Here is a 142,764-nt window from a genome sequence, read left to right as displayed (position 1 = left end):
GGTCTCATACCTATATAAATTAATTTTTATATTCATATGTGTTAAAGTTAGTTGAATAGGACTTTTAGAAAAATTTGTCAAAGCTTGAACTGATTTGTTAGACTTAAAATTAGGTTGTCCCTAGGCGTTGCTCTTGTATATGACCTGTGTACTTGGGCTTTTCCTATTCGTACAATCAATAAAATCTTATTTACCAATAAAAAAAAATTAGGTTGTCCTCCAAATAAAAAGGTTCATCCGTTTCCTGATTTGTTGTATATAAACATAATACTTATTATTCATTTTTTTTTACTTTCTAAAGTATCATTTGTCCTGATATGTGGTCTCTCCTGACTTTTTCTGAAAGTCTTCATTGGCTTTTTGTTCTTATAATTGCATACACTCAAATATTCTACTGCAAGTTAGGTTGTCGTATACATTTCCACTTGCTCTTAATATGGGTCTTCATGCCTTTGTATTGTTGTAACTTCAACGTTTGTTTACTTCTTGTGCAGTGGTATTCATTTTGGTTAATGAGTGGTTGAAAAATGGATCGTATGGGATGTTTGATCACTCACAGTTGTTTGGGGGAACTTGGCCGTGGGCATATCCCACTTTGTGCTTCTCATGTGGTTACTTTGCATATGATCAGTGGGATATGCTGCATTATCGGTTATACAATGGTTGGATCCCTGCCATCTTATTCCATCATCTGATACTCCTGATCTGTTTTTCTCTTGCTTTATATCGAAATGTCACCATCAACTACCTCATTCTCACTCTCATTTGTGAGGTATGATCTTCTATGTCTGCTTATGCCTAGGATGAGAATCAAATTTATTTAAGATGAAGTGTTTGCTTAAACAGATGAATGAGCCTCAATATTTTAGAAATTTCTATTGCGGTGCAAATGCAGTGATTGGGTTCTGTATAGTCTGCTATCTGTATAAGTTATAACAGGGATAAAATTTGTCTTTTCACTTATAAAAAAAAAGTTATAACAGGTAAAATTCTCAGAAAACCAAGCCTATAGGCTCTGCTTCATTCCCCCACACCCCCCCCCCCCCCTTCTTCTCCCTCCCCGGCCCCCTGTTAACGTTGTTATAACGTCAGAACCTAGATAATTTAAACATTGGTTTTCATGAAGCATTATTGAAGGGTGTGAAATGTGCCTTAGGGTCTGAAGCCTTGGATGAATTTTTATGGGATTAGGACATCTTCAAGTGGTTACGGCTTTGAAGTTAAGATCCATTTAATTTATCCTTGTATGCTATTGAAGGTTGCGCTTATTTGAAATTCAAATGAATTCTTGGCATACTAATATAAATGAGACGCTTGACCTCTACACTGGAAATTTAATAAATACTGTCTCCAATTGTTTCAATTGCGATACTTGAAAAAAAACTATTACTTCAATTGGAATAAATCTTGTATTTGTATGGTTGGATGAGGCATTCTTCATGAGGATATACGTTTTTGCTTCCTTGCTATATGAGATGAAAGAAAGTGAGCAACCAGTTAACAAAAGTATTAAGGCAACTTCAAATTGAAATTAAGTCTCAGATCGATGATATTGTCCAAATTTATAATCTTAAGCCAAATATTGTGCAGAATCTGTTTGATGTAACTAAAGGTCCAATTTCTTCTGATCATACAGCTGCATTCTATATTTCTGCATGTGAGGAAAGTGCGAAGAATGGCTGGTATTCGTGATGCCAAGAGCAGAATTGTGAGGTTAGAATGGGTTCTTAATTGGGTCACTTTCGTTGTAGCACGGCTGGTATCTCATGTGCTCATCACCGTCAAGCTCCTCAGAGACGCACATAAGTTTGGTCAGGGTGTCGAGCTGCCGCTTGCCTTATTTGGGATGGCTGGAATGAATTTGCTTAATGTTTTTCTTGGCATTGATCTTTATAATGCTTTCAGGAGAGAGAAAAATCCCCAAGGGAATGGTCATCGTCGCCATCTTGAAGGAGAGAAGGAAGGCTAGAAAGAGTTGTAACTGTATTTTTATGTTCTATCATTCGTTATATTCTCTCTGTTCGAAAAGTCGTTGGAAAAAAATGAACTTCGCAGTAACAAAAAACACCAATGTATGATATTTATATTAGAGATGTGAAAACAATGATTTGAATTACAAAATGATGGTTGGCAAATGATCTGTTACAGTGGCCGAGTGGCTGAAAGAAATGAAGAGTCTGGTAAGGTCCGAAAGAAGCCAGTCAAAGAATGAAGATGGAGATATTGATTGAAGTCTATCGGTCAAAGAGTCAGTGGATGGAAGTGTGTTGGTAGCCGTGGGATTACATTGTGAGGAGTCTTCAGTTGCGCACACGTGGAGGCATTAATATGAATGTTATAAATGTAGCAGAAATTACTACGGAGGACATTGGTTGCAATGACAACTTTATTAGCTTTTATAATTGTATTGTTGTTTATATTCATGTTCGATGTGTCATCATCTTATTGGTGAGGACCACTTTCTGTTAGAACCCTACTGTATGTATGGGTAGATGTTTTGATAGATCTTTTTTGCATTAATCGACAGTTATTCTTCTCAATTCTCTCTCAATATTCACTTCTTCCTTTCGTCCGAATTTGGAGGTCATCACCCTTTAAGTGAGAACCTTTATCAATTTACAATGCAGTATAAGGGAAATGTTACAAGTAGTATCAGTTGTCACCAGTCCTTAATTCTCTACAATGGCTGAAGGAACCTATTACAATCAATTTCAGGAAGGGCTTAATGCTTTCAAAAATTTCACAGATGCACAGTATCGTTCCATTGAAGCTGAAATAGTCAATTTGAAGAAATCCTCATATTCTCAGTTCACAACTCTTGACACTCAGATGACTACCTTTGGTAGGGAAGTCTTCACCCAACTGGCTGCTTTGACCTAGAAGCTGCAAAAGAAAAACATTAATCACAGGCAAGAAGACACAGAGGGCTCTTCAGTAACTCACCCACACAATGACCAGCACCGAGAAACAGGTAGAGATCCAATCACTTATCCAGTCCGAGAAGATTTCCCCTCCTTCCATAGGGAGGACCCCAATGGGTGGATCTATAAGGTAAACCACTCTTTAACCTTTCACAACACCTTACCCCAACATAAATTGCGTTTAGCATCCTTCCATATGGAAGGGCAAGCATTAGTTTGATTTCAGAATATGGAGGAAATGGGAGTTTTCCCAGATCGAGATACTTTCACTTAGGCCTGAAGACAGAAATGTCGGTGTCGGTGTCGGTTTCGGTGGCAAACCGATACACCACCAACACATTAAATCTCCAAAAATCTCGACCGAAACCGATCGATAGGGAAGAAGAGAACCGGCCGGAGTTTGATCGGTCAGCACTGATCAATTCGACGATTTGGGGATCAGTTTCCACTTTCCATTGGTGCAGTGGGACTTCAACGGCGAGGGAGGAGGAGGCGGTGGCTCATGCCCACGTGCGAGGTTGTGGTCTTACCAGAGTAGAGAAGAGAGAGAGAGAGAGAGTAGAGGTGAGTGATGGCGACAGGCGAAGGAAGAAAAGAGAAGAAGGGTTCTGGCTAGGGCTGTACAGAAAACTGAAAAACCGGTTGGAACCGATCAGACCGACCGCAGAAGCAGGGAACCGGCCGAAACCGTCAGAGAACCAGTCGGCCGGCGGTAGGATTTAAGCCAAATTGACGTCGGCCGGTTTGGTTCGCGGTTCAACCCAGTGGAAAACTGCTGAACCGGCCGACTTTAGCTATTCCTCTTCTTTTTTTTTTCAAATATGTATAAATGAAACGACGCCGTTTCACTTAAGTTAAGTGAAACAGCGTCGTTCTGATGACGCAGGATACAAAAAAATTAAATGCAATGGCACCATTTGATAAGACCAAACGGCGCCGTTTAGTCTAGGGTTAGCCAGAACCCTTCTTCTCTTTTCTTCCTTCACCCGTCGCCATCACTCACCTCTGCTCTCTCTCAGACTCTCACCTTTGCTCTCTCTCTCTCTCTCTCTCTCTCTCTCTCTCTCTCTCTCTCTCTCTCTCTCTCTCTCTCTCTCTCTCTCTCTCTCTCTCTCTCTCTCTCTCTCTCTCTCTCAGACTCTCTTCTCTACTCTGGTGAGATCACAGCCTCGCACTTGGGCATGAGCCACCGCCTCCTCCCTCGCCGTTGAAGTCCCACTGCACCAATGGAAAGTGGAAACCGATCCCCAAACAGTTGAATCGATCAGTGCCGATCGATCAAACTCTAGCTGGTTCTCTTCTTCCTTATCGATCAATTTTGGTCGAGATCTTTGTAGATTTAATGTGTCAATGGTGTATCGGTTTGCCACTGAAACCAACGCCGACATTTCGGTTTTCAGGCCTAGTTATGGCTAACCCTAGACTAAACGATGCAGTTTGGTCTGCATATAATTTTTTTTGTATCCTGCATCATCAAAACGACGTCATTTCACTTAACTTAAGTGAAACAGCGTCATTTTATTTATACATATTTGAAAAAAAAAAGGGATATCTGAGTTTTCCACTGGGTTGAACCGCGAACCGAACCTGCCAATGTCTGTTTGGCTTAAATCCTACTGCCGGCCGACTGACTCTCTAATAGTTTCGGCCAGTTCCCTGCCCTGGCGGCTTGTCTCAACTGTTCCGACCAGTTTCTCAGTTTTCTGTATAGCCCTACTTTCACTCATGCTTTATCAGTACATTTTGGCCCTAGTATCTATGATGATCCTATGGCCTCACTTGCTAAATTGCACCAGACCGGGTCAGTGGATGAGTATAAGGCCAGTTTTGAGAATCTAACCAATCAACTTAAAAGACCTTATTGAGTCTATTAAACTAAGTTGTTTCCTCAGTGGTCTTAAGGAGGAGATCCGGGTTACAGTGATGATGTTTAATCCCACTAATCTCATCACAACCTATAGCCTTGCTAGGTTGCAAGAATAGAATGTAGCCCTTGCTATGAGATATCACCGCACCCCTATACTTCCTTCTAGTGCACCTGGAATCCTTAAAACACCACCTCCCTTAACCCTTAGCCCCAAAAAGGGGCTGTTAAACCCTAGCCACCAGTCTATAAAGTTAACCAAGCCCAAATGAAGGATAGGAGAGAGAAGGGATTGTGTTACCATTGTGACTCCAAGTGGAGTTTGGGCCATAAGTGTCAAAAACTAAAGTTGTACATCTTGGAGGAAGTGTGGGACGATAAAGATGACGTTGTAGATGGAGAAAAACCAGCAATAACTACTTTGGATCTAGCTATAATTGAATCTATTCTAGAGATTTCTTTACACGCCATTACGAGCTCCCTTACCCTACGCACTATAAGGGTCAAAGGGAAGGTTGTCTCCCAAAGGGTTACTATTTTAATTGATACGGGGTCCACCCACAATTTCTTGGATCCCGTAGTAGTTTTTAAGGGCCAGCTACCTATTAACAGTGACAAAAAGGTGAGGGTTAGGGTGGCTAAATGAAGAAGAGAGTGTGAACACCAGATTTAATATCCATAGAATTAGTTTCATTGATATAATGCATGTGCTGGTTTTGGCGGGTTGTGACATGGTGCTAGGCATACAATGGTTGAGGGGCTTGGATTCTATCCTATGGAACTTTGCAAACCTCACCATGAAGTTCACATACCTCAACCAGCAGGTCGAGATTAAGAGCCTGGCACCCTCATAGCTTATTGAAAAAGGGGAGGGGCATAAAAAACACAAGCTGGAAATTCAGGGAGTGCTGTTATAGTTGCTACCAAAACCAGAAACAGACAACATAGATCAGTAGGTGGGATTGGTCCAAGGATTGCTACAGGCTTATTCGGATGTTTTTGAGAAACCTAAGGGTTTACAACCACCTCAGTCTCGTGACCACTCCATCACACTGCTACCCCAAATAGGTCCAGTTTTAGTTCGACCCTACCACTATCTTTATTTTCAGAAGGATGAGATTGAGAAGATTGTCAAGGAGCTGCTCAACTTAGGAGTGATCTGACCAAGTCAGAGCCCTTTCTCCTCACCCATGCTGCTGGTCAGAAAAGCAGATGGTACTTGGCGCATGTTTGTCGACTACAGGGCACTTAATCAAGTCACTATTAAGGATAAGTTTCCTATTCCAATAGTTAAGGAACTTATGGATGAATTACATGGGTCAATAATTTTTTCTAAGCCAGACTTGCGGTCTGGATACCACCAGATCCCCGTGAGGCTTGAAGATGTTCCCAAAACAACATTATGGACTCATGAGGGGCACTACGAATTCTAAGTTATGCCCTTCAGGTTGACTAATGTCCTCTCAACTTTTCAAAGCCTCATGCATGAGGTGTTTAAACCATTTCTTCGGAAGTTTATACTTGTTTTTTTATGACATTTTAATCTACAACAGGAGTGCAAAGGAACATGTAGAACACTTAAAACTCACCTTGGAGACCCTACGGTAGCAACAATTATTTGCCAAACTATCTAAATGCAAGTTTGGGTGCAGTGAGATAGCCTATTTGGGACATTTCATCTCGGCTCAAGGGGTTAGGGCTGACCCTAAGAAACTGAAGGCCATTCTGCAATGGCCACTTCCTACTTCAGTTAAGGGCCTGCGAGGTTTCCTAGGCTTCGCAGGCTATTACCGGAGATTTATACGAGGCTATGGAGGAATAGCGGCCCCCCTAACTCAGATGCTTAGAAAAAACAGCTTTGAATGGTCAGATGAGGCAAATGAGAAAGGCTTAAGGCAGCAGTGACACATTCACCTGTTTTGGCCCTGCCAGATTTTTCCCAGCCTTTTAGTATCGAGTGCGATGCCTTCAGGGAAGTAGTGGGGGCAGTACTTATGCAAGGGGGCAGACCTATCACCTTTCTCAGCCAAAAACTGAAAAGAAAGGCCCTACAACTTGAAAAGAACTCTTTTCATTGGTTTCAACAATTCACAAGTGGCGACCTTACTTATTGGGTCAGTCCTTTACCATCAAGATTGATCAAGTAAGTACTTTAGAAAGCCAAAAGTACTTACTTGATCAGAAGGTGGGCACTCCAATGCAGCAAAAATGGTTGACTAAGCTATTAGGTTACGACTTTATAGTTTAGTATAATAAGGGCAAGGAAAATTGGGGGGTGGATGCACTCACTAGAAAAATAGAACCCGAGGAGGCCACACTATGCTTAATCTCTTTCCCTACAGTTGATTGGTTGAACAAGTTGAAAAGGGCTTGTGAAAGGGATACACGATTTCAGGAATTGATCTCCATACCATTGCCACGCCACTACAATTATAGAGATGGCCTGCTGCTATACAAGGGCCAGATATACATACCAAATGATGAGTCATTTAAAATTAAATTGTTGGAATTGGTGCATAGTAGTGCTTTGGGGGGGCCACGCAGGTTTTGACAAAACCATGCACAGGGCCCGAAAAGAGTTTTTCTGGGTGAGACTCAAGGCTAATGTGAAAAAGTTTGTGAGGGAATGCGACGTGTGCCAAAGGGGAAACATGAAAACCAATATCCTGCAAGACTCCTACAACCTCTGCCCATACCATCCTAACCATGGTCAAGCATCACCATGGACTTCATTGAGGGTCTTCCCACGTCATAGGGATACAACAGCTTGTGGGTTGTCATGGACCGACTCACTAAATACAGCCATTTCACACTCATCTCCCACCCATACACAGCCACACACATAGCCCAACTCTTCCTAAAACACATATTCAAATTACATGGCCTACCCCTAACCTTCATATCAGACCGGGACTCTACATTCACCAACCAGTTCTAACATGAATTCTTTAAGCTACAGGGAGTCCAAATGGCTTTTTCAATAGCCTAACACCCACAATCAGATGGCCAATCGGAAGCAATAAACAAGAGCTGAGAAAACTACTTGCGCTGCTTTGCAGGAGAGCAACCAAGGAACTGGGCCAAGTGGGTTTCATTGGTTGAGTGGTGGTACAACACCAACGTGCACACGTCCACAAAACTGACCCCGTTTGAGGTTCTTTATGGGTATGCTCCACCCCATCTCAAGAGCTATATGCCTGGCACAACACAGAGTGAGTTAGTAGATGAGGAGTAACAGAGACCAAATGATGAGGACCCTCAAATAAATCTACAACGAGCCCAAGAAAGAATGAAGAGGTACGCAGATTTAAAAAGGATGGAGTGGGAGTTTACCTTCGGGGAATGGGTTTATCTTCGTTTACAACCATACAGACAAATGTCTATCTCACAGATGAGGGACCTCAAGCTGGCACTGAGGTACTACGACCCCTTCCAAGTGTTAGAGAGGGTCAAAATAGTGGCTTACTGCCTAAATCTACCTCTATATGCCAAGATCCATGGCACTTTTCATGTGTAACAACTGAAGGCAAAAATCGGAGCAAAGGTCACACCTTTGGCTAGCTTACCCCCATAGACGCTACTGAAATCTTAAAACTAGAGCCTGAGGAGGCTATAGCCCGCCGCATGGTAAAGAGGAACAACAAACCATGCACAGAGATACTCGTACGTTGGCAAGGACAAAGGTCCGGAGGACGCGATGTGGGAGAAGTATGCAGATTTGAAGAGTCAATATCCACACCTTGTAGTCAAGGTGTTCTAACGGTGGGGATTTGTTACAATGGTCAAGTGGCTGGAAGAAAGGAAGAGTTTGGGAAGGTCCGAAAGAAGCCAGTCGAAGAATGAAGATGGAGATATTGATTGAAGTTTGTTAGTCAAAGAGTCAGTGGATAGAAGTGTGTTGGTAGCTGTTGGATTACAGTGTGAGGAGTCTTCAGTTGTGCACACGTGGAGACATAAATATGAATGTTATAAGTGTAGCAGAAATTACTACGGAGGATATTGGTTGCAATTACAACTTTATTAGCTTTTATAATTGTATTGTCATTTATATCCCTGTTTGATGTGTCATCATCATATTGGTGAGGACCACTTTCTGTTAGAACCCTGCTGTATGTATGGGTAGACGTTTTGATAGTTCATTTTTATGCAAAAAGTAATCGACAGTTATTCTTCTCAATTCTCTATCAATATTCTCTTCTTCCTCTCGTCTGAATCTGGAGGTTCTCACCATCTAAGTGAGAACCCTTATCAATTTACAATGCAGTATAAGGGAAGTTTTACATGATCCAATAGTTGATCTTGTTCAAGGGGAAAAAAAAAAAAAAAAAAAAGACAAAACAAAACAAATGATACACTACTTTACTGCTCTAGCCTCTAGATTTGTTCAAGCAATATTACCAGGAGTCAAACCCAGGTCACTGGATTCAAAGTCCAGAGAGCTAAGCCACTACACTGTGGAACCTCCACAACTGTTCCCAAGCCAGAACATAAAATTTAATTCATTTCATACATATAATTCACAGGATACAGGCACTCTTTCGATTTAAAGCATCACCAAAATATCTTTCAAAGAATAAAAAATTGATTTTCCTGGAGAATAATTGCAAGTAGTGGCATCACAAAAGAGTGCATAATGTGGGTAAAAATTAACCACCCCTACTCTTTTTCTTTTTGACCAGTTCTCTTTTTTATTGTTTTGGGCGTCAGAGGTGGATTCTGGCTGGCCTTATGGAGATAAGAACATTGCTTTGAGATATGGAACTTTTAAGATTTGGTGCCATGGCTTCCTTGCATTAGCTGAAGACATAGAAACAGTATGTAAAACTCCTGTTCTCATTGGAGAAAGCGTAGTGATAGACAACTTTTTTTTTTTTTAACAACCATGTTTTGAATGGGAAATATTTTTATAAAATAAGTTAATAATCTAATAAATATTTGGCAGGGAAACAATGCTAGGATCTATCTAACATTGTGTAAAACATCGAGATCTCAACATTAATTATCATAAACAGAGTCATGGAATAGCAGATGATCCTTTGCCGTCGGCCCCAATCGTTTATTATACGTGTTTGTTTTAAGCTTAAAAATCATATTTATTATATTATCATATTAAAATTTAAAAAACCTCAATTTGAGTTGTCGTCTTCGACTCTTTAGACCTCAATTCATGGTGAGGCAAGATAACTGTGAAATACCTTTTTATATGCTACGTAGATACCTAGTGTTGAAGTCGTGTCTCACTTCCAATCTTCCACTACTCAGTCGATCTCCGTTGATGAAACTCAAAGGAGGACTCCTCCTGCAAATACTCTGATGCTAAAGCCAGTTTTAAGAAGTGATCATCCCTGAAACTTCAAAGATTACATGTATATATAGGCTCTTTTGCTGTACATATCTCATCCAGGATTTATCGGAACAAATCAAGGCTTAGGATTTTGAATAATTCTATCACTTCTTGCTATTTTTATCCTTCTGTTAAAGGTGGCGTCATGCATATCTCTTTTTGAATTTCTCTTGATTATCCCTTTATGACTTCTGGGCGCATACTCTGGGCTTCTTGGTGTGTAACGTATTATGGGCATTTTTTATATATTCCAAGGCCCTTTGGTTGGAATAGCCCCTCCAGCTACCCCGCCAATTCTGTTCTCCTTCTGGCGGATGGAATTTATTTTTGATAGATCTTGTCGCTGTGAAAGTGCTGGGTGTGATCGCATGGGCCTGGGTGCTGGGAAAATATGGGCCAAAACGACCCACGGCCTTTCAGTGTCTTCTTGCCCGTTATGCCCTCTTGCCACTTGATATTATTTCCTTCTCCCCATAAAGATTTTGTTATAAAAAATCATAGATTTGATATCATTTACCGCCATTGTGTCAGAGAAGATAGATAGTTTTCTTGTGCCGATTAGCCTTCTTGCAGAGTCACTTTCTCTGTCCGTTTGTTGCTTCATATTTCACTAACCTTCAAAACTTTATTTTTCCGTTGCCTTTCATCCCTTCCTGTGTTATGCTCTTGCCCTTCCATTCTTATCCTTGCTCTTCGCTTACCTTATTGTTTCTTGCTACCCTCTTCCCACTGATTTCAATGGCTCCCTATAGCGAAGGCGAGGTTTCTGAAAACCCTTTTGAGATTCCAGAGGGCACAGTCTTTGCTAGACACCGATGGCGTTCAGGCATCTGAGAGAAACATTTTCCCAAGATTCGGGAAGACTTTCATATTCCTGAAACCGTCATCTTAACCATTCCTGAATATGGAGTTTGTGATAGCGAAGGATTTGCCACTAAAGTGGCTATTACTATTTCTCTTTTGCAGAATGGGTTGAGGCTCCCCTTTTGCCACTCTCTCTGCGACCTTTGGGTCTTCTTAATCTTTCTCCCGCCCAATTACATCCTTTCGCACTGAGGGTGTACCTCTACGCCTGCATTGTATTCCGTATGGCTTTGGAACCTCTTGGGGATCCTTATCCTGATATGACTGCCCAAAAATTTTTGGCATTCTATAATCTGAGGGAAGTTTCCAAAGGCAACATTCTCAGATTCCGTAGGAAAGAGGATGGGCAAACATTGGCCCGATTTGAGACTCGCCACTCCAATGCCAAGGCATGGACCACCAGGTTCTTTTATATCTCCGGTCAAGATTGGGAATACCCTGCCACAGAAGAAGTTTTCCATGATTTCCCAATTAAATTGATTTGGCACCCTCTTCCTGATGAGAAGAATCTATGGCTTAAAATACCGCCTCTGTTGCGTCGTGAACTGGCTCAAATCGTGACAGTTGATTCTTGGGCCAAAGCTAATCCAGATGCGCTTTGGACTGATTATTTGCTGACCTCCACCCATATTGATCGGTTCTTGAGGTCTCCCAACCGATCTTGTGTTCAAGGGCACGATTTCATGATTTCAGACATCATTCCTCCTCCCCTGCTGAAGCCCACTGAGAAAACTGCAAGGTCTGAACCCTCTAAGCTAAAGAAATGTTCCAAAGAGGGGGAAGAGGAAGAGGCCACCAAAAAGAGGGAAAAAAGAAGTAAGAAAAAGAACGATGGAGAAAAAGAGGTGGCCACCGAGAAGAGAGAGAAGAGGAGCAAGAAAAAGAATGAAGCGGGCGATCGCCAAAAGAAAGCTCGTTCTGGAGATCCTCATCTGCCTTCTTCTCTTCAATAGGAGGCCCTGGCACCCTCACGGGGCGTCCAGGCCCCGTTTTCACAGGAGGACACCCCTTCCTAGGTGACTACGTAGCTGGCCACCATTGAGACTCGTCGCCCCAACTAGAGGTCCTTGTGGTAACCGCAGGGGAAAGCCACAGCCAGGGTTCTCGCAGCTTGAGAGATGTGGAAAGTCTAGCTGACCTGGCCCTTATTGGCCTGGCCGCCTTCCCCCAGGTTGTGCCTGGGACATAAAGAACTTGCCCCTACGTTTGATTTTCCTATGCTGGCGGGGCGGGCAAGTCAATTCGAGTTTAGTGCAAGAGTGGTTGCGGCCCTTAATCTTGACGCAATCACTTCGGCATGAGTTTTGCCCACAAGTAGCCATAAGGACACGTCGGGCACCTTACCTGTGGATGGGGAGGAAGATGCCACAAGGATGTCCCTCCACTCCCAGTTGGAACAGGCGGTGAGGTTGATTCACGTCAAACTTTTCCTGAGAGCTTACCAGATACCATCTCTGGGGTAAAGACCCCTTCAACAGTTGGTAGCGGGCCTAGGCTCTCTTTTCCTCCTACCCACGCCTCCTCTTTTGGTGGGGACATTGACTCCTTCCTTGAGGAGGAGTGGGCGAATTTCCTAAAGGAAGACGCCCATCTTTGTGAGGCTGAATTGGCTTAACCAACACCTCCTCTGCCCCCTTTACTCCTGGTTGAGGTCGGGGAGGACGACGGCTTCACCTATGAGGCCAGGCAGAGACTCACCCAGCCCCTGGCGAAATTGTGAGGGGGGAAGCTAGTGGTGGTGATTCTTCAACGGGAGTCAACTCCCAGGTTGAGGCCACTACCCAGATGGCCAACCGTTTGAAGAATTGGCTTTCTGAGGTATTATGCATTTTGTCCCATTTTGCATATACTTCTTTAGTATCTTCGCCTTTCTTCATGTTGGTTGCTTCTTTTTTTCTTACAGGGGATTAATGACTTGGCTGCCTGGATAGTTGCTGACTATTTCCATCTCGAGAAGGAGGTTAAGGAGTGCCGTCAGTTGTGCTACATAGCCAAATGTGCCTCGGAGAGATGGTGGGCTGACAGAGTTGAATTGGCAGCTTTGACTGAGGATAGGAAGGAGCTGAAGATCCTACTGGAGCAATCTGAGGGTTACTTCCACTTTTTGCAAGGCGATCTTGAGATACGCGAGGCTGAACTCCTTGCACTGCGTGAAGCAGTCCGCCTAGCAAACGAGACCAAGGCCAAAGTCGACTTCACCTCTTCAATTCTCCTTTTGGAGAGGGACTCTGCCAGGCAACAACTTTTAGAGGCTCAGGAGAGTCTTAAGGCTAAGAGCTCTCATCTGAATTCTGAGCTTGCTGCCCACGATGAAGCATTGTCCTCTCTTCGTGGAGACCTGGCCCTTTCTCAAGACAGCTGCAGGTTCTTCGAGAAGAGTCTTTGGGAGGAAAACTTGACCCTTGGAGCCAGCCAGCAGAGTCTATCTGAGAAGGAGGGGGAGCTGACTGCTACCCAGGAAGAGGTCGCACGGCTTCGCGCCCAGTTGGCCCATGTTCCTGTTACAAGGGACGATGCCTTTGCTTACGAGTATGGCCGCAGCATTATAAGGCTAAGGGACCGTTTTCTAGTTGATCCTGCCACCAACCTCAGGATTCTCAACTAGGAGTTGTTCTATCCTGAGGAAGCTTCCCGCCTCATGGTTGACGAGTTTGGGCAGAAATAGATGCTCGATGCTTTTGCCAACGTGCCCCAAGCCTTCCTGCCTGATGATGCCATTTGAATAATTTTGCTTTTTGTGTATTTGATTGTGATTTTTTTTTTTTTTTATACTTCTATATCTTGTACATTTGTAACAATGGACTTTGATTTTCTCTGTTGAATGTTTTGGCCACTGTGTTCTTTTAATTCTTGTCTTTTTCATGACACTGCAAGCTACTGAGGCATGCCTTTGGTGTTTTGGGTTGGAGTGGTCTGAGGACCTATGCGCCCTTTTTTCATGGCTAGAAACAATCCCAACTGCACCAACTTTGACCATGCTGCTGCTATTACTTACGCTCTAGTCGCCCGGTTGTGTCTCATCAACCAGATTTGGGGTCCTATCTCCTTAGAACCTAAGGATACAGAAGTACAACCTTACAAGCTGCTAAGGCTTGTATTTGGTGTTTAGGGTCGAGTGGTCCCTGACCTTTCTCGCCCTTTTTTTTTTGTTAGTGGCACCACAAGCTGCTAAAGCTTGTCTTTAGTGCTTAGGGTCGGCGTGGTCTGGGTCCTATGCGCCCTTTTCTCATGGCACCATAAGCTACTATGGCTTGTCTTTGGTGTATAGGGTCGAGCAGTCCCTGACCTTTCTCGCCTTTTTTTCATGGCACCACAAACTAGTAAGACTTGTCTTTAGTGTTTAGGGTCGGAGTGGTCTGAGGGCCTACGCGCCCTTTTTTCATGGCACCACAAGCTGCTATGGCTTGTCTTTGGTGTTTGGGGTCAACGTGGTCTGAGGACCTACACACCTTTTTTTCATGGCACCACAATCTACTATGGCTTGTCTTTGGTGTTTAGGGTCGATGTGGTCTGAGGACCTATGCGCTCTTTTTTCATGGCACCACAAGCTGTTGTGGCTTGTCTTTGGTATATAGGGTCGAGCAGTCATTGACCTTTCTCGCCTCTTTTTTCATAGTACCACAAGCTGCTAAGGCTTGTCTTTAGTGTTTAGGGTCGAGCGGTCCCTGACCTTTATCGTCCTTTTTTCATGGCACCACAAGCTACTAAGGCTCGTCTTTGGTGTTTAGGGTCGAGTGGTTTTTGACCCTTCTCGCCCTTTTTTCATGGCACCACAAGCTGCTAAGGCTTGTCTTTGATGTTTAGGGTTAAGTGGTCCTTGACCTTTCTCGCCCTTTTTTCATGGCGTTTATATTCACCCCTGGGAATTTTTTCCTCTGTAAAGAATTCTCAATGACCAAAATGGAATATTTTCATAAATAGTGATGTCGCAAACATTGAACAAAAATAAGGATAAAGAATGTTTAAATCATCAAATACTACAAAAATTATTGATAAAATTTCTTCAAGTGCTCTGCATTCCATGAGTGCCATAGTTCCTTGCCTTCTCTGTCTTTCAATCTGTATGATCCAGGCCAATTGTTGGCTTCTACTAGATAAGGACCTTCTCATCGAGATCCCATTTTTCCCTCGCCTTGGGTAGTCACCCCGCTTTTCTTCAAAACTAGGTTGCACACTTTAAAGGTCTTGGGCCTTACTCTCTTGTTGAAGTACTGCGCAGCTTTCCTCTTTTCTTGCAGCATCTGAGCCTCAGCTATCTCTCTTTCTTATTCGAGTAAGTCGAGGTATTCTTCTATCTTTTTGTCATTCCAGGTATCCAAGAAATGGCTTGTTCTGTAGGTTGGTAGCCCTACTTCCACTGCTGTAACTACCTCGCTTCCGTACGCCAGTGTAAACGGGGATTCCCTTGTCAAAGTTTTTGCTGTAGTTCTGTACACCCAGAGTACCCTTGGGAGCTCATCCGTCCAATCTCCTTTCTTCTCTGCGACCTTTTTCTTGAGGATTGAGAGTAATGCCTTTTTTATCGCCTCAGCTTGACCATTTGCTTGGGGTGGCCTGGGGAGGAGTGCTTTGCCTTGATCCTTAACTCCACGCACTATTCTCTGTAGTGATCTGAGTCGAACTGGCGCCCATTATCGGTTATAATATTTTGGGGAATCCCGAACCTGCAAATGACATTCTTCCATAAGAATTTTTTCACAGCCTTGCCTGTGATCGTTGCTAACAGCTCTGCTTCTGCCCATTTTGTAAAATAGTTCATGGCGACTATCATGAATTTAACACCACATGTTCCTGACAAGAAGGGTTCCACCAGATCTACCCCCCACTGGGCGAATGGCCATGACGCTTGTTGCCCAGATGACTAACACAAGAGGGGGGTGAATTGAGTTGTATAAAAAAAATAACAATTATAAATCAAATATATAATATAAAATATAAACAAAATATAAAATAACAATAAATATAAAGAGTAAGGGTAAGAGAGAAGCAAACTCAGTATGTTAACGAGGTTCGGCCCCACTGCCTACGTCCACGCCTCAAGCTACCCCTTGAGGATTCCCAAATTCACTATTCAACCTCCTTCAGGTGGAGATAGAAACCTATTACACCTTTGAACAATATCGCTACAAAGGATCCGTGTAGAACACCCTCTACACTTGCAATCACCTTACATGTGGTGATTCAACTATTCCCCGTGTAGAATACTTTCTACACACACAAGGGTTATACACACCCTTTTTCTGATACAAGAGCTGATAGTGGGTAGGTTATCAGAAAACACTCCTCAATGAGTGAAATAAGAACAATACAGCGCAAACTATATCTCTCAAAATGAACAAGGATTAAGGCTCAATGCTTAGAGAAGAGAGAATGAAAGCTTTGAATGAATGTTGTATGCTCTTGGTGTTGTGAATGTGAAGCTCTCAATTGATCTATTTATAGGCATATGAGACTTCATATTCAAATTTAAAAAGATTCACATGTCAAAGACAACATCATTCACTTTTTCAACAAATTCAAATAAAAGGTTCTTCTTTTTCAATTGTCAAAGACAACATCATTCACTTTTTCAAAGAATTCAAATAAAAGGTTCTTCTTTTTCAATTGTCAAAGACAACATCATTCACTTTTTCAAAAAAATCAAACCTAATCTTTTACTTTTGGCATATGACAAAATGAGCACACTTTCATTTTCAAAAAATTCAAACCTAATCTTTTACTTTTTGTATAAGTCTAAAAAAGCATCAATCACTTTTGAAAATATTCAAATAAAATATGCACATGTGAAAGATGACAATCAATCATCTTTAATATTTTCAAAGTTCAACCCTTTAATCAAGGCATGCACATGCAAAAGATGACAATCAATCATCTTTCAAAATTTTCAAATTTAATTTTCAAAAATATTCATGCACATGTGGAAAATGTATTTTAATGTTTTATGATAAAATATTAATTTTGAGCATTAATCCTAATTTCGAATTTTGAAGAGATTTACAACATTACTCTATAATTTTAATGTGAATTTGTTCCCTTCTTGCTCATGCTTGTTTCCTTGATGTGCTTGACTCCATTGTGTAGACAACTTGAGCTTGAGACTTCTTTATTCTTTGAATTCATTTGTTATCATCAAAATCCATGTGTAGATTTATAATCACATGAAACTTGAAACCTTGAGTTCAACAGCGCTGTTACTGATGCGAATTCCTCCAGAGGGGCATGCGGTATAGGTGCGTAAGTCTAGCATTTTGCACATCTCTTGGCGAACTCTCGTGCATCCCTTAGAGCATTAGGCCAGTAATATCCTGCCCGGACCGCTTTCCTAGCCAAAGTTCTTCCCCCACTATAGTTTTCACATATCCCTTCGTGTACCTCAACCAGGACATATTGGGCTTCTTGTGTGGAGATATATCGCAGCAAAGAAATAGAGAAACCTCTTTTATAAAGGATCCCATCGATGAGTAGGAATCTTGCCGCCCTTTTCTTTATCTTTCTTGCCTCTTTTCTGGATTCCGGCAATTTTCCTTCATCCAAGTACTCCACTACACTATTCGCCCAATCTGGGGTACTTAACCCCAGAACTCCTACCTCGACACTCACAGCTGGGACCTCGATGACCCTTCTCTCAACTGGCCATGGTAGAGGTACCTCATCCCCTTCTGATGCTGCTCGTGCCAATCTGTCTGCTACCTCATTGTCCACTCTTGGTATTTGAGTTATAACGAAGTATAAGAAATGATCGCGTATTTCCCAAATTCGTGCCAGATATTTTTTCAACTTTTTGCCCTTAGCAGCGTGCAAGCCCACAACTTGATTTACTACCACTTGTGAATCCGAACTGGCGTCTACTTCGGTTGCCCTAATCTGGGAGGCCACAGACAAACCCGCTATCAGCACTTCATACTCAGTTTCGTTGTTCGTTACTTTGAAAACCAGTGTGCCATGTAATACTGCTCCTGGCCGTCGGGGCTTAGCAAATGTATCCCCAGGCCCCCGCCTATCCGACAAGATGATCCATCTATAAACAATACCCAGGGCTTTCATGTCGGTGCTATCACCTCCTCTTAGGGAAAGTCTGAGAATTCTACTACAAAATCCACCATTGCTTGCCCTTTAATGGCTTTCCTTGGCTCATACTCTATATCGAACTCACTCAGCTCGATTGACCAACCTATCATCCTCCCTGTACAATCTGGCTTCCTTAGTATTTTCGCCAATGGAGCCTCCATTAGTACCTTCACTGCGTGGGCATGGAAATAAGGACGGAGTTTGCTAGCCGCTACTACCAAGGCAAATGCCAACAACTCAATTCAAGGGTATCTTGTCTTTACTCCTCTGAGTGCTCGACTCACATAATATACCAAATGTTGCACGGCTTCTTCTTCCTTTATGAGGACGGCGGATACAGCATCTGGGGAGACTGCTAGATACGCATAAAGTAAGTCTCCCTTCTCTAGTCGCTTTAAAAGGGGCGGACTAGCTAGATACTATTTTAATCTTTCGAACGCTTCGTCGCACTACTCATTCCAAGGATGTACTTTCCGCAATACTTGGAAAAAGGGGATGCACTTGTCTATTGACCTGGCTATGAACCTTCCCAAGGTGGCCACTCTTCCTGCCAGTCGTTGAGTCTCGTTCAGATTTTTTGGCGGCTTCATATTGATTATGGCCTCTATCTTATCTGGAAAAGTTTCAATTCCTCTCTACGATATGATGAAGCCCAAGAATTTCCCCAACTGGACCACGAAAGCACATTTCGATGGGTTCAGCCTCATTTTGTAACGGCATAAGACTCCAAATGCCGTTTGCAAATCCACAAGGTGCTGAGCTAGCCCTTTGGTCTTTACCAGCAGATCATCCACGTATACCTCTATAGATTTCCTAATCTGTTCCTTGAACATCCGGTTTACCAGCCTTTGGTAGGTCGCCCCTACATTCTTCAATCCAAAGGGCATGACCTAGTAGCAATACAGTCCTCGGTCAGTGATGAAAGATGTCTTTTCTTCGTCTGCCGCATTTATTCGTATCTGGTTGTAGCCCGAATATGCGCCCATGAATCTCAACATATGATGCCCCACTGTGGCATCTACAATGACGTCGATGCGTGGTAAAGGGAAGCTATCTGTCGAACAAGCTTTGTTTAAATTTGCGAAGTCTACGCACATTTTCCACTTCCCATTCGCCTTTTTCACCTTGACAATGTTGGATAATCACTTTAGGTAGTGGGCCTCTCTAATGAAGCCAACCGTGAGCAAACTTTCAACTTCTTCATTAATGGCGGCATACTTTTCTATGCTGAAGGATCTCTTCTTCTATCTCACTGCTTTGTGCGTTGGGTTTACGCCCAAGCAATGCTCAATGATTTTGTTGTCTATATCGAGCATTTCTTCATGGCTCCATGTGAAGACATCCATGTGTTCTATCAACAACTATATTAGGGCTTCTCTGTCTGCTAGTGGGACTTGTGTCCCAATATGGGTAGTGGACCCAAGGCGGTCAGTGTGTAATGTCACGAGTTCTAGAGGTTCGTTGACTTCTACATGCTGCTGAACCCGATCATCCCTGACTTCTATATCTCTCTCGCAAGTTACCGCTACAGGTGGTGGCAAGGGTAGCAAGGCCCCATCCTGTTCTGCCACCGTGCAGACTTCCTCTTTAACTTTCCTTAATTCCTTCACATAACATTCTCAAGCCAGGGCCTGCTCGCCTCTCGTCTCTCCTACGCCGCCATCTCTTGGGAACTTCATCTTGAGATGGTAGGTGGATGTTACTGCCCTCAAATGGTTGAGTGTCAGTCTTCCCAATATGGCATTGTAAGAATAAGGAGCTTTCACCACTAAAAAGTCGGTCATCATGGTTGCTGTCTGCGCCCCCATGCCTGCAATTACTGGTAGTGTGTCAATGGCGTAGGGGAAAGCCTCAGTTTGCCAACATCAATCCCCATTTGGACAAACGCTTCCCAGAACAATATATCAGCTGAGCTCCCATTATTTACTAGTACCCGCCTAGTTGTATAATTGGTTATCACAAGGGTTATCACTAGAGCATCGTCATGCGGATATATAATTCCTTCCCTGTCTGCCTCTTCGAATGATATCACCATTCGATCATTGCTAAGCTTTGGTTATTTGTGTGCTCTGTCCGCTACGAATACTTCTTCATATCTTGCCTTCCGTGCATATGCCTTTCGGCTGGATGTGGAAATACCACCCCTAGCAAAACCTCCCGCTAGTCTTTATTTTCCCTATGGGCACCCTGTTTCGATCACCTTTTGGGGGCGACCTCACCCTCCTGTCCTGGTGGTCATTGACATGGCGCCTTCTTTCTGGACTGAAACTCCTCCTTGCTTCTCGCCTAGTCTCCTGACGCCTTTTAGCTTTGACCGCTCAGCAACCATTCGCTCTAATTCGCCAGTTCCTGCTAACTCAATGACTCTCTTTCTCATGGTTGTGCAGTCCTCAGTCCAGTGCGAGCTCGTCTGATGGTACTTGCAATACCAATCACCTGTTTTGACAAGGCGGCGACTTTCCTTTTCTCTCTCCCCTTCCTATACGCCCAGATTATTGTGCACCAATCTGAGGTTGCGATCTGATCGCCCTTCTCTGGCTCTTTCTCACCTACTTGGATTACCCTTCTTATCAACCCACCTGCTTCTCCGTAAACCTGAGTATCTTCTTTACAAGGGTCCACCAAAGCTTGCAGAGTATCTTCTGCATTGACAAAATCGTTCGCCCTGTTCATGAACTCCCTGAGAGTCGAAGGAGTCCTCCAGGCCAACTTTGCCATGAAAGGACTGCGCGGCCATACCCCTCCTAAGAGGGCAGCCAGAGTGATCTTCTCATCTTGGTCATTCATTGTTAAGCGCTCTTTGTTGAAACTGGCCAAGTAGGCCTTTAAATTCTCACCTTCCTTTTGCTTAACCGTTAACAGGTAGGCAGCTGGGCGCCGGCGTCTCCAACTAGGCATAAACTGGGTTAAGAACTACTTTGCCAATTCCTTAAAGCTATCCTCTGGCTGTCCCTTTTAGGGTCAGAGGGAAAGCTCGACATACAATCTCCCCTTGGAAACCATGGAGCGTGATATGAGCTTTAAAGTTTTCCAGATGATCTACTGAGTCCTTGGACCCATCATACATATCTATCTGAGGAATTTTAAACTTTGGCAGGAGCGGCTCAACCATAATATGTGCGTTGTACGGCAGATCCGTTTGGTGTAGTAGGCCTTCCACCGAGGAAGAACCGCCCATCTTCTTCACCATCTCCTCATATTTTTCCCGCTAACTTCTTTAAATCATCATGCATCATTTCTCTTTCTTCTCATTCAGCATCCTTTTAGACCCTACAATGTGCTTCTTGCTCACCTTGCTCGTTGTGGGCAGGCACATCGTCATTATGAGAATTGGCATTCTTCCATCTTAAGTCGTTGTTCTCCTTTTGTAAAATTCTCATGGCCTCCAGAGCTTATTTCAACTTTTCCTCTGCTACTGCTAGTCATGTTTCCACAGATAATGGTTCAAAGTCCATCGTTCGGCTTGCTACAGAGCATGTTATAATTAGCATGTGAGAACCACGCTGAATCGCACGTTCTCACAGACGGCACCAAATGTTGAAGTCGTGTCTCACTTCCAATCTTCAACTGCTCAGCCGATCTCCGTTGATGAAACTCGAATAGGGGCTCCTCATACAAACATTATGATGCTAAAGTCAGTTTTAAGAAGTGATCGTCCCTAAAACTTCAAAGATTACCTGTATATATAGGCTCATTTGTTGTACATATCTCATCCAGGATTTATCAGAACAGATCAAGTCTTAGGATTTTGAATAATCCTATCACTTCTTACTGTTTTTATCCTTCCGTTAAAGGTGGTGACATGCATATCTCTTTTTAAATTCCTCTTGATTATCCCTTTGTGACTTCTGGATCTATGCTCTGGACTTCTTGGTGTATAATGTATTATGGGCCTTTTTTATATGTTCCAAGGCCCGCTGGTTGGAAGAGCCCTTCCACCTAGAGCAATGGCCGATCATGCCTATATTCTGTGTTGTGTGTGTGTGTATGTCTATATATACACATATTTGATGTTAACAAAGTTGCAGATGCACTTCAGTTTAATCAGTATCGATGCGATATTGCGACCAAGTTTGGATGGAGGCTGATGGAGAGATATTTGTCCCTCACTTTCTCCGAGGAGCTTGTTTGTCCATTTCGCCACTTAACAAAACACGTGATATTTCAGGTTAGACACTCAGCCTTACCTGGCTTAAGCTTGATGCCTCTCTATATCTATAAAAACTAAAAAACATCCTCAATCTCCATGGCTCATTCCTACGTACCCAGCTTGATCTCAAATCTTTTGTCGAGCGTGCAGCTCGAGAACATATTCTGAAGAGAGATCGTCATCATCATGCATTATTACGACCAGCAACAGCCTGATTTTGTTGGTGTTCCGCAACAGCCTTCTGTTGGTCTTCCTCAACAGCCTCCAGTTGGTGTCCTCAACAGCCTCCTGTTGGTCTTCCTCCTCAGTGTACGTGTGCTATGTCTTCTTGAATTTATCTGTGCAGTGATGGGTTAATCTATATTTTTTACGATTTTCTGGTTTCGATATTTTTACAATTCGAACAGATATAGCACGTAAATCCATTATATTAATAAATATTACAGAATTTACGTACTATCTCTATCTCTCTTTAAATTATAGAAAATATTTGAATCGGAGAATTGATGGCAATCATGATTGATGGGTTTATTTTGTTTAATGGTAATTAATAGTACGATGGTTTTTATACTCGCAGGGAATCCAAATTATGTTGCCTATCCTCCACCGCCAGTATATCCTCCTCCACCAATATATCCTCCACCACCGGTCGCTATCCAAATGAATAACAATTCAACGCGACAAGTAGAGTACGTCTACGTGACTCCAAAACAAGAAACGGGTTTACTCGAGAGTTGGTATCTCTCTCTCTCTCTCTCTCTCTCTCTCACAGAGTCCTATTTCCAAGCACTGAAAACTAGATAGTTGGACTGCTTGTTTGAATATTTTCTATAAATGGGGTTCCATTAATTGATCGATGTTAATGTCTGTTGTTCACTTTAATTTGGCAAAAACGTGTAGACACAACCTTTGTCATAGTTATGTTATAAAATGAATGGCATTTTTATAAAATAATACAGATTTGGTAGAGGGAGAAAATTGACAGTTTTCTGCTTTTTTTGCAGTTTGGCGCTGCTCTGCTGTTGTAGCTTTTCCATATTTCCTTGCTTGCAGAACAAAGAAGCTTCAGCGATTCAACCGAGCATGGTCACTTCACTTTGACCGCAATAAATATGTAGAAGGCATCATTTTCTCATACTTTCACATATGTATATGTGTTTGTGCTTTCCAATATTTGCATTGATGTTTGAATGGAATATACGCACAGCGCTGCAAGACTTTCTTTGTTTTTTGTTCATATATGTTATTGAAAACCTCAACTCTTAGGTAAACATTAATATGTATTGTCTTTTCTTCGCCGTTGATTACAATTTTCTGCAATGTAAAAACAGAACACGATTTGTGTAGCATGTAGTCAGTTTGCCGTTTCCAAGGTACTGTTTGGAGAGACCCAATACAGTTTTTTTATTCCAAAAAGAGCAGAAGTCAGAGGTTGGAGGAGTTTCGAAAGATTTGCAGAAAGCTCAAAACAAGGAAATGAAATTCAAGAGTAATTGGAAGAAACTTGAGAGAGAGTAATCTTACATGAAGATGTATTCCCACCATCATCCATTCGTGAAGAATTAGAATCTCGTTCTGGTGAATATTTCATTAAAACAGAGGGCTTGCTTGGCATTTGAGATTGCAAAGATCACATTCATGTGAAAAGGAAATGGAGCAAACTCTTTTGCTGCCAATTAAACGGGCATGCAATCCGCAGCTTTCAAATGGAAAAGAATCCAAAATTCTCTGTTTACAACTGAGAAACCACTTACTCCTTGTATTGTACATCCTCCCTAAATTAACCCACTCTTCGTACGTGAGAAGAACTTCGCAAACCCGTTTCGATTCTTCTCCGAAATGACATGAATTGACGATGCAGCAGCTGAAGTTGCTGAAGATGAAAATGGTGGGGAGTTCTCTTCAGTTTTATTTCCTATAGGGCCAGAACTTTCATCAGCCATTAGTGAAGAATAAGAATCTCTTTTAGGTAAAAATGTTTCATTACAATGCAATTTCCACAATCCTCCGTCAGCTTTAGGCATCACCGATGCACCTGCAGAAAGCTCTGATATGTTGGCAGTATCAATCAGGAAGTCCTCCAGTGTTGCTAGAGATTTCAGCTGATTCCCAAGAGATGCTATTGTTTTACGGCACTCTGCAAGTTTTCCAGTAGCTACAGCTATGTCCTCCTGATTTACACAAAATCCTCAGATCGTTATATATAAAGAAACATAATATATATGTCCATACATTGCTCATAACCAGAAAACAAGAAAATGATAGAAGTTCAAATATGCAACACGGTATATAACAAAAGTTCATGATGACTGACCTGTTTTATCTTCAATTCACCATTCGAGCTTGTAGTTTTCTGTAGTTCAATTTCCTGCCTCTCCCTTGATAGCTCTTCCTCTGATTTTCGACACTTAGCTGCAATTTCTGCTGACAAAGTCCTCTCTTTCTGAACCTCTACTTCTAAAGCGTCAACTTTTGCTGACATGGTCCTTGCTTCTGCTTCCATGCAAATGAGTCTAGACTCAACAACTTGCTTGGTTTCTTTCACGATGTTCAGCTCTGTTTGCAACTCCTCCAACTTTAGTTCTGCCTCCCTCAGCTGAAGCCGGGATACCTCAATACGGTCTTGACTTGTGGATAGAGCACCCTCCAGGTCAGCTTTCTGTGCTTCCACCTTCCCTAGCTTCTCTTCTAATTCAGCTTTCTGACGAGTCAGGGCTTCTAGTTCAGTTCTCAGGGAGTTTTCTCCATTACTAGATTGATTGGAAACTATTGGTGCAAAACCAAGGCCTTCACTCTTGGTTTCTGGTAGTGCAGCAAGTCGCTCCATCTCAAGAAAATCGTCCATGAGATCAATTTGAACAGAACAGGCTTGGATATTTCTTTTAACAGTCTTATCATTTTTGAACTGATCAAGTTCAGAAATCGGGGCAGATGCCCATGAGTCCGAGCAACTATGTTCACTCTTATTTGACTCTGAACTACTCATTTTGCGAGTATCAATCTCTCCCAAGCTGAGCCTCTCTCCACTCTCTGACTGACTATCTGCAAGGGATTCAACACAAATAGAGGAGGCAAGAGTGGATTTATGATCATTAACCCTGAATGATTTACAAGGCATTGATTTAAGCTTCTGGCACTCAGCCTCAAGCTTGGCCACCTTCTTTATGCTCTCTAAATGTTGCTTGCTGGCCATCTCAGCTGCTTGGGTACTCAAGTCCCTCTCGATCGTCCTGATTTCCAACTCTTCAGATTGTGATTGGAGCTCAAGTTTGAGAGCTGAGTTCTCCTTCTCCAAATATTCAAGTTTATGGCAAATATCAGGATCAACATTTGCATGAGATCCAGATTTAGCCACTTCAGTGTTGCTTTGGAGCTCAAGAAGCTGGCTCTCAAGTTTGAGTCTAGTGGTTTCCCACTCACGGGTTTTCATCATCACAGCTTCGAGAATCATTTGCTCCTGCTTCTCCCTTGTTTGTCTTAGCTGCCGAACAAGTTCTTTGAGGGCCCCATCAAGATGGCTCGCCCGATCTTCAAGAACTGAGTTTTGCCGAACTGAAAATTCAAGTTGTTGCTTTAGGACCACCACTTCATTTTCAGCCTTCTCCCATCCTAGAATGATATATTGAACTATGAGAAATATTTTTAAAGATGAAAAGAATACATCAATTACCATGTTTGGTTGAGATTTAAAAACTTATCAGGCAATTCATGCAAGCTTCTAGTTTGAAACATTATGAGAGAAAATCCATTTCAACTAATGTGCTGCAACGAAACATCGCATTTTGATTGGTTGTTCTTAGAATAAGAAATAGCAGACGCTCCCTAGCATTGTATGTGGGAGTATTACCAGCAACAGCTTCTTCTGCAACTTTTGCATTCTGCTTCACCAAGTCTTCTTTGGCGATAACATTTACTAAAGCAGCTGATAACTTCTCTGCCAGGCTTTGAATACTATCATTAATGTCTTTCTTTGATGAAGCGTCACTAACATCTTCAGCACTTTCCATAGCTTTTGATGTGGCTTCGGGTGATTGAGTGTCGTGACTAGGAGATGACTCGAATGCCTCCTGATTCAATGAGTTGATTATGGATAAAACAATGATCAACATGCATGAAAACAATATGACAACCTCATGCAATAGCTCCAAAATGCCCACAATTCAATTCTATGTTGGCAAAAGGGAAGAACACAGGTTTCTATTAGAGCTACAAATCAGGAAGCAATATGCAAATGTAAGCTGGGATTAGGGTGGCTGTTTCATTATTGTAAGCACGTGTAGTTGTGAGTTTCAAATCCAGTTACCATTTATACTGTCTGTGCTGTGATGACGTCATGGATCCTGCCTATATCATGGAGGTGATGTACAAGGGCAGACATTGCCAAGAATGCATCTGGGATTAACTTCAACTTCACTACTTCTATTGAACAATTGCCAAGAATGCTAGTCATCCTAGAAAATACGAGCATTCATTCTCCTCGTTCCCTAATGCAAATTTTGACATTCGAGCATACAGGCTTTAGTTGGCTACCTATCTTGTTAATTTGGTTCTACTCACTTTATAATTTAGTCACTGTGTTTAGTATAATGTTTTTAGGCTAAAGACTAAATTAGGTTTCTTTTTATGAATTGTAACAAGATGGTATGTTGCTAAAGTTTATCAATTAAGGTTTGCTCAGGCTTTTGGTTTACAGAAATTTTGTGTTCTTCAAGCTATGATATAAATGATATTAGCATCCCATCCCTAAGAGTAAGGGCGTTACAACCAAGTTTCCAACAAAAAACGCGGGGGGGGGGGGGGGGGGGGGGGGGGGGGGTGGTGGAAGAATGCAAAAAAGATGGGATTTTGTGATCATTATTAATTATTTAGTCAGTTAAAAGGCAACAAAAGAAACCGTCAGGGAAGTCATAATTTAACACATTCTAATTTTTGCGAGGATTCTGTGTCATACCGGATCATCAGAGTATCTCTCTGAATGCGAAGATATCGACCGCGAACTCTCACTTTCAAATGGACTTTTGTCAGAAGGCTTCCTCTTCCACAACCATTTCCTCTTTTCCATTGCGAAATAGTCCAACACCAACTAGCACTTCACTGAGTGTTCATCTACACACACATTTACACCATTTGCCGAGAGGTCACCAAAAAAATGTCTTAAAATCCTCCCAAAAATTGCGGTGATATGCAGAGAACAATCTAGTGGGTATCCAATTGCAACACTATTCCTCGTTGATAAGTGACAAAGCTACCACCAGACTGGTCAAGCCTTTAAAAAGCAGAAATGTACATACGCTTCAACAAACTCAAAAAAAGTATACAAAAAGATGACTTGGCTTATGATTCTTTCAGCTTTGCTTCAAATCCAATCCAGTTACCATCCAACTCTAACAACAAAAAATATATGACATCCATAGAACCAAAATTGGTTTCTCTTAGTTAAAAAGCCAAATGATAGCTTAAGAGTAAAGGACAGAAGACACAAATACATTCAGAAGATGGATTAAGTTTGCACCTTTTATTCACATTCAACACTTTGGTGGTTTCTGAAACACCCTCAAGCTTCAAAATCAACACAAACCGAGTATTTGAATTACGAAATGAGAACTTCCCCGCTGATAAAATTACTAAAATTTTCCAACACACATGGGTGAAAGAATTCAAAGCTAAAACAGGGGATGGTACGAATTTCCCGTCTAAAAGATCCTAGAGATGAGTGATCCATCAAAGCACAAAACCCAACTAACTTTTCCCAAGACGCGATAAATAATAGCAAATCAATAATTTTATATATTTAAAAATACAAAAAGAACCAATTAGAAGAGCAAGATCTGGATCAAATACCTTTGACTGGGAGACCAAAGCAACCTGGAGATTAGACTGGAGCCAGTCATCAACGAATGAAAACAAAAGAAGTTTAATGGGTTCAGTTCAGACTTGGTATGCAAGATTGCAGAAATATGATTGATATATAATACCAACAAAATAACTCTGTAAAAATCTGTGGAACGTCAGCGATTAATCAGATATATAAAACAAAGAACCAACAAACAAACAAACAGAGTACCAGATTTCCTTGTTTTTCACTTTACCTTTTTATTTCTTTCTTTTCCAAGATCGAGAAGAGGGAGCTGGTTTGTGCCTTGTGGAGGTGAAATTCCAAGGTGAGAGGAAAAGAGTGACCTCAAATGCTCTGACTTTTCAGCTCTCTTTAGATTTGAAAACGGGAGCTGCCCTTGTTCCCGCCCTCAGAGATCAGGACTTCTGTATCACAAATTTTCAATTAATTAGTACGTATTTCTTTATAGAAAAATTCTATTTATCCTCTGCACACACTGCATATTATTTTTTTTTTTGTCAAATGTGACTAAAAGGAAAATACTTACGCACCGGTGGTTAGGGTTGAGTAAAAATCTGAAAATCCGACTCCAACTCCACTCCGGCTCCAACAAGTCGGAGCCGGAGTCGGAGGATTTTTCCGGTGAGAAGTCGGAGTCGGAGTCGGAGTCCAGGCGAATCCGACACCGACTCCGCTCCGATCCGACTCTGATACTCCGACTCCGACTCCGCCTCCGATTCCGACTCCGACTTCCCACCGACTCCGACTCTGCTAATGTATATATTTTATAAATAATATATGTGTTTTTCTATATATTAATCATATAAATATAAATATAATAACAAGTAATATTAATGTATAAATACTAAAATGCTTAATAACATGTAACATTATAATACTAATGTATAATATAACATATAACACTAATATATAAGTAATAAATTTATAATAGCATTTAATACTAATGTATAAAAATTAAAATTGATTATATAGATTTTATATAACTATATCTTATATATTAACATCATTAGTTAAATTCAATAATATACTAGTAATTCACACTAGTTATTAGTTATAAACTTATAGTAAATAAGTTAATAAATATTAATAATTTACTATATACTAATAGACTAATAGTATTAGACTATTAGTATATAGTAAATTACTAATATATATAATAGTATACTATTAGTTATATATATATATATTAAATTAATATCTTTAAGTTATTATCTATTAGTACTATACTACTAGTGTAACTAGTGTTATCACATATTATTAGTTACTAGTTACTAGACTATAGTAAATAAGTTAATAATTATTACTAATTTACTATATATTAATAGACTAATAGTATTAGTATTAGTATTAGTATTAGTATTAGTATATTACTAATATATATTATATATATAATAGTATAGTATTAGTTAATATATATAAATTATAATAGTATACTATTAGTTAATATATATTAAATTAATATCATTAAGTTATTATCTATTAGTACTAGTGTAACTAGTGTTATTACATATTATTAGTTACTAGTTAGTAGTTATTACATCTAAGCTATCTAGTTATTAGACTATAGTAAATAAGTTAATAAATATTACTAATTTACTAATTTAATAGTATTAGCATTAGTGTATTACTAATATATAATATATATAAAAATTATAATAGTATAGTATTAGTTAATATATATTAAATTAATATCTTTAAGTTATTATCTATTAGAACTAGTGTAACTAGTGTTATTACATATTATTAGTTAATAGTTATTACATCTAGTTATTATTAGTTATAGACTATAGTAAATAAGTTAATAAATATATTAGTAACTAGTTATTACATCTAGTTATTTGTTATAGACTATAGTAAATAAGTTAATAAATATTACTATATATTAATAGACTAATAGTATTAGTATTAGTATATTACTAATATAATATATATATATATATATAATAGTATACTATTAGTTAATATATATTAAATTAATATCACAATATAATTACATAATTATTAAATATATTCCCTTGGATATAAAAACAATAAAAAAAAAATTTGTCAAATTTCTAATATATAACTAACTCTCTAAGTTAGTAATAATTAATAAAGTAATAATTAACTAGTGATTTTTTTAGTGAGTTAATTAAATAATACACATTAAATTGTTACTTAATTTTATTTTCTAATGTATTAATTTTGGTTAGATAAATTAGAAATCTCAAATTATATTTTAAAAAAAAATTGATATGGAAGCCCAAATCCGATTAGAGTTGCAAATTGTAAAATTGAAATGTTAATTGGGTCAAAGAAAAAAGTCTAAAAAAAAGTCCAATAAAAAAGCCCAACAAAAAGCCCAACTTCGACTCCGCTCCGACAAGTCGGAGTCGGAGTCGGAGCGGAGTGGGGTCTAAGCGGAGTCGGAGTCGGAGGTCGGATTCGGCCTCCGACAAAGTCGGAGTCGGAGTCGGAGGAGGCCAAATCCGACTCCGACTTTGTCGATGCTCAGCCCTACCGGTGGTAGCTCTCGCTGGTGCCTACCCCTGTCTTTTTTTTAAAAAAAAAAAAACTGCTTTTGCTTAATGATTAAATAATTATTTTTTAATAATATCTTAATTTTTTTAAAATATTTAAAAATGTTAAAAAAATACATATAAAAAAAATGCTAAAAATAAAAACACAAATTATAACTAGCGTAGCCGTAGTGCTACCTTGACTAGAATAATTTAATTAGTTTTAAAAAAATAAAATCAAAAATAATTTTAAAAAAATAATTAAAGAAATTAAAAAAATATATAATATATGGTATATAAGGATAATGAGTAGCAAAATTCTTCTGCATAAAGGGAGTTTTGAAAATCTTCTAAATCTCATTTTACTTATGAGTAGCAAAATTTGTCATTTTTATCCTTCTATTTAAATATACATATTTACATATCAATATATATGTATTTAAATAGAATGACAAAAATAATGAATCACATATTAATATATGGTGTAGAAAATGATAAGTAGAATTTTTCATATTTCTAACCGGGGCAAAATAATCTCAATTGTCAAAGTCATGATAGGGATGCAGTTATTACATGATCAATTTGTAGTCAATTTAATGTTATAAAGGTTTTCTTTAATACAAATTAGTAATATTAGATATAGTTATGGATTGTGCAAGGGTCGTGCACTTTTTTTTAAAATAAATAGAGTCTATTATTAAAAAATTAAATTTTAAATATGAATTCTATATTTACTTACTTTTTACAAAAAGAATATATAATACTTACATATTTCATAACTGTAAATATCATTTTCCTTTTGTTTGTGACCACCCTGATCCGACCTGATAATGATCCAACTCGATGTTAATCTATTACAATCTTTTTATGAATTTTTAATGAAACTTGCGTCATGGCACATTGCCAACCCAATCGGTTAATTAAGGTTTGCTCGCATATTGTATTATACTATTGTATTGTTAATATCACTAGGTAAAATAAGAATTATTCTAACGGCTTGTTAATCAACAGAACTTAGGGATTGAGATTGATACAATAGTATAATACAAGCCACTTCAAATAGTTAAGAAAATTCAAAATTTTAATAATTTTGCTTGAAAAGGCAAAATTTCAATTATTGTATAAAAATAAAATACATAATAAAATAAGAATCTTGCCAAAAATCAAGCCCAAATCAAAATCAAAATTATATTTAAAAATGAAGGAGAAACATTTCCATAAATTGAAAAAAAAAATAACTTAAGTTGACAATTTGAAGAGGAAAACAATTGGTTTCGTGGTTGAAATGGAGACAACAAGGCATAGTGTGGTGACCACGACATGTCAAAAAGAATTTTTTGAATTAGAGTCATATGTGCGATTATAATACGAATAACCAAATTATGATCAAAATACCAACACATGCGGAATATTACCCCAATCCAATGAATTTTCACCTTTTTCATGTCATATATGCTTTAATTTGCCTTCTCAACATAGAATCTGGCAACTCACCATCATCAAACCTAGATCTCCCTGCATCAATTGTCATACTAATTTGTTATTATCATATGAAATAGAATTCATTGCAGCTTTGTAGACATAGTCATATTGTCAAATTACATAAATTTTATATAGCAGTGCTACGTACAACAAAAGGTGCGTAACCATTGCGCACCCAATGCTGAGGTTGCGTTGTCAGATGGTCAGTGTATTAAAAAATAAAAAATAAAAAAAGAGGGAGGGGGGAAATCGAAATAGAAATACATTGTACTGCTTTTCGTCTCTGGTTTCTTCTTCTGGACGCCGAACCCATTTTGCTGGTTTTTCTGGTTTCTCGTCGACGCAGAACCCATTTTACAAGTGCTGAAAGGAGCATATATATGCAAACGGATCTCGATAAAAATGTAAAAGATGCAGTCCACTGATCGTTTATGGTCTGCAAACGAAACTAGAATTCAAAATAACATAGAGAAATTATTCTAAACAGATGGGTCTGACAGAAACTGCAAAAAAAAAAATAAAAAAATTGAAGCGTTGCATCTTCTTCCTTCCCCTTCTCTCCTCCCTTCCCCTTCCTCTCCCCCTCCTGCACCCTTCCCTTTCTCCTTCTCGTTCTTCTCCCTTCTCCTTCCCCTTTCCCTTCCCTTTCATATATTTTCTTTAGATTTCTCTTCTCCTTCATCCATTCCCACACCCTTTACCTTCTCCTTCATCCTTCACCTTCTCCTTCATCCATTCCGCACCATTCTCCCAAATCCCCTTCGTTGTCCAGAAGCCCCATTGGATGGTAGCTTTGCTTGCTGCATCCGAGCCCAGCGCTAGATTTCATGCATTTCGTAAGTTGTTGATTTCATGGTCCATAAGGAAGGAAGAAGATGCAATGCTTCAGTTTTGATGTTTATTAAACGCACAGTTTTGATGATTAATGAATAGGTAATTTGGAGATGCTGCTTACCGCTTAGCTCAAACCGCACCGTTTCATTAAAGAAGTCAAGACTGACTTTTGACTTGCCACATCATATTGGTGCGCTGTGGTTGCGCGGGGATGGTTACAAACAGAATTTTCCAATTTTATATTGTGTGTGATTGATTATACTCTTTATTATTTTTGCTCTTATTGTTCATACCATGAATGTTCTCTTTGATAATGTTATTTAAGTTAACAGCGTATTAAACTATTTAAAATGCATCAAATCGTTAAGATAAGCACGATTTAATATTCAAATATATAAGATAGAAAATAAAATCTATCCATGAGAATCACTCTAGTGTACCTTTAAATTAGGACGGTGATGGCTAAAGCCTCTCAACATATATAACCAATTATTTTCTCTTCACCGGCAAATTTAGTCCAATCTTAAAAATTTTTATAATATCTCATATGATAAGAATAAAAGTAGGTAGAGTATGAGATTTCATATTATTTAAAAATGAGAAATTCTTCCTCTTTATAAAATTTCAATGTGGCTTTAATTGTATTATTGACTAATCCTTTTAGAGTATAGATTACGTGGTTTAGACATTTCATTGAAGCGTTACAAATGATATCAGAGCCTATCCTAACAAAAATTATAAGATTGAGCCATGCCACCTACAACTGATAGGCCCGACGAGAACTTCGTGAATTTAGAGCATTGGCATTGGCTTCGTCAAAAGCCAATGCAAATGCATAAATTGATGAATGTCGAATAAAAACTGCTGCATTGGTGTCGGTAAACTTCAAATCTGAAGTTTTGACCTACAGTAAATCTTCCATTTCCTTCAAAGTTGAAGGTGCACTGCACATTCATCTTTCACTTATTTTATTTCTCATTTAATGCCCAACCGCTGGTTTCATTTTCCCTCTCTCTTCCCTCTCTCCTTTTTCCTCCCCGCGTTTTCTCTCCCCCGTGCCTCTCTTTTTCATTTCTCTCCATCGACGGAAACGAAATCACTCGGATTCTTCACGCAGAACCGATTTCATCAAAGAAGAAGGGTGTGTATCTCTCAGATTTTCACGCGAGCTTCATCTCCTTTCCAACCCGTATGTTTTCTCTCCCCCTTTCCCTCTTTCTATCGTTTTCAAGCTCTAATGCCGATCGGTAAATTCTTTCTATTTTTCAGCAGAAACATCTTCGCATACTCTGGGTTGGCTCAAATCAGATTCGCGGCTTCAGGTTGGTTGCTGTTTTTTTTCTCCTTCAACCCTAGCTTCATTTATTTATACCGTTTTATGGTCAGCCCCGATTGGGGTTTGTTTTGATAGGGAAAAATTTATATATATGAATGTTTAGAGATTTACTGAGTTTGCTTTAATTTATTTTGTGATATTTTTGTTGATTTTCTTAGGTGCTTCCAGTCTTTCCTTCGGCTCAAGCCCCTACACTGATTCTGGTATTGTTAGAAAATTTTGTTGTTACTCTGTCTCGCCTCTGCTTCTCTCGTCTTTTGTCCGTTTCCATTTCCGTTTCCTTTCCTGTTTTCCTAATTTTCTGTATCGCAATCTCCGTAAATTGTAATCACCTTTTTAGATTCTAAACCCCCTTACTTAATTAACCCGGTTTCTCGTTTGTTTCTCGGGAAAATCTTTTTCTGGACCTCTATTTTTCTTTTGCTGCTTCTCTTTCCGGTTGTGCTGTTGTTGCATTCTGTTTTGTCCTTTCGGAAGGCTCTGGTCCTACCCCTATCTACCATTCCTCCAGCTCCTGTTGCTAGATTTTTCCAAATTTAGGAGGTAATTTCTCATACGACCCACGGATTTAATTATGAATGAAGGATCAGATGCTTTTTGTTTTCTTTTGGTTGGTTTTTCATTTTAATCGTCTATATCACTGGCATAATGCTGAAGTTGTTCGAAGACTAGATATTTTATCGCTTCGTTGTTAATACTCTTGTGCATGCTTGTATATAATTCACAATTTAGTATAAACAGCATACTGGAGGCCATTTATTCCATATGTCAACGTAAAGTCCATCTTTGTTTTTTTTTTGGCGTAAGTCTTTTGATTGAGGGTAAATTATTGCAATTTGTTTCAAATATTTCAAGAAACTCTGAAATATTTTTTGGCGTAAGTCTTTCCTAGGCTGCTGATTGTTTTGATTTATTTTTCTTTTTCCTTACCTCTCCATTGCATTTTGATATGTCTTTTAACCAAAACACTTACAGTGAAGCCATAAAACTAGCCATTCGCTATGGTTTCTTTTGCAATTCACCTTGATTTCCAAGGTGTTTTTGCTTTATACTGGCTGGTATATTAACTTACAACTACTCATCTTTTTTAGGAATTCATAGAGTACTCTTGCACTTGGTGGCTGCTTTATAGAGTACTCTTGCACTTGGTGGCACCAACTAAAGTCATTACAAATGAAAAGGTTATGAGAAACAATTTGCTCAACTTCAAAGACCTGGATAATTTGAAGCTTGCAGAGGGTTTGGCTAAAATATGTTTTGAGATGCATTTGTAGAAGTCACAAGCTTTTGTAAACTAGATTATTAATTCAAGGAGGCATTTCATCTTGGGAGTGCTTTTGTTGATACTCCCTTACGTGCTTACTTTCTTAGCTAGGCCCTTAAAATCCTTGTGAGATTTGATTACACTTGCAATTTTATTGGAAGTGATATTGTAGAGTAATTTGGGTGGTTTAGCCACATGCACCTGTTTGTATATTAGCATTATAGTATTCTAAAGGATGTGGTTAAGATACCTCTGTTAATATTAATATAAAATGTTAATATTAGAATAAAGGTTGGCAAAATGTGTTTGTTGGATAATTAGGTAGAGGAAAAAAATTAGTTGGAAAACAATAATTTAAGTATCAAATTAAATTATTAATTAACCAATGGCTAGTGTAATTGCAAAATATGAAAAAAATATAAATATTATTATTAAAAAATATATAAATATTATTATTAAAAAATATTATTATATTATTATTTTGATGAATCAAATGGCTAATCCAATGTAGGGATATGGCTAAGGAGGTTTTGGACTTATGGAAAATATGTACTTTTTATCAAATTTTAAAGATGGCTTTGATGAAGCCAATGCCAATGCTCTTAATGGAGTTAGATTGTGATATCCTATATAATAAAGATAGGTAGTGTATGAGATTTCACATTATTTATAAAAGAGAAGTTATTACTCTTTATAAGATTTCAATAAAATTTTAATTATATTATTAATTGATTCTTTTAAAATATAAGATATGTGATTTGAAATTTTCATTTTAGCGTTACAATTCTTCTCTCATTTTTTTTATATTTTCATCTATCCAAACAATAAATAGCTGGATTCTTAATATTGGTTATAGATTAATTTAATTCAAATCATGTACGTTGTTATTGGGTTGCAGTAGAGGTCGAGAAAGTCTCTCCGAGTGCAAAGCAACGGCCATGAATTAAGTTGCATGCAGGATCCAAGATTTGTCACTTCAAGATTAGTCAGTGGAACAATGTTACTGTGGTCATGTCACTTCAAGATTTGTCAGCTTGAATGAGTTCGTTCCAGCTCGTATTTTGGGAGGGTGGGTGTCATCATCAGTAAACTAAGGTGTGATGTGTGGTGCTCATCCCCAACATACTGGCAGTATTCACTGAGTTGCACATTTCGTATGATCTGGGTGAGACCCAAATTGAAAATTCCAAGACACGCATCATTTGTCTACATCCACTCTTGAATCTTTGACAAATTCATCCCACACTTCGAGCCAATAAATCTTTTGGTTGTGAATGAATCTATACCAAAATCTTTATGAATATTGATTTTATTGCTTTTGATCGATATTTGTAATTGCTTAGATGTTTTGATCTGTTTGCTTTTTAATTTCTGTTGTTTTGTTTGAAAACACCCTTTAGGTGTGTTCAGCATATGTGAGATCGAAGATCTAAACACAATCAATACAATAATGAGGTATTGTTTACATTATTTTCATTTCAAAACTAGTTGAACTCGGAATTCAAATAAATTATCTTGGTTTATTTATAAACTCTTGTATATATAAACAAGATAGCAGTGTTACTCTTCATCCTAATTTTATCTTCTCCAATCACTCTTGTTGAGGTGGCATATTTTAAATAGCTATTAATTTAAATGGTTGACGTAAAAATTACTTACAATGCGTCACCATAGATACTGTGACTAAGGATGGCAACTTCAAGTTTAAAGAATGTCATTTCTTTATAAAGAATAATAATCCAAATTTAGATATGGTATAAACTCGCTAATGAGGCTTGCCATGAGATGGTTATTGAAATACAGTTTGCACCCTCAAATTGATACTCATTTAGCATGTGATATTCATTTTACATCTTCAAACTACTAACAAATTATAATATTAACCATCTATTTGTTAGATTTTTTTATTTAAATAAAATATATTTTGGGTATTTCAAATAAATATACTTATCTCCTTATATATATATATATATAAATATATATTGTGTATTGATAAAGAATGTCAAGTCATTAATGTATACAAAAAAGGAAATGCCAGTCCCACATTGACCAAATAAAATGCAGACAAGTAGTTTATATTGAATCCTCCTCACCATCATTTTGTCTTAAAGTGAAGGAGAATAGAAAGCTACATAAGCCACCCGCGTCACACAACACGTTATATACTATAATAATACATTGATATTGATATTGACTTGTTTAGTTATTATGAATTTATTAATTATATAATGATTTAGTTATTATGTATAACTATATAATAATATTAATAATAGACTATTAGTATAGTTATATATTAGTATAACTTTATACTGTTAGTGATTTAATATATTATAATTTTTATATTATATTTATAGTATAACTCTTATAATATATTAATATATATTAGTATTATATATTATAGTTATATTAATCATAATAAGTTAATGACTAAATCACTAAAAATATAACTATATATATTTAGTATGAATATATTATTATATTCTTTAATGTATAACTATTAACTATAATATATAGTACTAGTATATATATATTAATATATTAACATATTATAAAAGTTATAGTATAAATTATAATATATCATATATGTATAAATTTATAATAGTATTAATGTAGTTAACTTAATATGTAATATGTTAATATTAAATTACTATAACTACATAGAGTATTAGTAATAAGAGTATTATTATTATTACTATTATTTAATATAGTATTACATATAGTATTACTATTATTACATATAGTTATTAGTTATAATATTAGTACTAGTATATTATTCCATAAAAAAAAAAGTACTAGTATATTATTAGTTATAGTAAATAAGTTAATAACTATTACTAATTTACTATATACTAATAGATTAATAGTATTAGCGTATTACTAATATATATAATAGTATACTATATGTATATATATTAAATATATCACCATATAATTATATAATACTTAAACAAAATGTCATTGGATAAAAAAAAAATTAAATAATAAATAAATAAAGTAATAAGGTGGACTGAACGGACCGGACAAGACCGGCCCTTAGGGAGTTCGGTCTGGGTCCAGTCCACAAATTCTCCAGGAACCGGACCGAACTCTCCCTAGTCATTACGATCAAACCTTGAAGCTCAAACTTTTATTTTCTGTCTTCGTAATTCTTTATTTTCATTTATAATTTCTAACACTGTTAAATTGTTGTAGTCAAGACCTAAAATTATGTCAATGTAACCCATTAAATGAAATTTGTTAATCGACAAACAATAACATGCCTCAAATTTGGCTGATATCACATTAATTTGTCGGTGCAAAATGTATTTTTCTCAAGAAAGTAAAATCTAATTTGGGAGTTCAGGCAGATGGGGCTAAAGTGTTTGAATTGAAAGCTTTCAGCCAGAAACATTTTATCCTCAAAAATTACGAAGTACAGAGAGGACGTGGGCACTCTTGTTGCCCCTCATTGACTCTCACGCCCTATCCACATCCCTCATGACCTTGTGCTTTCTCAGAGACACCTTTCCTTAAAAAACAAAGACACTTGCACTAAAAAGAAAAGAGTATAGAAGTATTTTGCAGCCTCACTATCAGAAAAAGATATCAAACAGAAGCCAACTATGGCTCAAACCATGTTGCTCATGTCTGGTGCTCCTGGCAGCCGTGTGGTGGATTTGAAGAGAGACCCTTTACTCAATTCCCAAGTTCAAAAACTGAGGCCTGAGCCTCTCTCTCATCTGTTGCTCCCTCCTCCTCTACCTTCGAACACTTCTTCATCCCCAGCATTGACAACTTTTGCTCTCTTCAAATCAAAAACCAAAGCCCCTCCCCAGAAGGTTTTCGTTTCCTTTTGCTCTAAGCTTTACTACTTTCAAAGAAGAAAATATACAGAGTGGAAAGTCATGTATGAGTTTTCAAAAATTGCCTAGACTTGTTCTGATTTTTCCCTTGTGTTAAAAAGGTTGCACCGCCAAAACCAAAGCAAAAGGTTGAAGATGGCATCTTTGGCACCTCTGGGGGCATTGGTTTCACCAAGCAGAATGAGCTCTTTGTGGGTCGCGTTGCCATGATTGGATTTGCTGTGAGTAAACATTCTTGTCTTCTCGTCTGTAATTTTCAAGCAAATTCCCCTGCTTTTTGTTCTTTGTGATGCATATTTTGTCATATGTTTCAAAGCTGTTGCTACTTTTCAAATTACTGGCAGAATAATTTAATGTGAAATATATAAGTTGTAGAGTCTCAGATCGGATAATGCTAAGAGAATGAATGGTTGATGTTCTATAATCATAGCCATTATTTTTACTCACATAATAACGTTGTCACTGCAAGAAGAATGAAGGTTTCTAATCTTCCTGATATAATTATGGGAAAGTTTCTTAATTTTAAAGTGTTTTTCTGCAGGCATCCTTGTTGGGTGAAGCAATTACTGGCAAAGGAATTCTAGCACAATTGAATCTAGAAACTGGAATTCCCATATATGAAGCTGAGCCTCTTCTTCTCTTCTTCATTCTTTTCACCCTGCTCGGAGCAATAGGTGCTTTGGGTGATCGTGGTAAATTCGTCGACGACCCACCAACCGGACTCGAAAAGGCTGTGATCCCTCCTGGCAAAGGCGTCAGATCTGCATTGGGTCTTAAAGAAGGAGGTAATTTGCCATTCTAGGACATTTACTTTTACTAAAGAAACAGGATACTTGAATGCTGATTTTGGTGCTTCATTGTACTTTTTAACTTTATGCATAAATATCATGTTATGTTGCTCACCATATATCCTGACATTTTTGGCCAATGTTTTGAAATGAAAGGTCCACTATTTGGATTCACAAAGGCCAACGAGCTCTTTGTAGGAAGATTGGCTCAGTTGGGTATTGCTTTCTCTTTGATTGGAGAAATCATTACCGGGAAGGGAGCTTTAGCGCAACTAAACATCGAGACAGGGATTCCCATCAGTGAGATTGAGCCACTTGTGTTGTTCAATGTTATCTTCTTCTTCTTTGCTGCATTGAATCCTGGGACTGGTACATTTGTTACAGATGAGGAAGATGAGTAGTTGCTACTTAATGCTTTTGCAAGGAAGTTTCTTGTGTTTCATTCAGTGTAACAAATAATGATGTCTCACCTACCCTCTCAATTATTATCAAGAACTTTGCATGATCCATTCTGCAATTTTGTTTAACATAATCAAAAGATTCTGATGCTTTTAGAATTGAGTTCACTTGGGAGTTGGCTGTTGTTACCAGTGAAGATAAGTAAATAAATGGCTAAAAGGAGTTATTATCCCACAACCAACTTATTTTGTATGTATTAATTATATAATGAAATTATTATTATTATTATTTATCACAGATCAAGTCCTTTCAAATCCTCCAAGCAACAATGATGCTACAACTTAAAAGAAGCCGTTAAGATTGAGAAACACTTTCAACTCATTTCTTCACATCTTGTCTTATCTTTACAACTTTTTAAATTTTTATAAAATATAATAAACAATTCAAATTTTTTAAATTCTAAAACAATAATTATATTAAAAATAATATTCTAACAATAATTATATTTTATTCAACTTTTAACTTTTATCTCAACTTATCTTATCTCAACTCGCTATCCAAACTGCCATAAATCAATACATACATGACTCAAACATTTTGGATTGAACAATGATAGGGTTACTACCTTACTACTACCCATCTACTACTCTTTTTGTATTTAATTTTTTTTAATTTTTTATTTTACTTAATGATTAAGAAAATGAGTATTCGTAAAGTTATATATTTTTTAATTTTTTCTTAGTGATTAAGGATGTTAAAATTTTTTTTAAAAGAAAATGATAAAAAAAATTAAAAAAAATTGAAATAAACTTGGGTAGTATATGGACAGTGATAGGTACCCTTTTGGATATAACATGTTGATCAAAGGAGAGCAAAGCAACCAAAATGTAGTACTTTGGTTCAGACTTCTTCTTACTGGCTGAGGCTATTATAGTTGCTTAAAAAAATACATATCTTCCTTCTAAATTTTATATCTTTAATTATATTTATATATGTTGTATAATATTTTAAAATTATTATTTTTTGAATGATTAATACGTGAGATTATGAATCAAAGATTTATCATAGTTTTTTATCCAAGTACCTGCTATAATTCAACAAAAAGACAACCCCCCTACTGTATTTAATATTACCTGTTGATAAAATGAACCACATCCAGTCCACTGGAAGCGTATTGCCTGGATTAAAAAGAAAAATCAAGACACGAAATAAATAAGTAAAAAATGGTTGACTGACGTACAAAAAAATAAAAGTGTCATGATAATATTAGCAAACAAAAATTTTATATTTAGTCATTTTTATGTATTCTTTTATACACTCTACTGATATGATTGGTTGAGTATTAAAAAAAATTAATACAGTCAATCATATCAATAAATGTATAAGAAGTACACAAAAATAATTATATATATCATTACCCATTAGCAAATAAGGCTTAGCTATTTCAGAGAATGAAGAATACCTCTATAAGAGGAGGTGAACCCTACAAATGTGGGGATAACCTCTACACTTTGTTTGGGACTCTCTCTCTCTCCAAATTTCAATCGTAATGGTATCGTCTTTAACCTCTGCTCTATCTTTTTTTTTTTAATTGTATTCAAAACTATACGAGGCCATGAGAAACTATAGAAACATCAAACATAGTAGACTTTACTTTCAAACCACCGAAGAATTTATGGATGAGCATCCAAACACTATATCAACATCAAAGCATTATTATAGGTCATTCGAGCGTAGTGTTGGCCTATGCCCCCATAAAAAAAATTGTATCAACATTACCATGGGTAGTAGTAAACCATTGTGTTTATGGTTTAACGTCTTAGGCTCTGTTTGGAACTTGAACTGAATTAAGATCAAACTAATTTTAAACTAAGTGAAACATCTAAATACCCAACTCTCAAAAACTAAACTCATCTCAACTCAAAACCTCTTTACACGTGAGACTCACAAAATTTTTCAACTCAATACCTCTTTACACGCAGGAAACACAACATTTTTCAACTTCTCATAAATACATATAAACTCATCTTAACATCTAAATATATCTAAACTCATTTTAGGTGAGTTTCACAAAACTCACTCTACCATCTCAACTCACTGTCATTCATAAATAATTCAATTCAGCTCAATATCCAAACAGGACATTAACTTATCGAAATCTAGTTTACAAAATATTGAAAATATATATTTAAAAAAATTATGAAAATAAAAATAAAAATCTCAATTGTATCCTATGAGGTGATTGACATAGTGAAGGGCTTTTTTAATTATGGTAAATTGTTAAAAGAACTCAATCACACGAATATCACTCTCATCCCTAAAACAAAAAACCCCAACTCTGTCCATCAATTCCGGCCAATAAGTCTTTCAAATGTTAGTTACAAAATCATCTCAAATTTTTGGCAACTCATTTCAAAATTGTTTCGGGCAAGATCATTTCCCCTCATCAGATTGCCTTTTTGCCTGGGCAACAAATCCAAGAAAACTCTATTCTGGCTCATGAGATCTTCCACCGTTTGAAGAGGAAAAAAAGGAACAGCTATTCCATGGCAATCAAGATTGATATGGAAAAAGTTTTCGATTACATAAAATGGAACTTTTTCCTAAAAATTCTTTCCTGCTTAGGCTTCTCCTCGACTTGGGTGAACTAGATAAAAGAATTCATTTCAATTGCCACCTTTTCCATTATTGTAAATAGGTGTTCTAAAGGTTTTATTCACCCTTCTAGAGGACTCTACCAATGAGACCCTTTATCTCCTTTAATTTTCATCTTAGGGTCAGAGTGTCTTTCTAGGCTTATTTCTCGGGAAGAAACCAAAGATTGTCTTAAAGGAATTAACATCAGCAGAGGGGGTCCTAAGATCACCCATCTCCTTTTTGCGGATGATCTCATCTTGATTGGATTGGCTACTAACCAAAAAGTGCACTCAGGGAAATCCTCGGCTCAATTCAGCCATAATACCCTACACCTGACACAAAGAAGGGTTAGAGAGATGCTAAACTATAAGGTAGCCCCTTTCCAACTAAAATATCTTGGCTTGTCCCTGATTTTCAACAAATCTAAAAAAATCATTTTTGAGAACCTAATGTGCAAAATCTCAAACAGAATGGCCACTTGGAAGGCAAAATTGCTCTCACAAGCTGGTCGTACCACTTTCATCAGATTTGTTGCAAATGCCATTCCATCATATGTTATGACCACCCTTTGGATCCCAAAGACCATTTCCAATAAGATTGATAAGTCCATTATGAAGTTTTGATGGGGTTTTAACCCTAACAAAACTCACAATTTCACTCTAAAATCATGGAAATCCATTTGCCAGCCCAAAGCTGTGGGGGGCTTAAGAAATTTTAATAAAGCTTTGCTTAGCAAGTTAAGTTGGCAAATGGCAAATGGGAGTAAATCGATTTGGAAATCTGCTCTCTTCTCCAAGTACTTAAAAAATACACCCTTTCCACAGGTAAAGTCCAAATCCACTGATTCCTGGGTATGGAAAGGTATTTTGAATCAAAGAGAGATTGTAAAAAACAACTCTTGTTTCCAGATTAACAGTGGCACCATCACAAAAACTTGGTTGGACCCTTGGATCTCCACTAATCCAAATTTTACCACTGTTCCAAAAAATAGATAATATTCCAAAAGACCCTACTCTGAAAGTGGCTGAACTTACAATGGAAGAACCGAGAGGTTGGAATACTCTCTTGCTCCAAACCCTTTTCAATGAACAAATTGTAATTGAAATCCAAAGAACCCCCCTGGCTTAGACAAACTACCATTCTAGAAAGGATTAGACTAATTTGGAGGAAGAGTGCATTGGGAAACTTCACTATTAAAAAAGCCTATGCTGAGATTATCTCAAACAATGGGCATCAAAACTTGTCGCATAATGGTACACTTTAGAAGAAAATTCGAAAGATGAAAATTCAGGATAGATTAAAAATGTTCCTCTGGAAAGTCTTGAACAACATCCTCCCGACTAGATCTATTCGCAAATCTTGTTTGAATCTAGACCATAGTCAAATCAGCTGCCCCATTTGCAATACTGAAGAAGAAACAGTAAATCATCTGTTTTAAAATTGTTCCTTCGCTAGGGTTCTGTGGAAATAATCTCATTGGCTTTTAAACATTCAAAATTTCAGGGATCAAGGGATTAGTCATTGGGTTGAGTGTGTTCTTTCCCCTCCATGTAGTCTCAATATTCCTACTTGTGAGCATCATAACTTTCAAATTTTTGCAATCACAGTTACGGACTGCCTTCGGTTTTTAAGAAATAAAATTGTGCATGAAGACATTACTCCACATATTGATGAGCTTATTCGAAATGTTCAAAAAACTTTCAGTGAACATAAAGTAGCATGGGACAATATTGTCCTAATTCAACCCTCAAATTGGAAGATCCTTCCCAAAGGACATCATTACATGACTTTTGATGTGGCAATAAGAGATAAATTCAGCACAATAGCGGTGGTATGTTCCACAGAAAGTGAGCAAATCATCTTTGTCTTCACCAAGGAAATCCAGAGCACAAATCCAAATCAGGTAATAGCTCTACTGGAGGGCATCAAGGAAGCTCTAGTTTGACCATTGATTAATGCCTTAACTTGGTGCTGGTCGGTGTAGAATTTAAAGCTAGATCATCCGACTGTCGGTGGTGCAGGACCTGACACCTGTCTATGGAAGCTTTGCTTATGTGTATTCTCTTCTTAAGCAAATAAGCCATAAAATAATATGGAAAAAAATATATGATTATTATACCGCGTAACGACGTCGTGGCTGTTAATCAATCCATGCATGCAGGCTTAATTTCTTCTTAAAGTTGCTAATCATGGCCGACCTCGGACCACCTTTTCACATCAGGGACGACTCTTCTTGCAAACTGACACGACACCATTTCACATATCAATAATTCATTTCCCTTCTGTTCCTTCTTCCATGATCTTCCAACGTGTCATTATTATTATTATTATTTAAATACAACGCGTCCTTAATTCATATATTACTATAATGATTTATCTTCCCTGAGTTTTTAAACAATTTACACATTTTAATATTATATTTATTATTATTTTTATATATAATAATATATATTAACAAAATAAATCTTTATTTTCCATCGAATATGCAAATATTAATGTATCACTATTCACAACTACCGAAATAGAGTAGAAGTTAGGATTATAAATTTGGAGAGACCGAATAATTTTATATCTAAAATAAATAGTTGAATTGAAAATTTTTAGGAATACTTTAACATATTGATAAAAAACGGAATAAAAAATAAGAAAAAAAAAATTTAAAATTTGGATTCTTCCATAAATACTGATAATTTTACATCTAATTTTTTCATAAATTGCAATTAAGAGAAGATGTTAAACTATAAAAACAATATATGTAGGAATTATTAAAAATAGGTAATATATGTAAATCATAAACTAAATTTTGAATTTTGTTGAATAATATATAGCAGTAACATCATATATTAGACGGCGTTTGGATATTGAGTTGAGTTGAATTCTTTATAAATAGTAATGAATTGAATTGGTTGAGTGAATTATGTGGAGCCCATCTAAAATGAGTTTATATGTATTTGGATATTAAGATGAGTTTAGTACTATTTATAAGAAGGTGAAAAAGATTGTGACCTTTGTCAGTCCCATGTATAAAAAAGTATTAAGTTGAAAAAAATTATGGGTCTTACGTATAAGGAAGTTTTGAGTTATGTTGAGTTTAGTAATTTGAAAGCTGAGTGTTTAGATATTAGACTCAGCTTAAAGTTAGACTAAACTGAGTTGATCTCAATTGAGTCTTACAACCAAACAGAATCAAAAAGTTTTTAAATGGTGTAATTGCATACTGCATAGCCAGCTATCTAATGAATGTGAGCTTTTTTGTTAAAGAGTATTGCTATATCCACAAATAAATTATACAAAAATAATTCAATAAACTGATATGGTTTCATCTAATTCGTTAAATCTGCTTTACAATAAATGTAACTTTAAAATCTAACGAATCACATTAAGCCAATTTGTAAGATTATTTTTATATAATCTTTTTGTAATTAGAGTATTTTTCTTATTAAATATGTTTTATCCTGATAATAATAAACTTTAAAAGAAAAATAATCAAATATGAATATTATACTCATATTTAATTTCTTAAAATAAAACCTGAAAACAAATATAGTTACTGTGAAATCTTAATGAGATCAAATTATAATTTGATGATATAAAAGAAATGTTTATTCAAAACAAAAATATCAAAAACTAAAAAAATATATATACAAAAATTATTTTAATCGTTCCAGTATTTTCAGCTGGGCCACGTCGGATAAGGATGATAAAGTCACAGGATAGGCACAAAACCCATCCCCACACGGAGAAAGGTCACCTTCTTCATTTCGTAGTCCACCACGCTCTTTTCCAGTCCTCTCTCTCTCGAAACTGCTTCGCATAGGCTCCACCTGCGATATCCGAATTAAGAACTCGGTTCGTTAAAGTCACCCGGATCGGTGATCAAACTTTGGTCACCTCTCTTCACTCTGGGGAACCGTAGCTTCGAAGAGGTGGTTCTCACCGTCACGGTCACAGGCACGATCGCAGTTTTGTGCTTAGAACATCAAATGGAGGAGAAGCGTGCGTCTGTCAAAGACGGATATCTGAACGGAAATCACCACCACAGTTCCGTTTCTTCCTCCTGTTCTAATCCGTCTCGGAGGGATGTTTCTTATAGGTACCAACCTCTCTATCTCTCTTAATTGCCCCTTGGTTTGCAGATTTAAAAATAAATTTTGTTTTTTCATTGGTATTTTTTTGGGGGGGACGCCTGATTTCGCATAATTTCAATCTTCTCAGTTGAAAAACACTTGTGGATTGACTTTGTTTGATAATCGTTGATGCTGATAGGAAGCAAGATCATGGAGAATCAACTTTATTAAGTTTCTTCTTTATTTTCCCCCTCGGAATACACAAATTTGATGTTTTTTTTTTTTTTATCGGTTATAGACTTATAGTCAACTATTTACCCCTTCCGTGATAAAAAAGTTTATAGAACCAATCCAATTTGTTGGCTGAACATACATTTCCGTCTCTCACTTTGATGCTTATCTTCTTTAATTAGAAAATTTGCTTCAAATTTCAGTTCAATAAGTAGAGGGTTTTGGCGTCCTCATCTGCTACTATAACTTGTTTTATATTCTTTTAGAGATTAAGGTGGATTAAGGTGCAGTTTGGATAATGAGTTGAGATGGGATGAATTGAGATAAAAGTTGAATAAAATATTATTATAATGTTATTTTTTAATATTATTATTGTTTTGAGATTTGAAAAAGTTGAATTGTATATTTTATTTTGTGTGAAAATTTGAAAAAGTTGTAAAGATGAGATGAGATAAGATGAAACACTTTCACATGCAAACGGAGCTGTCTAATTGCGGGTTGTTGTCAACTTTTTTGGTAGGTTACCATCCAAAAGAAAATAATGCTAGCTACATAAGAACGTTGTTTTCTCTTTTAATGCTAGCTACATAAGAACGTTGTTTTCTCTTTTATCTTATTGATCTTTGGACATATTGTAATTGAAGAAGGGTTTGGACTGAAAATTGCATTTGCAATGCTCCCCTCCCTGGACAAATAGAATAATACTACATGTCCCGGGGGAGGTTTCTGCCATTACAAGAATAGAATGTTACCACTGTACAAAATTTGAAACATTGCCTCTCTTGAGTTTATGATGCCTTTATGTCTATATCTCTGTTATATCATCAAAGTCTAATTAGTTTTTAATCTCTCAATGTCTCATCACCTTGTTTTTAGTGACTTACATTGTCATTTTCAAGCTGAGAGGGACACAATGTTGATTTTCCCGTGGATATTGGTTACTTTTATCTTTGTTATGTTGTAGTAGTATACAGGTTAAGATGGTTCTTTACATGGCAATGACAATACAGTCTATTTTGTGCAGCTGTGGTTCTTGTGGGTACGAACTGAACCTAAGCTCTGGTGATCGGAACACCTCAACCATTGGCTCTAAATATGGGAAATCTATAAAGACAGGGATCATATCTTTCTTTTATATTGACGAGAGCAGATTTACTCAGGTTGATGAAATCCAATGCATACCCCACTTTTCTAAGCACTCTTGGGGTTTAATCCGCCGGAGAACCAAACTTCTTTGCCGCAAGTGTGCTAACCCGATTGGAATTGCTTGCAATGATTATAGATCATTGCACCCTCTTGTAACGGATGCATCCGACTCTTCCTCTGGCAAGGAAGTTTCAAGTCAAAGAAAATATGACATCAAAATCCGTGCCTTACAGCCTTCAGCTTCTGAAGAAAATGGTGCACCGTTTTTCACGTGACATGCTCAAGCAAGCCTGTTTTGTATGTTCTTTTCTTGTCGAAGAAATATCTGCAGCAACCAAGCCTAGAAATTTCCTGGAAGCCTATTTATCTAAAGGTGTTGTCTTTGTCTTGTATTTGTTCGTTGTTTTCCCCTCTTATCTGTATGCTTACATGTACATAACAGTTTCTAATAACTGAATTGTAAAGAAAATTATGCTTAAACTGAAGGGATTTTGGTTGAGAAAATTTTGTATTTCTAGAGCTAAACAAAGAGAGTGGTGTGATATTTTTGAATAAGTTATATGGCTTGATTTTGAGTTTGGTGGAGCCTTAAATTGGTTTTGCTCCCCCCCCCCCCCCCTCTTCTTATTTTTATCTTTTAATTTCTAAACTGGTGCGGATGATAGAGGAACATGAGCTTTATCTTTATCGTGATTATGTGTTGGAGATTTTATCGGAACCTAAGACAACGGGACTCTCCCCGTTTCTGCTGGTTTGAATCTTTCTGCTGAATCTGTCCTGAAGGCTCACAATTTCCTCCCTGTTCCTTTCTTTGATTTTGGACTTCCCAGCTTGTGCTCACCCAATTGGTGGAATTGTAATCATGTCCAGGTCAAATGGTCGACTTTGGAACTCTAGAATGCTCCAACATAGAGATGTAGGCGCAAAAAATAGATTTCCAACCACATTAAAGACGTAGAATTTGACCTATGAATAGAAGAAGTGTGGATTGTCTGCTACCCTTCACTTGCCTGCTACCTTGTTCAGTGAGGTCCTCCAGCTAGGGGTGTGCATCCGGACCGGATTTTTATCCGGTCCGGTCCGGAAATCCGGATCCGGATGAATCCGGGCGGTTATCCGCCCGGATTATATCCGGGCGGTTATAATAAATCCGGATCCGGTTACGGATCCGGTTTTATAACCCGGTAATCCGTAACCGGGTATACGTTATACACCAAATAATTTTTTTTTGGCCGAAAACGTCACTCTTGGATCTCCACCTCCGATTCCAGGCTACACTCTCGGATCGAGAGTCTCGGTTGGATCTCCACGCTCGGCCACTAATTTTCAGAGCCCAATATGTGATTTCTCGGTTGGATCTCCACGCTCGCTTGAGAAGAGGACTTCAGGTGAGTGGCTAGATGAGACACCACCGACGTCGTTCCTGTGTGGGCTCTGAGTGAAGTGTTCGGCGGCTTGGCGGCTGGGAAGATGAATCGGTTGAGATCTGAGTATCTGGGAAGACGAATCTGGGAAGACGAATCGGTTGAGGTCGGACGGAGGACCACAAGCGACGCTGAGTCGACTGGGTCGGGTGGCAAAAGGATCGGAACTATCCGTTGAATCCCCACCGCCCATTAAGCTGTCCATCCACTCGTCGGAGTCGAACTCACCACCCGCACCAAAGAGAGGGGATTGACGGCGTGAATCTGGTCGTCGGATTGTAACCGGATTAAGGGAGAGGGGATTGACGGCATGAATCTAGTCGTGAATCTGACGCCCCAAAGAAAAAAAAAAAAAAAATTCGGATATCCGGTTACAATCCGGATATCCGGATTCAATCCGGTTATCCGCCCGGATTGAATCCGGATTCAATCCTATCCGCCCGGATTTCAAAATCCGGATCAGGATCCGGTTTTGTGCGGATATCCGGATCCGGATGCATACCCCTACCTCCAGCTACTAGTTTCAGCGTAATGATATTAGAAATAACTGTTTTTTGTTGTGCAAAATGTTTTAGAAATAGCAAACGTATCTAGATTGAGCCTACACTACTAATGGCCCATCCCTCATTTTCTAATTCTTTTTTTCTCCATTTCTTCAATGTAAACACGTGAAGGTCCTACTAGGCTAGGCAACAAAGAAGTAAGGGTATACTGCAGAAACCCTCAAGAGCATATCCCAGAAGCAGTTAAAAACGAAAAAAAGAAAAAACTTGGGCAAGCTAGAGTTACTTACACTGTTATCATGCCTGGGAAGGATTGAGAAGGAGGCGTGTATCTATGGAATTTCTACGAGTGTCAACCATTTATTTAAATACACGTGGACTTCACATCATGGGACTTCTTATTGGAGAGGAATGGAGGCTGGAGTGAAAATGAAGCTTGTTGAAGACGAAGGGAGGGAGATGAAAATAGAGCGAAGAAAAAAGGGGGCCAAAACGCCCGCTTTCATTTTCCACGGGGGTAACGGTTCCCTATGGTTTCCCCTTCCGGTTGCATATAATTTATTTTTCTCACATAAAAAGGAAAAAAAAAAAAAAAAAAAGAACCAAACGGAATGGAAAGAAACATTCATGCACAGAATGGAATATTGAGTATAATGAATGAAAAAGAAAATAATGGAGTACTGGAAATATATATTTTTTTAATGCTCTTAAAGAAGAGAATGGAATCAAATAAATAACCGTATTTAGAGAGTATAATAAAAGGAAGAATGAATGGAAATGAATATTTTGTGACAACATTACTATTATGCCCTCTTCATAAATCTTTTTTTTTTAAATTTTTTCTATTTATAAATTTTATTTTATTGAAATGATTTTGATGACTTTTTTTTTTTTTTTTTTTTTATCAAATATCATCTTCATTATATAATTATAGAGATGGACTTTCAAATAGAAATTTCACTTGATAATTATATTGATATGCCTTTTTTTGGTTTGGCTGCCAAACAATCAAAGTTACAATTGATCCATTTGGATTATCTTTCTCCCACTTTACCTACGTAAATGAAGCATTTATGAAAGGGACGGATAGAGAGAAAATCTATGGGTGAAAAATATAGAAAGGGGTAGTTTAATATTTCAACAAAATAAAAAGCCTATTATAGGAATTTTAGTAAATTTATTTCTTTTTTTATTAATTCTCATTAAATTCCCTCCCAATTTTGAAACAAATAAATAATTGAGATTATGAGGGCTCATTAGACCAATCATTTTGGATGAAAACTAATAATAAAGAGAGAAAATGGAGATAAAGAGAGAGAGAAGGGTTGGAATGAGAAGGGAAAAAGAAAGGAAAAAATTTATTTATCAGTTATTTTCTCAGCATTTTATAATATTGTATTAGATGATAAGTTTAGAAGTAAAATATAATAAATAATTTCTAATTATTTAATACCATATTATAGGATGATAAAAGAATTATGAGAATTAAAATAACGAGTAGCGTTACTCAAAAGAAAATAAAGTAAAGTAAGTCTTTTTTCGGTTTTGTTTTGGAGGAAGTCTTCTGCCTACGTGGGAATATACAAATTTAACAAGATTAACTGCTAAACTGGCCTCACTTGTCTCTTGCTCATGCGAATAAAGTTGTGTTTGGATACTAAGGTGATTTCAGATGTTCTATGAATAATAAAGAAAAAGTAGTAAAAAAATAATAAAAAATAATGATAAAAAAAATACGCTGAGAATATTACACCACTTAAACTGGCCCTAAATTGATTGGGATTAGGATATGAGCTTTGCTACACATAAGCCCACACACTACACACCATACTTATTTTATTTTATTTTTTATTTTTTTAATTTTTTTAGGTATTTATTATTCTTAAACTAATTGAATTTTCTTACTTATTATTTATATAACAAATATTTGGTAAAAGAAAAAAAAAATGGTATGTGGTGTATGGGTTTATATTTAGAATTTTTCTTAGGATATATGCTGAATAATTACCAAGTTAATTATTAAAACTGTAAGAAAATCTAGTCAATAAAATGTCGAACTCTGTCGAATTGGGAAAAGTCTTATTGCAGGTGCGCAACAGACCAATCACACACCAATTGCTAACGTGGATTAAATGAAATAGAGCGTTTCATCTGAAGCGGGAAGAGAGAAATTTAACTCAACCATCTGTGTAGCCTTTTTGGTTTCCCTCTTTTCGTTTGCACTTGCATCAGCATTCCCCTCCCCCCGTCTGAAACTCCTCATCGAGGTCTTCTCTTCTATCAATCTCCCCCTACACTCATTTTGACGCTGTAACATTCTGTGGCTTCTTCTTCATTTTGATCGTTGTATTTCGTGGACTCTGCGGTGTAGATTTGTAGAGTTTGAGAAACCCTAAATCGAGATTAACAGGTCTCTCTCTCTCTCTCTCTCTCTCTCTCTCTCTCTCTCTCTCTCTCTCTCTCTCTCTCTCTCTCTCTCTCTCTCTCTCTCTCTCGCTTTTGGTTATTTCATCTATTATCTATGATATATTGCGGTTTTGGTTTTCATTATGATTGCTGTTGTTCCTAGACTCCGTGGCGTAGATTCGAGGAGTTTGGAAACCCTAAATCGAGCCTAATAGCTCTCTCTCTCTCTCTCTCTCTCTCTCTCTCTCTCTCTCTCTCTCTCTCTCTCTCTCTCTCTCTCTCTCTCTCTCTCGCGCGCTTTTGGTTATTCGATCTATTTTTTTATTTGATGAAATTTTAGAAGCCCCTAATCTATACGAAGAGTTTTTTTAGGGTTTCTGTGAGAAAATTAATTTATTGAGTTATGTATAGTCTTTTAATTTTGAGACACATAATAGTTTTGATTTTGATGTCCTGTTTGGCTGCCGAGAAAGTGGAAGAGAATAGGTTCGAAAATTTAAACTTTTTTTATTTGTAAAAATAGAGTTTTTCTTCAAGTATGTTATGTTGATTAATTTTTGTTGAGAATATCTTTTATTAAACTAATTTGTGTGTTTAGATTATTTTGTTGAAGACCTTTGAATTGAAGGTCTCCTAATATGAAACCATCAAAATCTCCTCCCCATTGAAATGGATTCCCCTATCTGAAGGTTAAAAATCACTAACCCTAACCCCTCCCCCCATCTGAAGAGTGAAATCACTAACCTAACCCGTCGCACTCCCCAAACCATATCTGTAAGTTTTGATTCGTTGGATATTCTACTTCTTTGAATTAGCTTTATGCATTGTGTCAATGCTAAAGGGTTTTAATTGGTTCTAGAATAATTATTTTGGAGATGTAAAATTGATTTGTGAAATTGTACACTCATGGAGTTTTGGCATGCATTAAAGTGCAGAAACACCGTGCAATTTCACTATACAAAGAGTAAAGTATGTAATACTTCCCTTTAAATTCATAGGAACATGATGTTGGCTGCATCCATTGCTCATCTATTTTTGTTTTCCTTAGTTTTCTTTTTCGCCTAGCTATGTATTTAACATGTAAGGATTCCAACCTTAAACTTCCACCACTCATATTATAATATAAGTTTATCAGCTAGAAAACTCATAGAAAGTGATTTTTGAGCTAGTGTTCTGATAAACCAAATAGTTAAGTATATGCCATTTTAACATTTAATATATTCCATTTGATCTCGAGGCTCTCTCATGATCATTAATAAATTATACATTAAAGTAAAATTATTTAATATAGTTAATATTATTGTACGTAATCTATCCTTAGCTTTGACTCGACCATGAACTCAAGTAGCATTTAACTCTGCAAGTGAACCTACCTTCTCAGGTATTGTAAAATGATTTGTATAGTTCTAGAACATGCAAGTGATATCGCACATTTTTTATTGAAAAAGTAGGTAGGTAACTGCTAGCTAGCCCCTTTTATTTGAAACAATAAAGGCAACTTTGCCACCTAATTGCATTAACATAGATCTGCATATATGCATGCTTTCATGGAACAATAGCTGATGTACCCCATTTTTTATTATAAAATATTTTGTTCTGCTTTTATAATTTGTTTTACACTAAATAAACATATTTTTTTACACTAAATAAACATATATGTCTAACAAAATTGAAGATCTTACCAATAAATATGCATGCTTTCTATATAAGTTTGGCATTCTTTTAATTTGGCTGATTAAACTATTCGGGATATGGGTGGAGACATATATATATATATATATATAATATAAATTATCTAATCTGCACTACAAGATATTCTTTCCTCACCAATGATGCATTAATCTTGATTTGTCTTGTGCAGTTTTGTTCATTGACTGAAAATACTACAATTATGTGAATTGAAAGATATGCCCCACATGAAATTGATTGGGCTGGGTCTATTATTTAAGGCTCTTATTGCCCTGACACGTAGTCCATGTATGATCTTCCTCTTGTAATAGAAGTAGTGGGGCAGTACCAACTTGGTTGATTAATTAATGTTATCACCATTGTGTCAACTTGGTTTAACTTCATGATTTCTCTATTTTCCACTAACACTCCCCTAATCTTAACTCAGTTGGTCCACCTCTCTTCTCTAAAAATATACTTCTAAACCCCAACATAAACTAAAAATGAAAAACTTTTTTTTTTTTTTTTAGCAACAATATACTCCATCGTAGATTGGAAAAATGTTGTCTGGAGAAAAGGTATCGAGTGAAGATTCTTCTTCTTCACTTGTTAATCATACTTTAAGAAACAATCCAATGTGCACTTGTGGATCACTCGCTTCACTTAGAACATCGAATACGCCAAGAAATCCAGGTTGATCATTCTTTAGGTGTTCAAAGTACAATTTTTAGGTAAAAAGAATTTTACATCCTTTGACTTGCATTTGGGTTTGAGTCAAAATTTTGATATTTTACTATTCCTTTCATTTGTTTGTTTATACAGGGGTTACCACACTGAAACTACTTCAAATGGGTAGATAGCGATAGCAACCAGGAAAAAGAAAAAGAACTTGTTAAAATAGAAATTGAGATGTTAAGGAATGAGGAAGAGTTTCAGAAAACACAGGCAGATGTTCAACAAATAGTGGAAAAGGTCCGAAGAAGAGAGGAAGAGGTTCAAAGTTGGATGGAAAATGTTCGAAATTGGATGGAAGATGTTCGAAGAAGAAAGGGCAAAATTGTTAAGAGGGACTTGGGAGTCCAGCGTCAATGCAAATATATAAGGCTCTATTGTATAATTTGTATATTACTTTATTTGTACTTTTCACGATCACAGTGAATATCCACTAATCGACAAACTTAGTGTATAAAGTTGAACACTTGTGAATTTGTGCTTTAGACTAGTAGTTATGAAAATGCCTACAATATTGTTAGAACAAATATATATCTTGTATTTTGGAACATGTGGGACAACACTTTTGAAAAAGTAGACAACTGACTTTACCTAAATTGGAAACTGTTGATTGTGTTTTTCAAGAAGAATATGTTGCAGCTAATTTAGATTGTGTATTTGGAAAGTATGACAGTCTTGTGAAGATAGTCTAGTTGCAATGATCAGGTGCTTAACTAGTAATGTGGTACTAGTTAAGCACTAATTATCAAGCCCCGATTTATCAATAAATGAAAGTCAATGATCAAGTGCTCAATGGGTAATAATATGTACTACGAAATGTGCTTATTATTAACAGCCTATTTTCGTTATTCAGTGCATATGTAAAGAAATGGTGCTCACATCTTCTCTTTAGTGAAAAATCTTGCAACTGAAAAGTAACTCCAAAACAAAAACCACGAATTATCTTCAACATCACGTGTACTGCTTAGTGTTAGATTTATCAACTCGTGCACTCATACTCATTGGCATCTTTCGCCAAATAAATGGATTGTACAGAAGTTACCATTATGAAATAAAAGAAACAAATTACAAGTTAACAAGACCCAAATAAAAAAAATAAAAAATAACAGTTTTTCAACATCACATGTACTGCTTAGTGTTAGATCTATCAGAATAGAGCAGTCGTACTCATTGACATCTTTGGCCAAATAAATACCTAATACAGAAGTTACTATTATGAAATAAAAGAAACAAATTACAAGTTAACATATAAAATAAAATAAAAAATAACAGTTTTTCAATATCACGTGTTTAGCTTAGTGTTAGATTTATCATAACAGAGCACTCGTACTCATTGGCATCTTTGGTCAAATAAATGCCTAATACAGAAGTTACCATAATGAAATAAAAGAAACAAATTACAAGTTAACAAGACCCAAATAAAATTTAAAAAAAAACATTAAAATATTCTAGGCTGTTAATGTGGCCATCACCCATTCAGGTACTTGAAATACCAGTTCAACATCCAGTTCAAACCTATAGTACTTGAGAACAAACATTCACTTAAGTTAAACATTAAAAATAATTACAACTTGGTAGCATATTGCTGTAGTATTTGATCAAATTTGTCAATAGCTGGTTGTTTTTCATCAAAAAATAATTACAACCACTCAAGTTACCCATAAAAAAATAATTACAACTTGTTAGCATATCGTTGTAGTATTTGAGCAAATTTGTCAACGACTGGTTGTTTTTCATCAAAAAATAATAACAATCACTCAAGTTAACTATCAAAAAATAAGTACAATAGCTCAAGTTACCCTTCAAAAAATATATACAACAGCTAGTAGGATTTTGCTCGTTTGGCTCCACTAATCTGGGCAATGCATCATCAAGATATGGTTGTTTACACCGAGCTACTTGACTCCCCATCAATCTTCCCTTTATTCTTCCTATTTTTATACAAAACTTCCATGAATCTACCCATTATAGAACTGAAATCAAAGCACACCAAATCAATTTAATATGCCCATATCGAACTCCCATAAATGAAGATCAAACTAGATTTACAAGCAAAACATGAATACACTTTCTTTTAGTACCCAATCCCAAGTTAACTGAAAATCCATAATTCTTTATCATCACGATTAAGAATTACAAAAAATTGGATTAGCATGCATGTACACACCCCATAAAGTGAGATTTATTTTTTCCCATAAGCAAGCAAAATTATAAATAATATCAGTGCATAAGCATTCCAGATACAAACCTCATAAAGTGACTTATTGCTACGGTTGTGAGCCAGTTAAGCTATCCAGCTGGGTTCCATCAACCCCAAGTTACATCTATAAACAAAATATAACAATTAAAAATCAAACCAACAGTTTGACAAAATAATTACGACAGTTAGAGTGTATGACCAAATTAAGGGAGTAGAAATTTTACACTTTCTTGAGTCTCAATCACTGCAAAGTCTAACTCGATGGCACTAAAGTCCAACCATTCGGTAGTGTTTTGAGGCCACTAACAATACATAAGCAAAATATTAGATCAAAGTAACCCGTATAGCATAGAATTTTTCCTAACATTAAAAACACAATATAATTTGTCCTAACATTAAAAACACGTATGTAACCTGAACAGGAACACTTTGTTATGTCCCAACATCTGTTTTTTCAAATAAATTCCTACACGTTCCAATAACTTCCCCTTATATTCCATGCGACTACAAAGAAACAAAATATATATAAATTAACCTCGTATTACTCTTAACAAACACTTGCACAATAATGAGTTTACTTGTTTACGTTTGCCCTTCTGAGTAGCCTCTTCGCCTTGGGTTTCTGTGACGCCCCCAAATTCCGTTTGGGATCGGACGGATATTTGAAGCGTCGAGACATGCAACACAAGGTTACCTGCCCCCGTTCATAACATATAAGATGCAATATTCCTAACATGCATCTAACAATATGCAATATTCGCAGCGGATAAATTTTTTCTTTAGCAATACTATGCACCAAATTGAAAATATTCCAAATGCTTAAAACATACTTCATACATAAAAATCCATTGAACAACTAAGATCACAACACTAATCCAAAATGGTTATGATCCAAAAAGTAGTAGAGATGCAACTCAATCGTACAAGTAGTAATTTACGTTAATTACTATATCAACATTTATGTCGCACCGTCACTTAGTCAACTGTGTCTAGTTGATCAGCTCCTGATTCTCCTTCAGGTCCTGTAACAAGATCTACTATTCGGGGGGAATGGTAGTTGGGACTACCAAAGTGAGATTTGATTACAAATCTCAGTAAGTTAACAAAAAAACTTCCACACAAGCTAATGATGCATGGATGACAGTAAAAGCATAAATGCATAATCAAATTCATAAGTAGTTAAAGCATAACTTGGAGTACAACATAGCATAATTGACATAACTTAAATTGAAACATGAACTGAACTTGACTTGACATGAACTTGATCTGAAACTTGACTTAGCATGAACTTGTTTTGAAACTTGAATTAACATGAAAAATACATACTCCACAGTTGTTGTGGCCCCATGTATTTTACGTGTAAATACATACTCCACAGTTGTTGTGGCCCCATGTATTCTACGCAAACTTGACTTAACATGAAAAATACATACTCCACAGTTGTTGTGGCCCCATGTATTATACGTATAAATACATACTCCATAGTTGTTGTGGCCCCATATATTCTACACAAACTTGACTTAACATGAAAAATACATACTCCACAGTTGTTGTGGCCCCATGTATTCTACGTGTAAATACATACTCCACAGTTGTTGTGGCCCCATGTATTCTACGCATCACAATTGTAGTTAAATACATACTCCACAGTTGTTGTGGCCCCATGTATTCTACACAAACATAATGTACTCAAGATGAAACGTGACTGGAATACAAAAAGACTGAAGCCCTGACGTAACATAACGTGACTTGAACATAACTTGAAATACATGACCAACTTGAGATAGAAACATTTCGTAACATGGCATAACATATAATAGACAACATATTTAATATGACATATTTGCAACAGTGAATATTACATGACTTGACATACATGTAATAGATGGCATACTTAGCATGACGTACTTGTAATGTACAGTAATACATAACAGAATATATTATGTAACAGATAAAAATTGATGACAGAATAAATTCTGTATAATAGACAATTACGTGATAACTTGGCATGGCATGACATATATGATAACACACATACATACACTGTAGTTCTTTTACTTAGCACACATACACAGTAGACTTCTAGAAGGTTAAAAGCTAACTTACCTCGATCTCCGCGTTTCTTATAAAACTTCAAGTGCGATTACGAGGAACTGTAATTAGTGATTCTAAAAGTTAGAACTAAATCACTAAAAATTTGAAATATGAAAAATACTAACTTAAAGAGTAAAATTTTTATTTTACTCTCTACATGTGGGAAAATGACCGTTTTACCCATAACTTAAGGATTTTGCATACTAATTCCAAAAGTTTCCAAAATTTACATTTCTCATGTAAATTTTATCCTAAATTTAAATATCAACTCAGAAAAATTTAAAACAAAACACAACTATGAAGAACACACTATGGTCGAAACATCCATAGGCCATTTCCCTTTATTTTTGTTGCAATTCCTTCCAACTTCAAAACTCATGCTTAAACCAAAATTTTACAACAAACATCTTCCAATCCTAAGTTCAAAACCATACTTAAAACATCCATTTAGAAAAAGCTAATAATCAACACCAAACTTTTTTGTAAAAAGATCCAAACACTTGAATCACAAGTTTTGACCTTAAATCAAAACATCTCCAAGAATTTCAAAAATCAAATCTTACTTCTAACATATTCATAATATCATCCTAACATCAACCATGCTTTAAATCATCAAACTAAAGTCACAAAAATCACAAAATAACATTTGGAGTTTTTGGTTTTACACTTAGTTCAAAAACAGAAACTTTTTCCTCAACTAGTTTTGATAAATCTCTTGATCTATGACTTATAAATATATGATCTTCAAACCAAACCATTACATGGTTTAAAAAGATGTCCTAAAACATATACAAGCTTCTAATTTAAGATCACATGGTTAGAAATTAACCAAAACATAAATTTAGCCAGGAATATCCACACTTTGGCTTATCTGAATATCTCTTTGCATAAAATTTCATATCTTTGAAACTAACATCAAATATCTTCAAAATAATAATATAACATGTATATAAGATGTTTAGGATCCTCCAATAAAATTATCAAAGTCATTAGAATAGGTTTAGACCACCAAAGAGTTAAACTTTCTCAAAACAGAAACTGTTTTTCCTCTTCCAGTTTCTAAGTTTCTAAATCTAAGAAAATATTTCATCAAAACCTTTAATCATGCAAAAATCCTCAACCAATAGTCATATATACATGTTAACAATACTCCATAAAAATTTCGGACCAATATCTATCCATTAGCTTGGTCAAAAACTCCAAACTATAACATATTCTCCAGTTTATCTCCCAGAATGACCTTTCTATAGTTTACACAATATTTGACTGACCAAATTATTTTCAAATGAGGCAAATAAGATATCCATGTAAACTAAACTCAAAAAGGAACAACTTATATGAAGGAGACTTTATGATAAAACACTTACAAAAGCTTCGAAATGGGTGTACAAAAGACCTCCTAAAAGCTGTCCTAGAGAGAGTGTTTGATATTCTTTTAATGGAAAGTGTAAATGAAGATAATTTCGTGGGGAGAGGTGGTTGGAGATACTTATGGATGAGATATGGAAGAGATGAGGCTGGAGTTGAGAGTTGAGTGTAGTTTTCTCCTACCCAAAAAAAATCTATAAATGATTATCTTATAATATTCTATCCAATAATATCTAAAAAAAAAATCAACTTAAGATATTTTTATCTAATAATATCTATCAATTCAAAATATTTTTACCCAATAATATTCACGAAAATTACCTCAAGATATTTCTTTTTATCCAATAATATCTACAGTTTTGAACAGACGTTTTGTCCGAAAATATGAAAAAATGTTATTGTGCCATAAGACTTTAAATAATCCTCCGAGTCTAATGGCACAAACCATAATACATTTTGACACTTCTAACTATCTCCAATAATCAAAAATACACTTATGATACCATAGTAAATAATAACACTAACTATATAGTTAGACAAAAACCTATACGATTAATGGATTCGTGAAAACTTATGAGGTTTTCACGAGATTCCTAAAGTTAATAGAAATTTCACAATTGAATTTCTAGCGGGCTGTTACAGTTTCACTCTCTCAATCATTGATTTTTTTTTTTTTTCTGAGAGTTGGCGGTCTGCCTTTTCCTTTTACTACAATGGGACTTAGTACTTTCTTAGAACTCTCAGCTGTCATTGTATCGTCAGTTGTAACTGCAACCTTTGAACAAGTTTGATGGGTCGGCTTGTTGGTGCAGTAGCCTAAGTTCATTGCATCTAACTTAGCTAGCATATCCTCATCACATGAAGCTGCATTTGTGGCTACTTGGTAGCATTTCTTGATGATACGTGAATATCTGCTCACTTTAGGTCTCTCATCAACTATGTCATAAATAGTTCGTATAAGAGTGTATGTCCTTTTTATGTCTTTCCTCCATTGATCTAGTATGTACTTTTTTGGCACCAAACGGACTTTGTTAACTCTCATAATGCCTAATACATGTCTACACAATATCCCTCTCATCTCAAACAAGGCAAATGAATACTTCACTTCGCATTCGGCCTCATTAAAGTACACTATGTGGGTCACCTCCTTAATGAAATCATCAACATTCACTTCATATTCTATAGGGTATGTTATAATTACACCATCCTTCCGGTGTAGAGTTGGAAGAGTTGCAAGCATCCCTATTACTTCTTTTTGAACTTCTCTAAATTTATTGCAAGTATATATGTTTTGAAAAATCTTCTCAAGTGGAGAGGGAGAGACGACAGGAATTGTGACGTTGAATGAGTATAAGTCCGCCTTACTTTCATTTTCAATCTTCTTCCTTAATGCATTATCGAACTGATCGACAATCTTTTAAGTTTTTCTTAGCATGAACATACCCGTCGAAAAAAGCATTCATGATCTCGCTTCATTGGGTTGTACTCATTCCAACCCAGAAAACTTCTTTCATGAACACCGGTGCCCAATACGTACACTCAGCGTATAAACTCTTCAACCAAGCATTCTCATGCAAGTTATACTTCGTAATTAACACTTTCCAAGACCCCTCAAACTCCTCTATTGTGTGAGAATCATACATACAATTTAGCAACTGACTTTTCAACCTAGTTTTGTATGCATCATGTGTACCTAACTTCTCAGACAATTTTTTCAATATGTGTCATAAGCAAAATCTGTGTCGGCTGTTTGGAAAGATGAGACTTATTGCATTTTTCATGGCTCTATCTTGATCTGTGATAATAGCCTTGGGAGCTTCACAATCCATACAGGTCAACCAAGTCTGAAATAACCATGTAAACGTTTTTGTATCATCACTAGAAATTAATCCTGCCCCCAATAGAATTAATTGGCCATGGTGGTTTACACCAACAAACGGTGTGAACGGCATCCCATATCTGTTTGTCAAATATTTCGTGTCGAATGTGACGACATCTCTAAAATATTTGTAGGCTGCCCTACTTCGTGCATCCTTCCAGAATATATTCCTCAACCGCCCATCATTATCCATATCCATTAGTGAAAAGAACCTGTCATTTTTGTATTGCATCCAAGCAAAGTACTAACGGAGGGCTCCAACGCCACCTTTCCCGAGTTAAAGGTGGCATGCCTTGTCAATATAATTGCGACAGTCTTTTTCATTGAATGGTAAGTTCTCAAACCCACCCACTTCTTGCACAAGAGAGGCAAAACTCTTGTTCATTCTGATCCCAGCCTGATTATTTATATCTAACACTCTCTTAACAGACTCGCTCACTTCTCTATTGCAGCGAAAGAACCTCGACTTTTATGGACTTAGGTCGTGATTATGGGAATTGTTAACACTTGACAACTTCAACATCCCTTTTTCAAACATAACATTTATCCTTGCCTTACAGTCTATATTTGATATTGGACGTGGCCTCACGACATTTGTCTTACGGTTTTGTGCCTTCCCACCACGAGCACAACCCAATGTGACATATCTAACGCTCTCATCCTCAAACTTATGACTCATTTGTGTCATTATCCCAAAATTGCATTGTTGCCCATATTTTTTATAATAAGAAAATAACTCATCTTCAGATTTAAACACCATTCCCAACTTCGCCTCCTCAACAATATCGGCCCCCTCAGTATGCATAGTATTTTGTAGCCCGGACTGATCGGCATCTTTGGGTTCAACAGTATCATTAATAGATGGCATAGACATACTTTTTCCAGTAGAGTCGGGTGATATATTTTGGATTTCATCCACATGGCTTGAACTTGTCGAGTGTAAACCAATCGAAGAGTTAACTGATGAGTGAAATGAGAGTTGTGGATTTCCCTACAGTTTACACCCACAAAATGAATTAAATTGATTACAAATATGGATAAAAATAAGCGCAGTACTTAACAAACAAATTTATCACCTGACTAGTCCATGTAGATGGGTTGGCATTAGGTCACTCCACAAATGGCAGTAACCACGCATGTGGCATTGGTGGATGGAAACCATGTATATAGTTTGACAAATCCAAATAAAATGGTATTGGTATCGCCTAAAAAATAAAATAGTAATGATTATGAAACAAAAATATACTAATATCGCCCAAAAATATTTGCAATAAGAGGCGATGATCCAAGTGGATAGAATAGTATTGTGGCGACTACGGAACAAAACCAGTCATGATAATGGTTTAAAAGTTGAATATTACAATAGCTCAAATTCCTACCTGGGACAAAGGATTTGTTGCTGGATCTGCGGTAGGAGGTGTAGAGGAAGATGCATGTGCCTTCCTTTCTCCATCTAGAGAATATTTTAGAACATTAAAAATTATCTTATATAAATTTATTCAAATGCAATAAAGCCTTATATAAATTTAAATATATTAAAAAATTATAAAAAAAGAAAAGATGTAAAAAATAGGCATATTATTTCACATATATAGGGACCCTATCAATTGTTGGTCAGCTTTTACTATTGTCAATATTGGCATGAAGAATAAAAAAACAAGAACCCTACTCCTAGTGGATAAGTAGGGTTCTTAAACTAAAAACTAAAAACTAAGACAGATTTATCTAGCTTCTCCAAATCATCAAGTCCTTGACAATAATTTGGACTACCAACTGTACTTTGAGATGTCATTCAGTCAAAATTATGTGCCTTTTAACTTGTTTTTAGCATTTCCTCGATCACATTGAACTTTGTTCACCAATTCTCTTATATTGTATCCCGGTTGAAAAATGTTTTGGAGTTAGAGGCATAAATAGAACAAATCCCATGAAATATTAATGATATGTATCAATGGAAAAGTACTAAAAGAGAGGCAAGCGTCATTTTCAAAGCAGAATCAGTTACTTTTCGAGGAATGTGGTTCAAATGCTTGCAAATTCTCTGGCAAATTTCATTGCCAGAGTAAAAGAGCGCTTACAATATTACACTCACCTCTGCCACAGTCAGGCCCTGCTCATCCATGATTCCAGACTGAGCACGTGATGAATATCCCACCTAAAAAATCAATTATATAACATTCTCGATTCAGTACTTAGGATATCTAACATCTAGGGACCCCATATGAGATGGCCACCGCTGTCTTACTATCTTTTAGCACAAAAGAATTTCCATTCACGAATCTATAATCCAATCATTCAGCTGCAATATTTTTTTTAGTGAATAAACAATATGTATATTTAGTGAATAAATATACATACTGCTGTTAGCATAATTGCATTTTAATTATGTTCAAAGCATATTTTGTAGCACATACTATAACATAATCCTTGGTGATTAGAAGCATATTTTTTTGTGTTTTTGTCTCTGTGTTTTGAGTTTTTCTATATTCTTCGTTTTATTTATTTTTCAGCTGATGAGTTTCACCCAAGGTAAGATTATATTGGCATTAGAAGGAGGATACAATCTTGACTCTGTAGCAAATTCAGCACTTGCATGTGTGGAAGTTTTGCTAGAAGACAAACTTATTGCTGGATCATCAGAGTCCTACCTGTTTGAGTCCACATGGCGTGTAATACAAGTGGTAAAATGATGCCAGACACTTCTTTTCTTACTTCATTTTTAGGGGAGTTATGGATGAGGACTTATTTGTTTCTAAGTTCTATGCTAGGATATCCAAACCTCAACAGTATCAATTTCCCTATTTTTTTCCTTTTGCTTTTTAAATGTGGCATATATATCTTATTTTTTTTAACTGAGGCAGATATAATCTGTTTTACAGGTGCGCTATGAGTTAAGTGACTTCTCTATTTACACTTGCAGATAAATTACCAGCCAATTTAATTACTCAACCACAACTTCTGTTCCTGTAATGCTTCTCTTTTTAGTTGTGGACATAATTTAACTTCATAATTTCTGAACTACTTACAGGGGAAATCATGATATAATATTTCAAGTACTTACAAATAAAATTTGAACTACTTCATAAATCATGATAAAAATTACCTTTTATTCCAACAAGCCTGAGTCCCTCACTCTGGCCTCAATCTCCCATGCTTTCAGGAAACTAACTAACGCAGCCTCAACCCCTCTTCTTTGACTCATTTCCTCGATCCTTAGGTATGTACACTATGTTTGGTTGTAAACGAAAATAAATAACGCTTTGTAAGGTCAAGGAAAACACCATCTCATTATACAAGAGCAAAAAAAGGGTGAAAAGTTACATGCTTGTTTTCAAATAAACAAGAAAAGAAAAAATGTGGAAGCCAATACCTTTTCAGGAAGACGTTTTACATGTGAAAGTCGAATACTGGGTGAGATTTTCCTTCTGAGACTACCTTGTACTCTAATGGCAGAAAATAGACCGGACTAGAGACTAATGAGAGATGAAAATAGAGAAAGTGGGAGATGAAAATAGAGAAAGTGAGACAAGAGTTGGTCGCGACACTGAAAATGGTGGAGGAGATCTGTGAAGTGAACTCTGACCGACGTGGTCACAGAGGACGTGCATATAGAGGTGCTCGCAGAGACTACAGCGGACGAGAGAGATGAAACAAAGCTTCTGAAGCACATTTTGTGTATTTTCCCTCCTTTTTTTTACTTGCCATGTCATCAATGGTTTGCATTTTTCGTCCACCGTCTGCTTGCATATAGAAGAACTGGTAGAAGAGTTTTGCTACATACAAGCAAAGTCGCATCCTAATCTGCGTACCAATATTGATTACTTCATATTCAAAATTTAAATTAGTACTGTTTTCAATAAAATCTATTTTTTGACCAATCACATTAGATTGATACATATATTAGTGTGTAATTATACTTGTAATTAGATTTTTTCATGGTGAAATTGGATCGGTACGAACAAACCAAACCTTGTCTATGTTACGTGTACGTATTACGTTGGAAATTTTGCAGAAATCTGGCTGTCCACGAAAACACACCACCACCTCCAGCTTCATGAAATTGACACTTGGGATTGCCGTTCTGAGCAACTAAAGACATTCGGCCTTCTTGTCTCTCCTTTTGGACGGCTATGACTTGAGAATCCAAATCTGTATGCCATCTGGGCCACCGGCACCACATCCTTCTCACACCTTCCTTCACACAGATTGAATGGCCCAGGTCCACCAACGAACAACACATACCACCACGTGTACAGAAAAACAACAACAATGATCCTCAATTTACATTTTTGCCACTTTCTCTCGACAATAAAAACGGTACACAGACAGCTCCTTCTGAAACTCCAAACCTTCTTCCCTTCGATTTCTCCGCCTCAACTATCCGCCTTCAACCCTACTCCAGCACTAGTAAGTCACTGTTTTCGATCTCTGGACCCTTTATAATCCTATTCAAACTCCTGGTTTCCAGTTCATTGCTTGAATTCTCGCAATGCTGATCACTTGATACCTGTTTTTGTTTTTCTGCTCTTCCGCTTCAGAGCCCAGAACTGAAGACACTTTCAGGTTCACTAATCTGTTTTCTGAAATGGGTTCCCCATGTTTCGTGGTTTCCTGCAACTTATGATTCTTTATGTTTTTGTTTTTCGTTTTTCTATGCGCTACCTACATTGCTTGCTCCTTGAAAATACTTGTTTTTTCTTTTTAGTATTAAGCGTATTGGATTTGTTTATATCTTGTTTTAAGTTCATGTTTTCTGTGATTATTATCTTCCCCTCTGTCCTTATATTGGCCTTTGTATATATCTGCAAGGAGTCCATCAAACTATATTGATTTTCGAAAGTTGCCTTACTATGTGTCGATTGATTGTGATATATGCGTAAGTCTCCCCTTCAACATTTTTCATGAATTATGGACTATTTTATTCGTATTTGTTCAAGTTCATTAGCATCATAATCCAAGATATCCTCTTTCTGTAACTCAATCAGTTTGAGATTTTACTATCTTTGGAAGAAATGCTTGTGTTCGTATCTAGGGCTCTATGCTGTACTCCCTATTTCGCTTCTGAACTTATAGATCCGTTAGATATTCAAGTTTTTTGACAGTGTGACATTGACATTTGCTAGTTCGTTGTTATGATTTACAAATATCAACATTTTAGTCGAATTTGCATAGACTTGGATTTTCGGTTGAATTTATCATTGAGTGGAGTTAACCCTGTTTCAGGATTTAAATTGGTGGACTGTTGGGGCCATATAGCTGTCCAAATATGAATGCCTATATTGTTGGTGTCCTTGTTCCCCTCGTTGTTACTGTTCTACTTAGGAATGCGAAGAATTCAAAGAAAAGGGGGTTGCTCGCTGATGTTGGTGGGGAACCTGGGTATGCTATCCGGAACCATCGGTTCACTTCCCCAGTGCAAACAGCATGGGAAGGTATCTCAACTCTTGCAGAACTTTTCGAGCATTCATGTGAGCAGTACCGAGATAAGTACTTACTTGGAACTAGGGAGTTGATTTCAAGGGAGGTTGAAGTCACTGAAGATGGAAGGTCCTTCGAGAAGCTTCATTTGGGAGACTACGAGTGGCTAACCTATGGTAGAGCATTTGAAGCTGTGTGCAACTTTGCATCTGGTTTGGCTCAACTTGGTCACAGGAAGGAAGAACGTGCAGCAATCTTTGCTGACACAAGAGAAGAATGGTTCATTGCATTGCAGGTGCTTGTCTTATGAGTCCAGTTACATTTAGAACGGATCAGTCCTTTTACGCCTATGGAATATAACGATCCTTATTTTCAGGATCTTTATTTATATGAAAATATGTTCTGTTGCATGTATGATTTGATTTTAATTTATCTGTGCTATATCTTTCCCGAATTATCTCCTCTAGTAACGTGCATCTAATGATGATGGTGGCATTACATTTCTCATAGTATTGACAAAGATGCCCTCCATAGTGCCCGTGACTTTCACAATGGTTTGATGTAACTGATATAGTTTTCAATATCAGGGTTGCTTTAGGCGCAATGTCACTGTTGTGACTATCTATGCATCTTTGGGGGAGGAGGCTTTATGTCATTCATTAAATGAGGTTCTCTCTCTCTCTCTCTCTCTCTCTCTGCGCTGGTATTTTATATTGCATTACAAAGCTGGAATGCCTTTTTAGGCACTTAACTCCCTGCATGTGTTGCCTATCCCAGAGCTTTAGTTTAAACATGAAAAAAAGACACAAGCAGGGAAGTGCCTAAAAAGGCATTCCCCATCTTTTTCCCCATCTAATGGTATAACTTTCGTAATTTAGATGTATTGCTTTCTAAATATTATATTTCTTCATATTCATTGTACCATGTATCACTTTTGGTATTTTAAAACAAGTAGAACTTCATTCAGAAGATTACAGGAATTTCCGAATGGTAATTGTAACCTAAGTGTAGATTTGGAGAATATGCATCCACATATTCTCTCACTTTTGATTTTCTTGTCTGGATCATCCCAAAAGAAGCAAACAATTCTTTTCTTTTTGTGTCAAAGTACTGAGTGCCACAGGACTTGTTATTGAAAACATATCTGTAGGTTTTATCCCTATGTTCTTATGAAGAAGCTAGGTACGTGTTTTGGAGACCTCATTTTTTGCACTGATGCGTTTCAAACATTTTTCTAGAAACTGTCATTTTTTTATTATTATTTTCTCCACATATTAGTGAAATGTGAACTCTAGTTCTGTAAGTTTTACAAATCTCTTTTCTGATTTGTTGCTTTCTTTATGCATGCATGGTTAAAGAGTGTCTAGATTGGTGATAAACAGCTTAAAAAATGGGCTAGGCAATTAACAAGTTACTTTTCAATTAATTTATGTTCCAATTTTCTGCAGCTGGTTATTTCCTGTATCCGATCGAATGAATAACTCTGGCATTTAATAAGTGGAGTTAATGTGCTAGTTCAAAACTAGTTCCTTGCCTCTTAAGTCGCATTATTACTCAATACTGATTAGTTTTATTTTTCTTTTTCTTTGGTTCCAGACAGAGGTTACTACTGTGATATGTGGATGCAAAGAACTTAAAAAACTCATAGAGATAAGTGAACAACTTGACACAGTTAAACGTGTGATATGTATGGATGATGAGATCCCCTCTAATGCCTCATACGTTGAGCAGAGCAAAAGCTGGACAATTACCTCATTTGGTGATGTGGAAAGTCTTGGCAGAGAAAATCCTGTTGATGCCGACTTACCACTTCCAGCTGATATTGCAGTTATAATGTACACAAGTGGGAGTACTGGATTGCCTAAGGTTAGAAGCATCTCATTTATATCATTATTCTTCTGGTTCTAAAAGTTTTGTCCATTGCATTTTCCTCCTTGTTTCTCTCTATCTTTCCTTATCCACATATCTACTTGGATGGATGGGGATTAAGAATTTCCTCGGTATGGTTTATAGTTACATTTCTCTGCAATATGAGAATGCCATCACAAGTGGGGCCACTTCTGTATTTGCTAGGTCAAGTGAAAACCAGACAATTTGAGGCAGATTGCTGATTTTCACAATTCAAACGGCTAGTCCACCATGATACTTAGAAAACTAGTTTTTACATATTAGAGAGGGAATGGTGGGCTTTGTAGGTTTCTCATGTAGTGTTGGTTCTGAACAACTGGCTCGTGAACATTTTGGCAGATCCTGGTATCATTTTGTTTGGATTGGAGGATTGTCCATCAACTATGAATTCAAAATCTACATATCTTCTCCCTGTATTGTTGGATGGGTGATTCCTTCTCACCATATTTCTTTAGGCTTTTCACTGATTAAAATATTTCTTTGGGCTTTTCCTCTCAAGTTTTTTTTTTTTTTTAGCATTGTTCCTCATATATTCTTGTGCACTTCAGTCACATCTCTTTGTGTCTTTTTAATGAATTTTATTCATGAGCAATGTTTGTCTTAAACTAGCTGATGTTAAAAAATGCTTCTGGTTCTAAAAGTTTTGTCCATTGCATTTTCCTCCTTGTTTCTCTCTGTCTTTCCTTATCCACATATCTACTTGGATGGTTGGGGATTAAGAATTTCCTCGGTATGGTTTTTAGTTACATTTCTCTGCAATATGAGAATGCCGTCACAATTGGGGCCACTTCTGTATTTGCTAGGCCAAGTGGAAACCAGACAATTTGAGGCAGATTGCTGATTTTCACAATTCAAACGGCTAGTCCACCATGATACTCAGAAAACTAGTTTTTACATATTAGAGAGGGAATGGTGGGCTTTGTAGGTTTCTCATGTAGTGTTGGTTCTGAACAACTGGTTCGTGAACATTTTGGCAGATCCTGGTATCACTTTGTTTGGATTGGAGGATTGTCCATTAACTATGAATTCAAAATCTACATATCTTCTCCCTGAATTGTTGGATGGGTGATTCCTTCCCACCATATTTCTTTAGGCTTTTCACCATATTTCTTTAGGCTTGTCGTCTCAAGTTTTCTTTTTTTTTTTTTAGCAGTGTTCCTCATATAATTCTTGTGCACTTCAGTCACATCTCTGTGTCTTTTTAATGAATTTTATTCATGAGCAATGTTTGTCTTAAACTAGTTGATGTTAAAAAATGCGTCTGGTTCTAGAAGTTTTGTCCATTGCATTTTCCTCCTTGTTTCTCTCTGTCTTTCCTTATCCACATATCTACTTGGATGGATGGGGATTAAGAATTTCCTCGGTACGGTTCATAGTTACATTTCTCTGCAATATGAGAATGCCATCACAAGTGGGGCCACTTCTGTATTTGCTAGGTCAAGTGGAAACCAGACAATATGAGGCAGATTGCTGATTTTCACAATTCAAACGGCTAGTCCACCTTGATACTCAGAAAACTAGTTTTTACATATTAGAGAGGGAATGGTGGGCTTTGTAGGTTTCTCATGTAGTGTTGGTTCTGAACAACTGGTTCGTGAACATTTTGGCAGATCCTGGTATCACTTTGTTTGGATTGGAGGATTGTCCATTAACTATGAATTCAAAATCTACATATCTTCTCCCTGAATTGTTGGATGGGTGATTCCTTCTCACCATATTTCTTTAGGCTTTTCACTGATCAAAACATTTCTTTAGGCTTTTCCTCTCTAGTTTTCTTTCTTTTTTTAGCAGTGTCCCTCATATTCTTATTGTGCACTTCAGTCACATCTCTGTGTCTTTTCATTGAATTTTATTCATGAGCAATGTTTGTCTTAAACTTGCTGATGTTAAAAAATGCTCTCTTAGATGATAGTTAAATGCTCAATGGTTTGACAAGGGTTAATCAATTCAGATAAGAGTATCTAGTACTAATTCACCTTGGCTTTTACACTTTTTCAGGGTGTAATGATGACACATGCCAATGTCCTAGCTACAGTTTCTGCTGTCATGACAATTGTTCCTGGCCTTGGAAGCAAGGATATTTACATGGCATACCTACCCATGGCTCATATCCTTGAATTAGCTGCTGAGGTACGGTGATTCTGTAAAGTGGTTCTATTGATTACTATTGAAGTTCAGAGGGTATTTTGCATCCATTTATTACAGTAGGTTATTATATTCTTATTTTTCTTTCTAATGTGTCTTTCAAAAACTTTCACTCCTTGTTTTAGAATGTGATGGCTGCTGTTGGAAGTGCTATAGGATATGGATCACCTTTGACGCTTACGGATACATCAAGCAAGATAAAAAAAGGAACAAAGGGGGATGCCACTGTGCTGTTGCCAACTTTAATGACAGCTGTCCCAGCAATTCTTGACCGTGTCCGTGATGGGGTACTCAAGAAGGTTTGTGAATTTTTTTTGTTTGTATGGTACCTGCATGAATGAATGCATGGGAATTTTTAAAGGCATTTGAATTTGTGTTTGTATGCATCTGCAAATCTGCTTTGGATTGTGTGAGACTTTTCCAAATTATAGGTGACTTCCACCGCTATTGATACCTCCAAAACTTCAGGTAAATGCAAAGGGTGGATTAGCAAAGAAGTTTTTTGACGTGGCATATACTCGTAGGTTGTCTGCGGTTAATGGAAGTTGGTTTGGGGCTTTTGGCCCGGAAAAGGCCATTTGGAATTTTCTTGTGTTTAAAAAGGTCAGAGCAATTCTGGGAGGTCGCATCCGCTTTGTGCTGTCTGGAGGTGCTCCTCTCTCCGGTGATACTCAGAGATTCATCAACATTTGTCTTGGGTTAGTATCCTAGCAAACTTAAGTTATCATTACATATAATTGAAATTAAGAACCTCCAAATAAAGGTATGATCATGCAGCAAACTTCCAGCTTGCTATAAATTGAAATGCACAAAATAATTTTTTCCTACTTAGTGTAGGAGTCACTGTTTCCTTCCAGAGTATTAGACTAAGCACTCTCTTTCTCATGCACAACAAATAACATAGGTGTATAATGTCACGAAGAAAAGTAAACCACTGTAGAATTATGCAAACTTTCATTTCTAGTTGAACCACCTTGTGAATTTTTGTACACAGCTGAGATATTGAGCTCTTCCTTTCCTTTGATTTAATCCTCTGAAAGACCTGAAGTCTTGAAACAGAACTAATTAGAGTCATATGAAGAAGAGCATGTGATACTGAATGTCCTATTTGTTGTTAATAGAAACACATCATAAAATGCATGATTACAATTTTTCTCCTTATTTAATACTATAAAAGAGTGCATTTGTGATGTTATGAGACACTTTGCTGAGAAGGTTTATATTTGACCGTGTGAAGAATAACCATCCACTATAATTTTTTATTTAACTTGACATTCTAATTAGATTACTATTTACAGTGCTCCAATAGGTCAAGGTTATGGTCTTACTGAGACTTCTGCTGGTGCAACATTTTCTGAGGTCGATGATACATCTGTTGGTCGTGTTGGAGCTCCACTTCCTTGCTCATTCATTAAGGTAATGGATAACTAAAAGTACTTTTATCTGCTTAAATGAAAACCTTATGAATAAGACATGCAACTTTTTTGAAATTTCATGTGAGTTTAAGGTTGTGTTTGGGTAGTAATGTGATCTCAGATACTCTGTAAATCGTAGTGAAAAAGTAATGAAAAAGTATTGAATAGTAGTAGAAAATAGTAAAAAGTATGTGAAAAGTAATGATAAAATAATGAATAATAGTGAAGTATTATGATAATACTTCACCACCCAAACCAACCCTAAAATTGTGGTTACTAGTATGTTAGATAAATGCATTTATTCATTTCAGTTTAGTGTCAATATATCCAACTTTCATCTTCCATAGAAAATGCTTGTGGAATAGGTTTTAAAGCACATGACTCCAAAGCACGAGCCTCAAGGATGACGTAGCCTTCATAGACTCGTCCTTCTTTCTTTTCAAATGACCATGGGTGTGTGCGAGTGTCTAGGATTAAAGGTTAGGTCCAGGATTCAATTTGAATCGGCCTTCCCTCATATCTCCAAGTGAGCCAAGTATTTTGATCAAATGTTTGTAAGGTTGCATACCTTTAGGAGATGTTCAAAACAGAGAATTTACAATCATAGAATGCCACGGTCTCAGTAGATTGAGGAAAGAGGAGATCTATTGAGAAAAATATTTATCTCAGAGAAACTGTTTGAAGTTTATAAACTTGCAAATAAGATTTGTGGTTGATAAAATCTTGACAGTTACATCCAATCACGAACTTTATACAGAGTGAGAAATCCCCTGGAAAGTTTTGGGGGAAAAGTCCCTTAAATGGGTGTCTGGTGCTTGAATTTGAGAGGAATATTGATCAAAAGCATCAAACTCTAAAATTGAGTTGGTATGTTGCTGACAGTTGAAACTGTTGATGAAAAGGGGCTAGAAAACAAAAAATAGTGAGAGAAAAGAGTTTGCTTCAAGGCGTGTTACAATGTCACTTTCCTTAAGATAATAATCGCCCCCACCAATAATAGTATGCTCATGGGTTACAAGCAAATTTACCTCCAAGTTACAATGAAGCCCAGAACAAGTCTGTTTGTCTAACTACATTATGCACCCACGAAATTGGACTCCGAATACCCTCAAATTTGCTATTCAACCAAGAGATTAGAAATCTATTCACTGCAGAATGAACATATCCTAATGATAAGTTTTGAATAAATGAAAACTTTTGGGGGAGAGAATTTCAAAACTGGCTTATTAGATTGTTTAATGAGAAATGCTACAGCCATAAAGAGATCTCACAAAAGTTAACTCATAAACTGACATGTCTTCATATGATACGCTAGATCTACTTTACAATAAAAGTAGTTTTACAATATAATGTACTAGATCAAGCCATGCTAATTTATGAGTTTACTTTTGTGGAATCTCTTTATGGCTAAAACATTTTTTTTGTTTAATTCGTAGGCCAATGGGTCTATTTATAAATGACCAAACGATTCGAACGAAAAGTTACACATTTTCGTTAAATCTGTTACAAACAGGTACATATATTACACCTCCTGTCAAGCAACACGACACTTGAAGTTGGTCCAACAGTCGGCCAGTTCAGCAGTTTTTCGCACAGGAGAACCGAAACCGAATTGACCGACGTTGGTTCCTATATATTTAACTCACCCGCCGACCGGTTCTTTGCTGGTTCCGGCAGCTGGTTTCCATAGGTGGAGGTCGGTTTTTCGGTTTAGTGTACAGCCCTACAATTAGCATTAGCCAAATATATCCACATATTAATTTTCTTCTCTTTGGGTAGTTTATAAAAGCCAACACATGGATTAACTTTGTGTCTATATTTGGTTTCATAAGTGCTCTAGAGGCAAAGCCTAATTCATATAGGGGGCGGACCACCCTGGACACTCGTATAGGTAGACTTATCAAAAGTGTCTTATAACTAAACACTCCACACAAGGCCATTGGACCAAGTCAAGTGTTATGTTGCTGGGCAGCAAGTGTAATATATGTACCTGTTCATAACAGATTTAACGAAAAGGTTTTCGTTTGTATTGTTTGGTTATCTATAATTGGTCTACAAATTAAACAATCTAACAAGCCAGTTTTGTAATTCTCTCTTTCCCAAAATACTTCATTTCTTAAAACTTATCATTAAGATTTGTTCATTCTGCAGAGAACAAATTTTTAATCTCTTGGTTGAATATTAAAATCTGAGGGTATTCAAGGTTTAATTTCATGTGTGCATAATTCAGTTAGACAAATAGACTTGTTTTAGGATTCATTGTTTCTTGGAGGCAAACTCGCTTGTAAGCCGTGTGCAAACTGTTATTAGTGGGAGCGAATATTGTCTTAAGGAAAGTGAGATTGTAACCCTCCTTAAAGCAAACTCTTTTCTCTCACTATTTTTTGTTTTGCAGCCCCTTTGCACCAACAGAAACACGTCTTCCTTTCTCTCCATGTTTTCACATTGTTTTAGAGTAGTCAATTTCTTAACTTTTAATACTCGTGTCCCTGGTTTCTTAGTCCTACTATCTAACATGGCAGTTTTGTTGCTTAGCAATACTGTTACGGTTGACACTACCATGATGAATAATTTTTTTTTGTTTATAAGTAACATGATGAAACTAGCAATGTTGCAGAGCATATGCCTCAGATGCTGAGGCGAGTTCTCAAAAGCCTGATATTTTTTGTGATACACTCACTTTGAAATTATTTTCTAATCTTAGCTTTCTTAGTTATCATGATGTTTTTTAGAGCACTCCCAATGGATACTTTATCCTATCCTTTAAAATATATTACCGAAACCCACTTTTTCTATTTTACATACTGATTTTTACAATATACCATACATCAGCTTATCTAATTTTTCTTCGTATCATTTAAATATTATACTTTTTAATACTTTTCCTTCAATAGAAAATCAACAACAAGAGAGAGAAACTAATTTAAAATGTTTACAATGTTGAATAGTTTCCTCTACATTTTGTGGGTTCCTGTAGTAAAATGTAAAATAAAGAATGAAATACAAGATCTATTGGTGGGTACTTTGGTTCAATTCACACCCCCCCCCCCCCCCCCCCCCCCCAACACACACACACCAGAAAACAACAAAATCACACAAAATTCATTTCTTCTTTTTCCCTCTTCAGTATTTTATTTCCGATTGACAACTGTATATTTACATGCAGAAGTAATACATTAAGTATATAAGGTCATCATAGCTGCTTGCATGGCCATTCGCTGGGGGTCAGCCTCTTTTTATCATCTTATAATTCTTTGTTTTGGGTACTCATCATGAAACTTTGTAAGAATTGAAATTTTTCCATGTTGACTATGATAATTATTGCAACACATGTACCCTAATCTCAATTATCTGTGTAACAACAATCAATCTAATGGTATCCAATGAGAACTTTCCTTTGTGGTGTACATTTTATGTGATCATTATGTTCAGGGAAGTATCTATTCATAACATCTGGTCTTTTCTATCTCAGTTAATTGATTGGCCTGAAGGTGGATATCTAACCAGTGATTCACCAATGCCTCGTGGGGAGATAGTGGTTGGTGGTCCAAATGTTACAGTTGGATATTTCAAAAATGAAGAAAAAACAAAAGAATTATACAAGGTAGAGTTCAAAGTTTCCATCCCCTAGCCAAAGATACATTGGAAGTTGTGAATTATGCATTTTGTTTTTTTATTTGTTCATTTATTTAATTTTTCTTGTGAAAGGTCGATGAGAGAGGAATGAGATGGTACTATACAGGTGACATAGGGCAGTTTCATGCTGATGGTTGCCTTGAGATAATTGATCGCAAAATAGACATAGTCAAACTTCAGCATGGGGAGTATGTCTCCCTAGGCAAGGTATGTGATGAGATGTATTTCGTCATTGAGCCTTCTTCAGGGACTAAAGGTTTTCCCTACAGGTTGAAGCCGCTCTTCTTGTTAGCCCCTATGTCGACAATATCATGTTGCATGCTAATCCCTTTCATAGTTACTGTGTGGCTCTGCTGGTAGCTTCTCAGCATACGGTGGAAGATTGGGCTTCCAAGCAAGGAATTCCTTTTACTGACTTTGCAGACTTGTGTGAGAAAGCCGAAACGAAGAAGGAACTTCTTGCATCAATCCAAAAGGTATCTATGGTGGATCAAATGAATCTGACTTAAGCTTAATGTTTAGGAATTCAACTTCAAGTCCTGAAGAGGGTGCCCTTCTATGGTTATTAAGCCAGCCTTTCCTTCTCATTTTGCAACTTCAAGACTCAATACATAATATATTTGGGAGGGAATGTTTATGTCCAGCATCCGAGATGGATGGTTAAAAAATTTGGGGCATTGAGTCCAAAGAGATAAAGCAAAAGTTGAGTCAGCCAAGGTTTAGGAACCAGAACTCTCTGGAGAGACCATCCCTGCGCTCAATACGTATTGTTTAGTATTAACTAAAAGTGGGTCTGGGACACCTTATTGTCTTCGATATGAAAAATGACATGAGTCTCAACACCCAACAACATAAACTAAAACATCCACCTGGCTCAACTTGCTTTAACTTTCATATCTTTTTTTGTTATATACTTAATGATTACAGGAAGCAAAGCGGGCACAGTTGCAGAAGTTTGAGATTCCCATAAAAATCAAAGTGCTTTCTGAACCGTGGACTCCTGAATCTGGTCTAGTCACGGCAGCTTTCAAGATCAAGAGAGAGATTATTAGAAAGGCTTTCTCTGAAGAACTCTCTGAATTATATGCCTCATGATTCTTGGGAAAACTTGGGCTGGTTACTTTTTCCTTCTTTTAATTGCCGCCGGGATGAAGAGGAGACGAGGTAGTTTCTGCTTTTATGTTTTTATGACATGCTGGGAATTATTGTTAGGAACAATTGACATGTATTGATTTTGGATACTTGGAAATCAATACAATTGTCTCCAATTTTTGTCACCGTATTTTCATGTTAATTGTTGCAGTTTCAGAAGGTAGTCCCTAGCAAAATCTGAATAAGTAGTTGAAGGAAAAGGAAGTCAAGAAGATCGCGGATGCGTTACCACAGATGAATTGAACAGAATCACACGATACAGCTTATCCAGTCAAGCTTCCAAATGTATCTTAAATTTTGTGCTTGGAAAAAGGGAGGAACAATGTAGACAATACAAATGTGAGGAACAGGTTACTGTGGAAGTAGGGGAAAGAGGCAAAGAGCTACCATCCAAAAACAAGTAAATTCTCCCTGTTTGAAAATTGCAATGGAGTTGTCTTGCATGTTCTGACAAGGCAAGCTGTGTATTCATGCAGTTGGTGCAAGTCTTTTCTTCTTTCTTTTCCGTTTCAATCGATGAGCCTACCACCAGCAGCCTTGGCAAAATACTTGCAAGAGCAATTCAAACATGATTTTTTTTGGTTTGTTTCTTTTTTTCCCTAATAATATACATGAATTGATTATGCTATTTTTCTTAACATCAATCTGCTCTTCCTCCTTAGATGTGTTGCACCTTTTTAATGTCTTCATAAATCAAACACATTTCATTGATGTGATTGCAGATAGTAAAAGAATAATATTTTTCTTTCCATAGTCCATGAGTATAGACTGAACAGCTGCTTTTAGAATATTATTCCCATGTACTACTGCAGATAACTGAAAAGGTTCTAAAGAAAGGAAGATTATGGTACAGTGAAAGAGGACTGGGTATGGGGGTCGGTTGGGAAAGGGGTTCAGACTTTCAGTCTGGAAAAGACTACACAATTAGATGGCAAGAGGGAGACCCACATCCAACTCTAGGTTCATGATTACGAGCCTGAAGCCTGAAGCCTGAAGCCTAACCCATTTGGCAAATCCCCATCCCCCACCCCCACCCGTCTCCCCAATGTGAACATTGGATTATTTGTTTCCTTCAGTACTTCGAGCCTTCAACGATGGTTTCAAGGACAGTCCCATTGCCGTCCTTTCTGCCTTTTCCATATATCCATACTGAAAAATATTGTTTCTATTTTGTATTTTGTCATCCCCAATCACTTACAATAAGTACTTGTACTTGGAGTGGTTTAATTTTTAAGCAATTAGCTTATAATATTGGCCACTTAAAACGTATCACAGAACACACTATATATGATGGTTGAGAATGATAAAAATTAAAATACAATAGTAACTCATTTTTGTTAGTCTCCCTATCACTTTCTAAGCAAGTAGTGGCATAGAATGTGTACACGAGAGAGTGTGTACTGGTGCCAAGAGAAAATAAGGAGGCCGGGAATAAAAATAAAATAAGGTTAAAGGTGATTCTGTGACCTGGCTTAATCATTTCATTATCCCATTGTATGGTATCAATTTATTTAAAAAATGTTTGTTATATTTCACTTATGTTACATCAATGAAATGATGATAAAATGATGATGATAGCATTTTTCTATTTGTAATAATATAATACAAAACTATAAAATTTACAGCATTAAAGTGAGATGAAAATTAAGGTCTACAAAGAGATTTTATAAAAGTAAATTTACAAACTAAATGTCTAAATGTGATAGTTAGATTTACCTTATAGTAAAAGAAATTTAATATCTGATATACAATGTCTGATATATAATATCAATTTATGAGATTATTTTCGTGAAGTTTGTTTTATAAATAAACATTTCTCAGGTGAGATAAGTATAAGAAGATAAATATATGAGCAATGCTACATACAGTCGTAGAATTATAAACGCCGCGCAATCGCTTTAAAAAAGAATGGGGTCCATAATTAAAAAGTTAGTTTTTTTTCATGCGGGTCTCATATTAATTCATTTTTTCAAAGCGACTGCACGTCGCTTACACAACCACGACTGTAAATATTATTTCTCTAAATATATATATATATTGAGAAATATCCTTCCCTACTTTGATTTGTGTGATCTCTGGTCATATGCATCATATTTTAAATAGTTTTCATTTAAATGGCACTTAAAATCCGTTTAGCAAGTATGACTAAGAATGAAATTTAAGGTAAAAAGTAACCTTATTAGAAAAAAAAATAATAATAATAATGCTACGTATAAGTATGAATATGCAAGTGCCGTATAATCATTTTTTAAAAAATAAATAAATATGAAATTTACATGAAAAAAATTATTTTTTTTAATAATAGATATCATTTTTTTAAAGCAATTACATGGTGCACTTTACGAATATACGTATTATTACTCTTCTAAATATATATATATATATATATTACAACCTACATGAATATTTTATAAAACAAAAACTCTATGTATTTTATAAAACTAAATGAGTATTTTATAAAACTATAATAATTTCATAACTGTAGACAAAACCGTGGTCCATGATTCCATGCATTCGATATCAGAGAAAAGGTTAACTAAAGTGACAGAATATATTCTCTCTTTTTTACCAGGGAAGGCAATCGAACTTCATTCCTCTTATGATACTCTTTCAGAACTCGTTCCTCTTTATCCACCTGATATCAGAGACCTCTCACCATTGCTTTGAGAACTGGGCCAAGATAAAAAAGGGTTCAGTAAGTACGTGATGAGGCACTTTTGTTTTTCTTTTTGTTTTCTCTTCTGGAAATACCTTGGGCAGATTGAGTTCTAGAAAATAACCTAAGCAATATTACACTTCTGCATGTTACCCCATTATTATATTATGTAAAGTATTTAGTTATAAATGCGTTATATAAAAATAAATTTATAAACTGACGTGGCTTGATGTACTATGTCAGATTGTAAAATAACTTTTATTATAAAATAAATTTAACGGATTCTATAAAATCACATCAGTTTGTGGGTTTACTTTATATAATTTTTTTTATATTTGTAACAGTTCTCTTATATCATATTAAAGTAATATTAGATATAGTTTTAAAACGTACAAATTTTGTTCTTTTTTTTTAAGTTAGATTTATTTTTTAAAAATAGTTTTTTCGTCTAAATTTTAAATTTACTTTTTTTTTTTCAGAAAATGCACGAAATTTATATACAAAATATCATTTATTATTATTATTATTATTATTATTACTACTACAATGGGATTTGTTTGTGGGCCATATATGCACATATATGTTCAACTTTTCTGTATACCATAAAATGGATCTCCACCATATAAATTCACAGAACTCAGTCACTGATCAGTACTCCTTTAGATTCAAATATTTCCTTTCTTTTTGTGTTCTCCACTGTGCTTTCTTATTCACCTTTCCTCAGCTATAGTATAACATGAATGGTTACAGAGAAGAAAACTCGTTAATCTGCTATTTTCATCCCAAACAAGTGGTAATAGGGGTCTGCCCCTTGTGCCTGAATGAAAGGCTCCTCATCTTGGCCTCAAAACAAGGCCACCTTTCCTCTGCAGCTCGAAGCAGCACCCGTACTAGAGCACAAAGCTCCTCCACAAACAGAAAACCACACATCACTCTTCCAAAGATCTTTGCTCTCGGAGGCTCTCTTCTCAGTCGACTAGAGTTCCGGCATTGGAAATCCGAGCACTCAGATCACGATGCCTCCACTAGTCAAGAAGGTATTGCTATATAATTACTGCTACTCCTCTTATCATTGCCACGAGTTTCCATTACTATTATATGTAGCAGATTTAAAATTTCCCACCTTTTGTTTGCGTCTGTATTTGCGAGTTATCTTTTTATATAGTGATAAAGTTATGGTCAGAGCAAAGCAGCACAGAGAAAGTGTGGCAAACGGAAAATTTGAATGGCATTGTGTTAGCAGTAATTTGGGTCTGAAATTTATGGAATAATATCCCTATAGAGAGACTTTTGAGAAATCATGATGGTTTAACTAACTTCGAAAAAAAAAATCATGTCTGCTAACTAGCTAAATCTTGAAAATACAAACCAAGAGACTTATAAAGAAGGATATTTGAAATCATCGATGCGCTTCGAATTCACAGTTTTTGAATAAATAGTAGTGAAGAAGCAAGAACATTCTATTGCCCATATATATATATATATATATATGCAATGAGATCTAGGAGGGATCCCTCTCGGATCATGACCCATATCCCTTAGCTTAGATATATAATATAATATTGAGAGTGAAGGGTAAACATAATAGCATGAAATGCAGGTAGTTGTTTGGATCTGTGCAATTCAGGTCTTGATTTACCGCATTTAGGTTCAAAGAACATGCGTATCTTTTAGTTAATCCCCATATATACGAATATGAACGAAACGATTTTTTTTTTTTTTTTTGAGTTCTTTAATTATATTTTTTCTTGTTTTGGCATCCATTTTCACACTCGCAATTTAGCTTTTGAAGACTCATTTATATCAATCAAGATTGGAGACAACGGTGTGGCATCGTGGGAGAACAATCCAGTACTTTCTTCTAAGGTCCCCCTAGAGAACTGCAACATAACTCGGAATCACACCTGGTTCACCAAAGAAGCCAAGGAGACAATTAAGGAGACGGCCACCGCCAAGTCCGTTGTAGAACATGGGAAACCGCGTGCCTCACTTCGGTGGCGGAAGAGGATTGGTCATCTGTTCCAGCTCATCAGATGGAAAAGGTCCAACAAGGGCAATGCGCGCCACGTGAGCAGCAAGGTGGAGGGAGTGAAGGTGATCAGGAAGAGTTGGATAAGGACTCTGACAAAGAGAAAGACCACCATGGAATAAAGTAGGTTTTGTACGAAGTGAAAACAGTCGATTTCTTTTCACTTTCACTCTCTCATACCAATTTGATTGATGTGGGTTGATGCTCAAATGTGACTGTAAAGCTATATATATATATTGTGGAGATGGTAAAGTCAATATTGCTTTATCACTCAAAAATGTGCTTTTCTTTGCTTTGAAATCTTGTGGGGGTCCTTTTACTTTTCCCTCTCTTTTCCATTGTTTTTTTTAATGCAGATGACAGTCTGTAATAGGAATGTTGAAATGCGCTCCGGTTTGAGAAATGGACGGCCGAAAGGTAGATATATATAAGTTGTGAGTTATTCTGGATAAACCGATCGAGAATGCATGCATGTTAGGTGTAACAAAGTGGGAAACAAATGGAGAACAATGGCCCATAAACAGTGCTAGAAAACTTGTCGTATCGTTGTCTTTGGTGGGAGAATATCTTGTTCCTTCTTCTCTGAACACACAAAATGGAAGGGCAGAGAGCCATACCGAATGTTTTAGCTTTTATATATATAAATGATATGTTTCGTGGATTAGAAAATGGTCATTTATGTGCAAATGTTCAGTACTTAGCTAGGCATAACTTTTTTAATTACTTCTGTCCTTTGCTTGGGGTAGGTTGTCCTAAGTGTGAACAAGCACGCTAGCTCTAGCTAGCTAGTCTTGGGACCATTGATTTGCTACGTACAGGACCGCATCGGAGGTTGGAACAGCTTATATCTATGGAGTGGACGAAAATGACAGGACATAAATCTTCACCCCAACTTCATCTCATGATCTACAACTGCACAAGAAGACGGCCTATATATTCTCTAAGATATTATTATATATTTTAAACACATGCAGCATAAATGGAAGAGTTGCCCTAATATTGGATTTTTGGATATTATTTGAAAGCCCATGCCCAATACAAGATCAGATTTTAGCACGAGCGCGAGAATACTGAGAACACGAGCCAATATTAATGCAACAAAAAAGATGAGCCCCTCTAGATATATGGTTCTGAAGATGTAATCCATGTCAATAACTTCTGTTTTAAATAGTGAATAATCTCCTAGACTACAAGAACATTATCGGTTATCAACCGACCAAGAGCAAAAGCACTTTTGAGTATCTGATATGATACTATGACAGGTAGCCCATGCTTTAGTCTATTAGCAATGACTTTTGAAATCAACCTATAAACAACATTGTTGAATCAAATTTAGGTTGGGTTTGATTGTTGAATCAAACTCAACTCATTTCAAACTCATTATTGATGAAACTCACTACTTTTCTAACATTTTTATAAAAAGTTAAACTCATCTCTATGGAATTTATAAAATACTATTATTTACAATTCAACTTAACTCATCTCAACATCCAAACGTAGCCTTAATGTAATTAATTCCAACCGGTTGATGATTAATGTTGTTGGGAGTCAACCAAAACTAAAAATGAAGGGGGGGATTAGACAAATAATACTGCTACATACACAAAGAGATTACACAAAGTAAACTCACAAACTGATGTGGTTTCATAAGATCTGTTAAATCTACTTTACCATAAAAATAATTTTATAATTTGATGTACCACATTAAATTATATCAGTCTGTAGATTTATATTTATATAATTCTTTTGTATCTAGATTACTTCCCTTAGACAAATAATCTGTAAAAGAAACATCACTCGACAAGGCCATGCATGCATGGTCCACGTGGCAGGTGTGATACAAATTCTCAAATAAAAAATAAAGGAAAATTAATGAGGAAAAAAAAAACAGAGAGAAAATGGAAGGGCCGACAAGGGAAGGCGGGTGATAGAGAGAAAAAAAAGGAAGGACTGCTCAGTGCTCCCCTAAATCCCTTGTCGATGGATGAACTCAACATGTGTCGGTATGTTGAGAGAAAATGAGCAAGAAAATATGAAAAGAAATGCATATGATGATAAATGAATGTGCCAGCTAAGTGAGGGAGGGAGAAGGGGTTCTGGTTCTTCCCTCCTAAAAAGTGTGAGAAATTAAGAGTTTTAGGGGAGCTAGATCAAGAGGCCGGGCAGAGATAAAAACTAATTAGTGTCTTGCTCAATATGATCCATGTTTCATTGTACCACGCATTGAGGTTTTGTGTGTATGCGCATGCATTGAGGTTTTGTGTGTGCGCGCGCGCGTATGTTTGATGTGCTTACATTAGAGTAGGATGGAGTGTGCTAATTTTACTGTTTCTAGTAGGTTGAGGGTCATCACAGATACATACACAAAGCATGCAGATCTAGGATCATCACTCCAGAAGTGGTTGCTTGTTGATTTTTCACATGTTTATTCATATACACGTAACTTTAATACCGGCTTCTTCTTTATAATTATATATGTATCAGAGAGAGAGAGAGAGAGAGAGAGAGAGAGAGATTGTGGGTAAGAAAGGAAAGAGCAGAGTGGGCGAGGGAGAGGACCCAGCAAGATAAACCTTTCATCCACCAAATATGAAGTGGAGATGGTCAGAAGAATAAAGGAAAGCAGCTTTGCTCGCTTTGGTTCAAAGATGAAAAAGGGCTTCTCTGAGTAGTAGCCCGAGTCAATGAAACCTTTTAGAGGCACATTATTTTGTCACACCTCATAAATAAAAGACCACTGAATTGAAGGAACTTCCTTTCCTCTGTTCCCTCGTCTTCTTATCTCCTTTCCCCCGTCTTTCCTTTTCTAGTGACGAGGGCATGCAATCCATATGACCTCATGATCTCTCTTGCTTAAGTTACTTCATTTTAGAACAATTTTTCTATTCATCTTTTATTTTCTTCGTTGGATTTGTATATTAATTACTTAAACATACAACAACTTAAAATATATAGCACCAACAAATGTAATTAGAAATGACAAAAATCTAAGACAAAAAACAACATTTATCTTCTTTTTATAGTTTGGTTCCTTGTGTTTCCCTATATACCTTTCTTTTGCTAAGTTAAGAATAATGTTATTCATCATCTTTTATACTATCATCATTTCACCGTCTCTTGAAATATATAAATATTAAATGATTGGAAAATTATTAGTCATCTTTTACTTATTTATTAATCATCTAATGTCACATTAGGTGATAATAAAAGTGATGATGATCAAAAGATGTAGTGTTTTTCAATAAGCACTTCATCCACAAAATGATCTTACAAATACAAAAATGTAAACTAACAAACTAACGTAATTTATTATGATCTGTGATATTGTAAAATGTAAATTTACTTTTGTCAATATAGTATTTTTCAGCAGCCGAATAATACTATTATTTTTGCATGAATAATGCTAAGTACAAACCTCATACAAGCCCTTTATATAAAAAAATATATCCCACTAATAAATAATAATCTTTTTTTATATATTTTTTTATATGAGGTCTACTTTTTTACAAAGATTTGTATGAAACTTGTCTATTTAAAATTTGTACAAATCATTTCTCTTCCCGCATTTTGCTGTGTTTAGAGAGAGAGAGAGAGAGAGAGAGAGAGAGATGAATGGCATTAGAAGCTGCTTAATGACTATAATGGGGACACAACTGGGAGAGTCCTAAAAGTGAACCCACCCTCCCAACAAGAAAACGACGCAACGACACACAAGAACTAGGTGGAAAAGATTTGCTGTTGATTCTCTAAGAGTGGAAGTATCCAACGACCATCAAGCAAGCATGATTGGTTCCCGAACGATAACGAATTATGAACGTCAAAAAATGAGGACAATTATATATGGTCTGCTTTCATCTGAAAGGTTGGTGCCTGTCCGTGATCTGTGAATATCGTCAAATTTGAGTGTTTCGCAGTAGGAAGAAAATGCAAAAGAATAATAACGATGCAAAAAGACGTTTGAGTTTATACAGTTCTCAAAAGTAGATCTTAGATATTTCCAAAGTTCAAAAATGTCGTATTTTCATCCTATAATATGATGTCATGTCAATTAAAATTAATGTTTCCGGAACAATCTTAGATATAGGACAAAAATACCACATTAACCGTCCTTTGAAAATACCTAATAATTTTCCAGTTCGAAGATCAGCAGAAGATTTTAGTTCTGTGGCGGTCTTTCGTTCGTGGTATCTTGTGAATTAGGATGGGATGCGGACCCTGTGAACATCTCCATCACAGATCTCAAAGCTCCTGTTAGTTCCTCAGGCATTTGTTCTCCAAAATTCAAATTGATATTCCCCCCTATTCTTATTTCAGGATCATCGGCTCCATTCACATGGCTGTCTTCTTCATGCCCGTCTTGAGAATTCTGTCCCTGGTATGCATTTGCGGCACTTGCAGCCATGTTCATAAACATGCTCGCAAAATCAGCAGGGATGGCAGTAGTGCCAAATGGCATGGACGTAAATTGAGTTGTTGCATGACTCCTTTGCCCTCTTGTAGACTGGTTGTCGTATTCTTGATTGCCACGACTTGTTGAAGAAGTATTCTGTGCAGGACAAGGAAACGGATAAGTTCCACAGTACTTGGTGAAACATGGTTAACATTAGCAAAACAAACAAAGGACGACAACAAATGCTTATATGTGTTTCAGAAAAGCATTTGGAAGATCCCAAGGAACCAATGTGTTGTTGTTGACGTCAAAAGTTGTGTGGAAGCATGATTTAGCTGTATTTGGATGCTAAAGTGATCTCAAATGATCTGAGTTAATCTGTGAATAGTAATGTTTTGTAGTTTCCATTGAGACGTGTTTGAATGTATGAAATAGGTTGAGATGGGTTTAACTTTTTACGAAAAGTTGAAAAGGTAGTAGGTCCCATCAATTATTGGTTTGAAAAGGATTGAAGTGATCTTGACATAGCTTTTAAGTGATTTCAATAAGGGCCAAAGTACTTCAGTATATATGCGTAAGTACACCAAATAGGCATAAGTAAAATCATCACATCCTAGTTGAGAAACTAGCGAAATGTCATATCCTACATCCAAAAAAGCGTCATTTAATAATGACTTTAAGGTGGCCTGCAATTCTTTCCTAGTTGAGAAACTAGGTACCTGATCATGTTCTGTGCGTTGTTGCTCTTCCCTCAGTTTTTGCTCCGCAACCTGGTAACAACAATGTCATGATAAAGATGAAGTTGAAGAGGAAAAAGAAGAATTAGGAATAGAAGAACCAACCCGAATATTTTCCTTGACAGAGTCATTATCAGGATCTAATTCCAGTGCTGAAAAGGCAAAGTCTCACAATTAGAGATAATTTTACTACAGATCTTAATCGAGCCAAAAATAATAATTGAAAAAAGAGACCTATTTTGATACCCAACGAAGGATTGTTCTTAATAATTTTTTTGATGAAGAGGAACCCTACAGACTATACAAATGCGACATGTCATTTACCTGGTTAAAGGATTATTCAAATATTATTCTGGAGATAGCGTTTTTTAATATGTTGAACTTGTTAAAAATAAAAATAAAAAATAAAAAATAAAAACAAAAGAATGTGTAGGTGCATGATTCTATAACTAGAGATTGACTGCACACCATAAAGCAATTGTTAAAGATTCAGGGGAAAAAAAAAAGGATAAATTCAATGAACATCCATCTAGAGAATATGTTTTCTCTTCACTCATACAATTCTGTTTAAAAACAGTGTCGGACATGTAACTGGCTATTATGATTAACGAGATGAGATATGGAAGGATGATGTTCTACTAAATTTGTCAGGAAAAGTTAATATCACCATGTGATCACTGGATCTCATAACAAGGGCTACTTACAATTCAAGCCTCCACAAAAGTTTGATGTATACAAGAGACCCGCTCTGCTAACTAATCAAGGAAAAAGCAGAAGAGACCAAACAATCTAGAAAACTAGGAAATTGAGAGAAGTTATGAGTAGCATTGTGGTCCCGAAATGTGCAGAAGAAACATCCTCCACACTTCAATGATACCATCTTCCCAAAGGGTATTGCCAACATTACCACCGACCCTTGGGGTATAACCCATTCGAACCCACACAGAAGAAATATCAATACCCTTAACTCCCAACCACCATGAAAAGATTTTTATTATATATATATATATGTTTGTATATATATGATGGGGAACCACCCCACTGCAGAGCCCTTAGGACTCACCCATGGAACCTAAACCCTGGGAAGACTAACACAACAACCCACCGCCATGGCCTCCCACTTAAATTGCAGTTTAATTCCAGCGTGTATCGAACTTATGACATGGGGCACAGCTGCACATGCACACAAGTTCGCCCTTACCACTTGGGCTACCCACGGGTGGGTCCAACCACCATTAAAAGTTGATGAAAGCATTGATCATTCCGCCTACACATACAACACCAGTCCATATTATCACCCATCCTTTTCTCAAATTATCCACTGTACATGAGAGTTGAGAGTATGGTAAAAGGATTTAACCTCAAAGGACTGGTTTCAGTAGGAATCCAGCCAATTTTACCCCACCTCATCCTAACAAAATATTCTCAATAAAATAACAAAGAGATTGGGTTGAAAGTTAGATTTTGGAATATGATGTCGGTGTGGAGATCAACCTATGAAGCCCTCCTCCCCCACATGCTACCGAATTTTGCTTCCACCATTGATCGACACAAGGCCTTCCCTCTCCATGGCGTACCTGGTACCTCCATAGCCATTCACCCAAAAGTGCCTTGTTAAACATGAATAAGTTTTTAATCCCCAAACTGCTTTATTAATTAAAGTGCAGATCTTAGGCCACTTGACAAGGTGAGACTTGAACTCATCACCAACTCAAGTCACACAGTTACTAGGAAATGAATAGGTCACATACTTCACTTCTGTATATCCGTATATTTTGAGGGCTGGCCAGTTTAATTTTTCAATCTTTCCTACATTTAGTCCCCTTCTTTCTTGTTAGTCGTGTTATGCACTGTTGACATATTTCTTCTTTATATCTCCAATAGAAGGGGGGAAAACAAGAAGAAGAAGAAGAGAGACTACCTAATTACACCATTAAAATCAAGTTCAAGCTTTCAAATACCCTTTTCACAATAATGATAAGCTCAAGCAGAGACATCTGAGCTCGAGTCAAGCCCAAACACAAATGATGCACAAACAAATTAAGCATCAAAGAACCAAAGTTTGGCATAACTTTCCTTGAGTTAGCTCCTAGATAAAACAAACTGCAAATATGGGCAAAATTTTTGTTAATAAAAAATGAGCATAAGAGTTTTGTTTTCAAAAAAAAAAAGCATAGCCTTTTATCTTCCATCTGTTAACTGTTCAAATATAAGGGAAGATAGGGATCATTTTGCTCAATCATTTCAAGGAAGTCTGAAGTTGTCCTCCATTAAGGCTTGCAGACTTATCTGAACAGTTTTGGATTATAAGGATTCCACCATTGTATGCTAGGAGAGTCCACCAGCACCAATGGAAAATCCCTTTATTAATTACCCCAACTGATACATTAGTATGCATGCATGATGCATATAAATGTCTTAATTGTTAGTTCAACCTCTACTTTCCTTCAACAGGGATGCAAGGAAAAAACTGAAAGCAATAATAAAAAAAGTACCATGCAATGAATGGCACTAAGAAATTAATCTGTCACCAACCTTTTTTAAATCCTTTATTGATAGCATCACTGTAGTTTCCTTGTGCATAATAAGCCAAACCCAGACGACTGTATGCCTTGCTATAACTTGGGTTAATTTCAATGGATTTCATGCAGTCTCTGATTGCTTCAGTGTATTGGTGGATCTGAGTGTAAGCAGCTGCTCTGAGTTTCACACATCATGTTAATGAATCTATATTTGCATTCTAAAGAATACAAAAATCTAATAATTTTTAAATTGTGGCAAACAGAAAAAGAAATCATGTTCAACAAGCAAGGCATGACCATCTAATTATAGCAATAAATTTTAAGCATTTGAAGAAAAGTTCCTGCTAAATGTCATCAAGTGAACAGAAAATGTCCTTTGAATTTTTTTTCTCTTCTTGGTAATTGAGATATATTGAACATTACGATAGATGGAGTTTGGTCCCAAAATATGCCTGTGCTCATCTAGTGTGTGTTGTGGGGGAGGAGGGAGGGATGGAGGGGTGTGGGGGAGAAGGTTAGATGGTGTGATGACTTGGGTCACCTTGACATGGAAGGTTGGGTTTAGAATTCTAATTCACCTTTAGATCTTTACTTTTCCTTTTCTTTTTTTCTTTTTTTTTTTTAGGGTCTTTATTTTTCTCATTGTTTACAACAGACTTTACCATCATTTGGCATTGTATATGAGCTGAACAACCCTATGTATAAAGCATCTATATTACCTAAACCCCAATTTAGACCACCTTTCAATGGTGCAGTATCTAGACTTGATGTTGGGAAATGGACTTTCTTTTTCCTGGGCAAGATGCAAGTTGGCTGGGGATTGGATTTTTCCATGAAGTTTTAATAATAGTGGTCGACATGCATTGCGGTGCTGAAAATTATTCTATATTTTTGGAGACCAGTACATTTTACACCCTCCAACTACAAGGAGCTTTGTACCCCAAACTGCCAAAAATTGACCCACTACAGCTTCCAACTACCAAGACCTGACACTTTGCATATTCCTTCAATGTTGAACAGATGGATGAAATGGTTGTGGAGGTATCATAAGGAACTTGAAGCCCTCTGGAAGATGGTGATTGAGAGCAAATATGGGGGCCTATGGGGGGTTTGGTGTACAAAAGAAGTGAGAGGTGCGTATGGAGTAGGTTTGTGGAAACATATAAGAAGAGAGTGGGAGGTATTCTCTCGATATACTCGACTTTGTTTAGAAGAGGGAACCCAAATAAAGTTCTGGTACGACACTTGGTGTGATCATGTTGCTGTAAAGGACTCTTTTCCTTACTATTCTGAGTTGCAAGGGACATAGATGTTTCAGTGGCAGATATAATGGGGAGATCAAGGGAGCAAATTCAGTGGAACATCAACTTCAGTAGGGCTGCACAAGACTGGGAGATGAGCAGTTTTGAAGCTTTTTACAGCCTTTTGTATGCTAGTAAACCGTGTAATTCCCATTACAGGATAGGCTAAGGTGGACACCTGCAGGTAAAGGTACTTTTTTGGTGCGTTCTTTTTATAAGACCCTTACCCAAGAGCCATCTATCCAATTTCCATGGAGAAAGCTCTGGAGACATAAGGCGCCACCCAAAGCAGCGTTCTTTGTGTGGACTGCTTCCTTGGGTAAGATTCTCACAACTGATAATTTGAGGAAACATAGGGTGATCATCGAAGATTGGTATTGCATGTGTAGGAAGGGGAGTGAATCTGTGGATCATCGCTTAATACATTGTGAGATAGCGAGAGGGTTATGGAATGAAGTCGTTGGCAGAGTTGACTTGGCTTGGGTTATGCCTGAGACTGTGGTAGCAGTTTTGGCTAGTTGGACAAATTTGATAGGCATTCAATAGATAAAAGCAGTGTGGATGATGATCTCTATATGCATCATGTGGTATTTGTGGCAAGAGCGCAACAAAAGGACAAATAGAGATCGATGGAGGAATTAAAAGCTTTCTTTACTAGAACTCTTTGTACTTGGGCCATTGCGGTTGATTTCAATGGCTTAGACTTTCATGATTTTCTTATATCCATTGCTCCTACGTAGATAAGACAACTATACATTCTACCAGGCATTTTGCCTTTCATTGATTAATATATTATATTTTACTTACCAAAAAAAAAAGGTGATGTGGAACGATATTGATAGTAAGGTGCAAAGTGTCAGTTTTAGTAGTTTGGGCGGACAGTAAAACTCCTATTAGTTTGAGGGTGTAAATTGTATTTATCGCAGACTCCAGGCTTAAAATTGAAGAATTACACAAACATACAGACATAATCAAAAGAACAACACTGAACATGAGCCACTCTGTGAGAACTAATGTATGCATATAGCTAAGACAACAAAAATTAGTAAATCTAAACAGTAGTAGAGCACCTGTTATATTGTGGCAAGAGCGCAACAAAAGGACAAATAGAGATCGATGGAGGAATTAAAAGCTTTATTTACTAGAACTCTTTGTACTTGGGCCATTGCGGTTGATTTCAATGGCTTAGACTTTCATGATTTTCTTATTTCCATTGCTCCTACGTAGATAAGACAACTATACATTCTACCAGGCATTTTGCCTATTCATTGATTAATATATTATATTTTACTTACCAAAAAAAAAAGGTGATGTGGAACGATATTGATAGTAAGGTGCAAAGTGTCAGTTTTAGTAGTTTGGGCGGACAGTAAAACTCCTATTAGTTTGAGGGTGTAAATTGTATTTATCGCCGACTCCAGGCTTAAAATTGAAGAATTACACAAACATACAGACATAATCAAAAGAACAACACTGAACATGAGCCACTCTGTGAGAAGTAATGTATGCATATAGCTAAGACAACAAAAATTAGTAAATCTAAACAGTAGTAGAGCACCTGTTACAGTAGTAGACAGCATTATTTTCACATAGTGCTATAGCACAAGTATACAACTCGATTGCATCAGAATACAGCTTTGACTGCATGGCCCGGTTACCTGCACACAGAAAACTTTACATAATAAATCTAGCAAGTGGATGGCTTAATCAGATAATGTGGATATTGTCAACAACATATTGCATGGAGAGCAATATCACTGAATGTTGATGGACCAAAACATAATTTCAAAAAATAAAAAAATAAAAAAAAGGTTCCTGTGTTCACATTCATAAATGCATAGATAAATGTTTGGAAAACATATTTTCATGGCATATATCCCGTTGGAAATACATGTAACTGAGAGTTAGCACAGCTTATGCAATAGCAACGAGGGAAAATAAAATTCAATTCTCACACACTCTTTAAGAGAAATATGAGCAAGAACATATAGGCATGAAAATCACCTTGTGATTTTAAGGTCTCAGCTAGGTTGTCGATATCCAATGTCTGGCATCCAGATCTTTCCAACTCCTAATGTGGCAGAGAAAATTTTTGTCAATAAAGTATTATTTGTTTGATAAGTAAAAATAATTGTCAATAAAGTATTATAGGGAAAAAAGAATAAAAAGAACTAGGAAATCAACAATTACATAATCTAAATGCCATGTTTATAAGGAATAAAAATAGCAGAAAACCATTAAAAAAGAACATAATAAGTACATCACTAAATATTGGAAACCAACCAACAAAAGGACCAAAATGGAAGAAAAGAGTGGTAGACTCAACAAGAACTGTGTATAAAATCAGGTTCTCAAATGGTTATGATGTGGAACCTCACATAGGCAAGGTCTTTCAAACCAGCCATTAGGGAATAAATCCCAGATACACAACCCCACATATCAAAGTCGTGTATCAGGTAATCTAAAGAACTTATTATGTATAATTGAACCCAGGATGTTATAGCCTACAGCTTATTACTTGATTTGATAAACAGGCAAAAAAGCATATAGGCAATCATGTCATGTTAATTTCAGATCACTTAATAATTCAATTGCATTCAACAAAACGGAAACTAATCTAGATGAAACAACAACATTAACAACCACACTCCTCAAAATTTTCATCAAGATGCTCACGAGACATCACCCATGAGAACAATGAGAATATGGGCGTACGCTTTAATAGAATAACCCATTAGCGACTTTATATTTCAATTCTGCTGAAACTACCTCCTGCGAAGAAAGACTTCATATGCTTTTCCTCTATACAAAGGCCCTGATGCCAGACGTTAAGAGCATATGTTAGCATGTGGGAACTTTGTCCCAAATTGTATTAGAACTAGCCTGAGGATATAGTTTTTTTATGGGTAATTAAAAAAACATAATAAGATTTGATCCTTTTTGTTTGAAAAAGTGAGAGAAATATAGTTGCTCATGCGTTCTCCCAAAGAAACAAGAGGAAAAGACCGAGGGAGAGATTCTGAAAAGAAGCAACACACTCAATATTGCTTCAAGGGAACGAGTCATGTGGGAACTGAATTGAATCCACACTGACCAGATGATGAAGCCTTTCAACTGACAAAGTAGAGAAGATAAGAGGAAGCAGGATTTGTGTTTTTTAAAACATTTTTCTGTATCTTTAGCAACATAGAAACATTAAGACAAGATCTGAGGGAAGGAGATGTATAAACCCTAAGAAGCCAGAGAAAGGGGTGAACTGTATAAATCAATAAAACCCATGCATAATGAAGCCACCAATGGAATATAAAGGGAAAAAATCACACCACAACATCTTCCTTATAAAAATATGAACTCCCATCAACATCCTTTTAATTCTCCAAAAACAAGGGACCAATATATTGTTTTTTTTTTTAATAGGTAAACTTTTTTAGGATAAATACTTGGAAGGTGGTTTGAACCCAGGAACTCCCATCCCATAGCAATGAGCTTAACTGTTGGGCTGCAACTCAGTTTTTTAGGAACCAATATATTGTTAGGGAATGAACTGCTCAATTTATGTATTCCAGCCATGTGATTTACAGTTAAGCAGCATTTAAGTATGTTGTGGTGAATCCAAAGCATGGATATTCTATTGAGATACTGCACGAGGGAATGGGATGACCAAACACTAAAGTTGACTAAAACCCAAGGGACAAAACTGAGATGGTATGCAAGATTCATATGTTTGACTACTACTAAATTTTCCAACCTTACAAAGATAAGCCACAATGTCTGAGAAATAAATATTATTTTTTATAAGATATAACAATAAACGTCTGAGAAATAAATATTAACAACTCCAAAATCACTAGACTGTTTGGAATGAATTCCCTTACTTAATTCCCATTGGTCATGACAATGAAGTGGTCTCACCTTTAGATTACCATGCCTTTGAGACTACACACTTTCCATTCTCATAGTTTTGTGCAGGGAAGTTGAGTCACTTTGCTTTAGTAGCATTTCCCAGGCACACAGAATAAAATCTTGCAAAATCTCTTGTAGTTCCATATTTTACACACTTACAAAATACAATACTTTTATGACTACACACTACACTAAAATAATCAGCTGATCCATAATCTTAAGAAGCATAAGTATACAAATCCATATATCGAATGCAACATATGTAGGTTTGCAGGAGAATGAATCATACAGATAAAGCATCCTGAAATAAACGGGTTACTTTCTCCAATTGGACTGGGTCATCATTTCCGTCAGGCATGGTTCTGAAAAAGTGGATTTTCTCAAGTGCAGCAAAGAATTGTCCAAAAAGTTCATCTTTAGATATACCTACCAACAACATTGTCAATAAAAAAACATTAGCGCAAAATTTATAAATATGCGGGAAGAATTCTAAACCAATCTCCAGCTCAATTATATTGTAGAATAAAGTCTTAACATTTATGAACACCTCCACCAACTTATTTGTGAAAGTATTCTTTACCAAAATCTCAGCAATACCTCAAAATAAAATAGTTACAAAAACATTCAAATAATACAGGGGCATCAAACAATTTCTTCTTATCTGATGGTTGAGCAGTTACCCCAATTGGTACCAACCCTAGGCAACAAAATGTTGCTCTTTTTTAATCCATTTTAAATTTGTAGAGGTAAAAGATTATTAGCTTGGTGAGTGAGATGTACAAGATTCTCTCCAAAAGTTTTGGCGAATAGATTGAGCAAGGTGATAGAGAGGTTAATATCATAGCCTCAAAATGCCTTTGTCAAAGGTAGGCAAATTCTTGACTCCATCCTTATTGCCAACGAGTGCTTGGATAGTAAATTCAAGTATGGAGAGCCAAAACTTTTGTGCAAGCTGGATATGGAAAAAGCTTATAATCATTTCAATTGGAGATTCTTGCTTTACATGCTCAAGAGATGTGGCTTTGGTATGAAATGATGCACATGGATCCATCCTTGTATTTCTATGGCTTGCTTCTCTATACTAGTGAATGGTGCCAAAAGGCTTCTTTAAAAGCTCACAAGGCTTGAGACAAGGTGACCCTCTATCTCCGCTACCTTTTGCTTTTGTGATGGAAGCTTTTAGCAAGATGATTTCAGGCATCGTGGAGAATGGGTTCTTAGTGGGGGAGGCAAATACTGGCATTCTCAACATATCCCATCTATTATTCGCCAATGATACTCTAATCTTTTGTGGGGCTTGCCACGATTAACTTCAAGCTTGGAGGGCTCTCCTTTTATGCTTTGAAGTTGTAATAGGGTAGAAGATGAACTTAGCTAAATCAAAATTAGTTGCAACGGGTGCTATTACTAATGTGGAGGGTATGGCTTAAATTTTGGGATGCAAGATGTCTCAGCTGCCTATGAAATTATCTTGGCCTCCCATCGGGTGCTCTATTCAAATTGGTATCTATTTGGGATAATATTGAAAAGGTTGAGCTGAAATTGGCTAGTAGGAAGAGGATGGATTTATCCAAAGGTGGTAGGGTCACCCTAATCAAAAGTACTTTCTGCTCCCCATCAAGATGGCTCATTGCATGGAGAAAATCCAACACGACTTCTTTTTTTTTGTTTTGTTGTGTGTGTGTGTGTGTGTGTGTGTGTGGGGGGGGGGGGGGGGGGGGGGGGGGTTAGTAAACGACGAATTTAAGTTTCACTTGGTGAAATGGGCCACAATATGCCCTCCTATTCAAGGAGTTTGGGCATTCGGAACTTGCAATTTTTCAATAAAGCCTTGCTTGGCAAATGGCTATGGGGATGCCACAATGAAAGGGGGGCCTTGTGGAGAATCATCATCAAATTAAAGCAAGGTGACCCATTGGGGAGGATGGTGTTCCAATGAGGTTGAGTGGGCCTTATGGTGTGGGGCTATGGAAGCATATAAGAAGACGTTGGGTGTAATACCCCATATAATAAGGATATGGGTAGGTGGTGTATGGGATCCCACATTGCTTGGGAAGGAAAAGTTCATGCTCTTTATAAGGTTCCAATGGGGCTCCAATTGTATCATTGACTAGTCCTTTTGGAGTATAGGCCATGTGGTTTGGGCCTTCCATTGGGGCGTTACATTGGGACACATTCAAGAAATATCCGCTTTAGGGTGGGCGATGGATCCAAAATTAAATTTTGGCACAATGTATGGTGTGCCAATAGGGCCCAAAAGGAAACATATTGTTTATCATATAGCAAGAATGAAAAAAGCCTCACTTGCAAACCTCTTAATACTCTCTAATGGTGTTCCCTAATGGAATGTTAAATTCCTCAAAGATGCACAAGATTGGGAAATTGACACTTTTTTAGAGTTCTATGACCTAGTGTACTCCACCCATTTGTTGGGGGGAGTCAAAGACAATAATTTGGTGCCGCTCTAAGAAAGGGAAGTTCACAGTTAGCTCTTTCTACCAAGCCATGACAATGCACAATACAAATCCATTCCCATGGAAAAGTATTTGGAAGACAAAGGCACCCCTAAAGGCAACATTTTTTTTTTTTTTTGATAAGTAAATAAATTATATTATCAAAGAATAGGCAAAAGCCCAATACATTGTTTAATTGCCATAACTAGGTATGTTCAATGGACATAAGGAAATCATGTAGCTCTAAACCATTGAAATCGACTGCTTTGGTACAAGTACAAAGAGTTTGAAAAAGTAAAACTTTTAATTCCTCCATCGATCTCTCTTTGACCTCGAACGTTCTGTCATTGCACTCTCGCCATAAACACCACATGATGCATATAGAGATCATCTTCCACACCGCTTTTATCTGTTGATTGCCTATCATATTTGTCCAACTGGCTTCCTTGGGGAAGATCTTACTCTAGACAACATAAAGAAACGTCGGCTCAACCCCCACCCCGCCCCCACATATATATAATTATATATATAAATATATAAAAAAATACCCCATCGATGAATGAAATGTTATTCTTTTGTTAATTTAGTTAATTGTAATGTTGCTACAATAGTAAAATTTGTAATATTTTTAGATGAATTTGTAATTTTGTAATAGTTTTCTCTTAATTATCATTGTAATATATTAATAGCTCAATTATGATTATTAGTTAATAGTTGCGATTTAGTAGTATACTAGTATATAATTTTATAAATTATCATTGTAAATTATTTTTTGTTATTAAATTTTGCATTTTTTAATTTTTTTTTACTTCAATTATGGGCCCAATCCTAGGTGATCGGGGGGGCAGACGGATTGGGTGTCCGCCCCTGCACCCGGGCGGGGAACCCCCCCCCCCCCCCCCCCCCGGCACATAGGTGCCGGGGCGAAAAACCCCAATCCCCACACATGCAGGGGGCAGGGTGCGACCACCCCCTCCCTCCCCAGGTAGCACCCCTAGTTGTATGTACTAAAAGAGTAGAGAGTCGGTTGACCATCTTCTACTTCAAGGATATTTTCTAGTTTGAATGAATCAATGAACGCCTTAGAAAAGATCTTGACGATGGAAATTTGAGAAAGAGGCATATTGTTGTAATGGAGTGGTGTTGCATATGCAAACAAAATGGGAAAAACATTAATTGACTTTTACTACATTATGAGTTGGCTAAGGACATAAAGAACAGCAATATTCAACGCTTGGGATCAAGTGGGTTATTCCCCTAAAGGTGATTGAGTCGCTGAAATATTTGGGAAAGTCATGAAAATTAAAATGTTTAAAGGATGGACCCACCATGCTTAATATGGTGCATTTGGTAAGAGGATGGTGACAGAGTTACCAACCATAATATAGAACAATCTCTATCACAACAGCTCCCACTTCTCTAGCCTTCTAGACTTTTAAGGACTTTTTCCCTTCATCTTCTTCTTGCTAGTTTGGTGTCTCCTTTTATATACTTCTTGTGTACTTGGATTTCTGCACTTTTAATAAATTTTGCAGTACTTACAAAAACAATATTCCTAGCTAGTTCCTCCCCCCCCCCCCCCCCCCCCCCAAGTCTTCTTAATTAGACATAAGAATGATATAATTAAATATGTAGAAAAATCCCTTGAATCTAAGACTTTCTCTTCTGCAACCATTCCTCTTTCTTCACAAAATAGTGAAGCCTACTTTTCCATTATGAATAAAATTTTCTACTTATCAAGAAAAATTACTTAAGCCCATGTGCAACAAATAAAAATAGTCAATCATATGACTGCAAACATTATTCAGAAAAAATAATGTGTTTCCGATAGCTTGTCGATGCAAGGCTGTTTAAAACCAAGAAAAATTGAAGGCAATATAAATGCAACACACCTGTGTACTTGGGTTGCACCATTGTGCTTCTTAATAAAAAATTTCTTACTTAAAAAAATTTTGCAACACAGTTTTTCCTATAGGGTCTTTGTGTTGTCAGATTTTTTTACAAAAACCAGCTAAGTCATAGCTTAAAATACCATACAATGAGAAAGCTACAGAGTAAGAGAAAGATCAATACAGAAAGCAACAACTTCAGCACTAAAACAAGAAGACATTAACCTACCCGATACAAGAGGTTTCCTCATCCCAACATCACCCTGCTTGAGTTGGAAAACATGAAACAAAGCCACAACTCAAATTCAAGAAGCATTGCATGATAACAGAAACAAAATTAATTCCAAATGCATGCAACTCTGCAGCATCATTAAAATTATAACCTCAGATAAAACCAAAGAAAGGAAAAGCAACAAGCAGAATGTAAGACGCAAATTTTAACACCACAACATCATCAACCAAATGCAAACATTTATGGTACATCAATTCAAATCCTCCAACATTATGACAAAAAAAATTACAAACAGGGTAAATATCACCTATAAACATATTAACAGACAAGGGGACTTGCGACCATTTCATGAACGTAAGTATAGAAAAATTTATATAATCATATCAATTTTGTCGATTAGGCCTAACAACAAATACAGTTACCAAATTAGAGTCTATCATATCCTCCTCAAATCAACAGTAACTAAACTTAAGTATCATAGAATTCCATGTACATTGCCACAATAAATGGTTCAAAACATTGGTACTATTTCTAATGAGCGCTCAAAACTCCACTACAAACCATTTTACTCCCATGTTCTGAAAAAACAATTCCAGCACTTAAAACTTAACATATTTAAGGCACACATTGGGACGACTAATTATTAAAAGCAGACTACGAGAACAATGTGTGTAAAAACATATAACATGATGCATGCACAACATGCACACACGAGAGAGAGAAAGAAAGAAAACCACAGAATTTGATGCCTCTGAAAGCTTAGCATCAGCAGTATTTTGAGCAGAGGACAAACTTGGAGCATCCTCCGAGATTGTGCCATGAGAAGTATCAGTTCGAGCTTCATGATGCTCATTTGCTTCCAATGAATGAAATAAGTCAACCAACAAATTGGGCTTTATATGGTCATCAGCAGAAGATGAATCGAGCTTAAACGCCTCTGTTAAGCATTCCCTAGCAACTTCAAGACCTTCAAGATCAACACCAGGAGCAGGTTCAACTGTCCTAAAGGTAACAAACCACCATCAGAATAGGTATCTAAAAGGATAAAATGAGATTTTTCATTAAAAGAAAAGATATAAAATTGAAGAGACAAAAAAATAAAAAGCCATATGCACCCACTAAACAGAAAAAATAAAATATAAATAAATAAAATCTCCACATAAGGGGTTTTTTTTTTTTTTTTAACACTTCTCTAAGAAAAATGTCTACTCTTAACGATCATCGAAAATTTGGTCGCACAAACGGCGAAGCACACAGTGACACAACAATGGCTCATTATAAGGCACTAAAGTCTCAACGCTCTAGCATCTATTCCTATCTCTCCAAATGAAAGGCTTGTAGTATGTAGATGAGCTAGATTTTAACTACCATTTGGCAACTCTATTTAGAATGATAATCCCGAAGAACGATGCTGGAAATAATATCAGAATAAACGATCATACTCGACCAAAAACATACCTTTAAAGAACGCACAAAAACCAGAAAGGAAATCAATATCTAAACATATAATTGATTAGAGATTCATTAGTTTAGAACTCGAAGACAAAAACACAGAGAGAGAGAGAGAGAGAGAGAGAGAGAGAGAGAACCGTTGTTGAGGAAGTCGAAGAAGGCACGAACAATGCGACGACAGATGGGAGAATCGGTGTTCAGGTTGTAGTTGGCCATAGCGGGCGACTGTGCATTATGAGGGGGATGGGGATGACTGATGAGCGCGTGGCTCGATGGCTTTCGTATGCGTTTCGGATCTTTCGGGAGCCCCCAAAGTCCAAAGAGGAGTTTTGTGTAGCAGACTCAATGTGTTTGGCTGCAGGTCGATGCAAGTCTTCACCGGGAACAGAATAACTTCTTGGCCAAGTTTTCTCAAAAGGGAAATGCTTTGGATCCAAATAATGGGTGCCAAGCATTTATACGAGAGTAATGTTATACACCATACTAATATCTTATTTACATCTTATTAAATATGATATAACGCATTTACCATCATTTGATGATAAAGAATCATGCAATAAATTATCACTCAATAATAATAAATGTATCACATTTGATATAATGTGATGCAAGTAAGATGGTAGTATGGTGTATAGAATTTTCTTTTTTTTATTAAATATTTACCATCCGTAAGCTAGTGTTTTTCTATTTTTAGTAACCAAGTAAATATTTTTTATTCATGTTATAAATTTTTTTTTTTAAGAATTAAAAATATTATGAAAATAGAGCAATTTGCCTTGTTGGTGGGGGATTCTCGACGGCTATAGTGCCACCCAAATTAAAATTTGCAAATCTTGCACAATCACTTTAAAAAATATAGTTAGTCTATCGTTTTTCGTGTAAATTTCATATGTTTGTCCCTATTTTTAAATAAATTACACAAAATTTGCATTTTAATATTATATAAATTATTATTTTAATGTAAATATCTATTTTAGGTTTTCTTTAAAATTTAAGTTGAAATTTGGTAAGGCAACTCAGGGTGGCTGTTACCCTAACCACCACAAGGTTTAGGTAGCCACGTTACAGTAGATCACCATGGAATGGTTAGAACTTCAGCCTCCACAAGTGACCCCAATCAGAACATGACATGGCCAACTAGTGGTGGTTGGTGTGGCCTTACATTATTTTGTTATATTTTTTCAAATATAATATCAATTATACATTATAAAAATGTATTTCTTATTTATAAATATTAGTGAAATTCTTAAGAATAAATAAATTGGATACATGGTAATCTAGGATTTGATAATGTGTTTTCCACAATAAAACTAAAAGAGATATTTGGCCAAAACTTCTTATGATTTATCATTTCTTTAGATTATTAGTTATTAGAATTTATCTAACCTTCTTAAAAGAAAAGGAAAAAAATAAACTTAAAGCTCAGCCTCCAAGCTTATTTTTATATAATTTGTGTTTATTATCTTTACATTAATTTTTTTTTATAAGTAATAAGAAGATTTTATTCATACGAATGAAATAGACATAACCCATGTGCATAGAAAGTGTACTTATCTTTACATCAATAGAAGAAGTATTTTTCTAGATGAAAATGATTTGAGCAAGATATTCCAAGAGTATGGACAAATGATGCTCCTACTCTATTCATCTATATTCTGAAAATATATAATAATCTTTAAAAAGAAAAAAGAAAAAAACTCACTTATCTTGTATACAGCATTATTCTTTTCCAATTGCCACCTTGACATCATCAAGAAGCTTTAATCCATCCCTTCATTTACATGCCCGAAGAGCAGCAACAGCAAAGATAGAAGAAGCATTTCTATCAAAATTTCAAGAACCATGACATCCTACACGAATGTGAATATGTTTGTTCTTAATTTTACACTGAAATACGGGAGCCATAGCATCCACTAAACGGCAATTAAGGTAAGACTTGAATAACGATACAGATAAAAAGCTAGATGTACCCTTTTAAGGTAAAAAGAAATAGTAAAAACAACCCAAGTTTTTTCTTTCCTTTTTTTTTTTTTTTTTTGGTAAATTTGAGGGAGCAAGTTTTCTTTTCTTCCCTGCGCATTCAAGGAAGCAAATTACATTTTTTTTTTCAAGTACAATCAGCAGCACTTCAACACCTTCGACAATTCAGCAACTCCCTGAACCAAAGATTGGTGGGCGTAGAAGGCTCCAGATGATTCAGAGCTCTGGTAAGCTTAGATTAAGTCATCAAATCAAGCAAAGCACCATTAGCTCTCTAGACTAAACTCATTATCATCATCCTCAGGATTCTCAGGCGATGCTGTCTCTGGAAAGACTTCTTCATGGGGATACATCTTCTGAAATAGCTGCCATAGTTACCACAACCACCACCAAACTCTAGTCAGTCGAAACAAAAATAATCAACGGAACAGCGTACCGATCAACTTAGTCCCAGTAAAAGGATGCATAAGGCTATCTAACATTAGTCAGATACTTTACCCTAAACCATCATTGGTCAAATAAAAGATGAAATTGAGTACCTTCAAAGTTGCATCTAACAGATTATTGTAATTAAGATCTCCATCTGGAATAGGAGTGGTGCTGATAGATTCAAATTGATCCTGGAATAAACATATACCTCTCTCAGATGGCAACACATGTCAACCAAAATGCTGAAGATACACAAAAAATTATCATGGGTCTATAAAAGAAAAAACTAAAGATGGACACATTGTGACGAGAAGCACACCACGGTAAGCTCCTGAATATACAATGCTTTCCAAAGTATGGTGGGCTTTACTTCTGCTGCAACCTCATTTTGAACTGCAGTACCACTGTCAGGACATCCAGATTCAGGTAGTGAGAGAAGAGCATCCATTGCTGCATGTAGTAACCTTTTCCCCTCGTTGCCATCCTTACACAAAGCAGAAAAGTATAATACAAACCTAGACAAGAGCAGCGAATAGTGTCAATCCACGTTTCACAAGTTCCTCTAAAGAGGAAGGGCATCAACTTACTGCACAGCCATAATCGTGTTGAGAAGGAAGAGCATGTTTTTCTACTCTTGTTTACTTAATTCTTTTTCTTTTTGGGCAGGATCTTGGCTGCTTCTCTCATGTTACATCACCCTCACTAAAACAACAGAATCATGTTAATAGACTTGTAAAGTTTTCTTATTAGGAGATCCTCCATCCACTGTTCACTTTCAAAATCGACATCCCATTAAAACTTGAATAAACTCACGATAGAATCTAACATTTAAGTCCCTAAGTATGAATGTGCAACAGAATTAACATTTTTAAAGCATCAAACCACAACATTTATAATGTAAGAAAAACAAGAAACAAAAGAAACTGAATCATAGGATGGAGGTGGCAAGTGGCTAATTATTTCCAAATCTTTTCGAGACACAACATTGTGCTCCTGATTTAACAATTGAGGACCAACTTTCGTCGATCTTAGGAAAATTATACATGTTTCATAACGCAACAGGCCTCACTTGTTTTATTGGGAGTAAACTAATCCTCAGAATTGTGTCGCACAAGTCAATAACACAGTGTCATCATGACATACTAATGGAAAAACACAGAAAGCAGAAAAAATTAGTAAATCACAATCAAAAACTCACAAACTTACATGCCCAAAGGACAAACAGCTAAATCACTACTGATCTGGAGAGCACGGATTGGGGTAACCTGTTCAGGATACAAAGCTAGAGAGGAGAATATGTCAGTTCCTCACTTCATCAACGAAGTACAGGAATGAAACTAGAATGTGATCTTACATCTAGGAGGATATACCACCAGCAAATTTGATGTATCTGCCCTCAAGGAACTGCCTGTGATGCATATTCCCCTTGCCAGTTTCCATTTAACATCTCTATTATCTGAAACTTTAAGACTTTCTTTCAGAGGCTCTGGTGGAGATGAAGCGAATGGCAATGAAACTATGTAGGATGGATCCAGGACTAGTTGCTGGCTAAATAAATCTTGACCCGAAGATAATCTAACTCCTTTATAACGTCCAGTACCCTACAACATTTCCAGACAATAATAATAGAATGAATACAGATGCCATAATGTCAAATAAGCACGTGTTAAAAAAATGAATGAAAAATATAGTCACGCACCTTGTCCATAAGCAGGGCAATCACTGGCATCCGCAGAACCTGCATATTAGAAGCTTTGGAGGCAGATAAGTATCACAGCATGATAAAGCAAGAACAGGAGTTTTTTGGCCTTTTTCATTCTTTGATATGAAGGGAAAAGGGAGGAAATATAATCAGCACACTAAGATGTTCAGTTCAAGTTGAATATTAACATTGAACAAGAAGGGGTTAAGTCCAATAATCCACATCCTCCAGATAGGTACCATCCCAAATTTTTTTTATAAGCAATAAAAACCTATTGCTATCACGAAAATCTATTGCCACATTTATCCATATGGTAACCGTCAATGGAATCTTATTTAAAGTAGAATGGAACCAGAGTTTACTACTTGCCTCTTCCGGTTTCCTGTGGAGAGTTGGGAGTGCGAAATTTAAGACTTTTCAACAAAGCTCTCCTTGGGAAATGGCTTTGAAGGTACCATAAATGCAAGTAATGCATTTTGGAAAAATATTGTGGATGTTAAATATGGGAGGATCTGGGGGAGTTGGTGCACAAATGAAGTTGGAGGGATGTTTGGGGTGGTTTGGTGGAAGTCTATTCAGCAGGGATGGGGAGACTTTGTCAAGAATTCCAAATTCAAGATGGGGGATGGGGCAAAGATCTATTTTTGGCATGACACCTGTTGTGGGGATTCACCTCTTAAGGTTGTTTACCCTAACCTTTTCAGGATTGCTAGAGACAAAGGGGCTGCAGTGGCTGATTCCTATCACTCTTCTAACAATTTGATTTGCTGGTCTGTGGAATATATTAGAGATGTGCAGGATTGGGAAGTATGTGAAGTTTCTGATTTTTTAGGAAGATTATATGAGATGAAGCTTGATCAGAACAGGGAGGACAGTATGTTCTGGGCGCATACAGTTAATTCCAGATTTTCAGTGAGTTCTTTTTATAAGGTTTTAACCAGTCATGGGGTCAAAGACTATCCCTGGAAATATATTTGGAGAGCCAAGGTGCCTAGTAAGGTTGCCTTTTTCTGCTAGCTGGTGTCCCTTGGGAAAATATTAACCACAAACTTGAGAAAGAGAGGTTTTCGGGTGGTTAAATGGGTTTTATGTGTAAGAAGGAATGTGACCCAGACCAGGAACAGTTCCGCTCCTTACGGGCACTTCTTCTTTGTTTTGAAGCTGTATCCGGCCTTAAGGTGAATTTATCCAAGTCAGAAGTAGTCCCTGTGGGCTCAGTCGACAACCTAAGTACGGTGGCAGCCATCCTGGGTTGCAAGGTTTCATCCTTGCCTATGAAGTATCTTGGACTTCCCTTGGGGGCCCCTCATAAATCTAAGTCTATGTGGGAAGGGATCATTGAGAAGTTTGAAAGAAAACTGACAGGGTGGAAGAGAATCTACTTGTCTAAGGGGGGGAGAATCACTCTTATTAAAAGTACATTTTCTAACCTTCCAACGTACTTTCTCTCTTTATTCCCAGTGCCAGCAGGAGTGGCGAATAGACTGGAGAAGATTTGTCGGGATTTCTTATGGGGAGGATTAGAGGATACAAGGAAATTCCTTTTGATCAAATGGAATACAGTATGCACCCCTCTGTCTTGCGGTGGTTTGGGCATAAGGAATTTGAGAACTTTTAACAAGGCTATCCTTGGTAAATGGTTATGGCGGTATCATCTTGAGGGAGACGCTTTATGGAAAAATATCTTAGAATGCAAATATGGAAGTGTGTGGGGGTGGCTGGTGCACAAAGGAAGTAAGAGGAGCTTATGGTGTGGGAGTTTGGAAATTTATCCGGAGTGGATGGGACGGTTTTCGGGGTCATAGTAGGTTTGTGGTGGGAAGGGGCACACAAATTAGATTTTGGCATGATATTTGGTATGGTGATGTCGCTCTAAAAAATGCTTTCCCTTCCATTTATAGGATAGCTTTTGATCAGAATTCCTCAGTAGCTGAAAATATGATCAATTCCTCAGTAGCTGAAAATATGTGTCTTACTGCTGGTTCCATACTTTGGTATGTGAGATTCACTAGAACAGCACAAGATTGGGAGGTGGGCGCTATCACTGACTTCTACAGTGCACTACATGACTTGAAGATCAGGGCTGGAGGGGAAGACAGATTATTTTTTTTTTTTTTAAGTAAATAAATTATATTATCAAAAGAATAGGCAATTGCCCGGTACAAAGTATAGTTTCCATCGCTACGTATGGACATAAGAAAATCATGTAGCTCTAGGCCATTAAAATCAACCGCTATGGTCCAAATACAAAGAGTTCTAAAAAAGAAAACTTTCAATTCCTACATCGATCTCTCTTTGTCTTCAAAGGTCCTTGCATTGCGTTCTTGCCATAAACACCACATGATGCATATGGGTATCATCTTCCACACCTCTCTTATCTGTTGGTTGCCTCTCATATTTGTCCAGCTAGCCACTACTCCTGCCACCTTCTCAGGCATCACCCAAGCCAAGTCGATTCTACCCAGCACCTCATTCCATAACCCTCTTGCTATCTCGCAGTGTATTAAGAGATGGTCCATCGATTCGCCCCCCTTCCTACACATACAACACCAATCTACGATGATCACCCTACGCTTCCTCAAGTTATCAGTAATAAGAATCTTGCCAAGGGATGTTGTCCACACAAAAAACGCAGCTTTGGAAGGCGCCTTATGTCTCCATAACTTTCTCCAAGGGAACTGGGCAGATGTCTCTTGAATAAGAGCCTTATAAAAAGAGCGCACCGAAAAAATGCCTTTGGCTGCAGGTATCCACCATAGACTATCCTGTGAAATACTCGCTTCACTTAAATACAGAAGGTTATAAAAAGCTTCAAAACTGCTCATCTCCCAATCTTGTGCCACCCTATTAAAGTTAATGTTCCATTGGATTTGCTCCCCAGATCTTACCCTTACTTCTGCTACTGAAGTTTCAGTATCTCTTGCTACTCTAAATAGTGTAGGAAAAGATTCCTTTAGAGCAACATGGTCGCACCATGTGTCATACCAGAACTTTATGCGGTCTCCTTCTCCTAGACGAAAGCAAGTATGGTGTGAGAACACCTCCCACCCTCTTCTTATATGTTTCCACAAACCCACTCCGTTTGCTCCTCTCACTTCTTTTGTGCACCAACCCCCCCATAATTCCCCATATTTGCTTTCTATTACCGTCTTCCAAAGGGATTCGGGTTCCTTATGATACCGCCACAACCATTTACCTAGCAACGCCCGATTGAAGGTTTTCATATTTCTAATACCCAAACATAGGGCTGCATACCTTTTCCCACTTAACCAAATGAAATTTGTGTTCCTCTCCCAATCCACCCCACAAAAAATCCCTTTGAAGTTTCTCCAGTCGGATTGCCACCTTTGCTGGAATAGGGAACAATGACAAGAAATAGGTAGGTAAATTCGATAGAGTACTCTTGATCAGTGTAATCCTTCCGCCTTTTGACAAGTATAATCTCTTCCAACCGGCTAGACGACTTTCCACTTTCTCTATAACTGAATCCCATATTGGAGCCGCTCTCGAAACCGCCCCCAACGGAAGCCCCAAATATGTCATGGGTAACACCGCTGTCGTACAGCCCAAAATACTAGTCAACTGTCTGATACGCCGAACTCCTCCAATGGGTATCATCTCTAATTTTTGCAAGTTAACCTTTAGACCGGAAGTTGCTTCGAAGCAAAGTAGAAGAGCCTTTAGGACTCAAATCTGATAAGGATCTGGTTCGCAAAAGAAAAGAGTATCATCTGCAAACAACAAATGAGATATGTTAACTAGCCCCCTATTCGGAGAGCCAACCTTGAATCCAGCCACCAAACCATTCGCAACCAAGGCCGAGGACATTCTACTCAATGCCTCCATCACAATAACAAATAGTGGGGATAGCGGGTCTCCTTGTCTCAAACCTCGTGTACTACGGAAAAATCCAGTTGGACTTCCATTTATCAATAAAAAAATTTTACCATTGATATGCACCACCTAATCCACAAGCACCATCTCTCCCCGAAACCACATTTCCCTAACAAATCAAGAAGAAAGTCTTAGTTTACGTGATCGTACGCCTTCTCCATATCTAACTTGCAAATGATCCCTGCCTCACCAGTTTTCAAACAACTATCAATGCATTCATTAGCAATAAGAGCCGCATCTAGGATTTGTCTATCCTTTACAAAAGCATTTTGAGGTTTCGAAATAAGTTTGCCAACTACCTCACTCAAACGGTTCGCTAAAACCTTTGATAATATCTTGTATACCCCATTTACTAAGCTAATAGGTCGGAACTCCTTCACCTCCTCTGCCCCCACCTTCTTTGGAATTAGTGCGAGAAAAGTAGCATTAAGGCTTTTTTCAAACCTCCCCTTTGAGTAGAACTCCTAGAACACCTTCATTAGATCTTCTTTTAATACAGCCCAACAAGTTTGAAAAAAACCCATCGAAAAACCGTCAGGGCCCGGTGCCTTATCTTTTGCCATTTTTCTCACAACTTCATAAACCTCCGTCTCCTCAAATGCCCTCTCCAGTCGATCTAATTGATTAGTTTCAATGGACTCAAACCCAAGCCCCTCAAGTTTAGGCCGCCATCCCACCTGTTCAGAAAGTAATTGCTCATAGAACTCAACTACACGGTTGTTTATTACTAGCTCTTCCCTACATTCCACTCCCTCTATTTTCAGCATCTCAATGTTGTTGTATCTCCTATGTGAGTTGGCTATTCTGTGGAAAAACTTAGTGCTTCGGTCACCTTCCTTCAACCATAACGCTCTTGACTTTTGCCGCCAAGATGTCTCTTCTAAAACTATAATACGTTCCAGTTCTACTTCCAGCCCCAATTTTAGAGCTATTTCTTCCTGAGTTAATGACCGTGCTTCTTGAATCCTTTCCAACCCTTGAATCTCCATTTCCTTGCTTTTTTTGCGCTCCCTATATCACCAAAAGACTGCCTATTCCACTCCATTAGGTCTTTTTTTAGGGCTTTCAATTCACCCGCAAAAATAAAACTGGGAGTACCTTGCAAATGATACGATGCCCACCATTGCCCTACCTTTTCTTCAAAACCTTCCGCTTTTAGCCACATGTTTTCAAATTTGAAATACCTACGCCTCCTTTGGACTCCTCCACCATCCAACATAATAGGCCAGTGATCCGAGCACAAACAAGACAATCTCTTTTGCCACACGTCGGGGAAGTGACTTTCCCATTCCGGTGAAATAAGGAATCTATCTATTCTAAACCATGTCTGATTGTTAGACCACGTACAAGTGCCCCCTGCTAATGGTAAATCCACCAGATTCAAGTCAAAAATGCACTCCGAAAATTCTGTCATAGCTGGCCTGCTTCTTCTATTCCCAAAACTCTCAGTTGTAAAACGTGTTACATTGAAATCTCCGCCTATAACCCATGGTAAATCCCACCAACTGTGCACACCAGCCAACTCTTCCCACAACAATCTTCTTTCTTGGTCTAAGTTAGGACCATAAACCCCTGCAAAAGCCCACATGAAATCATCTGCCACACTTCTAAAAGAGCAGTCCACCGAATACACCCCTATGAACTCTTCCATTTTCTCCACTATTCTTTTATCCCACATCACCAAAATACCACCCGATGCCCCCTTGGCTGCTAAGTATACCCAATCTACATACGTGCAACTCCATATACTTCGCACCAAATTTCGATTTATAATTTTCAACTTTGTTTCTTGTAAACACACTATGTCCGCCTTCCACTCCCGTAACAAATGTCTGATTTGTAGACGCTTGCTAACCTCGTTTAACCCACGGACATTCCACGATACAATTTTTGGTTTCACTTGAAATGTGCCAAACCTTTCCCTTTAGACCTGTCCTTGCTTGCACTCCCCTCCGAATTCATAGACCAATTCAACCTCCTCAGCTCTCTTTGCTTTTTTTATTCTACTTTCTTATATTCTTGATGGCCTGTTTCGATTACTGTAAGTAAGGCCATAAATTGCTCCTCATAGCCTTCACATCTCAATCCCAGCAAGTTCTGAATATCCTTTACCGTATTGAACACCCAATCTGAAATCTTAGGCTACACTGGACACATGAAGTTTAGAGGTATTGGTTCTCCCTCTTCTACCTGCGCTGCAACGACTATTTGTTCAAAAGCAATTTCTTCTTCTGAATGTGCGTACAAGTCTGCCTCCACCCCCTGATTTTCTTCTCTACGTGGTGTCCTCAACCAGCGACAAATCCACCCCCATAAGTTCTAAACAGTCATGTGATGGCCTTGAAATCATTTCATCTTGTATACCATGAGAATACTCACTGTCCGAGTTCAGAAGAGGCTCATCCACCTCTGCCGGTGCTCCTAATGCCCCCAAACCCTAATTGGAGAGGTTCTCCACCACTTCCGACGCCTCCAGACCTACCATTGGCAAAGTCTGTCCCATTTCCGGTGGCAGAAACACTCCCACTGCTCTCGGCGAAGTCCTTTTCTCTTCTATCTCATTTTTCTGGCCACCCCACACCGGCGGACCATCATCGAAGAGGTCTACCGTAGTCGTCGGCGTTGTCTGTCCCACCAGCGTCAACCCCGGCACCGGTACCAGTCGCCGTTGCTCCTCCGTCGAAACCAGCACTGCCGTGCGAGCCCTAAGGGGGCTGGACACGGGCATGAGAGCCCTAGACCCGAGCCCGAGGGCACTGGGCTGGACGTGTCTTTTGATGGGCCCTGGATTGGCCCATGCAGCTGGCCTTTCCTAGCTTGCCCGGCTACTCTCAGGGCCTGATCTTGGGCCTGGTCAAGTGGCCTATTGTGGCCCGAAATCTGCTTCCACTCGGAAGATATTAAAATGCCCTTCCCTTTGTTGTTGGGCCTCTGGTCTTGGCCCGGCCTTTTCCCTCCCAGATCAAATTCCTCCCTTTCCTTATAACTCTCGACCAACTTCCTCATTTTGGACATCTCTCTCTGCAGTTGCCATATCTGCCTCTGCATTTCTTCCATCCTCCAGCCCACGCCTCTATCACCTGCCCTGTCAGCTGCTGTGAAACATACTCCATGAGGAGCTCGAGACCTTAGCCTGACAGATTATTATGGACATGCACAGGGAATAAGAAATTTTCAGTCTGTTCGTACTACAAGACCTTGACGAATCACTCCCCCAACGCCTTCCCTTGGAAGAGCATTTGGAGAAGCAAGGTTCCCCTCAAGGTCGCTTTCTTTGGGTGGGTGCATCTCATGGTAAAATACTAATCATAGACCAACTAAGGAAGCGTGGACTCGTCATAATGGATTGGTGTTTCATGTGCAAACACAATGCTGAATCAGTGGACCACCTTCTCCTTCATTGCGACACAGTAAATGTATTATGGTATGAGATTTTCTCGAGGCTTGGCATTGCTTGGGCCATGCCACGGAGGGTGATCGATTTACTGTCTTGCTGGCAAGGGCTAAGAGGGAATCGCCAGATTGCAGCTGTATGGAAGATGGTACCTTTATGCTCAATGTGGTGCACGTGGACCGAAAGAAATAGCCGCTGTTTTGAGAATAAGGAACGCTCTCCGGATGCTTTTCAAGCTTTTTTCTTTCACACTACTCCTTTGGGCATCTACTATAGTTTTGAATGGAACGAGTCTTAGTGTCTTTTCCGCTACTATCTGTAGCACTTAGATTGTAAATAAGCTTTTTTCTTGTATACTCCCTGTGTACTCGGGCTTGGCCTATTTACGTGGATCAATAAAATTTATTTACCTATCAAAAAAAAAAAAAGGAAAGTGAATCTATTGATCATCTTTTTCTTCATTGTGAGGTAGCAACATTGATGTGGAATGAGATTTTTGCAAGGGTTGGCATTTTATGGTTGATGCCTATGCATGTGGCAGATTTCTTTGCATGTTGATGTAACACCCCAAGGGAAGGTCCAAACCACATGACCTATACTCCAAAAGGACTAGTCAATGATAAAATTGAAGCCTTATAATGATAAAGAACTTATCCTTCCCAAGCAATGTGGGATCTCATTCACCACCTACCCTTATCCTTATCATATGAGGTATTACAATCTCCTCCCTTTAAATTTCCGATGTCCTCGTCGGGCTTGTCTGTTGTTGGTGGCACGACTCAAATCCTACATTTCTGGTTGGGATTGGCTCTAATACCATTTGTAACGCCCCAATAGAGAGCCCAAACCAGATGACCTATACTCCAAAATGACTAGTCAATGATACAATTGGAACTCCATTAGAACCTTATAAAGAGCAAGAACTTCTTCGTCCCAAATAATGTGGGATCTCATACACCAATACCCTTATCCTTATCATATGGGGTATCACAATCTACCACCCTTAAATTTTCAACATCCTCGTCGGGTCAATCCATCGTAGGTGGCACGGCCCAAGTCCCACATTTTTTGTTGAGATAAGCTATGATACCTTTTGTAACGCTCCAATGGAAGCCCCAAGCCACATGACATATACTCTAAAATGACTAATTAATAATACAATTGAAACCTCATTAGAACCTTATAAAGAGGAAAAACTTCTCATTCACAAGCAAAGTGAGATCCCACTCACCACCTACCCTTATTCTTATCATATGAGGTATCATAGTTGGCAAGGTATTGAGGGGAGAAGTAACAGCACTGCAGTGTTGAAGATGATCCCCCTATGTTTACTTTGGTGTTTATGGTTAGAGAGGAATAGGAGGTGCTTTGACAATTGTGAAAGTTCTATAGGGGAAAACTTAGGGAGCATTTCCTTAGTACTTTCAGCTTTCTCTTATTAATTATCAAAAAAAAAAATCTATTGAATCAAACAGTGGAAAATTTATTCTCAACGCCATCAAGCAAGCTGCTCAAGGAAAACTGTGCGTTGAAAAAAGATTAGATAAATATGAACATAAATGTAACTAATTTACATAAAAATGAACTAATGAACAAAAGTCACAAGGCATTAACATTTGCTCAGCAGAATGTAAAACATGTACAGGAATCAACAAGTAATATTGCTTCAAAGAAAATGAAGTAGCAAATCTGTTAAATATAACTTACATGAATGCAACCTTTAACAGCAGCTCGACGGCAAAAACCTTGTGGGAGTTCCCCTTGACCATAAATTGGATAAATCAAAGCCCCAAGTGCATTTGAAAACCTGATAGGTCAGAACTGTAATGCATATATTCATCGCACCTTGATTCTCAAAATCAAAGCAATACCAACATTCTTGATTGAAAGATAAATAATATAAATCCAAAGCATCAGAACATAAAGCAACCCATTATCCAAACAAGGACACAATTACAGGGAACCAATATTCCACTCGTAGCAGGTAGCCGCAGTAGCAATAGGAAAACCTTATACACAAAACTACTTAATAAAGTGTTTTTATTACACAAAACAATTACTTAAAAAATTGTTTCTCCGATGGCCTTACAGCCTAATGGCAAATGTCTAATGTCTGGAGATCGAGACCCCATACCCCAATCCCCCTTAGAAAGAAAATATATAACTAAATATAATCGTTTTTAACTGTGAGATAGAGTACAAGAACTAACCTGCCAACCGATGCATTGTAGAGAGCTAAACGATCTATACCATCTTTTGTCTTGAGTACTTGTTCACAAACCTCCATGTTTTCCTGATCGTAATCGGCCATGGCTATAGCATATAGAATAATCCTGAATAGCAAGAATAGTACAACTTCTCAATAGAAACATAAGACACGCCCACATATGGATCCATCCTAAAACAATTATATTTACAGCCCGTGAGAAACATATAAGCATCAGAATAGGCAGCACAATCCATCATTAACCGAGCAAAATTAATCAGAATTTTCAAAAAATAGTATGTAAATTCACAATTATGATAAAGAAAAAGAAAAAAATCAATATAGCCAAAAAGAAAGCTCACTAACAGTAGCAGTTAGAGAAGAAGAAGAGCAAACTGATGTGTACGATTTAATCTTGGGCGGCAACCGCATTTTCTTCAAGAACTCGACAAAAGGACTCTCCAAATCCTCCGCCGAAATCTTCGAAGTCTCACCACCACCGTCATCACTACCAGCCAAGTGCTGCTGAACCAGCTTGAAGAACCTCATCAACTGGTTCTTCTCGGTCAGCCCCAAACTCCTGTCCTTGAATATCGCTGCTCGAGAGTCAGGCACGCTCATCAATTTCTTATCATTCTCCTCGAACACAAAGCTGGCGTCGATGCTCTTAAACTCCACGTACTGGCTGCATCCAGATCTCAGCATGAGATCGATGGATTTATCGGCGCAGAACAAAACCCTTGGCCCGCACAAGTCAATGCTAAACTTTCTGGAGTGTTCTTCGCCGATGATCTCGGGGGAATAAGAGGAAATTTCAATGTCGGAGTAGAGGGACCTACGGGTGAGAGCGACTGGGGTGTAATCGCAGCCGGTGGATGCGGCGGAGGGAGGAGGGGTAGAGTGAGAACTAAGGAAACAGGAGAGTTGATGAAGAGGGAGAGAGGCGAAGTGGGAACCATAGAAGGGGTTGGGATCAAGGTGAAGGACGGTTTTTCCGTTGGCGGATGCGGAAGCGGAGATCACAGATTCCGGAACGCCGGTGCCGACGACGATCAGGTCGAAGGTGGTCGGCTCGATCGGAGGGTAAGAAGAAGCGTCTTCGCTCATGGCGGCACGTGGAGATCGAGTCGAGACTCGGGTTTGCTTAAAAGCCTACTTCCCTCTTGGTGGTACCACATAATGGCCTGTTGGGCTGGAACTGGAAGTACATGTCTGTCGATCCATTTTCTTTTAATATTGGAATGCACCAACAAACAAACTTGCAGATGAGCCTTGTTTTCAAACTGACATCGACTTGAATGACAGGAAGGGCAAATAACAAGTTGTTTTCGTTTCCAATTTCACGAGATATATAACTTCAAGATGCCATCCACATATTGTGATGTTTGGTAACTTTGGTGATCTTCTACAACTATCTTGAGGGGCGGTGTAGTTGTACTGGAACAAGTCGTGAAAGGGATGTTGCATTCTCTATTGGGCTAGGCCTAATTGAGAGAAATACATGTACCCCTAATGGGTCGGGCCAAGTTTATACTGAGGGCTCTCAATGATCCGTGGGCTACATGAACGGTAAGAGGCCTAGGGCCTAGGTGAGAATTAGCCCATGGCCCAAACAGTAGGAAAGCAAATAACAAAGTGATGGGGCGTTAACATCCCTAACATCACCTTGCACAAGTTTGTAATAATAAGATTGTGCCGTCAAAGAACTAAGAGCATTTACATTGGACTATGCATATGCATATGCAAAGCCACTTTTACATAATATTAACATAAATTGGTCTACATTGGATTCTCTATCTCTAAAAATTTAGCTAACTATAAACAGTATTACTACAACTTTTCATATCTACTATTTACTCTCCAAATTTTATTTTAATATTTATTTCTCTCTCCTGGGTTTCGTTCAATCATTTTCCAAAATCTCAAATTTCCTTTTGGGCTTCAGCAACAAACCCCCGTAAATTTAGACTTCATCCTGATGCAAGTGCAACCATGAAACTGAGACTTAGATCCGTCGAATCCAAGCAAACCCTCATAATCGAAGTTCCCCACCTTCTACTCTCCAACAACTTCAAAAAACCCTCTCTCAATCGCAAGGATGAGCTCCAGGCCTCCTCACCCGAGGCATCCCTGCACTCCCTTGGAATTACCTCAGGTGACCTTCTCTATTTCACCTTCGATCCCGCTGGCTTCTCTTCTCCAATCCAAACCCAGGTCTGAGATTCTGTACATGGAAATTGCACTCTAAAAAGAAAAAAAAAAAAGTAGGCAAAAAAAAATAATAATAAAATGATAATATTTTATTATTATTTTGTTTTAAATATGGATAAGCCAATATAAAAATTTTGTTAAAATGATAAAGTAGATATGTAAAAGAGGTAAATTTGTATATGCATATAAATAAACCAATGTGAATGCTCTTCACGCATAAGCAAGGGGTCAAAGCGAGGCACCTTGTCCCTGACAAAACGAGACCCGCGGCAAAGGATGTGACTCAAGAAAGCTACATCCAATCAGAGGCAATAACATAACGTCCCTTACGAAAGGCAGGTACCTCTGACATAATGATACATGAGACCATCTCAGTTAACATTATAAAAGTCAAACATCAGATTAGAAGGATCCTCATACTCTCTTGTTTACTAAAATACTCTTAAAAAAAAAAAGAATATTAATTTAGATATCGGAGATTACCCACAACCTCATGCCCCACCTTGTCTTTGTTACAAGTGTCTGAGTTTGTATCCATCATGCGAAACACATCACCAACAAGTCATATAAACATAATGATCTAAGTTCGAAACTCTATATTCATACTTTTGGACCCATCGCAATAAGGAAATTTTCCTTTAAGTTATTCTATATATATTTCCAAAAAAACTCTCTAACGAGGAGTACATGTCCTGAGACTAATCGAGATTTTGTTCCTCAATACCCGAACATTTTTCACAATTCCCTAGGTTTGGACAGTGTCCCGTACATGAACATTTTTTACAATTGGGTTGCCTAATCAATAATTGACTAACATAGGCTTAATCTTTAACCCACGCAATATTAATTAGAGGGCACACCAAGACGTACCTTGAAGTATACTTATATGTTACTGGGCATAGAAAATAACAATCATCTGACCGAATTTTATTTTATTTCTTTTTAAAATTTCTAATTTTTTTAACAGAAATAAGTTGAAGATACTTTTCTTTATTTAATAAAATTCACAGATTGCAAGGAAAAAAATTAAAATTGAAAAACTTGTTCAAAAGGTTATCAATTGCCATGCTAACCAGTATATTCCATACAAAAAAACTATCGCGTTGGATGATTAGGTAGAATGTGTGACTAACAACTAAAATCAAGCTTTATAAATAATTATACTGACTCAAAATGATATTTCCTTATGTTCTTCTAAGTATATAAAAATTATAATAATAAAATGTGCCTTTAAGATTTATATTTTGCATTAATTTTTTTTTAATTTAACAATATTACGTACAATTTCTATTTGGGAACTACAATGCAGACTTAAATAATCTTATCCTTAAAATTTTTTAAAATTACAAATTTATCACTCTTAAAATGATTATTTTTTTCATTTAATAAAGAATCTACACGCGTAGTCCCTACTTTGGGACTGAAAATAAAATTTATTTTTTAAATCCTATTATTTACTTTAAAGTTTGTGATATCCAATTAAAGAAATGTTTTAGTCATAAAAAGGGTTTTTACAAAAATAAACTTATAAGCTAATGTCAATTGACGTAATATATCAAATTGTAAAACTATTTTTATTGTAAAATAAGTGCATGTATTGGGATTGTAGTAAGAAATATAATTTATAACTTTAGAGTTTATAACTTATAACTTAAATAATAAGTTATATCATTAAAAAATTATTTACTGATCGATAATCATATATTTAAAACACGTTTAAACACATTATTTTTATTTGGAAATAAATTAAAAAAATGCTTTCTAAAATAGAAATGATAATTATTTAAATTTTTAAAAATTATGACCATATTCTTAAAAAATTAAAAGTTGTAATTATCTAAAAGTTGTATAGGTATTTTCATTCATTAACAAATTTTTTTCAAATTCAAATTACGTTCTACATTATCTGGAAAAATACATTTGAGGAAAATTATCAAAATGATTATTTTGTTCAAACGTAAATTTTAGCTTATTTAAGATTAAAAGTACTTTGATATGTAACATTCAAACAACTTAATTTTTCTATTAAATAACTTTTAATACTATTGATGAACTTTTTAAGACTCTTATCACAACCTCAAACAGACCCTAAATTTAATATATCACATAAAATTTCATCAATTTGAGTTTTATTTGGTAAAATCTATTTTACCTGTTTTCTTCAATTAATTTAAGAGTTATTTTATTTTCAAATTAGTGTATAGAGCACATAATCTATATCACCTAAATAGTAAGATTTGATTTTAAAATTTAAATTATAAAATTTATTTTTTAAAATAAATTATATTATATAAGTATTTTATTAAACGTGTTTTATAAATAATTTTTTTTTTAATTTAAATAAATTATTGGCAATTTAATCACTCACCTAAGATTAGGGGGAAGTAATTGGAGGGAGGCTGAGAGGTCATGATTAAGCCATTAAGGTCACCATTTCGGTCACATAAATTTAAGGAAATATAGTAATTAGGAACCTCAACTTTTGATGCATGTACTCAACTTTTTTATGCATGTACTCGGGTCAAACCTCAACGTTCATCTCAACTACATTCATTTGAACGGCTGTGATTTTCTGATCAACTCCTTTGTGGTCCCCACAGGAGTGGGGTCCTTTCTTTCCTACAGGGAGACTACACAATTTCCGTGGAGACGAGATAGGAGGCAGACAGGCAGAGAGTAGAGAGAGAGAGAGAGAGAGAGAGACGTTTTAAGTAGAACAGGGTGGGAGAGAACGAGAGAACACATACGTATAAGCACGAATCTTGCGTGAAAGTGGAAGAGCCACCTCCACCGTTACAGCTTCCCTCACATTTCTAGAAATCTTCAAAAGAGCCGCCCCGATTCGCTCAGTTCTTTCGTCTGTGTGCGTCTCACTATCTGCTTAGCCCTTCCAATCCCAACAGTGCTGTAGGGGGGGCGGTGCTTTTGGATTTGGGAACTGGAGTCCGTCTTTTCCAGGTTTCTCTGGTGATCTGGGTCTCTAGAGAGAGAGAGAGAGAGAGAGAGAGAGAATGATGGAGGAGAAGTTGTGGCAGTGGAGCGTGTTTAGATCTCTGTTGGCAATTATCCAATGGTGGGGTTTCAATGTCACTGTAATTATCATGAATAAGTGGATCTTCCAGGTCCGTTTACATTTCTCTTAATTTGGTTTTGTCATTCCTCTTAACTTAGTTTGCTTATTTTCACGCTTGTGCTGTGAATTCTAATTTCATTTTTGGATTTGGGTTTTTTCCCTTTAATTTTACTTATTTTAGATGTGTTTGTGCTGTGTTTTGTGACCCAAGCAGTGAGACGATTTTTGTTTGTTTCGGTAGACAAAATATGTATATCATTGTTTTTTGTTTTTATGTTTTTCCTCGAAAAAGTTATTTCTGAAATCCGAGTGTCGTACAATTTTCCACGCGCGGTCACTGTTGATTAAATTAGGTAAGTGGGTGGAGTACACAATACATACGTTGTGGTTTTCCATAGACAGCATACCCGCTGCTACACTGTTTATTGACACGTTAGAATCTCTAAAGGGGAGGGGGAGTAGCGGAACTGGGGTTCAATGGAGCTGGTTATAGTCTCTGCATTTGCCATCATTGTCATTCTTCTGTTGTTATTGGCGGCAACTAGCTTATCTTCACAGAATAATTGGTTACCTTTCATTCTGGTTAACAAGGCGATCTACTGCAAGGCTGTCACTTTTGATTACGTTTGAGCTAACTGGTTGGCTCTGCCTCTGTGTGTGTGTGTGTGTGAAGTAGGAGAACAGATCATTGGATATAAATTTGTTGGGTTGAATATCTTATTTTTTGTTGAGAAAAGTAAGAAAGTATATTAATTAAAAAATAGGCAAAATGCCACGTTCAGTACAAAGAATGTCCTAAACTACGTAGGATCAACAGAAATAAGAAAATCAGGTAGATTTTGGCCATTAAAACTAACAGCAATAGCCCAAGTACAAAGAGTTCTAAAAAAGAAGACTTTCAACTCCTCCATTGATCTCTCTTTGTCTTCAAATGTCCGTTCATTGCATTCCTGCCACACGCACCACATAATGTATATCGGAATCATCTTCCAAATCGCCTTAATCTAGTTGTTGCCTCTTAGACCTGTCCAGCTAGCAAGAGCCGCCACTACTGTATCCGGCATAACCCAACCCAAGTCTAGTCTACGAAAAACCTCATTCCATAACCCTCTAGCTACCTCACAATGTAATAATCGATGGTCCACGGATTCACCCCCCTTCCTGCACATACAACACCAATCTATGATGATCACCCTTCGTTTTCTCATATTGTCCGTTGTGAGGATCTTGCCCAGTGAAGTGGTCCACATGAAGAAAGCTGCTTTGAGTGGCGCCTTGTGTTTCCAAAGCTTTCTCCAAGGGAACTAAGAGGGTTGCTCTTGTGTTAGGGCCTTGGGTTAAATATCTGTAATATGTATTTGTTAACACTCCCATACGTTACCATTGAAGCAACCTGGTTAATGAAGCAAATTCACAAGGGAGGAAAGTACCTAGAGAGACAACTTGCTCAAGACATCTGTGTAGTTCTTTAGAATTATTCGTCATATTTTTTTAATATTAGCAACAGTTCTGACTTTGTCTCCCATTATACATGTCATGCAAAGATGGTTGCTAGTATGGGACCGTGAAAAGTTTTGTTGATGAAATTGTAGTCTGACTGTTCTTTGTTTTAAACTTGTTTCGGGTTCTGCTGGAGCTGTATTCATTTCTTTACATTCTTTCTGTAACAGAGAATCTATACAGATAAGTCATGGATTTTGGCTGCAACAATGCATTGTATACATTTGTGTTTCAGGAGCAGTTGATTATTATCATTTTTCTGATATCTGATAACTTGATAGGTTGAATTGCTTAGCCTTAGATTATGCATCTTTTCGTTTATAGACGAGATGAAATATTATCATGAGAAGCCCTTGTTTTCATTTAATCAAGCGTAACACGCAGCTTGGAAATCCCAATTTTGGAAAGATTTCTGGACCACTTGTTTGTTCCCACCATACTAGTTGAACCTGATAATAATATTGATCTATTGTTGTGTATACATGAATAGATTGGCGGTTACTAGGTGTATTTTGTGTAAACTTCCTGTATACTTGAGCTATGCCTTCTTTTATCAAAAAAGTTTTACTTTTACATATAAAAAATATTAATCCGGGATTGGAAGGCGGACATCATTTGTTTACAGGAGACCAAATTGAAGTACGTAGATAGGAATATTGTTAGAAGTTTATGGAATTGCGCTTATGCGGGATGGACTAGCTTGCCTTCCAAGGGCGCTTCAAGGGGCATTATTGTGATGTGGGATAAGAGAGTTGTTGATTTGGTGGAAGAATCCATCCATTGGGGAGTTTGTGGTTGCATGTTTCTTTAAATCTTTGGAGGATGGGTTCGCGTGGGGCTTTGCAGGTGTTTATGGCCCGAATAATGATAATAGCAGGAAGCTTCTTTGGGACGAGATTGCTGGCTTGTGTAGTTGGTGGGAGGGCCCTTGGTGCATTGGAGGCGATTTCAACACCACTCGGTTATCGAGTGAAAGGTCGGGGGACTCTAACTCGGGATCAGCCATGGCTGATTTCTCAGCTTTAATATTCGAATTGGACTTGCTTGATCTACCCCTAGGGGGGGTGACTATACTTGGTCAAATAGGAGGGCATGGTCTCGCCTGGACAGATTTATGGTCTCCCCGTCTTGGGAGACACATTTCCCCACCCTTTGTCAGAAGCGCCTTCCCAGGCTTTGCTCAGATCACTTTCCACTCATGTTGGATTGTGGAGGTATTCACGAGGGGCGGAGATACTTCAAATTCGAGAATATGTGGCTAAAGGTGGAGGGATTTATGGACAAAATCAGATCTTGGTGGTCCTCCTATCAGATTTCGGGCACCCCCAGTTTTGTTTTAGCCGGAAAACTTAAATTCTTGAAAAATGACCTAAGAACATGGAATTTGGAAACCTTCGGGAATCTAAATAACCAAAGACACACTCTTTTTCAGGAACTACAGCACTTGGAGGACAAAGAAGCATCTGTGGCCCTCACGGCTGAGGAGAAGGAAAGGAAAACGGTGGTGATAGCCGAACTGGAAAAAATCATGCTCTTGGAGGAGATATCCTGGAGACAAAAATCACGAGCCATTTGGTTGAAGGAAGGGGACAAGTGCACTAAATTCTTCCATAGTGTCGCCAATTCCCATAGACGAACCAACACCATTGAGGTTTTACATTCCGACGGGAGGATTATCTCCAACAGGGCAACCATCAAGGAACACATCGTGCACTTTTACGACTAGTTGCTTAAAGAGCAACATTCCTGGCGGCCTAAGGTAGATGGGTTAACTTTTGACTCTATTGATGCATCAAGTGCAGCGTGGTTAGAAAGACAGTTTGAAGAGGAGGAAGTGCTTAAAGTTTTAAAAGGGATGGAAAAAGACAAGGCCCTAGGCCCCGACGGTTTCACTATGGCTTTCTTCCAAGCTAGCTGGGACATCGTCAAAGAGGACATTTATGAAGGTTTTTTTCGAATTTCACTATTTCCTGAAATTTGAGAAAAGTCTCAATGCCTCCTTTATCGCCCTTATTCCAAAAAAGGCAAGCTCGGTAGAGGTGCAGGACTTTCGCCCCATTAGCTTGGTGAGTGGGGTCTACAAAATTATTTCCAAAGTGCTAGCCCAGCGGATGAGCACCGTTATGGGAAAGATCATATCGACGTCTCAAAATGCCTTTGTGAAAGGGAGGCAAATTCTCGACTCTGTTCTAATTGCCAACGAATGCTTAGAAAGTCGGGTCAAATCTGGTATTCCGGGTATCCTGTGCAAGCTGGATATGGAGAAAGCTTTTGATCATGTAAACTGGGATTTTTTGATACACATACTTGGCAGGTACGGTTATGGGGAAAGGTGGTGTCAATGGATGAAACATTGTATCTCAACTGTCAGATTCTCCGTTTTGGTTAACGGCACTCCCGAAGGCTTCTTCAATAGCTCCCGGGGCCTACGGCAAGGAGACCCTTTATCACCTCTCCTTTTCATCTTAGTAATGGATGTTTTAAGCAAAATGTTACATAGAATGGTGGAGGTTGGCCACATCTCGGGTTTCTCAGTGGGCGGCTCCACCCATGGTAATCTCTCTATTTCTCATCTTCTCTTTGCCGACGACACACTGATCTTTTGCGAGTCAGACCCTGATCAGATCCGCTCTCTTAGGGCTCTATTGCTCTGTTTCGAAGCCGTCTCCGGACTCAAGGTCAACCTTGCAAAATCTGAAATGGTTCAAGTTGGTGAGGTCGACAATCTAAGTGAGTTGGCTGTTTTTCTGGGCTGCAAGGTTTCATCCTTGCCTATGAAATATCTAGGTCTCCCTTTGGGGGCCTCCCACAAATCCAAGTCCATGTGGGATGGGGTGGTCGAGAAAATTGAAAGTAAACTTGCGAGATGGAAACGACTTTATCTATCCAAAGGTGGCAGAGTCACTCTTATTAAGAGCACTCTATCTAATCTTCCCACATATTTCCTCTCTCTTTTCCCCTTGCCTGCAAGTGTGGCACATAGATTGGAGAAAACCTTCCGCGATTTCCTATGGGGTAGTTTGGAAGATGTGAAAAAATTCCATTTGATCAAATGGGAAAAAGTATGCACACCAATGGAAAATGGTGGATTGGGACTCCGAAACTTGAGAATTCTTAACAGGGCACTACTTGGTAAATGGCTATGGAGATACCATAGGGAATGAGACGCCCTTTGGAGAGAAATTATCGACAGCAAATATGGGAGCTTGAGAGGTGGTTGGTGTTCCAATGCAGTAAGAGGGGCTTATGGAGTAGGTGTGTGGAAATTCATACGCAATGGCTGGGAAGCTTTTTTTGCTAATTGCAAATTGGTGGTGGGAAGGGGCAATCAAGTTAGTTTTTGGCATGACACTTGGCGTGGCGAGTTTGCTTTGAAGATCACTTTTCCTTCCCTGTACAGGATTGCGTCTGATAAGGGGGCCACGGTTGCTGATAACTCCGACAGCTCTTCTACCTTCACGCATTGGTCAGTAAGATTCACCCGAGCGGCACAAGATTGGGAATTGGGAGACATTGCTGATTTCTACAGCGCGTTACAAGCATTGAAGCTGCATGCTAATAGAGAAGATCACCTCCTTTGGTCACCCACGGGAAATGCACGTTTCTCAGTACGTTCCTTTTACAAGGTACTCTCGGCACACCCCTCCACTGCATTCCCTTGGAAGAGCATTTGGAGGACTAAGGCACCTTTAAAAGTGACCTTCTTCATATGGCTAGCATCTCACGGGAGTATACTGACTATTGATAAACTGAGAAGATGTGGCCTCTACCTAATGGATTGGTGCTTTATGTGCAAACACAACAGCGAGACAGCGGACCATTTACTTCTTCATTGTGAAGTTGTCACGGCATTATGGGATGACATCTTTACAAGACTAGGCTTGGCATGGGTAATGCCTAGAAAGGTGGTTGATCTTTTGGCTTGTTGGAGAGGAATCCGGGGCAAGGGGCAGATCGCAGACATTTGGAAAATGGTGCCACTTTACCTAATGTGGTGCACATGGACCGAGAGGAATAGTCGTTGTTTCGAGGATAAGGAGCGATCTCCGGAAGGCTTTAGGGCTTTCTTTTACCACACTTTAGTTTTATGGGCATCCTCTATTGTACTGAATGGCACTTCTTTTTTTGAACTTTACGCTGCTCTTTGCAGCTCTTAGCCTGTAGCAAGGCTCTTTGTATACCCCCTGTGTACTTGGGCCTTGCCCTTTTCTTTTCTAATATATTTCTTCTTATCAAAAAAAAAATATTAATCTATTGTTGTTGGACATGCTGGATTTTACAAAATGTAATGTAGTTTCAAATCATATTATTGGCTCCTCTGAGAGTCGTCGTCTAATTTATTATTTTTCTTTCCAAGGTATCTACGTCAAAAGAGAATTTGCAGAGGAGGATAAAATAGGTTTTGATCGGGGAGAATCTTATATGTCAATACTGTTTGAGTTGTGTGTGTGTGTGTGTGTGTGTGTGTGAATATGAATATGTGTAGTCACAGACAGCTTTGTTACATAAATGTTCAGGCATGCTATTTGTCACTACTGGGCTTTCTTTACTTATATTCCAAGAGATTCAGATTTACGTTCAAATTCAGGCTGGTGTGTTTAGTAATTTTAGTTATATGGAAAGGTGGGATGGTTATTTGCTCTTCGAACACATTTGATGGGTTGGAGTGATTGCTGAATAGTTTCTTGATTTAGTCTAGAATGCTATATGCGACTCCTTTTCTTTATTAGTTAATAGAAATTCTGAAATGAGTTCAAATCATGGGAGTTTTTGAAATATATGTGAGAGAAGTAGAATTGTTGTGGACGAATGTTGAAACAAGATATGTACCACAACAAACCAAGAATGTTTTCTGCAAGTTATCTTGAGTCTTTCGAATGAGGGATTTTCTCTCCTAAAAAGAACTTGGTGGACATGCCAGAAAACGACATATGTACCAGGCCCCCTAGACCTGAGGTCTTCAATTGCTCAACTAATGTGCATACCTTCCACATGTATAGGTTTATCAATTATGTCAATATTTCTACTTTATGAATATTATATGTTTGGAAAACTATTTTGGTGAATTTCTGATAATTACAATTAAAGGAACTTATTGCTTGCACTGGTGTCACCGTTATATTCGGTTATTACAATTTATGCCATTTTAAAATTTAATAATTGTCTCTGCACTCATTTATTATCAACTTTTGATCTGAGTCATTACTCCCAACAATAGTTGGAAAAACAGTGTGACCTTGACATGTTTGTGGCTTTGCATAGTGACCCATAGCTGATGTGAAAATAAACTAATTTCTTCTTCCAGAAACTGGATTTTAAGTTTCCTCTATCAGTATCATGTGTTCATTTCATTTGCTCGGCCATTGGAGCGTACCTCATGATTAAGGTGCTGAAGCTTAAACCACTAATAGCAGTTGATCCTGAAGATCGCTGGAGGAGAATATTTCCCATGTCATTTGTGTTCTGTATAAACATTGTTTTGGGGAATGTGAGCCTACGTTACATCCCAGTTTCGTTTATGCAAACAATTAAATCGTTCACTCCAGCTACTACAGGTCAGTTTCAAGTATGATAATGCAATTTAACAACACCTCTTTCCTTGCTTTTTAGCATAATTCTTAAATCGCATCATAACTGCATCTGATATATCAATTCAAACAGTTATTTTGCAGTGGCTTGTTTGGAGAAAGTACTTCGACTTGCGAATATGGTTTTCTCTGGTACCCATTGTTGGAGGAATTCTTCTTACATCTGTTACGGAGCTTAGTTTTAATATGTTTGGATTCTGTGCTGCCTTATTTGGCTGTCTCGCTACTTCCACAAAAACTATCCTTGCAGAGTCTCTGTTGCATGGATACAAATTTGACAGGTAGTGTCTTTGTTGTGGCCCTTTGCTTTTCCTTACTATTATATTTCATTGTTTTGTTTCTTTTTTTCTTTCTTGCTTTTGTCCTTTTTTAGAAGAATCGTCCAGGTCAACTTTTTCTATTAGTTGTAACCAATACACATTAATGTTTTGTTTGTTTGTTGTTTTCAGTTACATAAACTACCATAAACCGTATACGCATGATAAGTGATGTTTGACTTGTCATGTTGTACTATGACGTTGGATGTCTTTAGAATGGTACCGTCAATGTTTGTGCTTCCATGTGGGTTCGGTGTTGTGAAAAATGCTTTCTAATATTGGTCAAGACTTGGTGTGGCCTCACACAACCTATTACCAGCCTCCTAGCCTGGCAATGACTGGCTAAAATGGATTCGGGTAGATTTTGGAGCAACTTGGCCAGTACTGACATCATATTAAGTTTGAAAATTACTGTCACAAATAGTATAGAGTTTGCTTTATTGATCCATTTCAGTATATGTGAATGAAAATATGGAATTTAATGGATAAAGAATTATGATTTGTGGTGTTCATGCAAGTGATGTTCCTAACTGATGGCATTCTATTTTATACCTTGCCTGGCTGGATTGGGATAGATAATGGGGATGGGAACACTTTTATAAACATCAGGTCCCTTTTGGATTCCCTACTGCACTAATTTTTCCTATATTTCTTGCTGTTCATGAATTATGATGAAATGACATGACTTTTCTTTTGTCTTAGTATTAGGAACTCGTCCATCTCATTTTTTGAAAGGATTCATTATTATATTACTATTTGATACCCTATAGCAGCATTTCTAGCATTTGATCAGTATTTAGTTAGTGTGACTGGATTTGTGAAAATCTAATGCTATTGCCACAAAGATAGTTCCATTTGCCAAAGTATGTTAACTCCAATGTGCATGAGCCCCATGTCACAAGTTTGATTTCCCTTGGGATCAAACAGGTTCCATGGGTGAGTCCTAAGAGCTCTGCTGTGGGATGGTTCCCTAGTCATAAAAATAAAATAAAAAATAAAAACCGGCAACATCAATGCCTGGAAGTAACTTAATCTGAATTTATAAACAATGTTAATGGTGTTTTTTATATTTAGATTTTCTTTTGCGTAATTTTTATTCAATGTATTGCTATGTAAACATTAGTATTATTATATACTGGATTGATGCGGTCCGAGGGCCACTTAATGTCCAGTACTTGAGGTGGGGAGTTTGTCACTCCAGCACCAACCCGTGAGCACATTTTGAAAATCTCTTATTCTTTCCGTCATTTCTGCAATGAAGTGGATCATGAAGATTATTATTATATTATTATTTACTTGCTATGGTTTCTCTTTTTCCTCTCCTGTTCCCTGATTAGGGAACATGTGTGGTGATATCATTGGTCTTCTTCCCTTGCTTGCATAGTCAATAAAAGAGCTTTAAATTTAAGTGTGAGACTAAGTACTCGCATATGTGCACCTGAGCATGCATGGTTTCTTGCTGGCTTATAAGTGCATGATTGATTCTAAATTATTTATGTATTAACTTGAGCTTTTTTTTGGCTGTAACCTTTAGCATAAACACGGTGTACTACATGGCACCTTTTGCAACCATGATCTTGGCAATACCTGCAATGCTACTCGAAGGTAATGGGGTATTGGAATGGCTTCACACCCACCAGTCTGTTTGTTCATCCCTCATAATTATCTTCAGCTCTGGGGTGATGGCTTTCTGTCTTAACTTCTCCATCTTTTACGTGATTCACTCCACAACTGCTGTCACATTTAACGTTGCTGGAAACCTGAAGGTGAGATCAGCTTAGCGGACTCAGATAATTTGAACTGTCTAATTTCTCGCTATTACTGATGTCATTGTTTTGTTTTATGCACTGCACTTCGTGTTTCTTCTTTATTTTTCAAGTCTAGAAGCATAATGTTTGTCTTTTAAGGTTAACTACTAAAATAGCCCGTGGTTTGCCCTTTAGACAGATTGATCCCTATACTTAGTTTTGAACTTTTTACTCTCTAGTTTCAATTTTGGTCAAATCAATCTTTCCATGAACCCTGTGTTAATTAACCATTAGAAGTGCTACGTGGCATGCCACATTAGTTGCCACGTGTCTTAAAAAAACTAATAAAATTTTAAAACCAACTTAAGTTTTTTCTTTTTTAATTAAAAAAAAATCAGGAGGGCTCCTCCCGAAAGAGGGTGATCGGGAGGAGCCCTCCTGATTTTTTATTTTTTATTTTTTATTTAAATTGTTTTTAGTTTAATTTTAAATATTTTGAGTTCCTTTATATTTTATTTTTTGCAACACGTGGGATCTGCCAAATTGGCAATTTTATTGGCTAATTAACGGAATGATAGATTTGGTCAAATTTGAAACCATAAGGAATAGAAAGTTCAAAATTAAGGTATAGAGATCAATTGGTCTATAGGGCAAACCACAAGAACCATTTCAGTATTTAACTCTTCTCTTTTATCTATCTCATGGGAGATATTTACTTAGAGAAAAATGCTAGGTAGACCATTTGCACCGATGGGTGCCCTTTCGCATCCCCCCCCCCCCCCCCCCCCCCCCCCCCCCCCCCCCCCCCCCCCCAAAAAAAAACTGTTAAGAAATATTTTTCTTAATATTTAAGAGAAAAAATATTTTCGGAATAATCGGTCAGTTCTGTCTATCGATAGACTGATTGGTAAACCTATTGGCTTCCATAGAACTGCCTACAAAATGGTTTTACTACTCATCATCTCCACACTTTCATTTTTATTTTTGTTCTTCTTAAAATTTATTGAATTCTTCTACTCCTGCTCATATACCATACGTTTGGTAAATAAAAAAATTATATTTATGTGTTGTATAAAAATGATGAATAGAATTTTTCCTCATCTAATGCAACCAATATGTTTTTTTCCGTTAGTCAACTTATTGAACTTTAAAGATTGATTTCTGTGTTATGTACAGGTTGCAGTTGCTGTTCTCGTATCATGGCTGATATTCCGAAACCCGATTTCAGGCTTGAATGCCGTTGGATGTGCCATAACTCTTGTTGGATGTACATTCTACGGATATGTGAGACACATGCTCTCGCAACAGCCATCGGGTACCCCTCAAACACCCCGGACTCCACGGAATCGGATCGAGCTTCTCCCACTTGTAAATGATAAAATAGATGATAAAGTCTGATGCTGAGATCAAGTTGAATGTGGGGTTATTTGCAGGAGACATAATAATAGGAACGGAAAAAGGTACAAAATAGAAACTTCACGCTTTGTTGTGTAAACGTGCAGTAGTTCCCTTGAAAGTTTTTAACTTGTGCTTTTTTTTCCTGTCACAGAAGTAGAACTACAAAATTTCTTCAGTTTCTCATTGGTCCTGGTTTTGGCCTGAATGTTTTCATATTATGGGTTTAAAAAAAGCTCCTATGACTGTATCGACTTCCTACCCATTCCATAGTGGTAAATGGCACAAAGAATGAGAGAGAGAGAGTGAGAAAGTGGGTATTGTTCAGATACATGAAATAATTCTTCCAATAGTTAATGGCTCATTTATATGTCAATCTCTCTTGAAGCCTTTGAGTTCAATAGATCTTGATATCTAATCATCCACAAACTTGAAAAATGTAATAGTTCCACGTTTGAGAAAGAAAGAGAGGTAAGGAGGGGAGGGATTTTCATTTTTCACGGAAGGATTTATCAGAAATAAAGATCAAACAAGGATCTAGTTAGCAGTTACAGGGCATTAAGGGAAGCTAATGTTAGATGCTACCTTCTCGTATATATAATTTTAATTTATGACATAATAATTACTAGGAGTCGAAGGACTAAGCCAAGAGCCAGAAGTTCTTCTGCCATCTGGTGCTGATTAGGTAGCCACCCATGCCCCGGCTCTGCTTCCTTACTCCCAGTGTCAGGCACTCCGCATTGTTAATGCACTGTTCCACAAACTCTTCTGTGCTGCTGGTCCCACATAGGCTGCACAAATCCCACCATTATTAAATAAATGACAAAAAAAACAAAGTCAAGATCTATAAGCTTGAGATCAAAACATCACAGGGTGGGACTTTGAAGAAGAAGATCGGACGGTTAGATTTGACCCACCAGCTGATAACTACAGATTGCTTCTTCTGACCCAGCACCAGCACAGACACTTCCAGCTTCTTCACTTGGCTCATCACTGTTGCCAATTTGGGGCCTCGAATAACCAGTGTTTCTACTTCCACCTGAAATATTACACCCAGTCAAGCGAGTAAACAAACTTCTGGCTGAAAGACTTGGAAATTCTAGACGAATCTCTCGCTCCGGAAAAGAAAGAAGGCAACTGATATGAAACTAAAAAAGAATCTGAAAAAAAAAAAAAAAAAAAAATCTGTTTCTTCCCCTTCTGGAAAGAATAAGAAAAAGAAAAAGATTAAGGGAAATTGAAGCAGGCATAATTATTCCTCTGCTGAAGAGAAAAAGAAACCTTTCTTTTTCTTTCTTTCTTTTTTTTTTTTGGTTAAAAAAGGTAAAACAAAAGCAAAAACAATACTTTAAAAAGCTGAAAATATGCCCCATAATTGGAAGGTAAAAGAAGATCACCAAGTAAGATCTATCAAATACAGTAAGGATGCCCCTATAACTTTCTTTTTTAATTCTCAACATATGGGATCTATCAACAACAGAAAGAAAAGGCAAGATGGAGAAGAAAATGCAATACCCATTTGAGCTTCGCTCTTTATTTATTCTAATATCCACTCCAAACCCAAAAAGATATGAGGAAAGCATACATACAAAATTCTCACTTGAACCTTTCAAAGTGGACAAACACAAACACGCGCGTACCTCAGGCCTGCAAGCCTTACAAAGAGAGCCAAGAGAGTTGGCCAGGTAAGGAGAACAAGAAGAGGACTCCTGAGCGGCCCTTTCAGAACCCTTACTGAAAGCAGCTGCAGGAATGATGTGAAGGAGAGTGAGAAAATCACCCTTGTTGGCTACGTAGTTGAGTGCCCACATCAATGCATGCTTGGAATGTGAGCTCTGATCCACCACCACCATCACTCTCTTCCTCATTACCGAGGACCCACCTACATTCTGATGATCATCTCCTCCATACATGTTCAACCCTTCCATTTGCTTCAAACTTCCCTCACACCCGCCATTACCACAGCTCTCACCAGCACTATACTTGCTTGTCCCACCCCACCTACTGGATGTTGATTTCCAAGCCTCTCTTCCACTCAACTGCTTCAAAAATGAAACTGAACCTGGCATTTTTACGAAACCGGTTGCCCAACGCTTGTCAATAACTGAAGATACAGTAGAGGTCTAGCAGTAGAATTAGATCAGAGAGAGAGAGAGGGGTGGAGCTGAAATGAAATGGGGAGTTGTGTATGGTTATTATAGTGAGAGAACGGAGAGAGAGAGAGAGAGAGAGAGAGAGAGAGAGATGGGTGGGGGTGTAAAGGAGTAGAAACTAGAAAGTGCCAATTGGTGGGGGAAGTGATGATGCAAAGCCTTCAATTTTTGGTTTATATAAAGCATTAAGTAGGTTGAAGTATCACGGGAATCCCTGCCTAGTTATGGCTTTTTCTCGGGAGAGGTCAGAGATCTGGTAAACAATCACTACGATATCTTTTGATGATGAAACACTGGATTCTTTGTACGATCTCTTGCATCCTTTCAGTTTCAGATTCTTTTGTCCAATGTTCAGGTTCTCCAGATCTGTAAAGGGCATTCTAAATTTCTAACAATAAACACACCATTCTTTTTTATTAATAAAAAAGGTAAATTTAATTAATTAACCTCATTTATGGTAATATATATCTAAATGGCAGTGCAAAATGGCAAATGAGGAAAATTTTCCTCCCTTTTCAAAAGTCCCTAGATCTCATTAGACACGTGCCCAATCTGCATGTGCAAGCAATTTCCCACATAACATCTTTTGCATCGAAGTTTCACTGTGTACATCCAATTAGCAATGATTTAGGGAATCAGAATAATATTGAAGTGTTATTTCATGGCACAAGTTGTGCATGATATACAGTGGTCCTGCATCTTGATCCTTCAAATTCCATTACCATTGCAGCATTGCTTACTGTTTATGTGTGCCATCATCTTTCATTTCATTTAAAGTGAAATGAATGAATTGCTTTGGCTGTGTGTTAGCCTTATGGAGAAGGGTAACCTTGCCTTTACAGTTTTGCCTAATCTTTTTATGCCATGTCATTGGGCCTGTATCAATATTCCAAGTTTAGGCCTCACCAGCATTGAATGCAGACTGGTTATAATTTAATGGTTTTGAAAATTAAGATGAGTTAAATGTTTTTATAAATAGTAATAAATTAAAATAATAAAATAAATTTTATAGGATTTATTTAAAATGAATTTAATTGTATTTAAATGTTAAAATAAATTTAGAGATATTTATAAGAAATTAAAAAATGTTGTGGATCTCGTGTATAAAGAAGTATTGAGTTGAGAAAAATTATAGATTTCACATGTAAAAAGATTTAAAGTTGAAATGAGTTTAATAATTTGAGAGTTATGTGTTTAAATGTTAAACTTAACTTAAAATTAAATTAAATTAAATTGATTTTACTTTAGTTCAAATTCCAAACGGTGCCAAAATTGATCAATCATGCACTTCTTACCCCTACACGAGCAGTGCAAGAGTTTCCTCACTTTTTGTTTGTCCATGTTATCTTGATTGATCCATGCATGCAAACAACAGTATTGTTTCATTTATTCATTTTGAAACAAAGATATATAGGTCATGCCCACATATTATTTATTAATTAATTAACTAAAATTTTAAATAATGATATATATACACAAATCTTTTTGTGATTTTTCCTTTATCAAGAGTTTTTAAGAATAGAAGAAAATAATGGAAGTTAAGGAAGGTCGGATTGGAAAGTGTGGTTTACTTTCCATATATGGAGATAAAAGCAAATATTCTAGCTAGAGAAAAGCTTAGGACCGGTAGGGTGTAATCCCTATTTTCACACTGGCCAATAGAATCGCAACATCTGTGAGATGTATTTGTCTTTCAATAGATCCCACCTCACGGAATCACATGCTATTCATTTCCTCTCCTCTCCTCTCCCTGATTCTCTGCTCTTCCGCGTCCCCTTCAACTTCTCGATTCTCCTCTCCCTAATTCTCTACACTTCCCCTTCCCCTTCAAAATCTCAATTTCGTCAGCACCCATGGTGAATCACCACTCTAAATCGCTATGTACCACCTCTCTCCACATTTTCCTCAAAGCTCAAAGTGAACGTTTCTCGAATACCCATTCTACGTTTCCAAGCTCGAGTTATTACAGAGAAATGAGAGGGAACGAGATTGGCTTTTGGAAACTTAGATGTATCATGTGAGATGAAGAAGAAGACTCACTTCAGCCTCCCCTTTGATCTGACCTTCCTCATGGGGTCCTCACCAACGCCGAAGCCTTGTACATGAGGTAGCACCTGATTCTGTACTACAAGGAGGAGTTTGGCGATAGAGGAGAGGATGTGACCATAGACCCATCTCTAGTCTTCGAGAACCCGAGCATCATAAATGCTTATATAGCATTGCAGGTTGTTTTAGCAATCAGCGTGTTACAGTCCTTATAGATCAAATCAATGTTGGATGAGCTCGTAGCCTCGTACCTTGTCACGATTTTTTCTTTTTTCTTTTTAGAATATGATGATAATTGAAACTGTGTAATTGAAGATATGTGATTTGGAGCTCGATATTGCCATATTTGAAAAGGAATATGGTGGCCAATATTATCATATGATGATAATTGAAGATGTGTGATTTGGAGACATGTGATTTGGAGATTGATATTGTCAAGTCAAAATTTAGTTTATCCGATTAAATTATAGACTGAGTTTCTAACCTCAAAGAGTTATAAATATTCTTCAATCGATGGAGGCCAACAGGGGCTTCGAAGGGATGAGGGGGGTGGGAGGAAGAGACCGATGGGGATAGGTGGAGGAGGGGAGAGAGAGAAAGAAAGACATTCACATGACTAAAAATTATATTGAGCTATTGTATGTAGGTGTATGCTCAACGTTGCTTAAAGTCATACGTGGCCGATGGTGCTTTGCTGGTGTAAAAGACTATCTGACGCCCGACAAGCTCCAAGTCTCTCCCTTCTAGCTATCCATTTGCATGGTGTCTTTTTACGTTGTTGGATTAAGGCAAATTGGCTTTAGCAGTCTCCTTCTTGGCTCAACTATGGAACATAGGTCAGAACTTATGGTTGATTGCCATTTTTTGTAATTTACTCTCTTTTCCTCCTAGCATTGCAATCATTGTAATATGATTTTTGTACGGGATATTCCCACTTTCTCCTCTTGTATCTCTCAATTATTTTAATGAATGTTTGGTTATAAAAAGAGAGAGAGCAGGGAATCATTGACCATGGCATTGTGTGACATATGATTCTATTTAAATGTAAATAAAAAATATTAATTTTTTTATTAAATGATACTATCATATAGGTGATTGTAAGTTGTAAAATGAAATAATACATTATTATTAAGAGAAAAGCTTCAAACAACCCAATGTACCCCCCCTCCCAACCCTTATACCATACAATAGAATTTTAACAAAAATGAGACTAATGTCTATTATGGTTTGTGCGAGTCGAGTGAATTTTTCCATTCTCCATTCGTCCCATCTCCTCTTCCCCTTTTCCTTTGTCTCTTCTCTCCTCTCCTCTTCACAACCTAGCTCTCATCTCATCTTTCATTTCTTCTCTTTCTTCTCTTTCTCCCCTTCCATTTTCCCTTTCTCCCCTTGTTCTATCTCCTCTACCATTTTCCCTTTGTCTCTTATCTCATCTCCTCTCCACAACCCAGCTTTCCTCTCATCTTCTATTTCTTCTCTCTCTTCTTTCTCCCTTACCATTTTCCCTTTCTCACTTTTTCCCATTTCTGTCGAGAGATTCCTTGGAGAGTGATTTGGAATGAACCCATCTCCCTCCTTCAAATCAATCTGGAACCCCACTCGATTTTAGCAAGTACTTATAAGTTTTTATTTGTTTATTATACATATTAAGCTGGGTTGTGGTTTTTTTGCTTTAGGTTGCGCTAGTTTTTTTTTTTTTTTTTTTTGCGAGTAGGTATTATGATTTCGGGTTTCAACTATTTTGTAAAAAGTTTGTGAGACTTTTTGGCATAAGAAAATTGGTGGTTCTACTCTCCCAAAAAGAGGATACTTGCATTGTGAATGATGGTTCATCCTCAAGGCACTTCAAAACACACATGTATTCTTGTTGTCACTTATGGAAAAATTTTGGAAGATGAACTCAAGAAGGATGCTGCAGAGAATGAATTTTGGAGGTGTAATATTGGATTTTTAGTTGTAAATTTTTTGTTATTAATTTGAAAAAATTGTGGAAGATAGATTTTTTTAGAAAATTGCAAATTTTTTTTATTAATTTTTGTTACCACTGTTGTAAATTTTTTAAGGTGCAATATTATATTATGAATGATAGATTTTCTAGAGAGCGGAGGTTGAGGCAAGCAAGCCAACGGAGGAAGGGGGCGAGAAGAGATCGGGTTGAGACTTATCCCTTTCAAAAAAATAAAATAAAATAATTTCTTACATGCGAGATTGCATTATTTAGTTTTCTACAATTCATATGTGTCATCTCCTCCTTTACATGTGTAAAACATAATATCTCATATGTCCTATTGGTAGCGCCTCCCTATTATTAAATGTTATGAAGTGTAGCATACCTGTGTTTCCCTCTAACCATAGAACTAGACATTTTTTCTAATGAAAAGAGGAAAACAAAAATAACAGAAATCATCAATTTTTTCCAAAACCTATTAATAAAAAAAAAAAAAAAAAAAAAAACCTGCTGAAAAATGTTAGCATTCAACAAATCCAGTTGACATTTTATCAGTATGATAAATGATTTCTACAAATTTTAAATAAATAAAAAATATAAAAAAATATATAATAGTTTTTAGTTACTCTACCTATTATTAATTGTGATATATGTATTTTCTGTGTCGGTTCGGTTGGTGACATCTTATAGCCAGTTGAGATTGAGAAGGACAGTACAAATATAATTATTTTTCTCTAATAAAACAACTTCTCAGTTGTCTTTGCTTCGGCTCTTCAGGTCGTCAGACGGGAAATAAATAAATAATACCAACACAATAAAAACTGACCTGACAGCCTCTAATTTAACGTTTTTGTTTTTTTCTCCTCTAAAAATATATATATATATATATATATATATATTCTGATTCAATTAATTGCACCACAAATGCAATTCCAAGGGTTATAAATGCCATGGGCAGCTCAATATGCAAGATCTCACGTCACATGGAAGCCGGCACAAAAAGATTCTTCATGTGTCAAAGACTCGAGATTTATATGTACCAAATATAGTTCGTTAAATTGTATTTAAAAAAAAAATAATATTTATAATTATGATTATCTAAATATTGTATAATTTTTTTAAAAAAATAAATTAATATAAAATCTATATAAAAAAATTAACTTTTTAATAGTAGATTTCACTTTTTTTAAAGCAATTGCGCGATATTTACATACTCCACGATTATATGTAATATTAATCTTAAAAAAAATAATTTTTATGAGTTTTAAATAGATAAACTTTATATAAATTTTTGTAAAAAAATAGACATCATTTAAAAAAATATAAAAAAATTATTTTTTATTAATAGGTTTACCTTTTTACAAATGACTTGTATAAAATTTATCTATTTAAGACTTGTACAGTTGTTCCTAACATTACTCTTTACAAGAATACATCATTATACAAATGGAATAATATGGATACAAGTGACACAAGAGTAATGCTGTATTCTTGTAAAAGAGCCTTCCATTTCAAAATAATAATAATAATAATAATAATAATATAAAAAGATAGACATAATATTAAATATTTACAAAAGATCTTTATTTTATAAAATTTTGATGAACTCCCCCTCAAAAATCATATATGACAACATTAAATGTTATAGTAATTATATGATGTATTTATGATATTTGTCTATAATTATATCATCTAAATAATAAAAAATAATTATTCAAACCTATAAATTGTCGTGACTTATTTTTGTATATTCAATTAAAAAATTAATTTTATTATAAAATAGATTTAATATATTATATAAAATTTAAGATTGTTCTAGTTTATGGCTTCTTGACTTCCAAAGCTTTTCTTTCGAAAAAATTACAAAAAGGGCAATGTCTAGAGACCATATGGATGTCTGAATTTGAATTCTGTTTTTTTTTTTTTATCAAAATTCAACTATATTATTTGAATTAAAAATTAAAATTTTAGATTTGAATTTGTGACAAATTCAGACAAGATCTTAATCTTTGAAAATCTTAGATTTCAAACTACGTAAAATAATAAAATGTGAAATGATAACAACATCTCAAATTTTTATTAGTTTTTTGAAAACGAACTCAACCCTCCTTGACCGCAAACCAATTCCGTCCTTCTGGATGCAAAGGAGATTTCAGCTCACTCAAAGTGCTAAAATTTCTCCCTTTCCCATTGAAAATCCTGAACATTATTTTTTTCAAACTCCTGTTATTGGTCTTCGATCCCATCCAAGTCCTTCTCTTTCTGCCACGACAAGCACTGTATTCTAACGTGGGTTTAATATAATATTTATAATTAAATATTATGTAATTCTTTTAAAATAAGTAAATAAATATAAAATTTATATAAAAAAATAATTTTTTTTTTTTTAAAACAATTAGACGATATGACTGAATGTAACGTTATTTTACATGTCGCTTGAACAGTGGCGCTTGTCAGCATAAGACCTGAATTTCATAACATCTTCCGGCCAAAGGATAGAAACAGAACAAGGCTGCCTTTCAAAATTCGGTTAGTCCAACGTCTTCTTAGACATTTCATCTTCGGTACCATGAGAGACAGCCATGCATGAGCTACCCCAAAGGGAAATAAGTCCCAGTGCCACAGCAACTTCCACTACCTATTATTAATTATGATATATGTATTTTCTGTGTTGATACGGTTGGTGATATCTTATAGCCAGTTGAGATTGAGAAGGACAGTACAAATATAATTATTTTTCTAATAAAACAACTTATCACAACCTTAAAATTTATATAAAGCTTGCACATAGGGCTGTAATCGAGTCGAACCGAGTTTTGACTTGTCGAGCTCGGCTCGACTCAAAATACTCGAGTTTGAAATTTTTTTTAATTCTTTGTTCGAGCTCGACTCGATAAGTTAAAATCTTAACTCGAGATCGAGCTCAAACTCATCCCACAAATGAGTTCGAGTCGAGCCGAATTCGAGCTTGAGCTCGAGATTGAATTATTATTATTTTAATAAGATTTAATAATTAATAAATTAAATAAATAAATAAAAAAAAACTAATATTGAATTTATACAACTAACAAGTAGAACTTCTATTAAATTATAAAATTTTAAAAAATTTATAAATAATTAGTATCTACCTAGTTGATATTTATCCAAAATAATAATATATTATATGCCTACATATATTATTAATACATACATTTAATATAATAGAATATATCTATTTCATATATAGTTCTCACATACTAGTATATGAAATTATTAAATTTTATCAATTAATTATTATACAAATTATAAAATATAACTATGAAGTATATTTATTATATAGACATAAGTAATTAGAATATATATTATATATTTAATTATAAAAGTGGTATCCTTATATTATTAGCTAATACATATATACATGCATAGGTGTATGTATATATTTATCAATATATGAATGAGTTTTAATCAAATTGAGTTAACAAGTCGACTCGAGTATAAACAAGCGAGTCTAAACGAGCTTTAGTCGAGTCGAATCGAGTTTTGTCGAGTATGTGTCATTTACAAATTGAGCGAGTATCTACTTTAACGAACGAGCTTTTTTTTCACGAGTTAAATTCGATTTGAATTTAACCGAACGAACTATCGAACAAACTGATTCATTTACCACCTTACTTACACACCATGAACTCCTCTCAAAATCTCACCAAATCAACATAAAGATTAGAAAATTTACTAGGTGGCTTTGAAAATCGAAATATGTTTTTAAAAATTAATTTTTTGGGATTTCTTTTTTAATTATTACTGGAACTCTATTGATAATTAAAATCATGATTCCAGTCAGCATGGGCAGATGCAAACAGCGAGATTATGAGTTTGGGGAACAAGTCAAAGGTGATGGGCTGTACTTGATGGTACGTACAGCCTTGTTCTTTTCCCCTTGTCTGACTGCTCCTTTAACCTCGGCCACGTCACCCCCCATATCATGACTCCTGAGTTTTGTTCTTTTGTTTTTTTTTAAGCCTTGCCACGTATCCAACTTCACGACCTACCAAGTATTCCTCCTCGATCAAGATCAGCATTCATTGAGAATCAACTGTCAACAGTCCGCAATTTCCACCCGCAGAGTTTGACGATGACTGCCCAATCGGAATTTCCTTTTTGGGAGAGGTTGCTGACCTGAATTTCATAATATCTTCCGGTCAAGGATAGAAACAGAGCAAGGCTGCTTTTCAAAATTCGATTAGCCCAACGTCTTCTTAAGACATTTCATATTCGGTACCATGAGAGACGGCGATGCATGAGCCACCCCAAACCATCACTAGGACGTTCACTTCCCTTATAAATAAGTCCCAGTGCCACAGCAACTTCCTCAAAACAAAAACATGGGTTCCCCTGCAAACCAAATTAGCAATGATAACAAGCCCTCCATTGACGAAGAATATGGAGGAGTCGAATATGCAGGCGCTTTGGTCAGCTCTTTCATCTTCCCAATGGTGTTTAATACATGCATAGAGCTCGACGTGCTTGAGATCATTAACAAAGCAGGCACAGGCTCCCAACTCTCGCCCCATGCCATCGCTGCTCAGCTTCCAATTCGAAATAATAATCCAGATCATGCGCCTGCGGTTTTGTTGGACCGCATGCTGTATCTGCTTGCTAGCTACAATATACTCAGTTGCTCTGTGGAGACCCTCGAAGATGGAGGAGGAGTTCAGAGACGTTATGGTCTCACTTCTGCTGGGAGCTGCTTTGTAAGAAACGAGGTGAGAGGATCCATGGCTCCCTTGTCTCTCCTCACTCGTCACCAGACTATTATGGACATGCGGTACGTACGTACAGTAGTTATCATCTTTCTTTTGAGTTCTTTATTCACTTACCTGCACTGTTGATATTCATAGTATGCAAGAAAGAAACACTGAGAACTGGACCGACACTGAGTAATACTATATACTTTGATTAGGTTTCACTTGAAGGATGCAGTGCTTGAAGGTGGGTACGCATTTGAGAAAGCTCATGGAATGCCAGTCTACAAGTACAACGAGAAAGATCCTATATTTGGAGAGGCTTTCAATTTCTCCATGAGTCAATACTCCATCC

The 142,764-nt window shown here is 37.0% G+C and overlaps 11 protein-coding genes and 2 long non-coding RNA genes across 41 annotated transcripts in view; 9 read left to right on the top strand and 4 right to left on the bottom strand.

Moving 5' to 3' along the window:
• LOC122313613 (TLC domain-containing protein 2) overlaps positions 1–2,540 on the top strand; it is a 7,959-nt gene extending 5,419 nt beyond the window's left edge. Inside the window, exons 2-4 of one of the 3 annotated variants that reach the window (XR_006243458.1) lie at positions 495–772; positions 1,637–2,072; positions 2,149–2,540. Coding sequence is in view for 2 of the 3 variants with exons in the window: in XM_043128768.1 (XP_042984702.1) it covers positions 495–772; positions 1,637–1,969 (611 nt within the window). In the remaining variant the exon portion in view is untranslated. The remainder of the gene's footprint in view (positions 1–494; positions 773–1,636; positions 2,073–2,148) is intronic. The other 2 variants (XM_043128768.1, XM_043128766.1) reach the window with 2 other exon arrangements.
• A 19,557-nt stretch (positions 2,541–22,097) lies between these two features.
• Positions 22,098–23,436, top strand: LOC122314501. 2 transcript variants are annotated; one of them, XR_006243723.1, is made up of 4 exons: positions 22,098–22,229; positions 22,362–22,520; positions 22,789–22,948; positions 23,216–23,436. It is a non-coding gene; the product is annotated as an uncharacterized LOC122314501 (long non-coding RNA). The 2 variants fall into 2 exon arrangements; XR_006243722.1 differs by lacking the exon at positions 22,098–22,229 and having other exon boundaries at positions 22,294–22,520.
• Positions 23,437–23,648: 212 nt separating this feature from the next.
• LOC122314500 (filament-like plant protein) lies at positions 23,649–28,462 on the bottom strand. 7 transcript variants are annotated; one of them, XM_043130130.1, is made up of 7 exons: positions 28,301–28,460; positions 28,053–28,088; positions 27,724–27,770; positions 27,163–27,317; positions 26,059–26,278; positions 24,526–25,820; positions 23,649–24,382 (listed from the first exon to the last, which is right to left on the bottom strand). In XM_043130130.1, exons 4-7 carry the CDS (start codon positions 27,271–27,273, stop codon positions 23,987–23,989), a joined length of 2,022 nt encoding a protein of 673 aa, XP_042986064.1. In that variant the 5' UTR covers positions 27,274–27,317; positions 27,724–27,770; positions 28,053–28,088; positions 28,301–28,460; the 3' UTR covers positions 23,649–23,986. The 7 variants fall into 7 exon arrangements, with proteins under 7 accessions (XP_042986064.1, XP_042986066.1, XP_042986059.1 ...); XM_043130132.1 differs by lacking the exon at positions 27,724–27,770 and having other exon boundaries at positions 26,059–26,275; positions 28,301–28,462; XM_043130125.1 differs by lacking the exon at positions 27,724–27,770.
• A 5,220-nt stretch (positions 28,463–33,682) lies between these two features.
• LOC122314115 lies at positions 33,683–35,676 on the top strand. 2 transcript variants are annotated; one of them, XR_006243604.1, is made up of 4 exons: positions 33,704–34,071; positions 34,152–34,204; positions 34,377–34,761; positions 35,310–35,676. It is a non-coding gene; the product is annotated as an uncharacterized LOC122314115 (long non-coding RNA). The 2 variants fall into 2 exon arrangements; XR_006243605.1 differs by lacking the exon at positions 35,310–35,676 and having other exon boundaries at positions 33,683–34,071; positions 34,377–34,982.
• A 3,314-nt stretch (positions 35,677–38,990) lies between these two features.
• LOC122312544 (photosystem II 22 kDa protein, chloroplastic-like) lies at positions 38,991–40,678 on the top strand. Its single transcript, XM_043127190.1, has 4 exons — positions 38,991–39,300; positions 39,426–39,545; positions 39,866–40,109; positions 40,269–40,678. The coding sequence occupies exons 1-4, from the start codon at positions 39,085–39,087 to the stop codon at positions 40,511–40,513; spliced, it is 825 nt and encodes a 274-aa protein (XP_042983124.1). The 5' UTR covers positions 38,991–39,084; the 3' UTR covers positions 40,514–40,678.
• Positions 40,679–46,874: 6,196 nt separating this feature from the next.
• Positions 46,875–49,185, top strand: LOC122314499 (uncharacterized protein At4g08330, chloroplastic). Its single transcript, XM_043130124.1, has 2 exons — positions 46,875–47,241; positions 48,471–49,185. Exons 1-2 carry the CDS (start codon positions 47,132–47,134, stop codon positions 48,865–48,867), a joined length of 507 nt encoding a protein of 168 aa, XP_042986058.1. The 5' UTR covers positions 46,875–47,131; the 3' UTR covers positions 48,868–49,185.
• A 17,959-nt stretch (positions 49,186–67,144) lies between these two features.
• Positions 67,145–79,809, top strand: LOC122313225 (long chain acyl-CoA synthetase 9, chloroplastic-like). Of its 14 annotated transcripts, none has more exons than XR_006243325.1 (15): positions 67,197–67,429; positions 68,090–68,579; positions 68,872–68,952; positions 69,881–70,150; positions 72,191–72,322; positions 72,463–72,636; positions 72,806–73,035; positions 73,636–73,753; positions 77,225–77,356; positions 77,461–77,595; positions 77,658–77,864; positions 78,316–78,552; positions 78,692–78,940; positions 79,017–79,121; positions 79,353–79,809. XR_006243325.1 is itself a non-coding variant. In XM_043128024.1 (12 exons), the coding sequence occupies exons 2-12, from the start codon at positions 68,133–68,135 to the stop codon at positions 78,481–78,483; spliced, it is 2,094 nt and encodes a 697-aa protein (XP_042983958.1). In that variant the 5' UTR covers positions 67,197–67,429; positions 68,090–68,132; the 3' UTR covers positions 78,484–79,201. The 14 variants fall into 14 exon arrangements, 2 of the variants coding, with proteins under 2 accessions (XP_042983959.1, XP_042983958.1); XR_006243326.1 differs by having other exon boundaries at positions 79,327–79,809; XR_006243329.1 differs by lacking the exon at positions 79,353–79,809 and having other exon boundaries at positions 67,145–67,273; positions 67,405–67,429; positions 78,692–79,201.
• A 1,890-nt stretch (positions 79,810–81,699) lies between these two features.
• Positions 81,700–83,678, top strand: LOC122312928. Of its 2 annotated transcripts, none has more exons than XM_043127602.1 (2): positions 81,700–82,233; positions 82,989–83,678. In XM_043127602.1, the coding sequence occupies exons 1-2, from the start codon at positions 81,933–81,935 to the stop codon at positions 83,345–83,347; spliced, it is 660 nt and encodes a 219-aa protein (XP_042983536.1). In that variant the 5' UTR covers positions 81,700–81,932; the 3' UTR covers positions 83,348–83,678. The 2 variants fall into 2 exon arrangements, with proteins under 2 accessions (XP_042983536.1, XP_042983535.1); XM_043127601.1 differs by having other exon boundaries at positions 81,719–82,233; positions 82,980–83,678.
• Positions 83,679–87,150: 3,472 nt separating this feature from the next.
• Positions 87,151–102,471, bottom strand: LOC122313058 (small glutamine-rich tetratricopeptide repeat-containing protein). Of its 3 annotated transcripts, none has more exons than XM_043127768.1 (10): positions 102,242–102,471; positions 101,387–101,649; positions 100,650–100,686; positions 96,368–96,504; positions 94,180–94,246; positions 93,734–93,833; positions 90,888–91,051; positions 88,458–88,504; positions 88,335–88,385; positions 87,151–87,771 (listed from the first exon to the last, which is right to left on the bottom strand). In XM_043127768.1, the coding sequence occupies exons 1-10, from the start codon at positions 102,318–102,320 to the stop codon at positions 87,382–87,384; spliced, it is 1,335 nt and encodes a 444-aa protein (XP_042983702.1). In that variant the 5' UTR covers positions 102,321–102,471; the 3' UTR covers positions 87,151–87,381. The 3 variants fall into 3 exon arrangements, with proteins under 3 accessions (XP_042983702.1, XP_042983705.1, XP_042983703.1); XM_043127771.1 differs by having other exon boundaries at positions 100,650–100,683; positions 101,402–101,649; XM_043127769.1 differs by having other exon boundaries at positions 100,650–100,683; positions 102,242–102,467.
• A 1,388-nt stretch (positions 102,472–103,859) lies between these two features.
• On the bottom strand, positions 103,860–117,096 carry LOC122313057 (rab escort protein 1). Its single transcript, XM_043127767.1, has 9 exons — positions 116,116–117,096; positions 115,714–115,836; positions 115,211–115,310; positions 106,213–106,251; positions 105,868–106,114; positions 105,720–105,795; positions 104,833–105,028; positions 104,624–104,704; positions 103,860–104,449 (listed from the first exon to the last, which is right to left on the bottom strand). The coding sequence occupies exons 1-9, from the start codon at positions 116,814–116,816 to the stop codon at positions 104,351–104,353; spliced, it is 1,662 nt and encodes a 553-aa protein (XP_042983701.1). The 5' UTR covers positions 116,817–117,096; the 3' UTR covers positions 103,860–104,350.
• Positions 117,097–120,578: 3,482 nt separating this feature from the next.
• Positions 120,579–131,781, top strand: LOC122313250 (UDP-galactose transporter 1-like). Of its 2 annotated transcripts, none has more exons than XR_006243337.1 (6): positions 120,579–121,042; positions 127,799–128,048; positions 128,155–128,362; positions 129,933–130,164; positions 131,323–131,606; positions 131,696–131,781. XR_006243337.1 is itself a non-coding variant. In XM_043128082.1 (6 exons), the coding sequence occupies exons 2-6, from the start codon at positions 120,932–120,934 to the stop codon at positions 131,542–131,544; spliced, it is 1,023 nt and encodes a 340-aa protein (XP_042984016.1). In that variant the 5' UTR covers positions 120,606–120,624; positions 120,905–120,931; the 3' UTR covers positions 131,545–131,781. The 2 variants fall into 2 exon arrangements, 1 of the variants encoding a protein (XP_042984016.1); XM_043128082.1 differs by having other exon boundaries at positions 120,606–120,624; positions 120,905–121,042; positions 131,323–131,781.
• A 93-nt stretch (positions 131,782–131,874) lies between these two features.
• LOC122313251 lies at positions 131,875–133,935 on the bottom strand. 2 transcript variants are annotated; one of them, XR_006243338.1, is made up of 4 exons: positions 133,182–133,935; positions 132,459–132,580; positions 132,085–132,332; positions 131,875–131,939 (listed from the first exon to the last, which is right to left on the bottom strand). XR_006243338.1 is itself a non-coding variant. In XM_043128083.1 (3 exons), the coding sequence occupies exons 1-3, from the start codon at positions 133,608–133,610 to the stop codon at positions 132,182–132,184; spliced, it is 702 nt and encodes a 233-aa protein (XP_042984017.1). In that variant the 5' UTR covers positions 133,611–133,934; the 3' UTR covers positions 132,009–132,181. The 2 variants fall into 2 exon arrangements, 1 of the variants encoding a protein (XP_042984017.1); XM_043128083.1 differs by lacking the exon at positions 131,875–131,939 and having other exon boundaries at positions 132,009–132,332; positions 133,182–133,934.
• A 7,886-nt stretch (positions 133,936–141,821) lies between these two features.
• Positions 141,822–142,764, top strand: part of LOC122313249 (caffeic acid 3-O-methyltransferase-like) — a 2,064-nt gene continuing 1,121 nt past the window's right edge. The window contains exons 1-2 of the mRNA XM_043128081.1: positions 141,822–142,492; positions 142,628–142,764. The exon at positions 142,628–142,764 is cut by the window's right edge and continues 174 nt beyond it. Of these exons, the coding sequence (XP_042984015.1) occupies positions 142,050–142,492; positions 142,628–142,764 (580 nt within the window). The 5' untranslated portion in view covers positions 141,822–142,049. The remainder of the gene's footprint in view (positions 142,493–142,627) is intronic.

Source organism: Carya illinoinensis, chromosome 6 (genome assembly GCF_018687715.1).
Source record: "Carya illinoinensis cultivar Pawnee chromosome 6, C.illinoinensisPawnee_v1, whole genome shotgun sequence".
Taxonomy (NCBI): Eukaryota; Viridiplantae; Streptophyta; class Magnoliopsida; order Fagales; family Juglandaceae; genus Carya; species Carya illinoinensis.
This window is presented reverse-complemented; position numbering and strand designations above follow the sequence as displayed.

Excerpts from the sequence above, each read along its gene's own strand:
- LOC122314500 (XM_043130130.1), bottom strand. The coding sequence starts at position 27,273 with ATGGAAAAGAGGAAATGGTTGTGGAAGAGGAAGCCTTCTGACAAAAGT. Across the intron at positions 25,821-26,058 it reads TGCAGAAGAAGCTGTTGCTG|GATGGGAGAAGGCTGAAAAT; the intron begins GTAATACTCCCA and ends ATATCATTCTAG. Across the intron at positions 24,383-24,525 it reads GTGAATTGAAGATAAAACAG|GAGGACATAGCTGTAGCTAC; the intron begins GTCAGTCATCAT and ends TGTGTAAATCAG.
- LOC122312544 (XM_043127190.1), top strand. The coding sequence starts at position 39,085 with ATGGCTCAAACCATGTTGCTCATGTCTGGTGCTCCTGGCAGCCGTGTG. Across the intron at positions 39,301-39,425 it reads CCAAAGCCCCTCCCCAGAAG|GTTGCACCGCCAAAACCAAA; the intron begins GTTTTCGTTTCC and ends TGTGTTAAAAAG. Across the intron at positions 39,546-39,865 it reads TTGCCATGATTGGATTTGCT|GCATCCTTGTTGGGTGAAGC; the intron begins GTGAGTAAACAT and ends GTTTTTCTGCAG.
- LOC122314499 (XM_043130124.1), top strand. The coding sequence starts at position 47,132 with ATGGAGGAGAAGCGTGCGTCTGTCAAAGACGGATATCTGAACGGAAAT. Across the intron at positions 47,242-48,470 it reads CGGAGGGATGTTTCTTATAG|CTGTGGTTCTTGTGGGTACG; the intron begins GTACCAACCTCT and ends TATTTTGTGCAG.
- LOC122313225 (XM_043128024.1), top strand. The coding sequence starts at position 68,133 with ATGAATGCCTATATTGTTGGTGTCCTTGTTCCCCTCGTTGTTACTGTT. Across the intron at positions 72,637-72,805 it reads GTGATGGGGTACTCAAGAAG|GTAAATGCAAAGGGTGGATT; the intron begins GTTTGTGAATTT and ends CCAAAACTTCAG. Across the intron at positions 77,357-77,460 it reads AAACAAAAGAATTATACAAG|GTCGATGAGAGAGGAATGAG; the intron begins GTAGAGTTCAAA and ends TTCTTGTGAAAG.
- LOC122312928 (XM_043127601.1), top strand. The coding sequence starts at position 81,933 with ATGAATGGTTACAGAGAAGAAAACTCGTTAATCTGCTATTTTCATCCC. Across the intron at positions 82,234-82,979 it reads TGCCTCCACTAGTCAAGAAG|CTTTTGAAGACTCATTTATA; the intron begins GTATTGCTATAT and ends CTCGCAATTTAG.
- LOC122313058 (XM_043127768.1), bottom strand. The coding sequence starts at position 102,320 with ATGGCCAACTACAACCTGAACACCGATTCTCCCATCTGTCGTCGCATT. Across the intron at positions 100,687-101,386 it reads CAGAGGCATCAAATTCTGTG|CAGGGTGATGTTGGGATGAG; the intron begins GTTTTCTTTCTT and ends TTCCAACTCAAG. Across the intron at positions 88,505-90,887 it reads CAATAAAGGATTTAAAAAAG|CACTGGAATTAGATCCTGAT; the intron begins GTTGGTGACAGA and ends TTGCCTTTTCAG.
- LOC122313057 (XM_043127767.1), bottom strand. The coding sequence starts at position 116,816 with ATGAGCGAAGACGCTTCTTCTTACCCTCCGATCGAGCCGACCACCTTC. Across the intron at positions 115,311-115,713 it reads TACAATGCATCGGTTGGCAG|GTTTTCAAATGCACTTGGGG; the intron begins GTTAGTTCTTGT and ends CTGACCTATCAG. Across the intron at positions 104,705-104,832 it reads ATATTCAGGAGCTTACCGTG|GATCAATTTGAATCTATCAG; the intron begins GTGTGCTTCTCG and ends TGTTTATTCCAG.
- LOC122313250 (XM_043128082.1), top strand. The coding sequence starts at position 120,932 with ATGATGGAGGAGAAGTTGTGGCAGTGGAGCGTGTTTAGATCTCTGTTG. Across the intron at positions 128,363-129,932 it reads CATGGATACAAATTTGACAG|CATAAACACGGTGTACTACA; the intron begins GTAGTGTCTTTG and ends TGTAACCTTTAG. Across the intron at positions 130,165-131,322 it reads ACGTTGCTGGAAACCTGAAG|GTTGCAGTTGCTGTTCTCGT; the intron begins GTGAGATCAGCT and ends TGTTATGTACAG.
- LOC122313251 (XM_043128083.1), bottom strand. The coding sequence starts at position 133,610 with ATGCCAGGTTCAGTTTCATTTTTGAAGCAGTTGAGTGGAAGAGAGGCT. Across the intron at positions 132,581-133,181 it reads GTAAGGCTTGCAGGCCTGAG|GTGGAAGTAGAAACACTGGT; the intron begins GTACGCGCGTGT and ends GTAATATTTCAG. Across the intron at positions 132,333-132,458 it reads CAATCTGTAGTTATCAGCTG|CCTATGTGGGACCAGCAGCA; the intron begins GTGGGTCAAATC and ends GGATTTGTGCAG.